Source organism: Panthera leo, chromosome C2, assembly GCF_018350215.1.
Source record: "Panthera leo isolate Ple1 chromosome C2, P.leo_Ple1_pat1.1, whole genome shotgun sequence".
In the NCBI taxonomy this organism is placed as follows: Eukaryota; Metazoa; Chordata; class Mammalia; order Carnivora; family Felidae; genus Panthera; species Panthera leo.
In genome coordinates, this window is record NC_056687.1 from 61,289,697 (window position 1) to 61,433,875 (window position 144,179).

The 144,179-nt window shown below is 38.2% G+C and overlaps 1 long non-coding RNA gene and 1 other non-coding gene across 4 annotated transcripts; both read right to left on the reverse strand.

Annotated features, from left to right (window-relative positions):
- Positions 1-5,527: 5,527 nt before the first annotated feature.
- LOC122230046 lies at positions 5,528-121,259 on the reverse strand. Of its 3 annotated transcripts, none has more exons than XR_006207257.1 (5): positions 120,904-121,259; positions 103,672-103,778; positions 23,416-23,452; positions 9,461-9,512; positions 5,528-5,850 (listed from the first exon to the last, which is right to left on the reverse strand). It is a non-coding gene; the product is annotated as an uncharacterized LOC122230046 (long non-coding RNA). The 3 variants fall into 3 exon arrangements; XR_006207256.1 differs by lacking the exons at positions 5,528-5,850; positions 9,461-9,512; positions 23,416-23,452 and adding exons at positions 101,163-101,399; positions 112,453-112,555; positions 112,804-112,900; XR_006207255.1 differs by lacking the exons at positions 5,528-5,850; positions 9,461-9,512; positions 23,416-23,452 and adding an exon at positions 101,163-101,399.
- Positions 13,975-14,059, reverse strand: TRNAQ-UUG. Its single transcript has one exon. It is a non-coding gene; the product is annotated as a tRNA-Gln (tRNA).
- Positions 121,260-144,179: the final 22,920 nt, after the last annotated feature.

The following is a 144,179-nucleotide window of genomic DNA, read 5'->3' on the forward strand; positions in this document are numbered from 1 at the left end:
CAACCCTAATGTGCTCAGCACATTTTCCATCCCTTTCGTTTCGCATAGCGCTGCAGCTTAACAATGGAGAGATGGCAAGAGCTCCAGAGAAGGAGTCAGTAACCTTGGGTTCTGGTTTTGTGGATGACTTTTTGACCTTGTAAAATTTATGCAACCTCCTTGGCTTTAGCTTTTCACATATAGAATGGGGCTAAAACACAACTTCATTACTTTACAACTACATTACTGATATCAGAGGATATTATGAGAATGAAATAAGACAAGGTATGTGAAAGTGACTTCTAAACTTGTCAGTTCAATTTAAGTGTCAATTATCACTGTGTTTACCTTGCTATTATCAGATACTGTAGATTGAGCCTAATATCCAGTATTTACAATGTTTCCTGTCATGGCTTGGTTGTACTCCCACTGCCCATGATGACTTTTGGAAAAGAGGGGGAATTGAAATCTTTTTTATATCTATTTTTTTAAATAGTGTATCAATGAATTAGTGGATTCCTGTTTTTAAGACACACCAAGAAAAAATTAGTGTTGTGATTATTCTTTATCTTGATTGCTTCTGGAAAACTAATTGATACTTTATTTTCAGACTACCTAGCTACAGAGAATTGTATTTATATCTTAGAAGACTTTAATGTGAGTCAGTTGTATTAATGGACATATTAAAATTAATATAAGTAAAATGTATTAATATAAATTATCTCATCATTTACCTGAATTTCAAAAACAAAATTATATAAAAATATAAAAATGTGACACAAATACAATGAGTACACTTTATGTGCTGTCATACTAAAAACTCAGGCTTTATGGTGTACATCCTTTTCCTGCAAGATGCAACAAGCATAATGCAGCACTAAAAAAGTATATTACATATCTGTTTACCAGGAAATACCCATTTATTTGAAGGTAAAGTTACAAGGAAATCACATAGGAACAGGATTTGTTGGCACAGCATCTGCAGACACCAAATGAAACCAACCTTTTGAAAATATGTCATTTGCCATTTTTTTGTATTGTAGCTTTCAACGTTCTTGCAGTTCATACACAGTTATTTCTGCTCTGTAGCATGTGCATTATACTCTGTGAGGTTTATGACATTTTCGTAACATGAAGTAGTCTCTGACAAATTTATTTCCAGTCTCTCCACTGAAGTCCGTGCTGCCTGTTGTTCTTGTATACGTAAGGCATCATGGCATCAAGTGGTCATTTGTAGTACACTGTCCACAAAGACCAAACACCATGGAATTTCATTGAATTATGGGCAGGTCATGATTTTCAAATGTTTAGCTTAAAAAAAAATCTTTTTGAACAATCCCATTGTTTGTGTGACCATAGAGTAAAGATTTTCTGACATCCTTAGAAAACACTTATTTAAAAACATTTTTTTTAAAGTTTATTCCTTTTTTGAAAGAGAGTATGAGTGGGGTTAGGACAGAGAGAAAGAGAGAGACACAGAATCCAAAGCAGGCTCCAGGCTCTGAGCTGTCAGCACAGAGCCTGATGTGGGGCTTGAACCCATGAACCATGAGATCGTGACCTGAGCTGAAGTTGGACGCTTACCCAACTGAGCCACCCAAGTGCCCCAAACATTTTCTAGTTAAATAAACTGAATGAATAAATAGAATCAAAGCTAGTCATGAAACACTGTTTCAAGTCCCTCTGTCAAATGTTCTGTCAGAATTTCTGTTTATCACACAATAGGTTTGTATGGACTTACTTTCTGTTACTTAGGATTCTCCTGCATGGTCAGATAAGGAAGGTTCAGTGTTACAGTGAACCTGCAGAAATCACAAATTGAATCCTAGTCCTTTAATAATTGAGAATTAAGTGTATATGCCATTCTTTTGAAGATCAAATATAATAGCTCTAAATTTCAAATTGGCTTTTTCCCCTCTGTTCTTTTGCAGTAGTTTGTTAGGGCTTAAAAATATGTACAGTGGGGGTGCACAATGAAGTCCATAACATCTTTGTTATTAAAATTCAGTCATGTGTCATTAATTTAAAATTATACATCTGAGGTGCTTAGGTGGCTCAGTTGGTTGAGTGGCCAACTTCTGCTCAGGTCAACATGGGGCTCAAACTCAGGAACTGTGATATCATGACCTAAGCTGAAATCGGACGCTTAACTGACTGAGCCACCCAGGTGCCCCAGAAAACACTTAGATGTTCAGAAATAGATAAAATTTACAGCATGGGCACAAGTGAAAAAGTAATCAAGTCTGCTGATGGGAGCAGGGGGAACTAAAGAGAAAGTGACCCTAGAACTGGGTATGAAGGAATGTGTATGAATTTCCAGGAAAGATGACAATGTCTACTCTTAAGAGAAAATAGAGGAGTATATTGAAATGATGAGAGAGAAAGTTAGGTAAGCAAAGGCTAGAGGGCCAAATCAAGACCTTGGACTTAAATCTTAAATGCTAAAGAATTTTTTTAATTAACAGTATTGTTGAGATGTAATTCACATACCATAAAATCTACCTTTTCGTATACAAATCAGCACCATTTAGTGTTTTCTCAGAGTTGTACAATGATCACTATAATCTAATTTCTGAATACTTCCATTACCCCAAAAGATACTCTATACCCATTAGTAGTCATGTATCATTCATTTTTCTCCCTAGCCCCTACCAGCCACTAATCTACCTCTGTCTCTATAGATATTCCTATCCTGTAAATCTTATGTAAATGGAACCACATAATATGTGGTTTTTTTGAGACTGGCTTCTTTTACTGAGCATAATGTTTACAAGGTTCATCCTTGTTGTAGCATGTAGCAGTGCACCCTTACTTTTTATGGTTGAATAATATTCCATTCTATAAATATACTACATTTGGCTTATCCATTTATCAGTTGATGGCCATTTGGATTTCCCCCTTTTCCCTGCTCTGAATATTTGGGTACAGATATTGTGAATGTTGTCACTTCTCTGAGATATATACGTAAGAGTAGAATTGCTGGGTCATATAGTAACTTTCTGTTTAATTTTTTTTGAGGAACTGCTACAATGATTTCCAAAGCATCTGCACCATTTTACATCCTAACAGCAATATTTGAGGGTTTCAATTTCTTCCCTTGGCAACGCTTGTTTTGTTTTTTTAATTTTAGCCATCCTAGTGAGTGTTAAGCACTATCATTGTGGTTTTGATTTGCATTTTCCTAATGACTACAGATCTTGAGCTTCATGTACTTATTGGCCATTTCTCTGTGTTTATTTACATCCTTTCCCCATTTGTTATCAGTCTGCTTTGGCTACTTTAACAAGATATCACAAACTTGACAATTTAAATAGCAGAAATTTATCTTCTCACATTTCTGGAGGCTGAAAGCCCAAAAAGATATTAGAGGTTTGGTTTTTCTTGAGGCCTCTCCCCTTAGCTTGTAGGTAACCATCTTATCACTGTGTCTACAAATGACCTTTATTCTGTGCACACACCTCAAAACTCTTCTTATAAGGATACCAGACATAATGAATTAAGCTCCCACCCTTAATACTCACTTAACTTTAATTACTTCTATAAAGCCCCCCTCTCCAAACACAGATTGAGAGTTAGATCTTCAACGTATAAATTCTGGGGTGGGGGATGGACACAGTTCAGTCCATTATACCATTTTAAAATTGAGACATAAGTCTTTTAGTTGTTGAGTTGTAGGAGTTCCTTATGTATTCTGAATTTAAATCTCTTATCAGACATTGGGATTTATGAATATTTTCTCCCCTTTAATGGGTTATTTTTTTTTTACTTTCTTGATGGTATCCTTTGTAACAAAAAGACTTACAATTTCAGTGAAGTCTAATTAATCTATTTCTGTCTTCTGTCATTTGTACTTTATTTTTTAATTTTTTTTAAATTTTTATTTATTTTGAGACACAGAGACATTATGTGAGTGGGAGAAAGGCAGAGAGAGAGAGGGAGACACAGAATGCAAAGCAGGTTCCAGGTTCTGAGCTGTCAGCACAGAGCCCAATGCGGGGCTCAAACCCATGAACCATGAGATCGTGACCTGAGCCAAAGTTGGACACTTACCTGACTGAGCCACCCAGGCACCCATGTCATTTGTACTTTAGATGCCGTATCTAAAAAATTATTGCCTAATCCAGGGTCATAAAGATTTGCTTCTATGTTTTCTTCCAGGAATTTTATAGTTTTAGATTTTATATTATTTTCTATATATTTGAGTTAATTTTTATATATGGAATAAGGTAGGGTTCCAACACTATTCTTTTGCATGTAGATATTCAGTTTTCCCAGTACCAGTTGTTGAAAAATCTTCTTTCCCTATTGAATTATCTTGGCACCCTTGTTGAAGATAAGTTGACTATAATGTAAGGATTCATTTTTGGAATCTGAGTTCTAATTCATTATATATCTCAACTTACACCAATACCACTTTGTCCTGATTATAATAGCTTTATAGAAAGTTTTGAAATTGGAACATTTAAGTCCTGTACCTTTTTTCCTTGCATTTCCATATAAACATTATGACCATGTTATCAATTTCTGCATCAAAGACAGCTGAATTTTTGTATTTTGTTGAATTTGTAGATCAGCTTGTGATGTATTGCTTTCATAACAATATCACATCTTCCAACCCATAAACTTGGGATACCTGTACATTTATTTAATTCTTTTTAAATTTCTTTCAACAGTGTTCTATAGCTTCCAGTATTCAAATATTGCACTTCTTATGTCAAATTTTTTCCTAGGTATTTTATTCTTTTTGGTACTATCATTAAAAATGGCTTCCTTAATTTTACTTTGAGATTGCTGATTGCTAGTATCTAGAAACACAATTGACTTTTATATATTGATATTTTACTAGTTAAAAGATCATTTTAACATTGCTGAAATAATTTATTAGTTCTCATAGTTTTTTTGGTGGATTTTCTGTATGTTAGATCATGTCACCTACATATGGAGAGAGTTTTACTACTTTTCCCATCTAAAAGTATATAACTTTGGTTCCTCATATTAGGCTGAAAACATTCAGTCTTTCACCATTAAGTATAATATTAATTGCGGATTTTTAATAGAAGTCTTTTATCAGATTGAGGAAGTTCCCTTGTATTCCTACTATGTGTTTTTAATCATAAAAGGTTGTTGGATTTATCAAATGGTTTTGTTGTGTGTCTACTGAGGTGATCATGTGGTTTTTGTTCTTTGTTCTATTAATGTGTGGTATATTGATTTATTTTCATATGTTGTAGCAACCTTGCATTTCTGCCATGATATACCTTGTTCATGGTATACAATCCTATTTATGTTATTGGATTCTGTTTGCTAGTGTTTTAAGGACTTCTGCATCTATATTTATTTGGAATATTGATTTGTATTTTTCTTTCCTAGTGACACCTCTGGTTTTAGTGTTATGGCAATACTTGCCTCATAGAAGATGTTGAAGGATTTTAAGCAAGACATGGTGCTAAAGCTTAACCTGGTCCTGAATAAAAAATTTTTTTCAGAGAGGTCACTACAGAGCATGGTGTGAATGGATTAGAAGATGCGAGGATGGGAAGGATGAGACTTGGAGTCTGGGAGACCAGAGAGGAGATAATGGAATGATGCAAATTGGACACATTGTGGTGCTGAATAGAAGTTATGGTCATAAGGATTGAGAGAAAGTGCTAAATACAAATCACATTGAGGAGCTATGTGAGAAATCACATTTCTGTATTCTCTAACAAGTCTTTTCTTGGTGTTCAGAGGATAGGTATTCAGGCCTTGGGGTTCTTTTCGTTCTGCTGACACTGCTGCTCTCTTTTTCTTCATGTCACTGGGAAAACTATTCTCTGCCTTTATAACAGCTGAGATCAGATGAATTTTAGGAAAAGAACTTTGCTAAAGGACCTAGGGAAAAAATAAAAGGGAAACAAGATCAAGTATTCAAACATACAAAATGTGCCTCAAAACACCATCATACAAACATTGTAGAGATTTCTGACCATCTAGTAGCTAATTCTTAGCAAGTAAGCAAGCCCAGTTCTAATCTGCACCCTGTATGATGACCTAGCCTAAAGAATCCTCTTTTTCTTCCTGCTCATAACCCCTCTACAGGAGCCCATGTTGAAATAGAACAGATTATCTATAAAAATGAATGAGTGTTACAGGTGCTTGAGTCATCCTTGGTAAAACAATCACACTTTCTGTAAGAGTCCATCATCAGAGAAATAAATTGTTTAGGGGGAGAGATTCACATTTTTTGCCTCCCTCAAATGATGAGGTCACTGAGGAAGTTTTTTCTTTCCTCTGTGGTAGAGTTCACCCTAGAAATTCAGCATCTTGGTAGAGATATCAGCTCTCCTTTGTGTCTCCCAAAGGGCATAGAAGGGCATTTACTCATCCATTCACTAAACTAACTTTTTCTGACAGCTCACTATGCATCTATCAGTAACTTGCCAGGCCCTGGGTTCACAGTAATAAAAAGGCTCATCCGTTATCCCCAAAAGGCAGGAGTTGAGGCAAGCAGGGCAAACACCTCAAGATCCATTGTGGAACAGTGGGTGAGAACACTGATGAAAATTAGCAGAGCACAAAGAGGCAACATCTCAGTTGAAGATGTTGTAAGGGAAGGGTATCTGGGAAGGCTTTTTGGAAGTACTAGTAATTTGTGCTTGAACAATAAGTACTGGTTACCCAGAGGAAGAAAGTGGGGGATATTGGGGAAATAATGGGGGACAATGGGAGAAAATTGGGGATATGTCTGTCAAGGAGAAGCATCAAAATTAAGAAATGAAAAACTACCTGGATTTTTGCATGTATTTGCTTTCAGGATACGTTAAAATTCTTCCAGAAGTTCCCAAAATAGTAAACCAACTAGTCCTCTGATAGACTACTGGAATGAGGCTCACAGATTGCTTGGCAAATAAATTGGCACAAGTTGATTTCTCTCTCTAAACCTTCATTATTTTAACCTTTAAAAGAAAGGAGCTGGACTGTACGAGCTTTACTGTCTTTACATTGTATACTCTTCCTGAGAGAAATATATATACTATATTTATATACATACTATATATAATATTATATTTATATATACAATATATATATAATATTATATTTATATATATTGTATATATAAATATATATAATATATATTTTTCCCCCTATGGAAAGGTAGCTAAGATATCCAGAAAGGAAGTTGCAGTGTGTAACTGGAATTCTGGGATGGCTGGAGAGTCTTTTGGTGTAGGGGAACAGAGTGGACTGGAATAGTAGGTAGATTGGAAAGCAGCACTGTGGCTTCAGCACCACTTCATTGGGAGTGGGTCAGAGGAGGGAGAAAAAGTGAAGATGTGTGTAGTGCACTGGGGTTGCAGGAGATTCAGAAATGAATTTGAAAATCTCAGTTATGAAAGATGCTTATTCTGGAATTTCGAAACTGTGGTTCTTAGTTAGCAGCGGTGTGCTGTGCGTATCTACTCAAGGCACTCATGTCCTTATGTCCCGGACATTTTTCTCTTATTCATTCATTTGTTCATTTGTTTTTTTCATTTGTTTATTCATAAGGAATTCTTCATCTTGTCTCTCCTAATAGTTTTTTCAGAAAGAAAATGCAGAAAGCTCTAACTGCAGAGATGTCATTATTGAGGAGATCCCTTTATGAAAGTGTACTAAATACCAGAAACACAAACCACTGTCCTTTGGACTGAATGCTGCACGTTTGGTCCATAAAACGTATAAAGAACATGAACCATAATTCAAAACCAAGAATTCAAATCTGAATGGTTACCTTATCAAATCAGATTTGACAGCATAAGATCACTAATCTTAATGGCAACAATTAGGTGGACTTGAGTACTATATACCCCCTTCGTAGAGGTGTATGTACTTGGGTCTCAAATGCTTTGTGTTTCAGTTTTTCTGTGTTTATTTTTTATTTTATTTTATTAAAAATTTTTTTTTTAATGTTTTATTTATTTTTGAGAGAGATAGCGTGTGAGCCAGGGAGGGGCAGAGAGAGAGGGAGACACAGAATCTGAAGCAGGCTCCAGGCTCTGACCTGTCAGCACAGAGTCCGATGCAGGGCTCAAACTCACCAATTGTGAGATCATGACCTGAGCTGAAGTTGGATGCCTAACCAACTGAGCCACCCAGAACCCCGTTTTTCTGCCTTTAAATTGGCAGATGATAAGGAGACCTAACTCATAGGATGGTCCTAAGGGTTAAATAAATTAATACATTAATACCCTTCATCCCGTGCCTAGTACAAAGTAAGTGCTATGTCAGTGTTTGCTATGATTATTATTATTATTCCTCCCCAATTAAGCTTAATCTTTACTGCTTGCTATTGTCTTACATCCATCTGGAGTTACTCATTTTTGTTTCCTGCATGGCTCCTAGAAACATTTGTGTTTTGATCCCTGCTGTAGGCTCTTAACATTTGTGGATTTGACATTTGTGATTTTACCCACTCTGTGATTTTAAAGCCACCCAAATATCCATGACTCATTCAGATTGTGATTTTATTGAAGCAAAAATTAGAATCACTCATCTTGAAAGCCTGGTCAGCAGAAGCAAACCACTCAGCCAGTGAGTGGGCCCAGCTCAGCCTCCACGTCTCATGTGGTGCTGTTGTTCTGTTCTATACAGTAACTGTCTCAGGGTCTGCCTAGAAGGGAACATCTATTATAGTATTCATTTCATTTGGCTATCAACGCATGCCCTCTATGCACCTCAGGATCTGTGGGCTTTTTGCTGTGACACAGTGTTATCCTTGCTTCCATAGTAAACACTCTTAACAAAATATTCTGTAGCTCAAAGGATTGGAACACTTGAAAAATACAATTCTGAATACAACTGTGAATAATTTCTGTAAGAAGGAAAAGAGAGGTTCTACAGATTTTGTGCAGCCTCAGCGTTTTTAATGGACATACACCCAGCATAGCAAGAAGAGCATAAAAAATGAATACAAAAAAGAAGATCTGGCACCTGGAAAAATAGTTGAAGAAAGCAAAAGTCCAGTGGGAGCTCACTTTTGGGGGAAGAAAAAAACAACCAAAACTGAGGAGATAGGGGTGGGGTTGAAGGAAGAAAAGTAAGTACAGGCAAGGCCTGCTGCTGCAGGATAAATGTGATAATAAGAGATAGTAAGGAGAAGGCAGAACTTTTTGGCTCAGGTCCTGTGTAACCCGAGGTGTCTAAAAATGGAATAGGTAGCCTGACCAAGTTCTAATTTTTAGACATTGAAAAGTGTTTAAGCAATGGCTGGGAAATCAAAGGTCCACCTGGCCCTTGTTCCTAACTACCTCTTTGCTCAGGGGGGTTAGAGGCATGAGTTCTATACCCCAAGGCCCTGGTATCCTTAGGATGGACGCCATTCTCTTGGATCTGTTGTTTCCTATCTTGTTTCTGCTGCTTTCCCCAGCTCCTTTGGATTGAGGTTTTATTTGCTTGGTTCTTAGACTTAATGTCACCATGGGATGTGATATTTCAGAAGTCTCTTAGGCATATTTTTACCCACCTGGAGTCCAGCCCAGTCTCCTGCCCCTTTCCTGCATCTTGGAACTGCTCGTCTGGAAGGAGAATTTGGAAATATGTTATCATAAATCTAGTTACCAGATGAAGGAATTCACTTTTTTATTCATTTGTATGGCCTATTTTTCTTTTTTATTTGATGATACTGTAAGTAAGTAGGGTATTCAGCTAAATTACCTTTGCAGATAGGTTCATGTCATTGGAAGACTATGATTTTCCAGTGTTTGGAGAAAACAGACATATTTTCCTAATAAGTTCTATGGAGAGGAGAAGATGACTATAGAAATTGCAGACAGAAGGAAAATTATTTTTCTGTTGTCCCTGTCTCCTACTGGAGTTAAGTTTTCTTCCTGTTAGTAAGAAGCTATGCTGCTCTATCTCCACTCCCCTGTGGCAGGTCTTCAAAGGCCAAAAGGACTCTTGCATCTGGCAACAGCATTATGCTGTAGGTGCATTGAAGAGTCCTGATGGTGCTGCTGTTACATTCTTCTTTGGCTTTACAGGCTGAACTGGAGTGCATAGTGGAAATTGGCTCTTAGCTAAATACAGCTGAAGATACTGCTTGACCAGTTCTTGGCTATCCTAATAGCGGTTGCTTGATCACAGGAGTATAATTAAGGTGCCTCTCCACCCAGATGACAGAGTTACCTTTAAAGAATTGGCTAAATATTTCCGTAAATATTGCAAGTTCCAATTCCTCCATCAAAAAGTCATGAAATTCATTAAAATTATTGGAGTGGTCATAATAGGTTACTTGTTATATGTGTGCTTTCAAGATCAGAGAAATATTTCTGAAATCTCACAATGGGGAGTAGGGGAGGCAGAATAGATGGAGGGGGAGAAAAAGCAGAGAAAAGTTCATGTCCTGAAAAAAGTGGAAAATATTTCTAGGGCATGATGCTCCATTGAACATGCTGAACAGACAGTCTTATGAAACTCAGAGGCCAACAGTGGAGTTGTGCCCCACCAAATTGACATTGTGGAAAATCTCTATCTCTCTGTTTTTGAACCTCTGCTGCCATGTACTTCTTGGACTCTACTTCTCTTTCTCTTTCTTCTTCTGTATCCTATAACTTAACATCTGTACATCTGTGCTTCAGTTCATCTCTCTTCTACTATTTCCATATTAGGCCTTCTGCCTCTGTCTTTTCTGTGTGTGTATGGCCACCCCCACCTGTCCTCAGGCATTGACAGGATGGTGTTGACATCCTTTCCCACACACCTCTGCCCACACACTTCCTGCATTTCATGGCTTCCACTGTGCCTTTGTTGGTGTCCTCCTTTGCCAGCACTGACTCAGTGGGGCTTCCTCTGCAATTCAGTGTTGGTGTCTGTTTGTATCAGTGTCATCCTAGTCTGATATGCAAAAAAGCACCACTTAGAGTTGTCCCTACAGAGCAGAAAGCATGGAAAATGGTCTAAGGAAAGAGAAGCAATGCCATCTGACTCTAAATGCAGTAATCAGACTCTTCACCCTCACTGTTCTTAATAAGTACTTGACACATGCAGTCTTCTTAATGAACTCTGGGTTTTCCCCCACATTAAATGTTTCAGTTCAGGAATTTTTAATTTGGGGTTTTTTTTGGGGGAGGGGTTGGTATTATTTGTAAAAATATCCAAATTTTTGATATTTAATTTTAATTGTTTATTCATTTGCTTTTTATTTATTTTTTTAAATGCTTGTTTATTCATTTTTGAGAGAAACAGAGAGAGTAAGCATGCACACTCAGGAAGAGCAGAGACAGAGGGAAACCAGGAATCCCAAGCAGGCTCCACACTGTCAGCACAGAGCCCAACGCAAGGACTCAAACTCACAAACTGTGAGATCATGACCTGACATGAAACCAAGAGTCAAATACATAACCAACTGAGCCACCCAGGTGCCCCTATTCATTTACTTTTTTAAAAAAGACTTTGGAAAGCTGTTCTAGGTTCAAAGAAAAATTGAGAGGAAGATCCAGATATTTCTCAAGTATTCCTCACCCCCCACAAATGCATAGCTTCCTCTATGATCAGTATCCCCCACCAAATGTCTAACTTCTTAAACTTCTTTTGTATGATTTTTCCTATTTGTTTTGGCAGTTATCTTCTAACCTAAAACCTTCTCTGGGATGGGAGGGGTTAGTCCCCTTTGTCTGTTCCACCATAGCAATTTGTTCATATTTCCATTTGTGTCACTTCTCATTTTGTATTATAGGTTTACATGCACCACTTTTTCCTGAAGACAAATTTTTATTTTGGTCAGCTTTGAAAAGATTGTACAGTAACTAAAGAACTGACCCCTCTAAATGTATAGCACAATATAGTCATGCCTATCATCAGAAAGCATCTAATTTGACAGAAATAGAAAATGCCTAGGTCACACAATGCAGAGTTGGGTGAGAGTTGCATAATCTGAGGCAGAGGTTCAGAAATAGAGGGATTACATAAGCAAGAATTTCAGTACCCAAACACTTACAGTAAGTCCGTATAATGCTGCTTGTTAAGGAGCATAACTTTCCCTACCTGGAGCTGTGGTTGTTTCTGAGCACCTTCATGTTTCTTGGTGCCATTCCCACAGGAAGCAGATAAAATCTCGAGAGACTCTTTTCCAGATACTCTGATCTGACTTTTCCTTTCCTCATGCTGACTGCAACAACACTGCTCTGGACACCCACCCCCAAGAAACAGGAAGGGTTCCCAGGGAACTTTGTTCACTGTGATGTATACAACCTTTTGTCTCTGTTGCTCATTCCATTTTGATGTTTGAGAAAGTTTGGGCATAGAACTGGTCATTATCCATGAGTTTTATTTCTTCAGTTCCTCAAACCTAATCCTTATCTTTTTAGACCTGGATTTAAGACAGAATTTAATGAATAGATTTGTCTATTCATTATAATTTGATGTTTTAATTCCCATTATATTCACAGCTCCTGCCCACACCAAGTAAAGAAGATTATATAGGGAGTGTACACCAGTGGGTAGAAATTCTTCCTCATCAAAGTTTTTAGTTTTTACTCTGAGACTAAAGTTGACAATGATATTATGTGTTGCCTATCAACCAATAAAGACTTAACTGATCTGTATTCAAGGTTATACTGGTGAGCAAAATATGATTCCTTCCTTTAAGGAATTATCTGTAACCATGTTAGGAAAAGAGAACAGTAGATGGGGGGAGGAGATTAAGGTAATCTATGTGATCTGTACAATGTATACAAATACTGTAAAAGGTAATGTGTGAGAAGAGTCAGTGCAGGCTAGACCAGTGTAGAACATTTCCTGGGAAAAGTTGTTGTAAATGATGAACAGAAGCAAACATTAACCTGTGTACTGGTCTTATACTTCCATTGGTTTTCTAATTGTAGGTCGTGAGGACAAATAGCATGAAACAGAAAGAATGACAGCGCAACATAATTCATATGCTTGAGGGAACTATATAACTAGATGGTCAAGATGAAGAGCACAGGCTTAGAGGAAGAGATTGGCCAGCAGCACATGGGCTGCTGTCCAATGTTCTGAACCATAGTTGGTTTTTGTTTTGTTTTGTTTGTTTTTTCTCCTAACCCTGGCTGATTGGTCTAACTGTCAGGAATGCTGAACCAAGTGTGGACGAGGTATTGATGGGAGAGATGGAAGAAGGGGAAAGAGAGGGAGCATAAAATAAGAGATTTTTTTCGGTGGTATTGCCATTGAGAACTATGACAGTTTTCAAACAATTTCAGATATAGGAAAAGAAACCACAAGTATACTCAGACAAAATAATGGATAACTGTATTCGTTTTCTATTGCTGTACAACAAATTCCCACAAAGTTAGTGGCTTATAAGCAACACACAGTTATTATCTCACAGTTTTTGTGGGTCAGAATTCTGGGCCTTGGTTAGCTAGGTCTTTTCTCAGGGTCTCATGAGGCAGAAATCAAGGTGTTGACTGGGTTATATTCTTTTCTGGAGCTTGGAGTCTTCATGCTTATGTATCTTTTGGAAGAATATAAACTTGTGCTTTTTTTTGCGGTTTGTAGGACTGAGACCCCTGCATTCCTGCAGGCTCTTACCCAAAGGCCACTCTCAGATTCTAGAAGCCACTCACACTTCCCTGTCAAATAGCCTCCTCCACAGGTCCTTCAAATCTCTATAACTTTGAAAAGGACCTAGTGTCCTTTAAAAGCTTATCTTATTGGGTCAGGCACATTCAAGTAATTTTTTGATTAAAGTCCACTGATAAGTAACTTAATCATAGGGATGATATCCCATCATATTCACAGGTTCTACCTTCACTCAAGGGGAGAGAATTATACAGGGAGTGCATACAAGGGTGGAGGAATCTTCAGTGGTCATTTTAGAATTCTGCCAACTACAATAAGCAAAGGAAGAATGAACTTGCACAACAATTTCTATATGAGGATTCTTTAATTTTTTTTTAACATTTATTTATTTTTGAGAGAGAGAGAGAGAGAGTGCAAGCAGGAGAGAGGCAGACACAGAATCTGAAGCAGGCTCCAGGCTCCGAGCTGTCAGCACAGAGCCCGACGTGGGGCTCGAACCCACAAGCCGTGAGATCATGACCTGAGCCAAAGTCAGACGCTTAACCAACTGAGCTACCCAGGCGCCCCTATATTAGGATTCTTTAGATTGTAAGTAACTATGTTAAATTTAAATGATTTAAAGTAAAGAGGAATTCATTGGCCATATATTAGACTATTTTGCAGATTTCAAGCAAAAATTGGGTAAGTAGCTATTGGGAGGAGTGGGTTCTAGGGAAGCTCTAGAGACCTTAGTTAATGGACCACTTCTTCAAAGCACCAATACCTGCCCAAGGTAATTCTGCCTCTTCAGCTGAAAAGTATGAATGCTTGCTAGGTAATTTAGGGATAGAGGTTTGCTAGATTAATCAAATACAACTGGATATCGGATCTCAGAGTATAGATATAGTTTATAGAAACTACTTCTGTATATTGGATATGGTTATCAAAGAAATAGTAATCAATGTCAACTGTGAAGCTACCCCAAAGGGAGTATTTGCCAGAAGTGAGGCAAAATGATGCAGTGTTGACATATTGACAATTAATGTGTAGATAGCACAAAAAATGTCAGCCAGGTAGAAGTGGTGTGATCAAAGTATTGTTGGTTAAGTTATATTAAAATACTCAAAATTTTTCAGTGTTATAAATTTTTCTGTTTTGATTAAACTGTTGCATTTTGGGGAGGACCTAGGTTGCTCAGTCAGTTAAGCATCTGACTCTTGATATTCACTCAGGTCATGAACTCACAGTTTGTGAGTTCAAAACCCCTTGTCGGGCTCTGTGCTGGCAGCGTGGAGCCTGCTTGGGATTCTCTGTCTGCCTCTCTCTCTGCCCCTCCCCTGCTTGCTCATGCTCTCTCTCTGTCTCTGTCTTTGTCTCTCTCTCTCTCACAAAAGTAAATAAATAAAACTTTAGGGAAAAAAACCTGTTGCCTTCTTAAATGATGCAATTTAAAGAATATTTAGCCACAGTCTATATAGTTTTATTCATTTTCAATAGTTTAAACATGTTTCTAATAATTAGAAAGCATTTCCACCTTGGAAATTTGAAAGTGAGTGAGAAATACTTCTTTTTCCTCAGGATACTTTCACACTATGTCACACTTGTGAGATAGGCTGAAAGGGTTAGACTGGTGGAAGTAATATGAGAGAAGTTTTGGCATTGTGTGCTAATTACAGTTGTCTTTGGAAACACCTCCTCTGCCACCATACTTCAGCTTTTGATATGAGTGGGTTTGATGTTGCAGTTTTTGATTTTCAGAAGCACTACTGGAAAATGACATACATTGTACTTTTGCTGAGATAGGAGTTGGAGATGCGTACTGGGAGATTGAGGTGGAATTGTGAGGTGCTTTGTTAGTGAGTGAGCAGAGCTGACTATATAGATCCTGAAAGTCTTATTTATTTTGTTTCTACTGCTATTATACATTTTTTTTAAGATGGGGGAATTATTTGCAATGGTGGTACTCATCTTAGTTTCATTAAAGTTATAGGGTGTGTTTGTTTTTTAATATAATGATTTTATGTGCAGTTTAATGTTTATATAATATTGAACAGATAAGAAAGCATTTTTCTATATAGGATCTCTCTTGATTCTCACCATAACCCTTTGAGGCAGCCAGGTAGACCCTATTCAGAGGGAAGAACTCAGAAGGGGTTCAAACAGAATATACCAAATTCTGGAGCAGAATCCCTGGTCTTTTGACTTCTATCCCAATACCTTTTTCCTCAATAAAAAGATGCCTTTGTTTCTGTCTGAAGTTGTGACTGCCAGCAAAAATAAAACCCCAGCATTAGCATACCTGTGAGCTCTCGATAAATATTCACTGTGATGTTTTGACCATTTTTTCTCAATTGGGAGTCCACAGATCTTAGTTAAATGTAGAATCATCCTAGTAATGTTCTTCCTCCATGGGCTTTATTTCTAGAAGCTCTTTGAAGCACAAACAAAATAGTCTCATCCATTATAATTATTTTTTAATTTCTTTCCAATATGGGCATCAGGGAGAAAAGACACTGAGCAGTAGAAAAGAAGTGATACAAAGCTAGTGACAGGTTGAGCCTTGGGGAATCCCTGGGAGTCCAACAATGCAAGACACCAGTCTTAATTAACAGAGAAGTGAATTGTACACAGCTATACACAGTTTAGTTGTGTCTTCTATTCCTTTGTTAAAATAAAAATACTAGACATGAGTGTATGTGTGTGGGGGAGTAATAGTGTTGACAAGTTGGTCTGGAAGGGGCAATGATAGATGATGTTTCATATATATATATATATATATATATATATATATATATATATATTAACCTCAACTGCCTTCTGGGCTCATAGTTAGTCTTTTGATTCACAGCTGTGTTCTGCTAGTTGGTTGATGTGCCAGGTGTCTTTTTTATAATTGAAAAACAATGAAATATCAATGCAGCATCTCCTGTTTGTACTATTTAAAGATGCAGTGATGACTATTTAAATATAATGTTGCTCAAGGGCTCTGAGTGGTCCTGAAAGTCTGTTGTGTTCAGGATGTGTATAAATCCTGAAGGTGATATTGCACAGAGAAAAGATTTTTGCCTGGGCAATAAACATATGCTTTAGTGTCCTTTGCATCATCAGATCCTTTGTATTACTGTCCTTCCCCTCATATCCTCTCTTTACCACATTTGGTGTATATTTCGAAAAAAGGACTCTCCTTTTGAGGTGATTTTTGTGATTTAGAGAAACTGTATCTTTGATACTTTTTTTAATCTCTCTTTTTAATATTCTTTTAATTTTTGAGTCTTCTTTTTTCTACCAAAATAGCCATTTCCCCCAGATCTATTGAAGAGAAAGATTATCTTGCAAACTAAATCACAATAAAGGGGTAGTAATTTCAGATAAATTTGCATTTAAAAGGGAAGGTTTAAACAACCAAGTTTTCTTGATCACTAGGTTATCCTTTCACAGATGATGAAATGGTTTCAGGAGAGGTCAGGAACTTACACAATTGATAGAGGATGCAGATGAGATTTGTCTTCCTCCAAAATCTGATCTAATTTCATTGCCTAGAAACGCTTGCCATAAAGGGAAGAATTTCTTATAGAGGGAATTATGGAATTTTAATACATAGGGTTGTGAAATCTTGTGAAGAACTCTCAAACCTCTTTGTGTTTACTTATCCTGCTCAAGGAAAACTCTACTGCCCAGAAAAAAAATCTTTGGTTAAAAAAGCAAATCTTGCTTCCCTCTCTTCATTAGGGAGGGCTCATTGAGGGGGAAAAAGACATAGCCTTGAATAGCATCTGTTCTGTGCTGTCCTAGGGTCCTCAGTTTTCTCCTTGCACACATGTCCTCTGGTCCTAAATTTACTGCAGCCTGGAGAGAGTGGCCGTACCTAGCATGGGGGAGTATAAAATAATCTACCACTTACCTTTCTTAGGGAAGCAGAATCACTCTTTACCTGCCCATGAATAGGATTAGGGCTCACTAGGGAGGAATGGTGGGGGATGAAGCTTTGTGCACAGTGCTTCAGAGTGTGGCATCTCCTATCAGCCAGACCCAGGTTTGAGCCCTGACTTTGCCATTTATTAGCTATGGGACTTCAGGCAAATTAATTACTGTTTTCACTTATAAGATGAGATAATATCAGAGCCTACCTCATAGGCTTGTTGGGTGGATTAAATGAGATAATGAATATAGTGTGCCTAACACAGCAGAAGTGTTTAATAAATGTTAGCAAATCTAACAATGCTGATTTAAATAACTTCTGTGTTAGTTCCATGTAATTGTTGCTTTCAGCCATATCACTAATGGTGTGGCCTGCTTCTAAATGGCATGCTCTTATGGGAGAGAAAGAAATGAAAAAGGGATGTGTGTGGAAAGGAGAGGGGTATATCTGGCTAGAAAGCACATAGATGCTAATATAACTGGTGGCCTCAGAAAAGCCTGGATATCCTTCTCTTGAACAAAAACCTCTTAAAGAAATTCTGCTCAGCTGTGCTCTGGGAAGGTGAACACGCTATTTCCTGCAGCCCTGGCTGCTCGCTTCATGTTGTAGGGTTAGCTCAGCCCCACTTTGCCTGTCTCTGCAGGGCTGTCATTGTGTGATTCATAACTCAATATTAACCGCAGACGAGGGAGGAATGGATAGGGGAATTTTCTTTCATGTGACACAAAGTAACTGGGATCAGGGCTTTTCTATAGAAGCATTAATTACCCTTGTCAGTCTAACCAAGAACAAATTTTACTTCAACCAAGGATCATGGTATTTCAATGATATCCAGTGAATGTATGATGAAGGTTTTGCCATTTATCCATGAGTATAATAATATAATAAATGCAGAGTCTCTTGTGATTTATGTTTTCCCCCTTTCTGTTTAAACCAGTATGGTATCTATTAATAATAAATACACAATTCTGGAATGTGAGACAGGAGGAAGGTTATTATTGACAAGACTAGATTATCAGTGTGTAAGTTTTTTTGAGATTTCTCAGATCATTGCTTCTCTTACTCTTTTTTCTTCTCATTTCCCTTCATTGATTGTGGGAACTAATTGAAGATAAGAACTGGAAGGAGCCTGAGAGATTATCTAACCTATCCTAAGAACAAATTGTGAAAGACTAAACTTTGGTGGGTGCCTTTATTAGTTCTTGTCTTTGATAAGGATATTTTACAACTTTGCCAAGATAAAAGTTAACTTCTAAAAAGACTGATAGAATGCAAATAATTCCTGACCATAGAAATGTATCTGATAAAGTGCAACTGATTACTACTCTATGGCTATAGATAAGTTGTACTAGTTTTGCATTTATAAATTCATTTATATATAAATTGCATTTATAAATTCAGCATCTGACTCTGGTTATGTGGCACTTGAGGTCCCTTTTGAATTAGTTGTAATATCTTACTGGTTCCCTCATTAAAATCTGGGACACATGTTTATCTTGTAACTGTATGAGTAACATGATTTTACCTTTTAAAAAATAATGCTTTAATACGATAGATGACAAAACAAACAAAACATGAATTATACAAATATTTTTTCATAGCTGGCCTCAAATCCATGTCTTCTGACCCCAACTCTAGGAACTATAATTTATTCTCTGGATTCTTCCCCAGTCTACTTGCCTCCATTCTACACTTACTCAAATTTTCTTGGTCCTTCAATATCTGACCATGTCTCCATTGTACAATTACTTGATGGCTTCCATATCCACTTGCAACATAGCATGTTTCCCCCAATCACATGTGTAGCAATCACTTGGTTTAAGGTGGTGAGGGTGACTATGGTGTATGCTCTGAGGAGTTCTTGAGATCCTGCTGCCTCATCCTCCCACGCTCCTTCCCCAGACTACTCAAAATACATTTCTTCATCTGACTCTCACTGACACTTGGTGAGTACCAATGAGCATCATTTACTTGGCCAGAAGGTACTTACCCTAAATAAAATATAAATACTCTTGGAAAGAGGAAGTATAGTACTGTATACAGATTAGTTCATTGAATTATTTCCTATTTAAATTCTAGATGAAGAAAGGTTGATACAAGAGAAGACTGGCTGAACGGATGTAGGCATTTGATGTTTGGAGAGAGGCTTGTTTTGTTACACTCATGATCTTTTGATATCTATTCTGTAGTTGTGGTATTGGAGAGAACTGGATTCTACTCTCATGTCTCTTGATCCCTTAATCTTGGTGCCTCTATGTGTATTTCTTCTTTCACACAGCTATACTTAATGGTGAGAGGTTTCCTAAGACTGAAGGTTATGATTGTTGGACTCTCTCAGATTTGTATCTGGGAATTTCAATTCAATTTGCAAAGTCATAGTTGCTTTTTTAAATTTTTTTTGTTTTTGTTTTTTTACCAGTTCTCAGGGGTTATAATATTTAGACCTTTCTCTCTTCTAACCCATTCAGCATTAACACTTTCTTATATTCATCTGTTTAACTTTGGTAACTAACCCTCTCCTATAACCTTTCTTAATGGATCTAGCAATGGTATATTATTACTTCCCTAGATTCCAGGTTTATGTCTAGTCATTGAAACAGGTATCTGTCAGGTTATTTAAAATCAGTTATAATCAACCCTAGTCATACATAGACAAATATTGGTGAAGCTTCACATATGGTATTCTACCACACATTTTGGAGGGCCTTAATTTGTACACACTCTGGCTTTCTGAATATGCTTATACTCTAGTGAATACTTACCTTTCTGTTTTCCAGAGGAATCCTTAAATTTTTTAACTAACTTTCTTCCTTCCCTTTTCTTTATGTTCTTTTTTCTTCTCTCCCTCCTTCCTTCCTTCCCTCATTGACTATTTGCTAAGTTCCTAATGTGCAGCATTTTGCTGGAGACCATGGAATATGCTGTAATACCTAAATTAAACATTTTTCAGTCCAAGATTTAGAGATTACATATACTTAATGTGTACAAAAAGCTCAATTTTGCCTGGAGATGGTTTTTGTTTTGTTTTTGTTTGTTTGTTTGTTTGTTTGTTTTGTAGGGAAATGTGGAGAACATGGTTTGATATGCCTATCATTTAGACAATTTAAACTTTTAATTATTTACTTTTTAAAATATTTATTCTTTTTGAGAGGGAAAGAGAGGGAGAAAGAGGGAGGGAGAGAGAGAGTGCATGAGCGCGAGGGGCAGAGAGAGAGGCAGACAGAAAATCCAAGCAGGCTCTGTGCTGCAGGGCTCAAACTCATGAACTGTGAGATCATGACCTGAGAAGAAATCAAGAGTCAGATGCTTAACCAGTTGAGCCATCCAGGTGCCCCTATCATTTAGAAAATTTAGATAGAAAGGCTATCTTTAGGTTGGATCATGACAAAATGTAACCTTTGAACATGGTTAATGATCACTAGTTTTGGTATTTTTTTTTAAAAAATACTAATGGCTATGATAATGATAATTATATACATTTGGAGGAAGAACCTCTGATATTGATATTTACATATTATGCTCTCCAGAGCAGAACTCAAATTGAGCTATATCAGCTACACTGAACTCTTCCTTTGTAATTGTGGAGAAATTCACAAGCACTACAAGTAAACCTTTGGTAAGTCTTTTCTGTATTTGTGTGTGTGTGTGTGTGTGTGTGTGTGTGTGTGTGAAACTACCCCTTATTAAACTGTTTCATGTGGTAAGTTATAAGAATGGGTCTTGCTGGATGTGGAGAAATTGGAACCCTAATACATTGCTGGTCAGAATGTAAAATAGTACATTTGGAAAACCAGTTTGGCAGTTCCTCAAAATGCTAAACATAGATTTACCATATGACTCAACAATTTCACTCCTAGCTCTATACCTAAGAGAAATGAAAACATATGTTCACACAAAACTTGAACACAAATGTCCATAGCAGCATTACTTATAGTAGCCAAAAAGTGGAAACAACCCAAATATCCATCAATTGATGAATGGATAAATAAAATGGAGTATGCCCATACAATGGACTATTTATTGTCTGACAATAAAAAGAAATCAATTATTGATATGTGCTACGACATGAATGAACCTTGATAACATTATGCTCAGTGAAAGAAGCAATATACAAGTGACGGCATATTGTAGGATTCCATTTATATGCGAAGTCCAGAATAGGTAAACCCATAGAAAGAGGAAATAGATTAGTGGTTGCTTGTGGCTATGGGTGGGAGGAAATGAAATGACTGCTAATGGATAAATTTATTTTTGGGGTAATGTTCTGGAATTAGATTGTGATGATGGTTGCACAATTCTGTGAATATACTAGAAACCACAGAATTGTGTACTTTAAATGGTAGATTTTCTGGTAGATGAATTATATCTCAAGAATTCTGTTTAAAAAAAAAGCTTTCAGATTTACAGGAAAGATGGTGGACTAGGAGAACCCTAAGCTCACTTTTTCCCATGAATACAACTAGATAACATTCACATCAGTGTAAATAACCCAGAAAATGACTCAAAGACTGGCAAAACAGAGTTTCCACCACTAAATGTAGAGAGGAGGCCACAGTGAAGAGGGTAGGAAGGGAAGAGATGTGGTCTGGAGCTAAATGGACTCATGGGACTGTCCACTGGAAGGAGGGATGCTGTGTATGTGAAGAGAAGAAACAGACCCCAGGCACTTCAGGCAGAGGAAGGACAAAACCCTCATCCTCTAATATTTGGCTTTGAAAACCAGAGGGACCAAATTTTATAATTTCTTCAGTGGGGCTTAACACCTGGAACTGCAAAAATCACTGGGCTCAGCTCTGGGAGAACTGGGAGGTCAGAGTCTCTGCCTTTAATGGGACAGCACAACAAATAGCTCCACTGAGATACAGCATAGAAGCAGCAGTTTGAAAACTGCCTGGGGTATACAGAAGGGAGATTTGTTTACTAATCTCAAGAGCGTGTACTGGAGGAACAAGCATCATTAGGATACTTCTCCAGGAACAAAAGAGCTGACAGGTGCCATTTCACTCCCCACCCTTCCCACTCCCTCCAGCCTACATACACAGATACCTGCAGAAACCAGCACAGCACCAACACTCTCCGCCAAACTTTCTAACACTGTGCACTCCAACCTCTTGTCCTCCTAAAGACCTGCCCCCTCCAGTATATAAACTTGGCAAGAGCCCATCTAAAGCAGTGCCACAAATCTGGCAGTGTGCAAGCAGCCCCAACAGGGGCTAGCAGGACTCCAACGTGACTCCTGCCCAGGTGAGAGGGGGAAACAACCACACATATGAGTCCAATTGAACACCAACAGTGGGCTGGTTCTGAAACCAGCAAGTTTCTCAGGGTACAGTACAGGGAAAGTACCCTGCAGTTTGATGCTACTGCATCTACGGCAAATTCCTGGTCTGATTCAACTCAAACCAAAGGTTGCCCTAGACATGCCCAGTAACAATACAGGAATTCATCCTACCCACAACAGGCAAAAGAGCCATTGAAGACAACTACACGGAAGACAAAAGTGGCTCAACCACAATAGTAGGGCAAACATAATACACATAGGAGACTTCAGATCCCTGAAGTGGGATCTGGTGAACATGACATTGTTCTGTAGAGCACTATAGGATGTCTTCTTCATAAGACCATTACTTTCAAGAGCAGGAAACATAGCTGACATAGAAAGAGATGCAAAAAGTTAGATGAAATGAGAAGACTATGTCCCAAAGGCACAGAGAATTCAATAAGTGAGGACACTATGTCCCAAATGAAAGAACAGAACAAAATCATAGCAAGATAGCAAAATGAAAAAAATCATATGCCTGATAGAGAATTTAAAGTAATGATCATAGGGGCACCTGTGTGGTTCAGTCAGTTAAGTGTCTGACTTTGGCTCAAGTCACAATCTCCTGGGTCATGAGTTCAAGCACTGTGCAGAGCCTACCTGGGATTCACTCTCTCTCCCTCTGCCCCTCCCCAACTTGTGCTCTATATCAAAATAAATTAAACTTAAAAAAATAAAAAATAATCATAAATATACTCACAGGACTTGAGAAATGAGTGGAGGACCTCAGTGAGACCCTAAACAAAGAGAAAGAAAACATAAAGAACCGATCAGAATGATGAACTCAATAATTAACAATACACCAGATGGAATAAAGAGTACACTAGAGGAAGCAGAAGAACAGATCAGTGACCTGGAGGACAGAGTAATGTAAAGCAATCAAACTGAATAGGAGAAAATAATAACAAAAAATGAAGGGAAGATGGCAGCATAGGAGGGCACTGGGCTCACCTCGTCCTGCTGATCACTTAGATTCCACCCACACCTGCCTAAATAACCCAGAAAACCTCCAGAAGACTAGCAGAATGGACTCTCCAGAGCCAAGCATAGATAAGAGGCCCATGGAAGAGGGTAGGAAGGGAAGAGAGGCAATGCACGCTACATAGACTGGTGGGAGGGAGCCGGGGCAGTGGAGGGGCAGCCCGCCTGGCAAGGCAGAGCCCCAGAGTCTGGCTTGCAAAAGCGGAGGGGCCAGACTGTGTGAGTTCTGACAGCCAGTGGAACTTAATATCTGGAATGTTAAAAGTCAACAGCTCTGCTCGGAGAGTGGGAGGGCGAGAGGACACTGGGAGGGAGAGGTGTCGAGCCCCGGAAGATGGAGCTCAGATTGGCAGGGAAGCAAGGTGCTGGCCAGCGCCATCTCCCTCTCCCATCCCCCAGCTGTAATCCCAAAGGGAACCAGTTCCCATCACCAAATTTGCTTGTACCACACAAACAGCCAACGCTGTGCTTCTGTGAATCCATCCCTCCAATGGCTCTGCCTCCCTCCTGGTGCTTCAGGGCCCCTCCCGCAGGGGACCACCGACTGCAAAGTGAGCTAAGCCTGTCTCTACCACCCCTGTGCATCTTTGTGGATCCACCCTGGCTAATATGCCAGATCCTGTCAAAGCAGCACCACAAGCCTGGCAGTGTGCAAGTAGCCCAGACAGGGGCCACAGCACTCCACAGTGAGTCCTGCCCCTAGGAGAGGAGATGATAAGGTACACACCAGTCTGACTGTGGCCCCAGCGGTGGGCTGGGGGCAGACATCGGGTCTGACTGCAGCCCCGCCCACCAACAAAAGTTACTCCAGACAGCACAGGGGAAGTGCCCTGCAGTTCCACGCCACTCCAGGGACTATCCAAAATGACAAAACAGAAGAATTCTCCTCAAAAGAAACTCCAGGAAGTAGCAACAGCTAACGAATTGATCAAAAATGATTTAAGCAATATAATGGAACATGAATTTAAAATAATAGTCATAAAATTAATTGCTGGGCTTGAGAAAAGTATACAGGACAGCAGAGAATCTATTGCTACAGAGATCAAGGGACTAAGAAATAGTCATGAGGAGCTAAAAAATGCTATAAATGGGTGCAAAATAAAATGAAGGCGACCACAGCTCAGATTGAAAAGGCAGAGGAGAGAATAGGTGAATTTGAAGATAAAATTATGGAAAAAGAGGAAGCTGAGAAAAAGATAAAAAAATTCAGGAGTATGAGGGGGAGAATTAGAGAACTAAGTGATACAATCCAATGGAACAATATCCACATAATAAGAATTCCAGAAGAGGAAGAGAGAGAGAAAGGGGCTGAAGGTGTACTTGGACAAATCATAGTTGAGAACTTTCCTGATCTGGGGAAGGAAAAAGGCATTGAATCCAATAGACACAGAGAACTCCCTTCAGACGTAATTTGAATCGATCTTCTGCATGACATATCATAGTGAAACTGGCAAAATACAAGGATAAAGAGAAAATTCTGAAAGCAGCTAGGGATAAACACGCTCTAACTTATAAAGGGAGACCCATAAAACTAGTGGCAGATCTATCTACTGAAACTTGGCAGGCCAGAAAGGAATGGCAGGAAATCTTCAATGTGATGAACAGAAAAAAATATGCAGCTGAGAATCCTTTATCCAGCAAGTCTGTCATTCAGAATAGAAGGAGAGATAAAGGTCTTTCCCAAACAAACAAAAACTGAAGGAATTCATCACCACTAACCCAGCCCTACAAGAGATCCTAAGGGGGAATCCTGTGAGACAAAGTACCAGAGACATCTCTACAAGCATGAAACCTACAGACATCACAATGACTCTAAACCCATATCTTTCTATAATAACACTGAATGTAAATGGACTATATGCTCCAACCAAAAGACATAGGGTATCAGAATAGATAAAAAACCAAGACCCGTCTATTTGCTGTCTACAAGAGACTCATTTTAGACCTGAGGACACCTTCAGATTGAAAGTGAGGGGATGGAGAACTATCTATCATGCTACTAGAAATCAAAAGAAAGCTGGAGTAGCCATACTTATACCAGACAAACTAGACTTTAAAGGCTGTAACGAGAGATGAAGAAGGGCATTATATAATAATTACAGGGTCTATCCATCAGGAAGAGCTAACAATTATAAATGTCTGTGCGCCAAATATGGGAGCCCCCAAATATATAAAACAATCACAAACACAAGCAACCTTATTGATAAGAATGTGGTAATTGCAGGGGACTTTAATACTCTATTTACAGTAATGGATAGATCATCTAGACACAGGATCAATAAAGAAACAAGGGCCCTGAATGATACATTGGATCAGATGGACTTGACAGATATATTTAGAACTCTGCATCCCAAAGCAACAGAATATACTTTCTTCTCAAGTGCACATGGAATATTCTCCAAGATAGATCACATACTGGGTCACAAAACAGCCCTTCATAAGTATAAAAGAATTGAGATCATACCATGCATACTTTCAGACCACAATGCTATGAAGCTTGAAATCAACCACAGGAAAAAGTCTGAAAAACCTCCAAAAGCATGGAGGTTAAAGAACACCCTACTAACGAATGAATGGGTCAGCCAGGCAATTAGAGAGGAAATTTAAAAAATATATGGAAACAAATGAAGATGAAAATACAACAATCCAAACGCTTTGGGATGCAGCAAAGGCAGTCCTGAGAGGAAACTACATTGCAATCCAGGCCTATCTCAAGAAACAAGAAAAATCCCAAATACAAAATCTAATAGCACACCTAAAGGAAATAGAAGCAGAACAGCAAAGACACCCCAAACCCAGCAGAAGAAGAGAAATAATAAAGATCAGAGCAGAAATAAACAATATAGAATCTAAAAAAAACTGTAGACCAGATCAATGAAACCAAGAGTTGTTTTTTTGAAAAAAATAAACAAAATCAATAAACCTCTAGCCAGGCTTCTCAAAAAGAAAAGGGAGATGACCCAAATAGATAAAATCATGAATTAAAATGGAATTATTACAACCAATCCTTCAGAAATACAAGCAATTGTCAGGGAATACTATGAAAGATTATATGCAACAAACTGGACAACCTGGAAGAAATGGACAAATTCCTAAGCACCCACACACTTCCAAAACTCAAACAGGAAGAAATAGAAAACTTGAACAGACCCATAACCAGCGAAGAAATTGAATCAGTTATCAAAAATCTCCCAACAAATAAGAGTCCAGGACCAGATGGCCTCCCAGGGGAATTCTACCAGACTTTTAAAGCAGAGATAATACCTATCCTTCTTAAGCTCTTCAAAAAAATAGAAAGGGAAGGAAAACTTCCAGACTCATTCTATGAAGCCAGCATTACTTTGATTCCTAAACCAGAGACCCAGTAAAAAAAGAGAACTACAGACCAATATCCCTGATGAATATGGTTGCAAAAATTCTCAATAAAATACTAGCAAATCAAATTCAACAGCATATAAAAAGAATTATTCACAATGATCAAGTGGGAGTCATTCCTGGGCTGCAGGGCTGGTTCAACATTCTAAAATCAAACAATGCGATACATCAAATTAATAAAAGAAAAGATAAGAATCATATGATCCTATCAATTGATGCAGGAAAAAGCATTTGAAAAAATTCAACATCCTTTCTTAATAAAAACCCTTGAGAATGTCAGGATAGAAGGGACATACTTACACATCATAAAAGCCATTTATGAAAAGCCCACAGCTCATATCATCCTCAATGGGGAAAAACTGAGAGCTTTCTCCCTGAGATCAGGAACACAACAGAGATGTCCACTCTCACCGCTGTTGTTTAACATAGTGTTGGAAGTGCTATTATCAGCAATCAGACAACAAAAGGAAATCAAAGGCATCAAAATTGGCAAAGATGAAGTCAAGCTTTCACTTTTTGCAGATGACATGATATTATACATGGAAAATCCGATAGACTCCCCCAAAAGTCTGCTAGAACTGATACATGAATTCAGCAAAGTCGCAGGATACAAAATCAATGTACAGAAATCAGTTGCATTGTTATACACTAACAATGACGCAAGAGAAAAACAAATAACGAAACTGATCCCATTCACAATTGCACCAAGAATCCTAAAATACCTAGAAATAAACCTAACCAAAGATGTAAAATATCTGTATGCTGAAAACAATGAAAGCTTATGAAGGAAATTGAAGACGATATAAAGAAATGGAAAAACATTCCATGCTCATGGATTGGAAGAATAAATATTCTTAATATAAATATAAATATATTTATATTTATATTATATATTTAACAATATAAATATTGTTAAAATGTCAATACCACCCAAAGCTATCTACACATTCAATGCAATCCCAATCAAAATTGCACCAGCATTCTTCTCGAAGCTAGAACGAGCAATCCTAAAATTTGTATGGAACCACAAAAGACCCCAAATAGCCAAAATAATTTTGAAGAAGAAGACCAAAGCAGGAGGCATCACAATCCCAGACTTTAGTCTCTACTACAAAGCTGTAATCACGAAGACAGCATGGTATTGGCACAAAAACAGACACATAGACCAATGGAATATAATAGAAACCCCATAATTAGACCCACAAAAGTATGGCCAAGTAATCTTTGACAAAGCAGGAAAGAATATCCAATGGAAAACAGTTTCTTTAACAAATGGTGCTGGGAGAACTGGACAGCAACATGCAGAAGAATGTAACTAGACCACTTTCTTACACCATTCACAAAAATGAACTCAAAATGGATAAAGGACCTGAATGTGAGACAGGAAACCATCAAAACTCTAGAGGAGAAAGCAGGAAGAAACCTCTCTGACCTCAGCCGCAGCAATTTCTTTTTTTTTTAACTTTATTTTTTTTAATTTACATTGAAATTAGTTAGCATAGAGTGAAGCAATGATTTCAGTAGTAGATTCCTTAATGCCTCTTACCCATTTAGCCCATCCCTCCTCCCACCACCCCTCCAGCGACCCTCAGTTTGTTCTCCATTTTTATGAATTTCTTCTGTTTTGTCCCCCTCCCTGTTTTTATGTTATTTTTACTTTCCTTGCTTTATGTTCATCTGTTTTGTCTCTTAAAGTTCTCATATGAGTGAAGTCATATGATTTTTTTCTCTCACTGACTAATTTCACTTAGCATAATACCCTCCAGTTCCATCCACATAGTTGCAAATGGCAAGATTTCATTCTTTTTGATTGCCGAGTAATACTCCATTGTATATATATACCACATCTTCTTTATCCGTTCATCCATCGATGGACATTTGGGCTCTTTCCATACTTTGGCTCTTGTTGATAGTGCTGCTATAAACATGGGGGTGCATGTGTCCCTTCGAAACAGCACACCTGTATCCCATGGATAAATGCCTAGTAGTGCAATTGCTGGGTCGTAGGGTAGTTCTATTTTTAGTTTTTGAGGAGCCTCCATACTGTTTTCCAGAGTGGCTGCACCAGCTTGCATTGCCACCAACAATGCAAAAGAGATCCTCTTTCTCTGCATCCTCACCAACATCTGTTGTTGCCTGAGTTGTTAATGTTAGCCATTCTGACAGGTGTAAGGTGGTATCTCATGGTGGTTTTGATTTGTATTTCCCTGATGATGAGTGATGTTGAGCATTTTTTCCTGTGTTGGTTGGCCATCTGGATGTCTTCTTTGGAGAAGTGTGTATTCATGTCTTTTACCCACTTCTTCACTGGATTATTTGGTTTTTGGATGTTGAGTTTGATAAGTTCTTTGTAGAGTTTGGATACTAACCCTTTATCTGATACATCATTTGCAAATATCTTCTCCCATTCTGTCGGTTGCCTTTTAGTTTTTCAGCTGCAGCAATTTCTCACTTGACACATCCCCAAAGGCAAGGTAATTAAAAGCAAAAATGAACTATTGGGACCTCATGAAGATAAAAAGCTTCTGCACTGCAAAGGAAACAATCAACAAAACTAAAAGGCAAACAATGGAATGGGAAAAGATATTTAAAAATGACATATCGGACAATGGGCTAGTATCCAAAATCTATAAAGAACTCACCAAACTCCACACCTGAAAAACAAATAATCCAGTGAAGAAATGGGCAGAAAACATGAATAGACACTTCTCTAAAGAAGACATCCAGATGGCCAACAGGCACATGAAAAGATGCTCAATGTCGCTCCTCATCAGGGAAATACAAATCAAAACCACACTCAAATACCACCTCACACCAGTCAGAGTGGCTAAAATGAACAAGTCAGGAGATGATAGATGCTGGCGAGGATGTGGAGAAATGGAAACCCTCTTACACTGTTAGTGGGAATGCAAACTGGTGCAGCCACTCAGGAAAACAGTGTGGAGGTTCCTCAAAAAATTAAAAATAGATCTACCTTATGACCCAGGAATAGCACTGCTAGGAATTTACCCAAGGGATACAGGAGTGCTGATGCATAGGGGCACTTGTGCCCCAATGTTTATAGCAGCACTCTCAACAATAGCCAAATTATGGAAAGAGCCTAAATGTCCATCAACTGATGAATGGATAAAGAAATTGTGGTTTATATACACAATGGAATACTACTTGGCAATGAGAAAGACTGAAATATGGCCTTTTGTAGCAACGTGGATGGAACTGGAGAGTGTTATGCTAAGTGAAATAAGTCATACAGAGAATGACAGATACCATATGTTTTCACTCTTAGGTGGATACTGAGAAACTTAACAGAAACCCATGGGGGACAGGAAGGAAAAAAAAAAAAACTTAGGGAGGGAGCCAAACCATAAACTGAGTGTTGATAGGGGGTGGGAGGGAAGGGAAAGTGGGTGATGGGCATTGAGGGCACCTGTTTGGGATGAGCACTGGGTGTTGTATGGAAACCAATTTGACAATAAAATTCATATTAAAAAAATGAAAAGAAACTTAAGGAACTTAGTGACACCATCAAGCATAATAACATTCACATTATAGTGATCCCAGAAGGAGAAGAGAGAAAAGGGGGCAGAAAACTGTTTTGAAGAAATAATAGCTGTAAACTTTCTGTATCTGAGGAAGGAAACAGAAATCTAGATCCAGTAGGCACAGAGAGCTCCCAACAATATTAACCCAATGAGGTCCACACTAAGACACATAGCAATTAAAATGGAAAAAAGTAGTGATGAGATGATAATTTCAAAAAGAGCAAGAGAAAACAGTTACATACAAGGGAAATCCCTTAAGTCTATCAGCTGATTTTTCAGCAGAACCTTTGCAAGCCAGAAAGTGGCATGATATATTCAAAGTGCTGAAAGGAAGAAAACCAGCAGCCAAGAATACTCTATCCAGAAAAGCTATCATTCAGAACAGAAGAAGAAAGAATTTCTCAGACAAATAAAAGTTAAAGGAATTCATGACCACTAAACCAGCCCTACAAGAAATGTTAAGGAGACTCTTTAAGTGGAAAGGATAGACCATAAGGAGGAGTAAGAAAAGTAGGAAGCACAAAAGCAGTAAAATTAAGTATATCTATAAAAACTAGTGAAGAGATTCACAAATAAAAGGATATAAACTATGACACCATATACCTAAAACATGGAGGGGAGAAGAGTAAGGAATAGTTTCAAACTTAAGGAACCATCAACTTTAAGTATAGATTGCTATGTGCATAAGATGTTATATGTAGATGTAATGGTAGCCACAAATCAAAAATGAGTAATAGATACATGAAAAATGAAGAGAAAGGAATCCAAGTATATCCTTAAGGAAATCAGCAAACTGTGAGAGAAGAGAGCAAGAGAAGAAAGTAACAGAGAACTCCAAAAGTGACCATAAAATAACAAAATGGCAGTACGTACATACCCATCAATAATTACTTTGATTATAAATTGACTAAATGCTTTAATCAAAAGACATAGGGTGACAGAATGAATAAAAAAGCAGGAGCCATCTATATGCTGCCTACTAGAGACTCATTTCAGACCTAAAGACATGTGCAGATTAAAAGTGAAAGGATAGAACAGCATTTATCATGCAAATGAAGTGAAAGGAAAGCTGGGTAGCAATATTTATATTAGACAAAATAGACTTTAAAATAAGACTGTAACAAGAGACAAATAAGTACACTGTATAGTCATAAAGGGAACAAACCAACAAGAAGATATAACAATTGTAAATGTTTATGCACCAACATAAACACCCAAATGCATAAAGCAGCTAATAGCAAGCATAAAGAAAGTAATCAATAGTAATACAGTAATAATATGGGACTTTAACACCCGACTTATAACAATGGATAGATCATGCAAACAGAATATCAACAAGGAAACAATAGCTTTGAATGACACATTTGGGCCAGATGGACCTAACAGATATATTCAGAACATTCCATCCTAAAACAACAGAATGCACATTCTCTTTAAGTGTGCATGGACCACTGTCCAGAGTAGATCACATATTAGGCCACAAAATAAATCTCAACAAATTTAAAAATAATTAGAGTCATACCATGCATCTTTTCTGACCACAATGCTATGAAATTAAAAATCAACCACAAGAAAAGATACCATGCATCTTTTCTGACCACAATGCAATGAAATTAAAAATCAACCACAAGAAAAAATATCTAGAAAGAACATACATACATGGAGGTTAAATAACATGCTACTAAACAATGAATAGGTCAACCAAGAAATCAGAGTAAATAAAAAAATACATGTAGACAAATGAAAATGAAAACACAATGGTCCAAAATTTTGAGGATGCAGCAAAATCTGTCTTAAGAGGGAAGTGTATAGCAATACAGGCCTACTTCATGAAGCAAGAAAAATCTCAAACAACCTAATGTTACACATAAAGGAGCTAGAAAAAGAAGAACAAACAAATCCCCAGTGACAGGGGAGGGGGAAATTAAAAAAGATTAGACTAACAGAAATAAATGAAATAGAAACTAAAAAAACAATAGAACATATTGATGAAACCAGGAGCTGGTTCTTTGAAACAATCAACAAAATTGATAAACCTTTAGCTAGACTCATCAAAAAAAAAAAAAAAAGTCAAAATCAGAAATAAAGAGGAGAAATAACAAACACCACAGAGATACAAAAGATTATAAGAGAAGATTATGAAAAATTATATGCCACCAAATTGGACAACATAGAAAAATGGATAAATTCCTAGAAACATAAACCTCCCAAAACTGAATCGGAAGAAATAAAAAATTTGAACAGCCTGATTACCAGCAATGAAATAGAATCAATAATCAAAAATCTCCCTACAATCAAAAATTCAGGACCACACAGCTTCACAGATGAATTCTACCAAACATTTAAAGAAGAATTAATATCAATTCTTCTGACACCATTCCAAAAAATAGAAGAGGAAGTAAAGCTTCCAAATTCATTCTATGAGGCCAGCATTACCCTAACACCAAAACCAGATAAAGACACTACAGAAAAAGAGAACTACAAGCCACTCTCTCTGATGAACATAGATGTAAAAATCTTCAACAAATAGCAAACCAAAACCAACAATATATTACAAAAATCATTCACCACAATGCGAAAAAGCTCAATGAAGTAGAACATCCATTCATGATTAAAAAACCCTTAACAAAGTAGACTTAGAGGGAATATACCTCAATAAAGGCCATACATGAAAAACCCACAGCTAATACAAGCAATGGTGAAAAACTTGAGAGCTTTTCACTTAAGATCAAAAACAATACAAGAATGTCCACTCTCTCCACTTTTATTCAATATAGTACTCAAAATCATAGCCACAGCAATCAGACAAGAAAAAGAAGTAAAAGGCAAGGAAGAAATAGAACTTCCATATTGGCAAGGAAGAAGTAAAACTTTCACTATTTGAAGATGACATGATACTCTATATAGGAAACCAGTAAGATGACCAAAAAACTACTAGAGATAATAAATGAATTCAGTAAGGTCACAGGATACAAAATCAATATGCAGAAATTCATTGCATCTTGATACACTAATAATAAACCAACAGAAAGAGAAATTAAAACAATCCCATTTACAAAGATAATAAAATACCTAAGAATAAACTTAGCCAAGGAAATGGAAGAGCTATACTCTGAGAGCTATAAAACTTTGATGGGAGTGCCTGGGTAGCTCAGTTGGTTGTGCATCTGGCTCTTGATTTCAGCCCAGATCATGATCCCAGGATCATGGGATTGAGCCCAGTGTCAGGCTTGCTGAGCATGGAGCCTGCTTAAGATTCTCTCTCTGTCTCCCTCTGCCTCTCTCCTTAGTGTGGGCTCTCTCTTTCTTTCTCTCTGTCTCTAAAATATAACAAACAAACAAACAAACAAACACTAATGAAAAATTGAAGATAACAAACAAATGGAAAGATATTCCATGCTCATGGTTTGGAAGAACAAATATTGTTAAAATGTCCATTCTTCCCAAAGCAATTTACAGATTTAATGCAATTTATATCAAAATACCAAGAGCATTTTTCACATAGCTATAGTAAACAATCCTAAAATTTGTATGGAAGCAAAAAAGACCCCAAATAGCCAACGCAACCTTGAAAAAGAAGAACAAAATTAGAGATATGACAATCCCAGATTTCAAGATATACTGCAAAGCTATAATAATCAAAACAGTATGGCCACTGGCACAAAAATAGACACATAAATCAATAAAACAGAATAAAGAGCCCAGGAATAAACCCATGATCATATGATCAATTAATTTTTGACCAAGGAGGTAAGAATAGGCAATGGGAAAAAGATAGTCTCTTCAACAAATGGTGTTGGGAAAACGGGACAGCAACATGCAGAAGAATGAAACTGGATGACTTTCTTACCTCATACACAAAAATAAACTCAGAGTGGATTAAGGACCTAAATGTGAGGTTTGAAACCATAAAAATCCTAAAAGAGAACACACGCAGTAATTTCTCTGACATCAGCTGTAGCAGCATTTTTCTAGATTTATCTCCTCAGGCAAGGGAAACAAAAGCAAAAATGAACTATTGGTACTTCATCAAGATAAAAATAGCTTTACAGCAAAGGAAACAATCAACAAAACTAAAAGACAACCTACTGAAGATATTTGCAGATAACATCTGATGAAGGGTTAGTATCCAAAATATGTAAAGCACTTACACAACTCAACACCAATCCCCTCTAAATAATCCAACTTAAAAAGGGCAGAACATGAACAGACATTTTTCTAAGGAAGACATATAGATGGCCAACAGACACATGAAATGATGCTCAACATCACTCATCATTACAGAAATGCAATCAAAGCCATAATGAGATATCACGTCACACCTTTCAGAATGGCTAAAATAAAAAACACAAGAAACAAGTAGTGTTGGTGAGCATTATTTACAATTTACAATGGAAGCAACTCAAGTGTTTATCAGTAGATGGATGGATAAAGACGTGGTGTATTTATACAATGGAGTATTATATCAATTACAGCTATTAAAAAATGTATGAAATTTTGCCATTTGCAACAACATGGATTGATCTAGAGGGTATCATTCTAAGTTAAATAAACCAGCCGCAGAAAGACAAATGCCATTCCACTCATTTTTGGAATTTAAGAAACAAAAGAAAAAGACGCAAACCAAAAAATAGACTCTTAACTATAAGGAACAAACTGATGGTTCCCAGAGGGGAAGTGGTTTGGGGAATGGGTGAAATAGGTGAAGAGAATTAGTACACTAAGATGAGCACTGAGTAATGTATTGAATCGTTGGATCACTGTATTGTACACCTGAAACTACTATAACACTGTATGTTAACTACACTGGAATTAAAATTTTACAAAATGGTTAAGGTGATAAAAAAAAAAAAAAGCTTTCAGGAAAATATGCTTAAATGTAAAAAATAAATCTATAATATATGGATTTCTTTATGTACTAGGACTGAGAATAGTACCATATATATAGTATATAGTATATAAAGTATGGTAAATAAATAGTGTATAGTGTGTGTGTGTGTGTGTGTGTGTGTGTGTGTGTGTATTAGGAAACCAAATAAATATTGGTCTGACTGGCTGGAAATTTGAATTTGAAGTCCTAAGGAATTCTGGGTGTTTTTTTTTTTAAAGAATGAAAAATTCGGTAAGGATTGTGGAGTTAACATCATCAGTTTACTTTTCCTGCTGGGGTGCTTGGGTGGCTCAGTTGGGTGTCTGACTCTTGATTTTGGCTCAGGTCATGATATCATGGTTCGTGACTTCCAAGCTCTGTATCTGGTCTGTGCTGATAGTGCAGAGCCTGCTTGGGATTCAATCTCTCTCCTCTCTCTGCTTCTCCCACACTCTCTCTCAAAATAAATAAATAAGCTCAAAAAAGGAAGTAAGAAAGGAGTTTACTTTTACTGCTATCAGTTACTAGCTGTGACTCCTGGCTTTTGTTTTCATTTTTCTAGAAATAACTGTAATGATATCTTACAGTTGGGTGTGTGGGGTAGGGGGGAAAGAGAGAATGAGCCTGATATGTAGCAGGTATATTATTATTTTATTACTAGGGTTGTCATTTATGTAGGAGAGCACAGCTTTATTGCCAGGTGTAACATTTAGGATTTGTGTTTAGGGTAAAAAATATATTTAAAAAGCCATGGAGACACTTGGCTTGTAGCTCTGCTGTGTCTAAAAAAAATTCCCTTCTTTGTCTAGGCAAATCATGTCTTTAGTGAAGTCAATTTTTTAATTTTTGCATTTGCAAAGTATGCATTTTTTGCACTACAATACTTTGCTTTGAAAAGACTTTTTAGGAACACTAAAAAAAACATCGAGAGCTACTGAGATGAAATACACAATTGAATGTTAACTAACTTGAATTTAAAATCTTGGAAGAAAAATACAAAACAGAGTTATATGATTAAAAAGCAACTGAATTTAGTTATTTTTTGAAAGAAAGAATTATCAGTTTAAAATTAAAGAACAAAGTTCTAATTAAATAATAATCAATAGTAATAATAGCAAAAATATCCCTCTGAGATGGAGAGAATTTAGGGACTAGGTGAGGGAACAAGGTGCAAAAAAAAAAGCAAGAAAGAGAATTTCAAAGGGATAGAGAGAAAGAGAACAATACTAATGCTTCCAAAGATTCTGATTGCTGAAAACCTAGAACATTTAATAATGTTACTAATCAGTTCAAAGCTTAAAAAGCACAAGTCTTTGAAGCATACATGGTTTCGAAGTCTGTACTGTTTTTCAAACATGAATAAAGATCTTTATTCAAGAATGTAGTAGCTGTTGCCACTCATCTCTGGACAGAACTATAGACACAAGTAGAATTATGTTTTCTACATCAGAAGCCTGAATAATTTTCTATTTTAAAATCCAAGGTTATACATATTTTCATATGCATATGATGGAGAGATTTGATGTCTAGGTTGATTAGTTGAGGTCACTAATAAGGCAGGGTTTTGACACCAACCTAGGGTATTAATTTCATGTAGACTTTTCTTTTCAATAGTCATAGAGATGTTCTTAAGCTTAGCTAGAAGCATCACAAACAGGTGTTTACAGACTCAGAATGGATGAGAAAGTATGAAAGAATCATTCATGCATTCAGCAAATACTTACTGAACACCTACTATGTTTTTAGTACTATATTCACACATGCTGCAAAACACTGTCCTTGACCTGAAGAAACCCTATCAGAACAGATAGAATTAAGTAAGGCTATTCTGGGCTAATACCAGAGGTAGGTTCTGTGAGAACACCGTGAAAGGACCCTACTTTATTTTTTTAATTGTTCTATGTGCCAGGAAGGTGGGTTACTTGGTGGCGGAGGAGAAGTTGCATGCATACTTCTCTTTTATCCCCCACAGAAGTCTAGCATAATCCTAAATTCATAATAGATGGTCAGCATATCAACTGAATAATTTTTGTAAGTATCAATCACTTATTTAGATTTTGGTGGTTTTTTCTTAAAGTAGCTATCTTTTTTAAAAAAAAGATTTAAAAAAAAAATCAAAAGAGAACATGGTCAGGGTGACTCCTGGAAGCTGAGGGTGGTTGTGTGAGCAGAAATTAAGCCAAACATAATAATCTTAAATTTTAATGTATGTTAAATTTAATCCTTATTTTAATATCCACCTCATGACCTTATAGAATCCATCTACAAAGGTTCATTTTCTTTCTGCTAATTTTATGATGAACCATAGATAATAGGGAATCAAGTCTGAACACTACCTATCAGGTTGGAAGCAGTCCAGACTTCATAATACTGGGACCCTGATAAGAAAAAAACAAAAAAACAAAACAACAGCAACAACAACAACAACAAAAACAAAGATACAATGTAGATTAAGGTAGATTAAGGCAGTTGTAGTGAACTGTAGGGTGGGTATCAACTCTCCCGAACACATTTAGGGATTGAACAATTCCAAACTACCATTTCATTCTCACAGTTGCCACTAGATGGATTGTCCAGTTCCTCCTACTCTGTATTAAACAACATATCTAATAAATATTCAACACTTAGCACATGCAAAATACACTTGTTGAGCCTCCCTAACAGCCGCTAATGAGGACATTAGCTTTCAATTAACTATATAAAGCTTTGGGTTTGGACAAGAACATTCACTCAGCACAGGCATCAATTTGTAGATCATTATAGGACATTAGTTGGTTGCTAGACAACCACATGTCCTAGCAGATTTTAGGCTGAGCTCCAGTGATAGGCAGGGATCCGATATTTCATCTCTTAAATTATATCTTATCTTTTTCACCTCAACTATTCCAGCAACTCTGCAAGTCTCTTAGTCAGTCCCCCAGTCATTTGGGGGAAGCAGTTACTAAATTCAAATGATGAGGTAAAATATGAAAGATTAGAATATCTACCTTGAATGTAGAAGTAGAAATGTTAGTGTAGCTTGAGGCTGGTGACAAGCTCAGCCAAACTGCCAAGAAGACTGTCACATGAGGCAGATGAATCTGCTTACCATCAAGTATGATTATACAGCTTAATGTTAGTGTCTTCTTTGGATTTACTAGAGTTTCTTGGTTAATATTTTTAAATAAACATATTATATGAGAAATGTGATTTATATTTTCAGTAGCTGATATTTTGTTTCATTATATATGAGTGTTTTCTATAAATATGCCTGTGATATCACACGGGAACTAATATGACAAATAGATATAATATGAATATTTAATAAAGCAAATTGTTCCACTTCAATGACCTATTTAGTTAAGGGCATCTACAAGTAAAACTTAATAAATAGATCTCTCAGATTGATAAAATGGCCACAACAGAGAGTTAGCAAGTTGGAAAGAAGCAAATGACTTGTTCTGTATCACATATACATCTGAGTTGGGTTTGAAAATTTTGAGAGGCTTATCTGTGGAGTTCCAGTAATTGTTACGGTCTCTGGAATTGTTCTATAGCCTATTATATTCATTGCTTGAAGCAGATTATGAGCCTTGTCTTCCTTGTTGTTATGGCTTGAATCACATCCCCCCCAAAAAAAGTTCATATATTGAAGTTTTGATCCTAAGTACCTCAAAACATGACCTCTTTGGGAAATAAGGTTGTGTAGATGTAATTAGTTAAGATGAGATCATATGGGAGAAGGGCAGATCGCTAATACAGTATGACTGGTGTCCTTATAAAATGGGGAAATTTGGACACAGAGCTAACAGGGAGAACACCATGTGAAGATGAAAGCAGAAATCAGGGTGATACTTCTATAAGCTAAGGAACACCAGAGTTTCCTAGCAAATACCAGAAGAGATTTGGAGGCATAGAACATATTCTTTCTCACAGCTCTAGAAAGAAAGCAGACCTACCAACACCTTGGTCTTGGTTTAGCCTCCAGGACTGTGAGACAATCAATTTCTGTTGTTTAAATAACTCAGCTTATGGTACTTCCATGTGGCACCCCCAGAGAACTAATACACCTCTAGTAGTAAAGTGAGCAGATGCCCATTCACTTCTGGGATAGCCAGTTCTGCCAAATCTTCTGCACAGAGATAAGGCCTCAAGCTACTGGCCATATAATATCTTCAAAATGTAGAGGAGATCTAATCAATAGGCTTAAATGCTGCTATGAATTCATTTGTGTCATCCATCAATAATACAGCCCTTGTGGCTGATCCATAGCAAATTCATTCCAGCAAGTGATTTTCAATGATATCAAAAGAAACCACCCCTTCTATTCATTTTCAGAAGCATGTGCCAGCACTCCCTAAAACCTGTACTGATCTCATTCCAATAGCTGCCTTTTCTTTGAGGGAGCAGAGAAGGACCTGATAAAAGCCCAATTAAAGAGGTTTGCCATTGACTGGGGCACTTTTCCAGATAGAACTAAAAGCACCTGATACATCTTCAGTCCATTAGGGTAAGCCACACCTGACAGAGGCTCATCAGCAATTAAAAGTTACAAGACACTAAATGTCCCCAGTGGGTCCTGTATAGGTGAGAGACAAACACATACTGACCTGGAGAAATGCAGTGCATTATGATGCTCTTTGCATTTGATACCAGGCCCTGGTTGAGCTCCATGGTTATTTATTGCCAGTATTCTTTCTATGTGGTACTGGTCCCCATTCATCATATATAGTAAATGCTTAATAACATGTGTTAATGGAGTCAGTGGATGGATAAATAAATAGAACCAAGTCCCTAGAAGTGGGTTCTGGCTTCACTCCTAAGCTTACCTTTATCTGTTTTGAAGAGCCCATGATTGGGCATTAGCACTATGTCACTGATCCCACTGTCTTACTCACAAAATAAAGTTCCTATATATTCTGGTAAACATACTATTTCTCCTCGCCACAGGCTTGACTTAATGCTAAATTCTTATCTCTTGCTTGGCATCAAGTTGTACCTCATTCCTCAAAATGTGTCAAAATCCATCTTGCTCAGTGGTCCATTTGACAGATATCAGGGACTAGTATGTTTTACTCAATTGTAAACGTAAGTTTTATACATTGGTCAAAATTTGATGGACACATAACCTGTAGCACAGGATCACTAATTTGTTGGGATTCAGATTCATTTGTCTCCCCTAAAGCTGCCTTAGAATGCTTTTAGTTCATGTTATCAATTAACCACTCTAATCCTTGCCATATGTGTATTCAGATATAAGCATAAACACTCACACTCAGCATCATTCTCTACACTAAAGCAGCAGTTATGGAGACGAGTTCAGACTGGATTCACAACTGTGATCCTCAAAGGGCAGAAGTGAACTAGCAGATGTATAATTCCAGCAACTTTTTCTGGTATTCTAAGTAGGATATAATTAGTTAAATTGTATTTAGCTATTTCCTCTCCTGATCTAAAGACCTAGAATTCTTATAATTCCCTCCTTAGTCATGATTAGTGATAGTGCCCTTTATTTGAAGAACAAAGAGTGACATATATGAGAAAACAGAGGTCAGGTTGTGTCAGCCTTTGAACACAACAGAGATGACCCATCATCAGTGTAGGGGTTTACCTTGTCTGTCCAGTGGTCAGGATGGGTTTCTACTCATCTAGTTTACACATTCTCATTTGGTATCTTTTAAAATCATACTTTGTATCTGTAAGGCTTTAGCCTGAAGTTGGAGAATGGAAGGGGGGTGGGCTATGGCCTGGACTAAAGCCAACACAAAGTGATGACCCACCTCATGGCTTTGGCCTTATCAGCATGCTGCTCTCATCTGAGACAAGCATGAAAAGTAGAAAAACCATGGGTCTTAGAGTCATGCACACCTGGACTAGAATCCCATTTCTGCTACTCACAAGGTATGCTTTACTGAAAAAACCTATTCAAACTTTGAGTGATTCATGTTTTCTTTTTTTTAATTTATGTTGAGTCAAGTAACAGTACCTCCCTCCCACATTTGTGTGGGTGTATGTATGTAGATCAGGAGACAGCATATATTAAATAGGGTAATATATTGGAAAATGCCGGCCATGGTGCCTGGCACCAAGCAGGTGTTCAATTGTTAAGCCATTTTTCTTCTTTCTTTGTAACTGAACCAGGGTGCTGGAAATATTCTGACTCATACAATCATGCTTGCAAAACACTGTTCCTTTAAATCAGAAACACGCAAACAAATAAAAATCTAATTTGGAAAAATCTGTATATTCTTTTTAAATCAGTAAAAATAAACTTCACCTTTAAAGGACCCCTAACTGCTCAACAATGACCCCATTGTTTTTAGCCACTGCATAATTGTTACAGTGTGATATGGAAGCAAGGTGGGTATTTTGCTAAAATACAAATGTTATAAATGCTTTGAGTATGTGAATAATACATATCCAGTTACTACCTGTTGGTTACAAAAATGTCATTTTTAAAACCAGGATTTGGAGAATAATCAGAAGACATAGATATACATTAATAGTGAATAAACCTCTTCCCAATTTGATGTATATGATGTATGTCCCCTTGTATTTGAATTGTGCATTTCCTTTTTTAACAAAATAGAGATAATTTCTTAGGTTATAAAACATTGACACAGGTGTTTGTTGAGAGGAAGGACTTGCTTATGTCTCTTTTGTCTATATTTAGGTAGAAAGTTCTCAAGCATCTTGTGCTTTTTTGTGATTTTTCCTCTTACCTAACATAGTGCTGGCCACATAGGAAGTAAATCCACTGATGAGAATTGAATGAGTCAGAACACAGAATTATGACCAAGAATAAAAGAGCAGAATGAGTCATAGAGGAGGCAGGTTTTGAATGGAGAAGTAGGAAGAGAGAGGAAAAAGTAATGTGTGGAGAGATAAGAACTGCTCTAGACGAGACAATCACTTGGAGATGCAGGTGTCCTAAAATCCAACAATCCATATCTGAAACATTAGCCAGAAAACATCCTATTTTAAGCTGTCCTGTGAAAGTAGAGGGAGGGACCTAATTCTATTTGGATACTCAAATTAGCCTCCTTGTCTCCTTCTGGTCATTGCTCAGTTTATGAATAAAGTCTTCTCTGACAACTCTGCTTAAAATCCACCACCACTACCACCCCAATCCTTCCTTGCATTCCCTATACTTTTTATTATTTTAATTCTCCTCCATAGAACTTATCCTCATCCAACATACTCCATGTTATATATTCCTCCTTTATAATGTTGGCTCTGTAATTACAGGATTTTTTTCACTATTATTCGTCTTGCACACAAAACATCACATGGTACCTACTAGATGCTCAACATGTGTTGAGTAGTGAAAGATGAACTAATGAATGGATAGATGAATTCAATGTCCACTATATCCTTGGTACTATGCTAAGTAGGTATTGGCAATAGACAATTAGGGAGGCTCCCTGATTTCAAAGTACTTATAAAGACAGACAAGTAAAATGATAGCCTTCAAAAATTATGATTAGTATCCTGGGCATTATGGTAGAGGGAAGTGAGTGTTTCTGTGGGAACATTGATGTGAGATCTCTAACCTTGTAGGATATGGGAGGCTCAGGGAAGTCTTCCTCAAATTAGTGAAGTCTGAACTGAAGGCCTGGAGAATGGGTAGAAGTTAGATGCTAAAAAAGGAAAAGCCCCTAACTCACCCAATAAATGTTTTGGGTATGAGCAGCCAATTAACCTAAAGTGTAAGTCCAACTGTTTTATGCAAAACTCTGACCCCACAAGCTTTAATGTGCAAGGAGAGACTGGCCATCAGAACTGTGGTAGAATAAAAATTTCTGAAGCTGACAATTAAAAATGAAGCCCTAAAATACAAATCAAAACCACACTGAGATATCACCTCATGCCAGTCAGAGTGGCTAAAATGAACAAATCAGGAGACGATAGATGCTGGTGAGGATGTGGAGAAACAGGAACCCTCTTGCACTGTTAGTGGGAATGCAAACTGGTGCAACCACTCTGGAAAACAGTGTGGAGGTTCCTCAAAAAATTTAAAATAGATCTACCCTATTGCTACCCAGCAATAACACTACTAGGAATTTGGAGGAATCTGCTAGGAATTTGCAATAGCACTGCTGGCACCAAGGGATACAGGAGTGCTGATGCATAGGGGCACTTGTACCCCAATGTTTATAGCAGCACTTTCAACAATAGCCAAATTATGGAAAGAGCCTAAATGTCCATTAACTGATGAATGGATAAATAAATTCTTGTTTATATACACAATGGAATACTACTTGGCAATGAGAAGGCCTTTTGTAGGAACGTAGATGGAGCTGGAGAGTATTATGCTAAGTGAACTAAGTCATACAGAGAAAGACAGATACCATGTGTTTTCACTCTTATGTGGATCCTGAGAAACTTAACAGAAGACCATGGGGGAGGGGAAGAAAAAAAAACTTAGGGAGGGAGCCAAACCACAAACTGAGGGTTGATGGGGGATGGGAGGGAGGGGAAAGTGGGTGATGGGCATTGAGGGCATCTGTTGGAATGAGCCCTGGGTGTTGTATAGAAACCAATTTGACAATAAATTTCATATTAAAAAATTTAAAAAAATGAAGCCCTAGACTAGGCACTCAAAAATCTAGTCGATGCCCAATGGCAATGGGAAGGAATCAAAGGTAATAGGAACTCCATTTCCTTTCTTGAAGAATACATTAAGAATTTTTAAACTTAAATGAAGAGATTATCTAGTGTAAAAAAGGAAACCTTACAATTTTTGATGTCCAAGACTGTAAAGATACCAGCTATGTAAAAAAAAAAAAAAAAATCATCTACTTGCAACCTGTGGTATGCTGGAGTTGGCTGTTGTGACTCTTAAGAGCTAATTTTTAATTTTCAGAAATCTTGTGAGCTGGGTGTTAAACATCAATTATTAACATAAGTTATATAAATTTTCAATTAAATAAATTATTTTAAAACAAAAATAAGTACTCCAAGCTTATCAGTTCCTAGTTGCTATACTGTACTTCACTATTAGCTCTGCTCTTGAGGATATTTATATCTATTATATCTGTGTGGAAGTACTTTGGACTGGAGTGCTCCTGCACATCTCTTCCCCAGACCCTGAATTCAGTGATGGCATGTAGGTAGAAGTCAGCCATTTGGGGAGTATTTACAACATGGAAACTGGCAAATGCTAGAAAGCAGGTGTCCCCTAGCCCAGAAAGCTAGCCATTAAATGTTTTGTTTCACACTACTGCTTTGAACCCAGAGACCTAATAGTTTAAAGGTCTGAGAGCTTAGTTTGTCAAACTCAGCCCACAGAATAGATCTGTGTCATAACTGTGGTTGCTCAATACCTCTTAAGTGTTTTTCTTACATTTTGGTCATTTCCTGTATTTAAAGTCCTAAATGCCTTTCCTCCTCTCTTTTGACACCTGGTATAAACTATGACCTAAGAAGGGAGTGCTACTTAGAATTTCTGTTGCTGGCAGACTTGGTGGAGAGTGGTGGAGGGCCATGGAGTCAGGGGCATAGTGGAGCTGTGGTGGCCTTCTGGGTTTCCTGGGGTGTGAGAATTGTGCTGTCTGCCTTGCCCTGCGATGGACAGATCACACCTTCAGGGAACTGATGGAGTAATCTGGCTCTAATTCAGGGCTAATCAACCTCATAGCTGAGCCTTAGCCTAATTTTTCTGGCTGCAAGCTTCTGGAGAGCCTGTGATCTTCCTCTTGCATCAATTTATCTTCTGCTTGAAATAACTTGATGGGCTCTGAGGTTTGAAACAAAGAACCTGGATTAATGCAGCAGCTTGCTTCTATTTTAACACACCATAAATGAAACTATAATTGTTTAAACTTTGACATTATAGGACAAAAATACAATTACATTGCACATATTAAAATCTTTACTACCAATTTATATTTTTATAAAAAAGTTGGAAAATATAGGGGTCTTTATTACCCCTGACTCATCACTGCTAACACTTAATGTTTCTTCCTTTCTCTTTTTGTATGCAGTATATATTTTAATAAGAGCAAGTTCACACTGTTTATATTGCAGTGCATTGTTTTACATTGGTGGCATTCATTATATATAATATATATGTTTATTTTTTTATTTTGAGAGAGAGAGAGAGCGTGCGCACGCATGCATAGAAGGGGCAGAGAAAGAGAATTCCAAGCAGGCTCCACACTATCAGCACACAGCCCGATGCAGGACTTGAACCCACAAACCATGAAACCATGAGCTGAAGTCAAACGCTCAACTGATTGAGCCACCCAGGTGCACCCATTATATATATATATATATATATATATATATATATATATATATATATATTTAATAAACATTACCTGCATTTGTCTTTCTAAATCAAAATTGTATTCATTTCTGAATTTAGATGTAGTTTATATGAGGGCTTTCTTTTGAATCTATTTCTTCTGAAGCTTTGTTAAGTTTTTGATTTTTGGAGAGACAGTGTGAACATGGTTGTCTGGAACAAACATGGCCTTTAGAATTCATTTATTCATTAATTCATTTATTTAATAAATGATTAAGTATCTGTCAGGTGCAAGGCACTGTTGTTAATTGGTGGAGTGAGTACATAAACAAAAATCCTTGTCCTCTAGGGGTCTATATCTTGATGGTGGAGATGGGCAGCATAGCTAATGAGTAAGTAAATTATAGAGCATGGAGAAAAATAAAGTTGGGCAAAGAAGATGGGAAGCACTGGGGGTGGGGAATGTGCTTTCAATTTTAAATAGGGTGGTGGGGTAGAACTCCCAGATAATGCAACAACTGAGCCAAGACTCCAAGACGAAGGAGCTTGCCGGAGAAGGTCTTCCAGGCACAGAGCTGAGCTAGGAAAGTTCTGAGGCAGGATCTTGTCTGTAGTATTTGAGGAACACTGAGGAGACTAGTGTGGCTGAAGGTGAATGAGCAGTGGGGGAGACTAGTAGTATATGGTGAAAAAGGAAGTGTTGTGGAGAGAGGGGGAGTTGGATCATTTAGGCTTGTCGGCCATTGCAAGGAGTATGGCTTTTACACTGAGTGAAATGGGAGGTATTGGATTACTCTGAGCACAGGAGAAACATGATTTTATTTGTGTTAAAGGTATTTCTGTGACTTCTTACATTCAAAATGTTGTCTGTGAACCAGGAATATTAGCATTTCCTGGAGCGTGTTGGAAATGGTCACTCGCAGGCCCCACCCCAGATCTGCTAAATCAATCTGTCTTTAACAAGATCCCCAGGTGATTTGTATGCACAATACAGTTTGAGAAACAGGAATAGAGACTGAGGAGGAGGTTAAGAGAAACCACCAGGGAAGAGTTAATAGGCCTCAGCTATACTCCTGGTAGGAGATAATAGCATGGGTCAGGGTTGTATCCATCAGTAGAGAGAAGGAACTGGATGCAGGGTATAAGAGAAAGGAAAAAACTAAGAATGACTTTACAGTTTTTGGCCCAGGCAAATGGAAGAATGGGTTTCCTGATTAACTAATTAGGGAAAGAAACAGGCAGAACAGATTTGGTCAAATTATATTTGAGATGTGTGATGGTTAATTTTATGTATCAACTTGAGGAGAGTATTTTGAGATGAGATTGACATTTAAATCAATGAACTTTGGGTGAAGCAGATTGCCCTCCATAATGTGAGTGGGCTTCATCCAATCAGTTGAAGGCCTGAACAGAGAGAAAAGACCAGCTTCCCCAGCAAGAGGGAATTCTCCAGCAGACTGCCTTTAGACTTCATCTTCATCTGTACCATTAGCTTTCTTGGGTCTCTGCCTACCAGCCCACACTGCAGATTTGGATTTCCAGTCCCCATAATCATGTGAGCCAATTACTTACAATAAATTATTGGTTCTGTTTCTCTGGAGAAGTCTAATACAAGAGTTAAATAGTTATTTATGTAAGTCTACAGTTAGGGAGAGACCCAGTCTCTGGACATAAAAAATTGAGACTCACCGGCATATAATCTAAATTTAAAATCATTGGATTAAGTAAAACCACTAAAGAAGTGAGGTAGACAGAAAAGTGAGGAAGATAAAAGGACTAAGCCCTGGGATCCTCCAACGTTGAGGTCAGAGACAAAAGAAGAAACCAGCAAAGGCTTAAAAGGAGCATCCAGGGAAGAGGAGAAAAACCAAATGAATGTGACACCTTGAAGTCAACAGAAGAAGTGTTTCAATAAGGAAATTATGATTACTGTATCTAACGCTAGTACTAAATTAGGTACACTGAGGACTGAGAATTAGATATATCAATATGGAGGTCTTGGGTGACTATGATTAGGTCACTGTGAGTGGAGAGATGGGACCATGGAAAATCTGATTGGGGTGAGTTTAGAGGATAATGCTTGGACAATTAAATATGTGTGAATCTTTTGTTGTTTCTATTATTTTTTAAATAAATGACTTTAATAGCAGTTTTAGGTTTACAAAATTGAGCAGAAAGTATGGATAGTCCTGTACACTTATTACTTCCCACACAGTTTCTATTATTAACGCCTTGAATTAATGTGGTACATGTATTAAAACCGATTATAATATCTATAAATTATTATCAACTGAAGTCCATAGCTTACATTAGGGTCTGCCCTTTTTATGTATGTTCTATGGGTTTTGATAAATCTGTAATGTCACGTATCCGCCATTACAGTTAAAGTTTTGAATCACAGATCAACCGTTTACTAGCTGTGTGACCTTAAGCAAATTACTTCAAGCTGAATTTTTATCAAATAAGATATGTGAAAATGCCTAGCATAATTACCTACATCTATTAAATATTAATTCTCTTTTACTGTCTTTTGGATAAAAACCAGGAGCTATAGTCAATACTTAGTTTTAGTAAAATGCAACATTGAAATTTTTTGATAACTTGGATGTTTCCAGCTTAATAGGAAGTTTTTCAGGACATAAGTCTACCCCAAAGGTTCATAGTGATAAAGAGGCCAAGTCATCAGTTGATCTCTATGTGGGTCAGCTAGTTCTCCAATAAGAAAAATGGTTACATTGCCACAGATAACACACCTCACCAACCCTGGCCATCCATCTCTCAGGCTGAAAGAAAACCCAGCCTAAGTGTGCAGATATCCCAGGCAATCTCATCATTTCTCGAAAAACAAGAAATGTTATCAGGCTTTCAATGGTAGAGCATATCTTTAGGTGAAAGCCATTTCCATACATAATTTTTGGTAGAAATTTAAATGTTGCATGAGAAGTTATTTAGATAGCCTTAAAGACTCTTTTGACCTGACCCCTTCACAAAATTTAAGAGCTGGTAAGATAAGTGTGAGATTACAGGGCCAGAGAACTGTATTCTTAAGGGAAAAAAAAAAAAAAAAAACAAAACTGTTGAAAGGAATTCTGTTTGAAAACTTGAAGGAGTTTTGATGGACTTTATAAAGCAGGTGAATATTTCTCCAGGCTCTACTAGAAGGAAATTTTTGTTTGGTATGGTTCTGGAAGCTGTAATGATCTTTTATTTCATGGAATCAAAATCTTTTTGATAAGATAGCATTTGGGGAAAATATCTAGTTTGTGGAATGATGCAGTTAATGACTAGACTAAACTGGTTTGGTTCAATAAGAATATAGAATATAGAAATGTTTTTTCCCTGCTTTTCTGAAAAATTTAGTAATTATAACCTGTCCTCTTAAATTTCCAGTGGAAGTTCAATAGTACTTGTTAGGTCTCAGATCGACAGTAAATTCTGGCATGAGGTGAAGTTAAAATGAGTGAAGATGCTAGTACAGGTGTTTAGAAGAACTCAAAATGGGGCACAATCCATCTACCAGGTATAATAAATCAAGTCAGCAGCAGTTTTGGTAGCAGCCCAGGATTGGAAAAGGGAGGATTAGAATGGGCACAGGTTGGGGGTGCCTGGGTGGCTTAGTTGGTTAAGCATCTGACTTTGGCTCAGGTCACGATCTCACAGTTTGTGCGTCTGTGCACAGTTTGTGCGCAGGATTCCAGTCCTGCGTCTGTCTGTGGAGCCTGCTTGGGATTCTGTCTCCCTCTTTCTCTGCCCATCCCCTGCTAATGCTCACTCTCTCAAAAAAATGAACATGTGAAGGAAAAAAAAAAAAAAAAAAAAAGAATGGGCACAGGTTTCACAACAATACAGAGCTTCAGATAAAGACCAGGCAATATTTAGGGTCAAATTAACCAGATGAAGGCACTGGGAATCGAATGAGAACTCAAAGGTGAGACAAGATCTTCTGGCTGAGCCAGTTTGTTTCATTTCGATTGGTTATCCAGGTTTCCGTGCTGGAGCCATCTACCAGGTAACTCTTTGTGGCCCTCACATGATTAAATTTCCATTTGCTCAATAATTCATGTAACATCTTCATGAGTTTTTATCACTAGGTTTTGTTTGTTTTGTTTTTTACATTCATTTATTTATTTTAAGAAAGAGAGAGTGGGACAGGGCAGAGAGAGAGGGAGACAGAATCCCAAGCAGGCTCCATGCTGTCAGTGCAGAGCCCAACACAGGGCTGGAACACATGAACTGTGAGATCATGACCTGAGCTGAAGTTGGACATTTAACTGACTGAGCCACCCAGGTGCCCCCACTAGTTTTGTTTTTTGTTTTGTTTTGTTTTTTTACTGTTTACTTAGTTATTTTGAGAGAGAGAATGAGAGCACACACAAGCAGGGGAGGGGCAGTGAGAGAGGCAGACAGAAAATCCCAAGCAGGCACCATGCTGTCAGCACAGAACCCCACATGGGGCTCAATCTCAGGAACCTTGAGATTATACATAATCTGAGCCGAATCAAGAGTCCACTGCTTAACTGACTGAGCCACTCAGGCGCCCCTTATCCCTAGTTTAAATGGAAACATTTTACTAGAAAAATAAAGTGACTAATAATATAAATATAATGGAAACAAAGCAATGCTAATAAAATTGTAACTATTCTATTGATACCCACTTCTTAATGAAATGGGAAGTTACCTTAGTGTTGGATCCCTGATTAACTAGTACCAAATCAAGTCTCCCTCCCCAATCAGAAGAGCTGACAGAAGACAGAAAAAGACAGAATAAGTTTATTCACTATGTGATTCAATGTTATGTTTTCGCCCAGGTGATATAAAGTGTAACGTGAAAGCTTATATGCCACTCCAATTATTAAATTATCCGGCATCTATTAAATGTTAATTCTCTTCCAGTCAAAATCATTTTAAATGTCATATTTGGGGAAATACTACTCTGGAATTAAATTTCCAAAATCTGAGGGGCGCCTGGGTGGCTCAGTCAGTTGAGTGTCTAACTTCAGCTGGGCTCATGATCTCATATTTCTTGAGTCCGAGCCCCGCATTGGGCTCACTGCTGTCAGTTCAGGGCCTGCTTTAGATCCTCTGTCTCCCCACCCCCACCCCCACCACCTCTCCCCTGCTTGCACTCTCTCTCTCAAAAATAAATAAACATTAAAAAAAAAATCCAAAATCTGAGGGAAATTTTGCAAACCTCTACAGATTTCTGCAGCTCTCTAAAAGCATTGTTGCTGGTCCATACTTAACTAAAAAATAAGGTAAATATGTGAATTTTTCTTAATGTTAAGTTCATTCAACTTATGGTTATTATGGGATTATATCTTATTTTTTAATGTCAAAATGTTTTTCTCATGAAATCATAATGGAGGATGAATTTTTTCCAACTTTATATTTAAAACACATAAAAGCTTGTCCTCCCCTATTTTGTAAATTTTTTTAATGATTGGCCAACATTACAGTTTTGGAACCCAGATATCTAAACTTTTTTTTTAATGTTTATTTATTTTTGAGAGAGAGAGAGAGCAGGGGGTGAGCGGAAAGAGAGGGAGACACAGAATCCAAAGCAATTCCAGGCTCCAAGCTGTCAGCACAGAGCCCCACATGGGGCTCAAACTCATGGACTGCGAGATCATGACCTGAGCCAAAGTTGGATGCTTAACCAACTGAACCACCCAGGCAACCCCTGATATCTTAACTTTTGACCTTGAAAAAATGTAGATTCTGGGGCATCTGGCTGGCTTAGGTGGAGCATACGATTCTTGATCTCAGGATCCTGAGTTCCAGCCCCACATTGGGTGTACAGAATAAATAAAAATAGAACTTTAAAAAAAAAAAAAGAAAAAGAAATACTGCAGATTCTCTACTTATGCTTTTATCCCTTTTGCTTTGCCATTCTAGATTGTGATTTCTATCTTCTGGTTTAATATGGCTGCTATAGCTCAGCCATAATATTAAAGTTTCAGGTCAAAGAATGAAAATATAAAAATATAAAAACTGGTGCCCCTGCCTGCTGATTCATGTCATTTTAGGCAGCCATTCTAGTTGTCTAACCCACTTTGCTTGGATCTCATTGGTCAGAACCTAATCACATGGCTACAACTAAGTATATAGTATTCTGGTAAATGTCTCTTGATTTGGTTTCCACAAATAGATTTATATTCCTAAGTACAAAGAGGGAAATGGATAGTAAGTGTCCTTGCCACACCATATTTCAATTGTCGCTCAAATCCTATGGTTCTTTTCCTGAACTACACAATCTCTTATAGATTCCATCTCACCTACAATAACCTTATTGATCTTGATCACGTTCCACTTTGCTTGCTTTCTTGTCTTTTCTATCCAACTATACAATAACTCCTTTATTTTTATACTAATTTAGATCTATATATAGTGTCTACCACAACATTTTGCATATAGTTGATGCTTAATAAACTTTTGTCAATTATTAGTGTATCAAGAATTAGTAAAGATGTATAATGGAGAACTAGTAGGATATCAAGGTAAACTTCAACTCTTCCTGCACCACCGTACCAGTTTGTTTTTTCCAAAGTTTTTCTAGGGTTGATCCAATTTGTACTTCTCAAATCATCTGATAGTCCATCTTTTCTATTTATACCATTGGTAGCTTTTAGTAGTACTACTTTCCCTCATGCGAACTTCCTTTCAAATTTCATTTTGTGTGCTTCATGACAAAGAGAAAACTTCTCAGGAGTATAGATGGTTCTCTGTGTATCAGGAGTTGGTAGCTATCCAGCTTCCCTGGGCAGAAATCCACGCTACAAAGTGTGACTGTCCAAATTGGCAAGAATTCTCTGGATTCAGCAGAAAGGACACTACCTGGATGGACAACAGAATCTGAGGTTCAAATTGCCTTTTTTGGCTTGAGTAACTCCCTAAAACTTTGTTGACAGTCTGGATTAGCTCTGTGTGCCTCTCTAACGCTAGACACTTAATAGCCTGGGTCTCCATTCTAAGAAGAATTAGCCTGGATCCTTCTCCCAGGGCTGTATTTTGAAAAGACTTAATTCCAAGATTAAGAAGAGGGCTTTTGTTTCTCAGTTACCTACAAGTATATCATTATAGCATAAGAGAAAAATATGGTTGAGATTATTTTTAATAGCTATATCATTGATTTCTGACACCAACATATTTTCTTCAAAAATTTTAACAGTCTATTAGAAGTTCTGGAAAAGGTGTTACTGAGTTATCCTAGATGCTTTATTCCATTACTTTATTTCTGGACCTTCACAGATAAGACAAACTTCACAGATAAGACAAACTTTTTAGCTGTTAATTCCAAGTACCAAAGGTTAACCAGGTTAAAGCATTTAGAGGTAAAGATGCACTCAAAGACAAGAATTTATAATAAATTTTATATACTAATTTGTACACACACACACACACACACACACAGTCTCACTGTTTAGTCTTACATTAATCTTTAGTATATGTAAATCTATGATGATAATACAGGAAAGTGGCAGCTTGGAAATGTAGCCATTGTGATGTGAGCAGAGAAATCACGTGAGAGATTTTGTAAACTGTGCTGCCTAACCGTCTGAACTAAGATTAGGGCATTTGAAATGCAAGGAGATAATTTCACCAATCTGGACTGTAGAGCAAGGGGATGCAAAGTAATTTTCAAGTAAAAATCTTCTTAACATCTTTAGGCTTTGGTTTATTCACCTTTAAAATGAGAGAACTGGTATAAAGAACTTATCAAACTCAACACCCAAAAAACAAATAATCCAGTGAAGAAATGGGCAAAAGACATGAATAGATACTTCTCCAAAGAAGACATCCAGATGGCAAACCGACACATGAAAAAATGCTCAACATCACTCAGCATCAGGGAAATACAAATCAAAACCACAGTAAGATACCACCTCACACCTGTCAGAATGGCTAACATTAACAACTCAGGCAACAACAGGTGTTGGTGAGGATGCAGAGAAAGAGGCTCTTTTTTGCACTGCTGGTGGGAATGCAAACTGGTGGAGCTACTCTGGAGAACGGTATGGAGGTTTCTCAAAAAATTAAAAATAGAACTACCCTATGACCCAGCAATTGCACTATTAGGTATTTCACCAAGGGATACAGGTGTGCTGTTTCGAAGGGGCACATGCACCCCAATGTTTATAGCAGCACTATCAACAATAGCCAAAGTATGGAAAGAGCCCAAATGTCCATCAATGGATGAATGGATAAAGAAGATGTGGTGTATATATATACAATGGAGTCTCACTCAGCAATCAAAAAGAATGAAATCTTGCCATTTGCAACTACGTGGATGGAACTGGAGGGTATTAAGCTCCAGTGAAATTAGTGAAATTAGAGAAAGACAAATATCATATGACTTCACTCCTATAAGGATTTCAAGACACAGAACAGATGAACATAAGGGAAGGGAAACAAAAATAATATAAAAACAGGGAGAGGAACAAAACATAAAAGACTCTTAAATATAGAGAATAAACAGAGGGTTGCTGGAGGGGTTGTGGGAGGGGAGATGGTCTAAGTGGGTAAGGGGTTTAAGGAATCTACTCCTGAAATCATTGTTGCACCATATGCCAACTAACTTGTATGTAAATTAAACAATAAATAAACTAAAATAAACAAAATAAAATAATTAAATAAATTAAAGTAAATAAATATATACATACATAAAATGAGAGAATTGGACTAGGATATCTCAGAGGCTTGTTTCAGCTCCATGTTATATGGTTCTGCAGAATCAGCTGATGAGAATGAAGATAGCAAATCTACTTCATGCCAAGTTTGATGAAATTTCTGACACATTTACCAAGACTTTCCTATCTGAACCAACACAATCACATTGAACACTGATTATATTACGCTTCCTACCCCTCCCTATTTCTTCATAAATATGGGTTGTTGCAAACAATTTTCCTAAGGTTTAGACTGTGGTTTGGTTGAATTCTTACTGACTCATTTAGATGCTGTATCATTATCTAATTTTGTTCATTGCTCACTTAATCAGGTGCTTCTATCGAATGGCAGTCTCTAGAATGCAAAAAGCAAATTGTTAGGGCAAGAAGTGGAAAACAGGTGCACTGTGCTCAGCACTGCTAACTTAATATAGCAAAAAACTATAATCAGGTTTCTGGGGGGCACCCAGCCCTACCTATCATAACCTGGGTAAAGTTATTGCTTCTCCCTCATAACTTAATCACTTGCCTTCATTCTCAATATATATGAAACAATAACAACATCAATACCATCTCCCTTCAGGCTATTACAACACCCATAGCTTGCATTTTCTGATTGCTTCAGACTTCTGTAAAAATAGGGCACAAATTACTTTCTTAATGCCTCTCCTTCTCTCTTCCACCTCTTTCACAAGAAAGTTGTGACTTTCTTTTTAATTAAAATAGATAAGTGATCTTAAATGGCTTCACTTCCTTCATCTATTTTTTGCTTGTTTTTCCCACTGATCTCAAAGTATACCTGAAAGTAGTATATTTCCTTTTAAACAGTGAATATATGTTCACGATGTCATCTCATAGACATCTTTCTAACTATCCAAAAATTCAATGAGAAATATTTATTAAGTACCTACCATGTGCTAAATATCAGGGAAGCTAAAATAAGGCATGTTCTCATAAAGAGCTCAATGTCTAGGGGGATTGGTAGACACGTAAACTGACAAATACAAATGGTGTGTGCTATCTTAGAGGTAAGTACAAATGTAGGGAGCAAGTAGGAGAGAAGCACCTAAGTCAGGTAGGCCAGTAGTACAGGGTCAAAGCAAGTTTCTCAGAGGAGAAAGCACCAGCAGTATGTTTTGAAGGACAAGTGTGAGTTAAGCATTGAAGTGGAGGAAATGAGCATTTGGGACAGAGAGAGAAGCTAGAACCCATGCCAGGAGGTGAGCATGGAGCAGTGGAGGAATTGCAAATGGCTGAATATCACTGGAAAATAAAATGGGAATGGGATTAAGGGACAATGACAGGAAATGACAATGACAAGGTAGACTGAGGTCATGACATGGAGACCCCAGTAAGCTATACTATGGAGCTTGGGTTTTTTTCTAAGCACCTTAGACAGTGGAAAATCAAAGAATTTGAAACAAAATAATCACATTACCAAATTCACATTTTAGTAGTATCACACTGCATGCAAGGTAAAGTCCAGAACGAAGAGAAGAGCTAGGCACATAGTAGGCCCCTAGAAGTTTTTGATGAGTGAAGAATAGTATCCGGATGAGAATGGATCAAACACAGACAAGTCTGGGCAGGGAGTCCCAGTGAGGGAAAATTGCAATAATGATTTAAAGTAATAATGCTGAGGATGGGGAGAAGAGAATGTATTTGAAAACAATTAAGGAAGTATAATTGGAAAGAACTTGGTTTTTCTTTTATATAGGTGGGCAAAAGGCAAATAAGGAATGCAAAATGACTACCAAGTTTATGAATTAAAGAACTGGATAGAGGACCCTGTGACATTCACTTAGGTAGAAAACACAGAAGGAAGAACAAATGATGGAGGAGAGGGTGAACATGAATCATCCAAATTTGAACAAATTGAATTTGAGATATAGAAAGACAAGTTGAAATATTCTGTTGGATGTTTCAATCAGGAACTCAGAAGATAAATATAAATGGAAGGATATAGATTTGAGAGTTATCTGTGAATAAGTGGTAATTAAAGATCAGTCATGGAGCCTAAGTAGAATAACATGAGGGCTGTAAATAAAGTTGGGCCAAAGATGGAGACATGTGAATGCCAACCACATTGATAGACTTTGTTACTTCCCCATTAGTTGTGAATTAGTTGTGCTTTAGTTGTGCTCTCCCATCCACTGAGCTATCTAAAACATATTAATTATGGAAAGAGCCTAAATGTCCATCAACTGATGAATGGATAAAGACATTGTGGTTTGGGGCGCCTGGGTGGCGCAGTCGGTTAAGCGTCCGACTTCAGCCAGGTCACGATCTCGCGGTCCGTGAGTTTGAGCCCCGCGTCAGGCTCTGGGCTGATGGCTCGGAGCCTGGAGCCTGTTTCCGATTCTGTGTCTCCCTCTCTCTCTGCCCCTCCCCCGTTCATGCTCTGTCTCTCTCTGTCCCAAAAATAAATAAAAAACGTTGAAAAAAAAAATTAAAAAAAAAAAAAGAAATTGTGGTTTATATACACAATGGAATACTACGTGGCAATGAGAAAGAATGAAATATGGCCTTTTGTAGCAACGTGGATGGAACTGGAGAGTGTGATGCTAAGTGAAATAAGCCATACAGAGAAAGACAGATACCATATGGTTTCACTCTTATGTGGATCCTGAGAAACTTAACAGAAACCCATGGGGGAGGGGAAGGAAAAAAAAAAAAAAAGGCTAGAGTGGAAGAGAGCCAAAGCATAAGAGACTGTTAAAAACTGAGAACAAACTGAGGGTTGATGGGGGGTGGGAGGGAGGGTAGGGTGGGTGATGGGTATTGAGGAGGGCACCTTTTGGGATGAGTACTGGGTGTTGTATGGAAACTAATTTGACAATAAATTTCATATATTAAAAAATAAATAAATAAATAAATAAATAAATAAATAAATAAATAAATAAATAAAAATAAAACATATTGATGAAAATTTGGGCTTCTATATTTTTTTTAAGATCTAAAATCTTAGCTCCTTTAGGACTTCATACTGGTACTCATTCCACTACTCTGGAACCATCTTTGTTTCTGTCATCTTGAATTTCTTCAAAGGCCCTGTATCACATTTCACCTGTGGCACCAAAATTTGAATAGGTCTTCCAAATACTGGAATATTGACATTTAAAAGTAGACATTATTAAAAGTAAAAAGGAGAATCCAATCCAATCCAATCCAATCCAATCCAATCCAATCCAATCCAATATACTATGCTTCAGTCTTCTAAAGCCTAGTATTTTTCTTTACAGCATTCCATTGCTGAATCATATTTAGCCTGTGCTGAAGATAGCATTTTGATCTAGTCAGGCTTGGGAAATAAAACCTTGTTTTCCATGGCACCTAAGCCAACCTATTTGATACCATATTTGTGCTAATAATATGAAAAATAAGGAAATTAGAAGATCAAGATCTTAAAATTTAAAGAATAAAATTATTTGACTTTTTTTAGATAAAAGCTCATAATTGGGAAATTTAAAAAAATGAGTGTGAAGGGGGATAGGGAAGCTTGAAGATGTTGAGAAGCTGTAGACATGGAATGAGGTAGCATCATTCAATCCACTAGCTGAAGATTGTCAAGAGAGCTATTTTAAACAGCCGTAGTCCATTCTCTTCTATCCCCAGTTCTTCCTCAAGGTCCCTGTTCAAAGCTTCAATTCCCATTCTCTTCCTTCACCATTCTCCTTTCCCTTTCTTTCTCCCCTCCATCTCTCACCTCTCCACCTTTATCCTTCCTCTTCCTTTTCTTCTTTCTCTTCTCCCTCATTACTGAGGTCTGCAACAGGGAATTCAGAAAACTTGCCAGTCTACACACAAGTATAAGGTATAAATAAAGGCAAGAGTAAATATGGAATAGAATGACTGGGAAGCATGCCAAATAAATTCCACTATTCAATACAGTTTAATTCACTTCAGTAATAATTTATAAAGCACCTCCTACATGCAAAGCATCATAGTAAGCACTGAGGACAAAAAGATGGAATTTAATATGTCATTGTATTGAAGGATATTCCAGTGTATTTACTTCAGAAATTCATTGACTACTTTGTTTTTGCTGAAGACAATTGTTATCTTTTTCATTTTTCATCTACTGTTTACTAAAGAGTTTATGTAGCAGCATTTGAAGACTAAATAAGATCTGGCAATGATGATTGTTGGCTGTTTTGTTGCCTGGGACAGTAAGTGTTTATCAGAGGAGTTCTTTATGTGCCTTGATATTTAAGACTCTAGCATTATACCATAATTTAATTTCATCCACATGGAATCAAAAACAAAAAGATAAAACTAAGTCAGCCCAAGACTTCCCTTCTTGTCTTTATTATAACAAAAATATTGTATAGCAAAGTCCCTAAACTGAAAGCTCCAGGCTGGTTTTGCTGTGCATGGATACCTTTCCACTACATCAAAAGAGTGAGGTGGTGATTCTGGTACTTTTCTCCCCCAGTCCTCCATTCTTTCCTTCCATCTTTCCATTTCTTTCTTAAGCATCTTTGACTCTCTACTACAAGCTAAGCACTATAGTGTATTCTCTTTCTAAGGCTATTTTAAGGGCTACCAATGGTTTTTGAAGGTATAAAGTATGTGAATTATATAAGTTACACAGTGTCTGTTAGTTCCCACATACAATTTTTAAATTTAATTTCTTTAATCAAAGTTAAACATGAACTTTAAGGAGTCAAAGACTATAAGATGTGAAAAATTACATTATTCTGCATTCCCATTTTCTTCTCTGAAGAGGCAAATTCTTTCAGCACTTTTAACTGTTTCTTTTGTAATATACTCTATTTTTTTAACGTTGTTTGTTTGTTTGCTTGTTTTTGAGACAGACACAGAGCATGAGCAGGGAAGGGGGCAGAGAGAGAGGAAGACATAGAATCCAAAGCAGGCTCCAGGTTCTGAGCTGTTAGCACAGAGCCCAATGTGGGTCTTGAACCGATGAACTGTGAGATCATGACCTGAGCTAAAGTCAGATGCTTAACTGACAAAGCCACTCAGGCACCCCAATACCCCTCTATATTTTGAATATGCCTAAGTTGCTGCTACTTTTTTTTTTTTTTTTTTTTTTTTTTTAGTTTCAGGCATTATCTATTGATGGAACACTCTGGAAGCTAAGTCTGCAGCTCTCTTTGTCACTGTTCTCTACCCTCCTTTGTAGTTTTGGGATTGGCCATGGTGTGATCCTTACCAGTGGAGACTGAGAAAAAGTCCACTGGGAGGTGTGCCAGACCTCATAGGTCCTGCCTCACATTCTCTCAGCCCACCTCTTTGCCCTGGCCATTGCTATAACGAGCAGATATGCATCCAAGTGTAGTTCCTAGCACTTTGTCTCTTGCTTTCTGCCTTGGACTATCTCTGTACTTCCCTATGGGACACTTTGGGAATATGCTCAGCCATATTCATATGTTCATAGAGCTGGAAGTGCAATAGAGTTCAACCTTTGTCTAACAGGGTACAGGAGCTGCTAGACAGATGTTCCCTTCTGTCTTGGAGTGAAAACCCTGAAGGGCCATCTACATGGTTCTTCAGAGGACTTCAGTGGGACCAACCCACAACTGCTTATGGTGGTAGCCAGCTTAATCACCCTTGTGTTGGCTTGTCTTCTCCCTTGTTCCACTTATCCCAGTCCCTCTCCCCAAAATAACTGCATCCATGCAGGCTCTTACTCCAGACTCTATTTGTTTGTTTGTTTTAGGGGGAAACTCAGACTCTACAAAGGCTTTGGGAAGGAGATTTCTCCCTCAGTAAATAGATGCATAAAGAGAAAGGTCTGTCTTTTCTTTTCACTTTTGGACATTGTGTTGAGGATATGATGCATCTAGCTATGAAAAGAGAAGTCAGAGAATCACAAAAGAGGGAATTCATAAAGAATCATAAAGGAGGAGGCTTGATATTGTTAAGTTGCCTCATTAACCAATTCTAGAACTGCTTTTTTTGGATTTCTTGTTATGTAAAGTAATAGTCCTTTAAAAATATTGCTATCTAGGTGATCCTGGGTGGCTTAATTGGTTAAGCGTCTGACTTCAGCTGAGGTCATGATCCCACAGTTCGTGAGTTAGAGCCCTGCATCAGACTCGCTACTGTCATCACAGAGCCTGCTTCAGATTCTCTGTCCCCCTCTCTCTGCCCCTCCCTCACTCATGCGCTCTCTCTCTCTCTCTCTCTCTCTCTCTCAAAAAAATAAATAAACATTAAAAAGTTAAATATTGCTATCTAGGGGTATGTGGGTGACTCACTTGGTTAAGTTTCTGACTCTTGATCTCAGCTGCTTAGGTCATGATCTCCCAGTTTGTGAGATCAAGCCCCACATTGGGCTCTGTGCTGACAGCTGGATGTCTGCTTGGGATTTTCTCTCTCCCTCGCTCTCTGCCCCTACCCCTACTCATGTTCTCTCTCTCTCTCAAAATAAATAAACTTTAAAAAAATAATTTAAAAAATACTGCTGTCTGGGAATCTCTTAATTGTAGCTAAAACCACTGACACACATTGTGATCTGTCTTGGCTTCATGCCCTGGTGGGAACTGAAAACAACTTCTTCTCATATCCTAATTTTTGCACATACTGTTCCTGCTACCTGGAATGGCTTCCTGTTTCTTTCCTACTTATTCTTCTCTTTTCAGAGAATTCTCATTCTTCCTTCAAACTTCATCTCGAGCTCCACATTTAGTTTGGAATAAATGCTCCTCCTCCATTAGTTTGCCTAATGCTCTGTGCATACATCTGTCAGAATAGCTAAAACACTCATAATCTGCTACTTGTCTTTCCATTTCCTCCATAGATTGTAGTACTCCTGAAGACAGGAACTCCATTTTCAGGGCTTAGCACACTGCCTAATGTTTAGTTACATATTTATTGAATTATTGGGTGTGGTTGGTGGGAGGAATGTTGGCAGAGTGGTGAGATGGACAAACCACATTTTGGTCATTTGTTCTGGTACTCCTGTTTCATAGAAGAACAAAACAGGTTGCATATAGATAGTAAATAATTTTTCCTCTATCAAATTATTAAAATATTGTATAAAGCAAGTAGACAAGATTAGATGATTTTTGATTCCTTCCCAAACAACATAACATTTATTTATTTATTTTCTTAGTTTTTTTTTTTTTTTTTTTTTTTTTTGAATATCATCCTAGCAAAGCAGGTTCTAGTCAAGGTTTTTTGACTTTTATTTAGTCTTTTTTAAATTTTTTTTTTCTTTTTTCACTTTTTTTCAGTGGGTACCTAAAAACATCATTATCGAAGCTGGGTCCAAGACAATAGTGAGCAGAATTATGGGCAAATAACGGAGTATTACAAACAAAATAGTGTGCTGGCTATTAAGCTGTTATTTTTCAGATTCAAATGTACTGTTCTATACTCTGCTCTTTGATGATGTGGCTGGGACCCCACACACCATGTTGCTGCTTTGCAGGCTGGCTCCCATGAGGCTCTGCCAATAGAGAACACTAGAGGGAGACCAGAAAGCAGGAGGAGGGAAAGGAAAGGGTTGGGCTTCTTCCTGTCAGCTTCCTGTTCATCTCACTGTCACATCAGCATGGTTCTTTACCCCAGCAATAATGCCTAGCTCCAGTAGCAGTTTGTTCCATACTCCCGTATCCAACCTTCTTCTTCACACAATGTCTATACCAGCTGAGTCCCAGCTCCACAGGGACCCTTCTGAACACCTGAGTCATCAGCCCCAGCTGAGCAGTGTCTTTCCCACAGAATGCTGGTCTCAGCTATGTGGGCCATCCTCCAAACTTCTTTGTTCCTTTTTTCAAAAATGTTTATTTATTTTGAGAGATAAAAGAGAGTGTGTGTGTGAGTCCACACAAGTGGGAGGGGGCAGAGAGAGAGGGAGAGAATCCCAAGCAGGCTCTACACTGTCAGTACAGAGCCCAATGTAGGGCACAATCTCACAAACTGTGAGATCACAATCTGAGCCAAAATCAAGAGCTGGATGCTTAACCAAGTGAGCCACCCAGTCAACCCCAAACTTCTTTGTTCTAATAACCTGTTTCCCTTTGTTACCCCAGCCCTAAGGGTGGTAGCTGCCTTCTGCAGTCACTACTTCTATGTTATCTCAGTGTTCTCTTTTGCCTTTCTCTAGTCTTTCAAAGCCTGTTTAGGCAAATCCCTATATTAAATTCTGTCTGTTAAAATCACGGGCATGGTTTCTATTTTACTAACTAGACCCATGTATGAGACATAAATGAATTTACTATAAAACATATATATGTCTAATTCTATAATAGAAAATAAATGTCTTAACATCTGTAAACATTTTTTTATGTTCAGTCATTAGGAGCTCTTATCAGCTCCTTGAAAATAGTGATGATCTTATTAATTTGTGTATTTCCTGAGCTAGTGCAGTGCCTGAGCCATAATAGATAGGTTGTCAAATGGCTGAATTAATGAATGAGAATCTCTGGTTAAAATGCTGCCAGTACAAAAGAAGGACTGACACCTGAAGCCATGACTAACTCAGCAGGAATTTAGCCTTACCTGTTGAAAGCAGAGGATCATCTCTGAGGGAAAGGACCTGTGGCATTGTCTGACATAACTCTTTGAATTTTATATTAACTTGGAAAACAGGTTTATTTATGACCTAAAAAAGCTAAACTTGGAGATAAATGTGTGGCCTCAGGGAGCTGGAATGTGCCAAGATCATAAAAGTCATAACCATTCACTATGTCTCTACATATGCCTACAGGGCGCTAACCATTTTTCATATATTATTTGCATATATTCCGCCACTAAATATTATTGGTTAGTAATATACTATTCATTTTATTTATGTTTTTTTTTTCTTTATTTAAGTAATCTCTACACCCAAAGTGGGGCTTGAACTCAACTCCAAGAGCACATGTTTGGAGTCATGTCGAACAAGAGTCACATGTTCATCTGATGGAGCCAGCCAGGTGCCCCTTAAATTGCTTATTTTATAAATTAAGAAATAGACTCTTGTGGTCTAGGTAAATTGCCCAGGATTACATGGCTTATTAATAGTTAAGCTATGAATTAAACCAGGTTTTTTACTCTAAAGACCATTTTCTTTTGCCTTGTCTTCTCCGTACCTAAGATTTGGGCTTGTTAAATTGAGATAGAGACAGACATGCCATTTAGTATCTTCATATCAAAGGCAATGTGCTCTAATAAGCTCTTGAACTTACTGTTGGCCAGGATGAAAGATAACAGTTTTAAAACAACTTGAAGTTTGCAGTTTTTTTCTGTGGGAATAAAAGCCAGTGGAAGAAAATAATACTTTTCTTACACTCTCCTAATGATTGTTAGGCTTAGCTGAATCTACTCCTGACCCAGTGATAGGCTTTGCACAGATTGTTCTCTTGAATCTGAATCTAATTTCCTATTGAAATTTGAGATTTAGCTTTGATTGTTTTGGTGTCAAAGATCATTGGGGCTATTTCTTTTAGGGTTTTACCTTCTCTGTTTCTCTAATGACGATGAAGTCTTTGCAGCATGAGAGCATTGCTTCTATTGGCCATTAGTCTTTTTGTTCAGTCACCGATCTTGGTTTTTTATTTTTCTAGTTTTGTCCAAAGGCCAGTTCCCTTTGTGAGATGAATCAGGCACAACTGCTGATTTTGTCTGGACTAAATCCCTGATCTGGCCAACACTAGGGGTATTTCCCAGTATGTATTTCTGCTGAATTCATTTCTTATCCCTTCTCACCCTTTAACAAAGCAGAACAACAGTCTCTTTTTACCAGAACATGTATAAATTGATTCCCAAATAATGGAAGGGCCATTAACCTACCAGATTGTTACTACCAACAGCTGTTTTCACATTTGCACTGTTTCACATCAAGGGCCCTTCATGTCTTACACAGAATATTTTGAACAAGAAAATTAAACAATTTTTGAAATAAGATTTCCACAGACAGGAGAGAAGTAATACAGGTAGGGAAATATATGTTGAGCACGGACCAAGAACTGGTTTGAGTGAATTGACATTAAAAGGATTCTAGGAAGCCAAAGGAAACTGCAACCCCTCACTCAGGAATTCCCTGGGGGTAGGTATTGGGAAGGGAAATGTGGTTGGAGCTCAAGTCAAATTTTATTTGCCTCTCAATTTTTCTTAGGATTAGTCCTGTCAGTAATCAGTTTTTCCTAGAACAGCACTAAGCATATAAAGGTTTATTGGTGGGTGCTTGGGTGGTTCAGTCAGTTAAGTGTCCAACTCTTGATTTCAGCTCAGGTCATGATCTCATAGTTTGTGGGATCGAGCCCCACATTGGACTCTGCACTGACAGCAAGAGCCTGCTTGGGATTCTCTTTCTCTCTCTCTCCCTGACTTTCCCCTGCTCTTTCTGTCTCTCAAAATAAATTAATAAACATTAAAAAAATAAAGGTTTACTTGTTTTAAAAATACAGATAAAAAGCTACATGGGACCCACACATGTAGTCTTTCTGGGTAGAAAAAGGAGTACTATTGGTTTGTAGAGAAATTGCAAAGTGAGAAAAAAGGTTAAAGATAGGAATTGCTACAAAGATTAAAAGAACCTACTTGAAGAAGATCCCATGATCCAGTAGCCAGTTACTTTGATTTGGTGCCTATTCCCTTCTTAATTGCTATAGCTATTTTTTAACCAGATCACTCTCCTAGAGATGTGGGAGTACAACACCATTTTTATAGTTTAGCTCAAAGCTAACTGAATTTGCCTTAGAGACATATTTATGAATGCCTACCCAGAAACTAAAGAATACATTTAAGAAATTGTGTTGAAGGGATATGGGGAATGAGGCAGGAAAGTCACATGTAGAGCATGTATTATGTATCAGACATTGCACTAGTTGAAAATAAAAGCTTCAGGTTTGAGGTAATTATAGATTCACCTGCAGCTCTAAGAAAAAATGCAGAGAGAACCCATGTATCTTTTACCCAGTTTCTTCCACCACTGCACCCCACCCCAGCCCACCCATGTATCTTTTACCCAGTTTCTTCCACCACTGCACCCCACCCCAGCCCGCATTGGTAACATCTTGTAAAGCTACAATATAATAGGGAAAGCATGTTTACTCTAGGAATCCAACTCTATCATTTGAAATAGTAAAATTTGGAGAGAACTTGAAATAATACTGACTTTAATCTGGAAAAATAAATCAAAGGTAAAATTGAATTAGTTTCAGATTCACATTTTCACCCAAAAGCAAAAGTTATCTGTGGAAAAGAATGTAAATCAATAATGTTGGTAATAAATATGAGTGACTAGCCAGAGAGATCCTAAAGAAAGAATTTAAGAAGAGTTTAAAAACTATGTCACCAGCTAGACCCCAAGACCTGACCTTTACTGCCCACCTGCTCCTACTCACTGATCTTTGTCCCATATTCTTCCTTAAGCTCTTCTTTCCAGTTTATCTCTTAACTCCAGTGAATGGAAAGTGAAACTGTCCTTGAGCAATAGCGACTGCTCTGACAAGACCTCCAGCCTGCCCAGACCATTCAGACCAGTTTGAATGTAACCTGTGACTCTTGCCTATGCAGATGGACCAGGGAGTGACCTCTAGAATGAGGACAACTACCTATACCTCATTATAATACTAAACTGTCCACCCAAGGAGGAGCATAAGCCTCATTTACATAATATAGAATGTGTGTATGCATGTTTCCTTAAGGTTCACTTGTGACCTTATGCCTGCCTCTACATGTGATGACAAGGTGTCCCTATCTAAATATTCATCCTAACCCTAAATGAAAAGAATCCATTCACTCTTGCTGGGAAGTCATGGCTTTGAAAGCCATTTCCCACGATCTCCTTATTTACTGCAAATAGTTTTCTTTGCATGACAGTTCCACCTGGTACAGTTTCTGACTCACCAAGGAGCAAGCTCACATTGCTTTAGGTACAGTTAGAGGGTTTAGTTCCTATTAGCTATTAAAAGCTATTAAAAGATTATAAATCAATAATAATAAACAGTTTTGGGGATGTCTGCATGGCTCAGTCAGTTAAGTGTCCAACTCTTGATTTTAGCTCAGGTCATGATCTTATGGTTGGTGGGATTGAGCCCTGCATCAGGCTCCATGCTGACAGTACCAAGCCTGCTTGGGATTCCCTCTTCTTCTCTCTCTGCTCCCCCACCCCAGCTCATGCATGTGCATTCTTCCTCTCTCTCAAAATAAATAAATAGACTTAAGAAAAAAACCACAACAGTTTTGGTGTCAGTGAAGAATACAAAAATAGGTCAGTAGATTAGAATATAAAGGCCAGAAATAAAGCCAAATAAATATATGTGGTTTTAGTTTATTATAAAAGAGGAACCTAGAATTAGTGTAAAAGAGATGGAATATTCAGAAATGATGAGGATAATTTCATGAGGAAAAAAAAGCTGAAATCCTACCTCATTACTTATGTCAAAATAAATTGTAGACAAAACCCAAATTTTAAAGGGGAAAAAAACCTAAAAATATTAGATAAGGACCTATTCTGAAAATATTATTACAGCTGAGAAGAACTTTATAATCATGACACAAAACCCAGAAGCTATATTGGAAAAAAAGATGTTAGACTACATGCAAATTAAAACTATTGAATAGGGGGAAAATGTCATCAAAAATTTAAAAATCAAACAACAAACAGGGACAAATATTTGCAACATTTGTGGAAACGAGTTCACTTCTTTTACAACACACTCCAACAAATCAGTAAGAAAAAGATCAACAACTTGGTAGAAAAAGGGCAAAGAACACAAAGAGAATGGTGAGTTGATGATATAAAATAATTCTGACCTACTACTCATAATTAGGAAATTGCAAATTAAAATGTTAGTGAAGTGCCATTTTTCTTTTATCTGATTGACAGGGATTAAAAATTAGAAATTGAACAGTAATAGAGGGTAGAGAAAACCAGGCACTCACTCATGCCTGAAGATACATGTTTAAAGATGCTAATTGCTGCATTGTTTTTAATAACAAAACAAAGCAGAGCAAAAACAGAAGTATTTTAAATGTGTCTTATTAGAGAAGTCTCACTTGGGTAGAAGTGGCTTGGCTTTTTTCCCCCATAGTCTGGCTCAGTCAGTGGCAGGACCACTACTGGCTCATTAGCTGAAGCAGACCTTAAAAGCTGGAGGCGATCAGCTTATCAAGTCTCTTGCAACTGGGCTAGGAGTTCTTTCTTGAAGGGGGATCTGAGTGCTTCTAAACTATGGAGTAAGAGTAAGCTAAGGAGATTCTATTTGCATATAAAGGCCATTCATATACATGCATTTATATAGTAGTCCACCCTTATTTTGGGGGGATACAGCCCCCATCCTAGCAGATGATTAAAACCTGCAGATAATGCTGAATCCTATATATACTGTCTTTTCCTATACATACACACCTATGATACAGTTTAATTTATGAGTAGGCACAAACACAGATTAACAACAATAAATAATAATAGAATAATGATAATGATATACTGTAATAAAAGTTATGTGAATCTCTCCCTCTTTTTCAAAATATTTCACTGTACTATAGTCACTCTTGTTGTGATGTGAGAGGATAAAATGCCTACATGATGGATGAGGCCTTGTGATATAGTGTTAGGCTACTACTATTTATTCACCTTCTGATGATGCGTCAGGAGGAGGATCATCTGCTTCTGGACCAGGTTGGACCTTGGGTAACTGAAACCTTGGAAAGCAAAACCATGGTGGGGGGAGGAGGGGTTGGAAGGACACTCCTGTATATACATAGATAGAAAATATTTATAAAAATACACAAGAAAATAGTTACTAGTATTGCATTGAGTAGTAGGGTTTGGAGAGAATATTCCTTATTTATATTCTTCTATGCTGTAGAAATGTTTTAGCAAGTGCACATTTTGCTTTTATAACTATTATTGAAAGTTCTTGATGAATTTAGAAATAATGTCAAGTTTTTCTGAGCCCCTCCTTAGAGGCCATGTCCAACATGCTCAGAATTCCTTAATCTTTCATCTGCTCATAGGCCTTCCCAGATACTTGTAAGGTACTTTCTCTTACATAGCTCAATCATTTTCTGTCCAATTATCCTGTTTTATTTTTCTTTAGGTTTCCTGGTTCCAATTCTAAGGTAGCGGGGTGCGTTTCCCCCACTACCAACAAACAGTACTCCCAAGCTATCTTAATACTTTAAGCTCAGTATCTTAAAATTCAACAGAATTCTGACACTATCTACCTGGACATAGCATCAGATCCCACAGGTTAAGGGTTCAGTCCCACAAGACTGCCCCCACCTCCACATCAGATGCCACTTGCAAGCCCATGTTGTCACCCAGGCTCTGGCCAACTGGCTACAGATTGGAGGTTCCCATGACCACCTCCTTGAGTTCCATTAATTTACTAGAGTGGCTCATAGAACTCAGAAAAACATTTATTTGCTAGTTCACTGGTTTATTATAAAAAGATATAACTCAGGAATAGCCAGATGGAAGAGATGTGTAGGGCAAGGCAGGGGAAAGGGCATAGAGCTTCTGTTCTCTCTCAGAGTATACTACTTTCCCTAAATCTCCATGTGTTCACTAACCTGGAATCTCTTCAAATCCCATCCTTTTGAGTTTTTATGGAGACCTCATTATATAAGCAGGATTGATTAAATCATTGGCCATTAGTGATTGATTCAACCTTCAGCCCCTCTCCCTGCTGCCCAGAGGTCAGGGAGTAGGGACTAAAAGTTCCAACTTTCTAATCACATGGTTGGCTCCAATGGGAACCAGTTCCCATCCTTAGATACTTTTCCTAAAGCCACCTCATTAACATAATGAAAGACACCTTTATCATTCAACACTTAAGAAATTGATCCAGGAACCTTGGAGGAAGACAAAATATATATATGAGAAACATATTTTGATCATGTGAATGACCAAATCCATATTTTTTCTTATAAGTCACAATATCATGATCTTATTCATAACAATTTACATTTGAAATTCCTATTTGTTTGCAGGTAATCAACTCCAAGAGGGCAGGAATTAATACCTATATTGTTTACCTCTGTAGCCTCAATTTTTCTAGTAAAGTGCCTGGTACATAGTAAGTGCTCAATAAATATTTGTTGCATGATTGAATGAATTACAAGCAATGTTTAAAAGAATTAGGTAGGTCTACATGTTGACTCATTTCACCTGGAATATAAATTGGGTTTCTCAGGGTGCCTGGGTGGCTCAGTCAGTTAAGCGTTCAACTCTTGATCTCAGCTCAGGTCTTGATCTCAGGGTCATGAGTTTGTGAGTTATTCTTCCTTTAATATGGCATACAGTTAATACCTGCTATGTAGAAGAGCTTTGAGCTGTGAAGGATAACAAAATAATGTCTGTCTTGTCCTCATGAAACTTAAAATTGGTGGACAGAAACACAGGTCATTTCTAGTCAGCTAATCATCCACTGAGGGGTTCCTGAACCAGGAGAAACCACACAGGGGTGAGGCCAAGAGAAACAGTTCTTGTCTCATTAGCGAGTGGGGTACAGAGGAGTTCCTGCTCCCCCACACTGGAAGACAAGTGTTCTGGAAACCACCATCATATCACATCTCCTGGGATTTACCCCCATGTGGAGACAGTTCTGATATGCTATCCCTCTTCTGCCAGTGTTTCTCACACATATGGTTTCTATGGTTCCTCTGAATCTCTGATGCCTGGGAGGGACCCCTGCCATCTATGCCAGCTGGCTTGTGGGCCCTGTTTTCTCACCTCTTTTCTGCCAACTCTTTCAGATTGCTGTGCCTGGCTCCCATTTTATCCAGCCTTATCTCAGAGTATTTCCTGAACACAATCATCCTCAGAATGGGGAAAAAAAATGTAATCAGGATACAACAGCTTTCCAATACTCATTGGATTCTCTGCCTGGAAATTTCCACTATTAGAGACTCATTTTTTAGAGTTAATACATTAGCCTCTTCTGGAATTCAAATGCCTTTGGGAATAAAGAGGGGAACATTAAAATATTAAAACACTAAAGAGGAAGAAAACAAAACTATTAAAACCTTAGAGTGAAAATGTGAATCCGAATTTGGCATTTGGATTATTGGCTAACAGAAGTGAAAGGGAAAATTATTATTTTTAAAATTTTTACCCATCGTTCTTGTTTTTATGGAATGAAGACACTGAACCCAAGGAAAGCATAGTGGCTTGGCTAAGAGTACAACACAGTTTCCTAAATCGTTGCCTCCTTGGAATTTGAGGTGTAGATCTGGTCAAGTGTTAACTAGAGATCTTCACACAGGCAGTCAACAGGCTGAGACACTGAGCACCTAGGTTAGTATCCTAAAAATTTATGTTTCTGAAGGCCCTTTTCAGTTGTGTGGCAGTGCAGGGCTTGGTTCTGGTTATAGCAACATAGATATAGCTCTTGCTTCACTATGTGAATTGGGCAAGTAAGAACATCTTTAATTTGCAGTTTATTCACCTGGAAGAGACAGATGGTGGTAGTATCTGCCTCATGGAACTGTTATAAAGACTAAATGAGCTAAAGTAGATAAAACACATAGCGAAGCTCTTGGCTCATAGTAGGTACTTGATAAACACTGGCTGTTAAGACTGAGTTATTAAAGACCTGATTTACTACTTGACGATGTTGCGAAGGGCTCTCCCCATGACAGGAAGTTGCTCCAGCCAGTCATCCTCTCATCTCTACTGTCTCTCTGCCTCTCAATTTTTCACAGCTTCAAAATGAAATAGATGATTCATTTCCCCTACCTTCCCCCAAAGAATTTCTCATATCTTTTATAAAACAGCTAGTTTTAGATGGGACAGTGTGTCCTTATTGTATCTTCAAATCATACTATTTTTGGATAATATGAAAGGAGTAGGGAAGGTGGGAGAAATGGAAGTGATAGGGTTTTGTGATACTTAAAGCTATTTACCCACTTGTTTCTCCCTGTTTCCATTGGCTGAAATGTAGCAGAGACGGGGACCTGGACATTTGGAAGGTCACTGTGTTCCCTGGAAATTCTACCCTGAGACTTTGTAGGTGAGGGAAAGGAGCAATGTGGCTCCAGTATGCTCCATCTAGCTGCCTAGTGTCTCAAAGATCCAAGAGGGATACAGTCTTTGTCTGCTGTCCCCCTGGCTGACCCCCACAGAGGACATGAGCTCAGAGCTTACTCCAAAAGAAACCTAACTTCTCATTTAAATAATAAATAAATTAATAAATAAATTTTAAAAAATCCATGTTCTTAGAGGAAAAACAGCCTTAAACACTCAAGTGAAAAGGCTTTGTCATGATATAAGTCATATTTGTGGCTTTCCCTGTCACTTATTCCACTCATAACAGCCTATGTTTTTCTGAAGATCCATGGAATTATCCAGGAGTTTTAAAATTCAGATTCCTGAGCTTTACCCTGTGGAGAGTTTGATTTAGTAGGGCCTTGGAATAAGAATTTTTAATGAGAACCCTTACCTAATACCTCAGGGGGTAATTTTATACACACTTAGAATTATCTTAAGTTATCATATATACATGAACATAAAATTGTTTCAGTTAGAAAGTTAACACAGACTCACTCTCTTTCATATTCATACTTCCTTTTTGCAGGAACCACTCATTTTACCTAGAGCTGAGATATGATTTAATTGCCCAAGACGTTGAAGAGAACAGAATCAGAGGATTTCGAAAAGCAGCATTAATTTTAAAATATATTGAGTGAAAAAAAGCAAGGCAGAAAATAGTATGCTACCATTTTTGTAAGAAAGAAACGGAAATAAGAATATACATACATATATACAAATATCTTGAAAAGGAAAGAGAAAAGCTAGAGAAATTGGTTGGCTATTGGAGATGGGTGGAAATAAAGTGGAAGCAATAATAAAGGAAATGATACCTGTCTAAATTTACCTTTCAATCTAGTTTTGACTTTTAACCCACATTAATTCATCAATTATATAGTAAAATCCTAAAACTTAATATACATAGAAACACATGAATTAAACTATATACCAAACTGATACGAACATAAAAAAGTAAAGCCAGAATTAATTCCGGTAAAATTTGAACACTATACTCTGACTACATACCACCTTCAATGTTTTGTTTTGTTTTGTTTTGTTTTTCTATAAACTGTCATTGGTAGTTTGAAACTATTTTGTGTATATTGTAGAACTGAGTAAATGAACAAATGCTTTCATGTTTTGGGGGGAACAGAGTTCTCATGGTAGGAGAGTAGAGAAAAAAATGTGGAAAGGGGGAAGGACATCTCTGTGTTGGATTAGAATTGGAGGTATCAGTATAGACTCATGACTTTAGCAGCATACATATTTTCTTTCTGGTTCAAAGAAAGGGCTTAGAAGTAATTATACCTCAGGAGCAGTGAATGTACCTATCATCCTGATATTGGCTTCCCTACCATTTCCCATGCAAAGAAATCAAGACTCCCTGGAAAACTGCGTGATACTGAGACAGTGGAGTGCAAGGTGAGCCTGTAGCACTGAGTTGCACTAAAAAGTGAGGAAGTACTCAATCAATGCTTACTGATAGTAAGATGTCGAAGCATATGAAGGTCAGATTGATCAAATTTGAGACAACTAGAATATGAAAATAAATAATGGCAGGAATGGATTACAATAGATTTACTTATAAAACATCATGAGGCCATAATGGTATCTAAAAAATGGGAATGGGTAGAGAGAAAAAGGAAGTTTATTTCTAGAGAAGAATAGCAATTCATAAATGTAGGAAGAATATAAAATGATTGATGATTTTTCTATCACCATTGTAATAATTGATTCAAGCAAAACTCATCAAAGCATGCTAAAACTATTGTGTAAAATGTTGGCCTTCATGATCATCCAGTTTCAGAACTGTTTATTAATTATGGAGGGAACATGGTATATTTACATTGGAGAAATCCGACAGCATCACCTGAAACAAATGATCAAACTTATAATCGCCAAGTTTGACAAACTGACAACCTATTTCTCTTGGAAGAACATTCCTGCCAAACATGTTTAACCTTATTCTAATCGTGAGGAAGCAATAAAAAAAAAAAAATCTAAATCAAGAAACAGTTTGCAAAACAAGTGGTCTGGACTCTTCAAAACCATCAGTATCTTAAAAGTTAAAAAAGGGGGATCAGGCATGGTTCTAGAATACAAATTACTAAGGAGATATGACTAAACAATGTATAATTCTGGATTTTTAAAGAAGTTCTAGAAAACATTGGGACAGGGCTGCCTGGGTGGCTCCGTCGGTTTAAGTGTCTGACTTCAGCTCAGGTCATGATCTCACTGTTTCCGAGTTCGAGCCCCGCATTGGGCTCTGTGCTGACAACTCAGAGCCTGGAGCCTGTTTCAGATTCTGTGTCTCTCTCTTTCTGTCTCCTCCCCTCCCCCACTCGTGCTCTATCTCTCAAAAATAAATAAACATTAAAGAAAAGTTTTAAAAAGACATTGAGACAATGTGGGGATTTTGGACATAGATTCTATATTATATATTTCATATCAAGAGTAAATTTTTTTGAAAATGGTAAATTCCATTATGGAGATGTAGAATGACCTTGCTCTCAGGAGATACATAGTATAGCATTTAGGGGTTAAACATTTTTGATGTCTGCCACTTAATAATTCACCAAAAAGAGGGAAGGAAAATGAAAGAGAAAGCAAGCACAGCAAAATATTAACAATTGGTGAATCTTATAGTAGTATCAGGTGCTCATTACTGGTACAATTTTTCTGTAGGTTTGAAGTTTTTCAAAATAAAAATATGGAAGGGAAGGAGGTGACAAAAATAAAAAAGGAGGCAGTATTGGTTGCAACCAGAATTGGTTGCCAGAAAGGAGTGAAACGTACCCCCACTTATCACTAACTGGGCAGGACATGCATCTGCTAATAGCCACATTCATTTATTCATTTCTTTCTGCATTCTGGCTTTCTTCATTCCTCTTACCCTCACCAGGATGTGCTTAAGTACAATAGTGAGACGAGGAGGAGAAGTATGGAGAATGTTCTCTGTATTACCATCTCAGAAGGATATTCCCACTTCAAGCACCTCTCCAGAGGGCTAATGGCCTTCAGAGCCTTATTACCATCCTGGGATAAGTTAAAAAAAAATTTTTTTTTTTTTACAATAGTAATTTGTTACACCAGTTTGCCACTTGCCTGCTGCTTCCTTGTTAATCCAATAATCTATATGAGAAAAGCAATTTGATGTACCTCCATTCCATCTGCCAGCCATCATCCAATCTATATCTTAACTACCAGTGATTTATTAACGGTGCCTGCAGTAAGCACATCTCCGCCCCATTGGCGCCCTCCTCCTCAGCCTTCTTGGATACATTCTCTGGGTGTATTAGAAGACAAACTCAGCATGGAGATTAAAAGCCACAAAGCCTCATTTCTAGGGGTTGCTTCTTTCAAACATTAGCATTTATGCACGTTCATGCTGTATGCAGATTGATTTCAGAGCTAGTCTTAAAAAAATGTGAGAAACCAGGATGTTTCTTATGCTTTTTACTTAGTCCCCAACCTTGATTTATAGCTGGTTAAAGTTAGTTATTGGAAACAGCAAATAGACAGTGATGGCATTACCCTGTGCCTCAGATGAAAGTTGCATTCCTCATCCCCAACCTTTGGGATGTCCATTCACTTGAACTAAGGGCATGTGTGAACTCTAGACCTGAACTGTTTCCTACAGAGACCAAAGGGGTAGGTCACTACTGGCGGGATATACTGAAGCCGCTCTGAAGAAGAGACTTTGTTCTTGAAGATGTGAGCTGGGTCTGTGTGCATCAGGGCATTATTTGTGATTGTTAAGATTTATTTTTCTCAAGTCACTCTGGCCTACCCAGAAGAAGGCTCTAGGATGACAATCCCAGAGGAGGGAAATGATGGAATTAGGTGAGCAGAGAATGATGGCACTTAGCAATGTCTGCCATCTCCTGTGGACTAAATATGCCATTTACTTAGACTCTGTGCTCCTCTGTGCCTATAGAAGCTTCACACACGTGGCCCAACCTATGGTAAGAGAAGAAACATGGGCACAGAATGAAAATCTCAGGAATCCATTGCTACCAATATCTACTTGCAGTGGGAGTCCATATGGCCATAGTTGTTGGTTCATTGGCTATTAAGTGAATTCTGATTCTGCAACTTCCTGCCTCTCTGCTTATGAACCTGTTCAAGTCTCTCTTCTATAAAATGGGACTCCTATCACTGCTTTATAAGGTGATGATCGAGAATAATTTGATTAATCAGTAAATTGCTTTTATTCTCCATTTCTCATGAAATGTGATCTGATTCTGTAATGACTCTCCCTTTTTTTATTGACATTTTTTTTTCCTAGTAGGTGCTCCAGGAGCCCTCGTTGCATTTACCTTGCTTTCCTAGATTTTGTTTGCTTTGGAGTGACTTTTACTTGGCTTGCTTTGCCTAATGTTCTTACTATTACCATTCTAGACACTAGCTTTGAACTCTCTTGGGCAAATGACCTATAGCTTGTGGTGTGAATCAACTGCCAATAAAGAGAAGGGCATTTTTTTTCTGAGCTGATTTGTTTTAAGCAAAGGACATTGAAAAAAGATGACCTGACTACAGTCTACATTTAACATTCCTTTCAGAGTCAAGGGTAGCATCTTAAGTTGTCATCCTTTTGGGCTCACCCAGAAGCGTGCCTTATAAGGCAAAAGTTCTGAACAGCTAGTATGTTCCATTTCACAAGTGACTGAAACTCATGATTTTGCATAGTAGTTGTTGGTTACAAATATTTTATCCCGGCAATTAAGTGCCAATTGTTAAAAGGTTGGAATGGTCTGATGTCTTTTCTCCACAAAGAACTCAGCATGGTGCATTGTACTTAGTAGGTACTTAATGAATGCCTGAGGAAAAAGTGACTATTGTTTCAACATCATGAGCAGAATGACAAGTGCATTTTACTGTGACTTCTTTTCCTGTGAGTCTTCTCTCGAAACTGTGTTACTAAACTTTTTCTTCTGTTTAAGAGTTGCCTTTCTTTCTGAACACCCCCCTCCATCTTTTCTTAATTAACAGCCTTTTTCAGTATACTTTTTTCTTTCTCTGTGACAGTTTCCCACTATTGTCGGTTTGCAGCTGTTACGCAGTTGAGAAGCTGAGTAGACATGCTAATGAGTGCCTGGTGTGTGGGAAGAGCACCCCTAAATTCTCCTGGACTGGCCAGGCAGCCTGTTCCTACTTACTCTTGCTAAAATAAGCCTCTAGTTGGCAGCCAGGGGATGGGTTATTTGCAGTTTCTGTGGAGGAAGTTCTTGCTTGGACTAGCTATCTATGTTTCTATTTAAGCACAAATAAACATTTGGTGCTCCCTAACTCCTTAGGTGTATACCACACTTCAAACTGCCTGATCTAGCCAAGCTCACAAATTCATCCAAATGACTGAAAATCAGCTGTGGTTTGTGCTTTAATTAGTTAATTTAGAAAATGATCTTGCTTTTTTTTTTTTTTTCTTTTCTTTTCCCCGTATCCAGTCTCTTCCCACATTGATCTTAGATGTATTCTCTAGGAAATTAAGAGACATTGTGTCACTGAATGAATTTTGATCCCTATAATTGTCTTTAGAGCTTTTGTGGCTGAAACTGAACATCTCCATCAGGGAATTTTGAGCACTTTCATTGTTTATTCTTCCCAGGGGCTTTGAGAAAATGATATTGATAACATGTTTTCCAAGAGAGGTTACACAGGTGTCTGAATTTCCTAGCATCTGAGATGATGATCTGTAGCACTAATCTGAGATTCTTATTCTGAGTCATGTATTTCAGCCAGTGGGCTGGAATCAAGCTAGTTAATCCCCCTTCAGTATGTTTTACAGCTGTTAGGATTCCATGACCTTTACACAAAGACACAGAGAATCTCACTGATCAGAGAGCAAGCTGGCAGGGGCGGGGGCAGGTTGGAGGCCTGGAGAGATAGCAGGCTTTGAACAAGGCACAGGGTGGTTGCCGGTCACCTTGTTAATGCAGGCATGTTCTCAGTGATAAAAATATTTTTAGCTTTCCAAACTATCCGAAGACTACTCTTTTCCCACGGAGCTTCTAAGCTGGCTTTTTTGGAAGAAAATAAAAGCCTGAAGTGGTCATGCCTAGAGAAGTGGCCCTTTTTAAAGACTTAAGACATCAGGTTAAGTTTTTTCTATCTGGGGGCCTCTTTGGAGCGTAACCACTTTGTCCATTAAAAACCAGGAAACCACGTACAAGAATCTGGAACTGCTTTGACAGATCTTCAACCCTACTGTCCACTCTGAGCATAGAAGGGAACTATGGAAAATGCTTCATCTGTATCATTGTCTTTCCCTGAGGAGGTAGAAATAAGGGATAGACGATATCAATTTATATATATGCTTGTGAAGGGGGCTGGTCTTATTCATCTTTGTATCCTACTTCTTTGCCAGCTTGTTCTTCTCATTCTCCTCCTCCAGGACATACACAAATAAATCTAATAACATTTGACATTTTCCCAGAGTAATCCTCTCAGTATATCATGTAATAATAATGAGATTCAATTTGAAATTAGTACCACTTTCATTTACATGTGCCAGGAACTGTGGACTTCTTCAGAGCTTTAGAATACAGCACAGCAATTCATTTCCTGAATTCTATCCCATGGCTCAGTTGTACCACTCTGCTACTCTCAAGTATTCAGGTTAAATTGCTGGTGGGTGTTTATCACTTTACTCATCATTTGTTTCTGCTTGGGGAGCTCTTTATTGAAACAGTCAATATAAAAAGTAACTCACAGCTGGAGAAGTTGAAAATATGTGATGAGATAATTAGACTAATTGGCCAGGTCTGGTAATCAGTAGGTAACCCAATAATTTTGACACGGAAAACAAACAAGAGATTGAGTGGAGTACATTTTGTTTTTGTTTTTGTTTTTCTCCCTAACTAAGAAGAAAACATCCCTTTATGATAGGGAGACTATCTTGGCTAGGGAGACTAGGATATTTTAATTTCTTTGTATTACATATTGATTTTACTTACAGACTGTGAAACTAGGTGCAGATGGTTGGCTGAATAAGAATTGCAGTATGTCTGCGATTCAGGCTAATGTGGAGAAAATAGAGAAAACTTGAGAATATGTATCAAACCAGCCTATGGTGGACATTTGTGTTTCATATAATGGGAGTGTGAATATATTGGCACTGCTATCCCCAACAATAAAATGAAGGCAAAAATTTCAACAAACTCCCTGCCGTCCCACTTTCTAAGCCTACTGAATCAGACACTCTGGGGGGGGGGGTGTCAAGGAATCTCTTACAGCAAGTCTACAGGTGATCTTGATGCACAGGGTGTTTGAGAGCCACTGGTCCATAACCTTACTACTCCAAGTGTGGTTTGCTGACCAGCAGTCTGGGAATCATCAAAAACTTGTAAGACATGGAGACTCTGGAACCCCTCCTCACTGTTTACATTTTTAACCAAATCCCCAGGTGAGTAGGATGCACAGTAAAGTTTGTGAAGCTCTGGTCATCATCCATACTTCCTGAAGTCTGACTTATACTTCATCTAGTTCTACTCCTTCCACCACCATGAAATTGCTCTCATTAGTGTTATCGATGACTTCTAATTGTGGCATTCAATGGCTTGTTGTTGTTGTTGTTTTTTAAGTTTGTTTATTCTGAGAGAGAGAGAGCAGGTGTGTGTTGGGGGAGGGGCAGAGAGTGAGAGCAAGAGAATCCCAAGCAGGCTCCGTGCTGTTAGAGCAGAGCCACTAGCCATGAGATCATGACCTGACCCTAAATCGAGAATCGAAGGCTTAATTGACTGAGCCACCCAGGTGCCTCTCCAGCTTATAATGCCCAGACATAAATTTCTTTTGTTTTTTTAAATGATTGATATTTTTTAATTTTATTTTTTATTTTTTAAAATTTACATCCAAATTAGCATATAGTGCAACAATGATTTCAGGAGTAGATTCCTTAGTGCCCCTTACCCATTAGCCCATCCCCCCTCCCACAACCCCTCCAGTAACCCTCAGTTTGTTCTCCATATTTATACGTCTCTTCTGTTTTGTCCCCCTCCCTGTTTTTATATTATTTTTGTTTCCCTTCCCTTATGTTCATCTGTTTTGTCTCTTAAAGTCCTCATATGAGTGAAGTCATATGATTTTCCAGACATAAATTTCTTACAGTTCTCAGAAGAACTTTTGATTTTTCATAGATCTATGCTGTTACTTTCATTCTGGAATGCCCTGTCTCACTTCTGATTAGAAGGCACATTTTTAGTTTTCTTTCAAGGTATAGCTCAAGGTTCTAATCCCCTAGTCTATGGATGACATTTTAGTTGTGCACCCCATGAGCCAAAAATTAAGAGCAGGCAACCAAAATTCAGGTGTGCTAATTTACATATTCAAAATTATGTACTTGTATATATATTCTATATATCAAAACCTACATAGGAGAGCCTGGGTAGCTCAGTTGGTTGGTTGGGTGTCCAACTCTTGATTTGGGATCAGTTCAAGGTCCCAGGGTCATGGAATCGAGCCCCACATCAGGCTCTGTGCTGAGCATGGAGCCTACTTAAGATTCTCCCTCTCTCTCTCTCTCTTTCCCCCCTCTGGATCTCCCCTCTCTTTCTCTTCCCTTTCTGTTTCTCTCTCCCCGTCCCCCTTGCTCGTGCTCTCTTTCTTAAAAAAATCTACATAAAAATATAAACAACAAAAATAATTAGAAATTTTCAAGTTTTATTTTCACCCCCATGGACTGGCTTGTTTCTCCAGGGTAAGAAAACTGAATTTGGGAGACCAGTTTCTTTACCCTGCCGTCTTTTGTATGATGACCACAACCAAAACAGAATTGATCACATTCTCTTTTGTTTTTCTATAGTCTTGGATTATTTATTGATCTGTTTCTATTTCATGAGATCCCTTAAGCAGAGACTGTATATTAAACATTTTTATATGACTACCACCTATTGTTTAGCCAGCATTTTATTTTTTTAATTCATTCAATCAAATGCCAGTCAATATTTATTGAATATAAACCATATACTAAACATTGTTCTAGGTGCTGGGGACTCAGCAGGGAGTTATAGTTCCTGACCCATTTAGCCTATAATTTAGTGGGGGATGGGTATTGATAATGAAAAAACAAATAAATATAAATAAAATGCTAAGTGTGATAAATTCAGTGAAGAAAAATAGTAATCGTGACATCATTTGGAAATAGACCTGAGCTGAGGTCCTGAAACTGCCCTGTTTCTGTTAACCTTCTGAGACATCAAACAGCTATGTGGTTCTCTTTATATGGTTCCTTTATCCCCCTTTACATCCCAGCAGGAAGTGTGAATCCTCATCAGTATGATAAAGTGCTTGGACAGGAAAGATTGTAAAGCACCAGGTTCTCCTTCCCCAATTGCTTTGCCTCTTCTATTAGAAAACTGGGGCTATTTATACTTCGTTCCACAATTGCCTCCATGAATCACTATTTACTTGGACTTATCCTGCTTTACTGCTAATAAGTCTCTTTAGCTTACCTCCTGACCCTGCTCCTCTAATATTTGTCCTGGATCTAGCTCTGCATGTGAATTCTCCTCTCTAATACCTGCATCTATTTAGTTCACCTGTGGCACCCAAAAGGCTCTCTTATGTTCTATCCATTCCTCAACTAGTTCCTATCCCTGTGTCCTTTGATTGTTGATAAATTTCCCCTAGTCTTTAAACCTGCCCTCAGAGATCTGGCCAACCTTATGACATTTTCCTCAGGGACATCATTTCTCTCCTAATGGAGCCAGGTGCATCTCATGACCAGGAGAAGAGATCAGTATGTCCTTGCTTCCTTGTGGTTACTTTTAGTCCGCTCTCCCATGGCAACATTTTCATTAAGGTTCTTCTGTTTGATTATGCTACCCTACCTCTTTCCTTCCTTGTTACAGAAATCTCATATTCTGGGAACTTTCTATCTCCAAATTCAATATGTGAATCACAGTTATCATATTTTTACTTCTTTGCATTTTTTCAACTAGCACATTTCTTGTGATTTAGCACTCTATAAGACTTAGCCATTGTGGTTCGGACTTTATACTAAATACCTTGGTGCCTTACTTCTTTGATTTTTTCAACTCTTGCTACGTCACTCAAAATGGCCCCATATTCTTGATCTTGAACTCCAAATCTCCTACTCTGATTTCAGCTCTGTGTGCTTCCTTTCCTTGTGTTTCATTCCTGTGACCTGCAGGCCCTCAACTCCTCCTCCCCAAGGTCTGCTCTAGCTTCTAGCTTCTTCTCCAGCCTATAACACATGGTAGGTTGTTTCAGTTATGCAACTGCTACCATTATGGAATCTCTTGCTTCATTTTTCAAATATTGGATTACTTTTTCTTCTGTTTTCCAGTCAGTCACTTGCAGCAGATGACTTCTTCAATATGTATTTTATCATCCCCCTCTTTTGTTCTCATTTCTGAGGAGGAGGTCCTTGTCTTCTTCCCTGTTGAAACCAGTGAACCTAGTTTTAGGCCCTCCTGTCTCAGAGCAGTGTCATGGAGAAGGTATGGCCTTGAGCCTTAGCCTCACAAGGGCCAGAATTTCAGGTCTGTTGCGGACATAGATATATGTCTTGAGGCAAATTGTTTAACCTCTTTGCACCTTAGATTTGCATCTATATGGACAATAATAATAACATGTTTTTACAGTGTTGATGTAAGAACTAAATAATAAAACATAAATTAATGTACCTTGCATAGTGTTGGGCCAAAGCAGGCATGGGATAAATGTTTGTTTATTCCTCTCCCCTGAGACCATGTTAAGAATCCTTACTCTGCTTTCACTTTTCACATAAGCTCTCTATTTCCTTTTCCTTTGTGGACACATGTGCTTATACTCACCATACTCTAAACCAGCTTTCCTCCGTTATTGAGTAGGAAATCCCACAACTTCATCTTAGTTCTATGCCTCCTTGATCTCAAAGTTATATTTGATACTATTAACTATGCTTTTTTTCTTGAAAATGTCATTTCCCTTGGTTTCTATAAGTTGCTCTCCTACCTTTAGCTGCTCCTTATTTCTTCCCTTCTCCGGTTCTTTCTCCTGTTGTACCTAACAAAAAATATCTCCCTAAGGTCAGACACCTGCTAGGTGTAAAAAGTAAAAGATAACCCTTTGCTTTCTACAGTTTTTTTTTTTTTTTTCACATATTCCCTCTTGTGGCCACAATTCTCACCTCTGAAATGATTTTTTCTACCAAATCTCCCCCAAGATCCAATCCCAGATTTCCACCTGTTTTCTCTTTACCTGAATGGCCTTTAGGTACCTTAATATTTATAAAACTGAAACTATTTCCTCTTTCTCTTCCCCACAAGTGGCCATTATTTTCTCAGTTGTCTTTTTTTTTTTTTTAAAGTAAACTCGAAGTCCAACATGGGGCTCAAACTCACAATCCTGAGATCAAGAGTAGCATGCTCTACTGACTGAGCCAGCCAGGTGCCCCTTCTCTGTTATCTTTTGCACTTTCTTTATCTCACCTCATATCTAATCAGTTGCCAAGACCCATATAGTGACAAGTTTATGTTTCTCTTCAAAAAGTATTGTTCCTAATGCTATCACTCTACTTGAGACTTTCATCACCTCTCCTCTGTACCTTAGAAGTACATTCCTTGCCAGTCTCATGCCTTTCATCTACTTCCTCCCAATCTGTGCTAGATCTACTTAGAAACATTTCCCAATTCAAACTCTATGGTGGTTCCCATTGCCTTTCAGCATCCTAGGTTCTTCATAGAGTTGTCCTAGCCTGTTACCACTATTTAACCTACTTATCACTAATTTCCTGCTAATGACCTTCATTTCAACCAGACTGGAATATTTGCCCTTCTTGGAACATAACCTGCCTCTGTCTGCCTTCATTAATATATTTATGGTGCCACTTTGCTCTGAAATGCCTCCTGGTTCTCCTTTCACAGTTTGAAATCCTATCCTGCTTTCAACGCTCATCTCACATCTTTTCTCCTCCCCAAAATCATTTATGTTCCTCATCAATACTTCTTTCAACTAAAAAAAAAAAAATTCTTTGAGAGAGAAACATAACTCTTCCCCATTTTGTAGTAATTTGTGTACTTACCTACTATACTGTGTTGTATCTTGTCTAACAGTAAAGACTGTTTTATTCACCTTTTTCTCCCATTTTGTGTTTAACACATTGTCCTCCTAGTAGTATTTACACCACAAATATTTGTTGAATTGACATAAATTGGTAGTACAAACTGGCTTATTATGTGCAAATCAAAATTCTGACTTAGCCAAAAAAAATGACAGAATAGATTATTGATTGGGCTCTTTTTTTCCTATCTGAACTATGTGGACACTCACAAAAATAGTCTGTAAACACAAAGAGGTAAGTAGCTGCCCAAGAGTAGACAATAAGGTACATACAGCAGAACAAGAAGAGGGAGACTATTTAGGACTTGGTTTCTAAAAGGCTGTCACAGAAGAAGAAAAAAATCACTTGATTTGATAAACTGCCTCCATTTTTGTAGAGGATTCAGTTTAGCTCTTAAGACAACAATTTTTTGTTTGGCCTCTTGTCATTTCTAGGGTAGATGACAGTCACAGAAAGAGTAACCTTTAAAATCTGTTCTAGTAAAACACATAAACAAAGGTTAAACAATTAAATGTTATTACTGTTTGGACATCAATATATTTGGTAGTGTATGTTACATGTTTGGGGCTCAGTTCATTTGTTTTTCAAATGTCACCTTCTCAGAGAGGCCCTTCTTAACCCCTCTCTACCTGAACAGCTTGTCTGTCATGAGACTGCCAACCCTTTTACCTTCCTTTGTTTTTCCTTCAGAGCACCTACATCAGTCATCCGTCTCCATTGGAATCTAATCACCTTGGGGGCAGGGACTTGGTTCTGCAGTATCTGCACTCCATGCTGGACCTGCCTGCTATGGGGTGTGAGCTCAATGCAGAAACAGTTTTCAATCAATTAAAATACCAAAAATAACGGACTCTTCTAGGACATGTTTGTTACAACACCCAGTTGTTTGATAGCATGTTATTTTATTTAGTACCCCTTAGGTTTTGCTCACATTGGGCAATACAATTGTAAAGCTTTTTAATCCTTTCCAGAAATCCTCTTTTGTAAATTGACCAACCTACTCTTTCCTTTCTCTTTCCATGATTTACTCTGTTTAGTCGATGAGAGAAGCTGGCTTAAATTTTCCTAGTAAGTGAAAATGGGTTTCTAATTCAGGCTTTCGCTCTTTATCCTTTCCTTTTAATTCACGGTCATTCTTGTTCCTAGCTGGTCTCTGTTGACCTACTCAGAATCATTACTGGGAACCAGAAGATGGTATGTAATTGAATTGGTATCGCTGCTGTCACCATCAATTTGTGTAGGAAAAAAGGCTGAGGAAACACAAAGGCAGAAACTATAATTGAATTTGGTTACTCCAAAGGTAAAACATAGTTGCAATTTTCAGAGAGCATGGCAGGTCAGATGGTGAATGGGTAAGGGTTGAGTGAGATGGATTATCCCTAGGGGATATGAAAACCAAAAAAGATGGATTTCGGCCAAAAGGGATGGTCAGAAGTCACAAAACCCACAGCTTTCTCAAGGTCACCTCTTTTCTAGGCATCATGTACAATGAACACTGGATTGTGAGGTGAATGGAGGATCAGGAGATGTGGGTTCTAGTTCTGATTTCTCCAGTAAAAGCAAAACAATCAGCACATTATTTAATTGCCCTGGGCCACAGTCATCTCACTTATAAAATTGGGACAACAATATAATTCCTCCCTCTCAAAGCTGCTAAGAGGATGAAATGACATGGTATCTTTGATTGCTTTTGAATAGCGCTTCATGCTGTTTGGAAACTAAGTCTTATTGTTATTACATGATCAATGCCTTATTTCTACAATGACTAATCATTTCAGTTAGCTTTTTATCCATTACAGAAAGCATACCACAGAGAATTGGCTTGCTCAAATTATATTTATTTAACTTCCAACCTCCCATTAATATGTATTATCATGGCTGGGAATTTAACAGCCTGTAAGCCACAAAATATGAAAGTGATATCAGCATGGCATCCTTACATTTCAGCACTCCCCTTGTCATGGTGATGAGTGATGTTTACTTTGACAATATTTTGTCAATGTCATCCACTTATCCTGTTGCCTAAACTATTATTTCTGTGATTTTGTTATTAAATACTACCTCTGAGGGGATCATGTGACTAGACTCATTATGAATCACCAGTTTTCTATCCTTTTTTCTTCTGCCCAGAATTCCCCCCCCCTCCACTGTTTTTACTTCTTCAAACCCTACTGCAATTAGCCATAGCCTAGAACTCATTTAATGTTTTACTCTAATTCTGACCTCAGTTAACAGAAAGAGTATAAACCACCCAAGTTTTGTTCCCCTATTTCATGTCTCCAAAAGTGTTGAAAAGGTACTAACAGGCTAAAGTTTATTTCCTTTTGTGTCACCTTTTGCTCTCAGAAATATTGGCAGCTGAACATAAACATTTTGAAATCCTAATGAAGGGCTGCAAATGGATTGTGTATTGACAGGGTCACCATACAACCCAGTATGCCCAGAAGGTTCTGGTTTATCCCTGGTATCTAGGAATAATTATTAATAGTACTCCCTGTCACTCACAAACATGTCTTGAGATAACCTGACTACCTTATTGAGGACAATATTTTCAAATTACCTTCCAATTCCTAGAACCATGGGTTGTTACACCAAGAACAGTCTTTAGAGTAATCTGCCATTCTGTAACCACATGGACACTGACAAAAAGCTTCAATAGCTCTGGTAAACCAGATGAGTTAGTTTTGTTGCAAACTAGCTATATAACTCTTGGCAAACCGAATTATCTCTCTTGACTTTGAGGTGATAGCAGTGGCCTAGAACCTAGGCCAATCCACTGTGTATGTGTGTCTTTCTGTCTCTGTCTAGACTTTACTAATATTTTCTGATGAATACATAGTATTTTAAAATTGAAATATTATTAACCATGTAATAATTAGAAAGGAAAAGGGCTCCCAAAACTTCATTCTCCAGATATAGCCAATATTAAATATATTTCACATATATTTATAAACTTTCTGAACTTTTTTTTTCCTTGTGCTAAAGAGCTTTCTTCTGTTAGAAAACGAGAAGAGTTTTAGAAATCTTTCTAAAGGCGACAGGAGTCATACTGAGTGTCTTGAGGCTCATGACTCTTTAAATTGATTTTTCTAGAAACCACTTATATCTAGGTCTCATGAAATAGAAGGGGGGGGTGTAAGGGTAGCTTTTTATCTCCCCTTTGTGCCTCCCTGGCTTTGCATCAGGACCTGTCATTTGTGCAAAAGCCCACACTGATGAAGTGTAGTGTGCTCTATTTTGGCTGATTCAACATGGTATGAATTACCTGCTGGTTATATTGTAACTCGTGGACTGGAACACTAATGGTCCTCTTTGGCTCCTCTAGCTGTATTTAGTTGCAGTGATTTGCCTGAATTGATCAGTGGTGACAGGGGCAGATGTCCTGAGAGTCCTCATTTCCCAGGATGAACTGTCATGGTGGACAGATTCTCCACTGTGCATAGAGCATGGTTTGGATACCAAAACCACATATCTAAAATTAAATTCTGGACTTTGTGTTTTAAAGAAACAAATGCCATAGAACTAATGAGCAAATCTGGGCCCTACACTTACCTGTGTATTTTTGCCATTAATTAATGTGACAGTAAGGGAAAAAGATCAAATGGAAAAATGAATATAATAATGCTGTCATATTTGTTGCAGATACTGCAAGAAACTAAGAGGGCCACAAAAGCATTTAAAAAAATGTCAAGTGTTACTCAAATGTTAGGCATAATTAAGTTTATTATACTTGCTTTGTGGTCTTCAGGTGGATATTCTGGATATTTCTGGTATCCTATTCTGCCTAAGTAAAGTAAGATTATTGCAGTTTATGCCATTTTGGTTCCACTGAGTGGATACATTCAAGGTGCACCTTCGAGCTCTAGGGTATGCCAGGCGAAGGAATTTTACTACTGGTCCCTTCAGTTTTATGATCAGATATACATTTGGTCTGGTGTAGAAAACGTTTCATCTCTTGGGTTTAATAATCAGGTAATCAAGTTATGCCACTTAATTCTTTATCAAATGGCAATTTGGATAAATATCCCTAAATTATTTCTCAAATTAAATTAGGGCAAAAGAAAGCTTCTTGCCACTTCTCTACTACTTCCTTTTCTCTTGCAGTTTAATTCCTCAGTTTCTATTGCTGAGGGCTCCCACCTCCCTGGGGTGCCTGGCCTCTACTCTGACTCTGTTGTAAGCCCACCTGTATTCTGAGCTTTACTGTCAGGAACCTGCTGCTAATTCTTTGCTGGTACTATCTTTTGAGCTCCTCAAAGGTATGTTATTAACGCTAGCAATAAAAAATACTTTGATGCAAAGCACATTTTTGGAAACTGGTAACACTACAAAAACAACACAACAGGTGGGTAATATTTCTATGATTATCCAGTTCCACCTGCCTTGACTTTGATAATCCCCAGTGACAATAATAGTAGAAGCTGGAGGTGTTTGAGAAAATCACAGTGCATAGGATTACCTCAGCCAGTTTCAACCCAGCTCCTTCTGCTAATCAAACCAGCGATGCAATCTTCTCCATTTTCCAGGAGGCACCTCTCTCTCCAGAGTGACAGAGAATATATTTGGTGCTTCTTACCCTGCTCTAAGTCAATGACTCCCTACCCCTCTGAATAGTCACTGCTGCTAAGAAACCCAGTGACCCTCTGGCATTCAGCCTCAAGACAGTAGCCTATTCCATCTTTTTTTGTTTTTGTTTTTCCTCTCTTTCGCTGAATTGAATTGCAAATCTAGGCATGCCTCAGTGAAAGCACTTATATTTCTGATCTGCATCCTGACTCCCCTCCTCCACAGGGGCAGCAAAAACCCTGAGGAAATGTAGTCAGTCTCAGTTAAGCCAAACCTCTGATCAGATTAGCTCCCTGTTTAATAAGACAGAGGTAGGCGTCCCAGCTGCGCTCCATCCCATTTCACACAAGCGAAAGGATCAATGGCAGAAGACCCTTATTCCATGAATGTAACTTTGGGCCCTGGTTCTCTAGTTTTATCATGAGGTTCAGACCACAAGGCATATTGCAGGTTTCAGTGGGGAGATTTAAAACATAAGAAGAAAGAACTAAAAATCTTTATCTAGGGAAGGTGACAAAAGTATGGACTAATCAAATGTGGGTCCTATTTACTCTTTTTAAGCATTTAACCCAAACAAAACATGGTTCTTTTGATAGCATAGGACCACAATCCTTCCACCTCTTCAGCCCTCTGGCTTCTTTTCCTTAATATATAAAATATATTGGGATAAGACAAGATAATTCTCAAAATCCCTCTCTGGGCCAAACTCATCAAATCCTCAAGCCCTAAAAGGCTTTTATGGGCAAGGTATTTTGAGGAATGAATGAGGAGGCCATAGGCAGACATTTCATTCAGTGCTAATCACAGGCCGGCACTCGGGTGGGTAAGCATGGTGCTTCACTGCAAAGAACTTAGGTTAGTGGGGGCAATATGGCCATAAGGGGGAATCATAACCCAATGTGGTCAGTACAAAATCAAGACTGTATAGGGTATTATGGGTGTACAGAGGAGAGGCTGTAACCCCTATTACATAGAGAAAAGTTACCATGCCCTATTTTTAAGCTAAAAGGAACCATAGGTGACTCCACGTTTCTTAGCTCCCTTTTGGAGCCCTCACTGTTCATTCTTCAGGCTTGCTCTGTGCCTTAACCTAAGGTCTACATTATGATCATTTTGCCTTATATAGGATGATAATTCACAGAAGTGATTTGCGACACCTTAAAGTTTGCGTTTAACTACAGCAGGCCCAATGGACTCTCAGAACAGAGCCTGTTGAATCTGTCCTGGGTTACCTTCCACCTCAAATACATCATCAAAAAACAGAGGTTGGCCCAGCCAAACCAAAGTGATATATCTAGTTACCTATCTTGAGAAAGAACAGGAAACCAGCAATATTTTTAAAAATTTAATGTATCTGTTTTTATAAACATGCCAAAAACTATGGCAGGAGGTTTGTTATTGAATGCTTTGTTCTTCAATTTTGTAAGTTAATGCAGAGTACTACATTATTCCTCAGGTGTAGTGATAGGCCTCTTCTCTTTCAAGGACAATGATAGAAAAAAAAATACTGGATCATTAGGAGACCTGAAGTTTAGTTTTGGCTCAGCCATTAACTAGTAAGATGGCCTTAGTCAAAGTATGTAAACTCAATCTTTTCTGTTAAATGATGTGTTTGGATAAAATGATCCCCAAGTTTTCTTTCAACTTTGAAACAATAGTCTCTGTTATACTGTGAATTTCTGACAGTCTCTGATCCCAAGGCTGTTCAGTGAATGTGTGTGGTCCACAAGATAGTCTCAAAGCCTAAGAAATTAGTGGGAGGATGTGTCACACAGGTTGGGTTCTCTGAGAAGCAAGTTCTGAGGTGGAGATTATCAAGCAGGTAGTTTATTAGGGAGTTTTCTTGTGATAGATCCCTAGAGAAGGGAAGGGAAGGAAGTAGGACTGAGCAGAAGGACAAGTGGAGCTTTGATTTAGTCTCAGTGGAAAACACAAATGAGATGACCCTTTAGAGCCATCTGGAGTTGGAGAAGAGAGCTGGGCCCTTGATACCCTTGTGTTGAGCAGTTGTTGGATGCAGCCTGGGGTGAAGCAACTCTCTTTACCCAAAGTAATCCTCCAAAGTGGGATGGTGATTGAGCGCTTTCTGCCAACAGCACTCCTGATAACTGGAAGAATTATTCCTTCATTCCTAAAGGGGAGGGTACATCACAACATCCACCCCAGGATGTCTGTGTGCTCTTGCTCCTGTGAGCATCTGTGGAATATATGCAAAAACATCTAACACAGTACCGATGCTCAACAAATGTTCATCCATCCATCCATCCTTTTATTGTTCTTTTTTTTTCTTTTTCAGAGGTTATAGGAGAGAATCAGTTGGTGATTTCTCCTCCTAGCAAGAAAGGGATTCCTGCATAAGGAAGGAGATTGGATCTATTAATTTTCTCCCAATCTGAAGCTACCTCAGTTCTGTGATTCTATACTAATTAGCAATAATAAATAATAATTAAATACTGCTCCATCGTTTACAGTGTTTTCAAATATGTTATTTCATGTGATCCTCACAATTAAATTGTGTGGCAGGCTAAGCTGGTATTAATGTAATAGTCTCACTGTAGAGATGAAGAAACTGAGGATATGTAGTAACCTGTCCAAAACCAGGATGAGATGAAAGGAGACTTTGAATCTAGGTTTGCTGATTTCTGGTCCAGAGTTGTTTCCCTGATGCCAGGGTCAGCAGGGGCTCACAGGCTATGGAGCAGCTGATAAGACCTGGCTTGGGGCAACCTGTCTTCCTGGTGAGTCTTCTTAGCCAAAGCTGAGCTACCAGGCAGCACTGGCTTCCAGAGTAATTGAGTCTATTGGCCCCTTCCTGTGTTTCAGTTCCTGACATGTGAGCTCCCTATAGCTCACTGAGCTTGTACAAGATCCTATGTATATACTGTCAGCAGAGCCACTGAACTTGGTAATTTTACACACAGAGCAGCAGACACTGTTACCAATGACTTAGTGTGGTTTTATGGTAAGGGAAAAGTCCTGGAAGGTGAGTGTGATGTGTCACCATCCCATAGACCAGTGCTTCTCAAACCTTAACTTACATTTGAATCACCTGGAGATCTTGTTAAAGTGCAGACTGTTTGAGTTGGTCTGGGATAGTGCCTGAGATTCTTCTTGTCAAGCCTGTGCCCAGGTGCTGCTGCTCCTGCTACTGCTGGACCATAGTGTCCCTCTTTCCAGTGACAGAAACTCACAATCTTTCATAAAAAGCTTAAGATTGGTCTTTGCTTTAAAGGCTAGTTGGAGCCAATGATTTGAAAGAAACAGGTCATAATTTTACTGTCGTTACAGTTTGTCATCTTTTTCACCTCTTTCTAAGAAAGGAAAGAAGGAGGGTAGCTGAGAAGGGAGGAAGGGAAAAAAAGAAAATCAAATTGGCAATGTAATATGTGGTCAGAATCAATCAAGCTGTAAATTTATGTGATGCTAGTAGCAGGTGCCACCACAGTGGATTGGAGACTCTTCTTATTTAACAGAGTCAACATCATCCATTTTGTGAAAGAGAAATGGAGACCATATGGATGAAATCTGCAGACACCAGAGGGAATGATGCTGTGGACAGCCACTCAGGAGTAAAGGGAGCCCTTGGGCTTAGAAGCCCAGAGGAAAGCCCTGTGATTTGGTTAAACCAGGCCCATTTAATGGGCTGTGGCTGGGTGTTTATGCAACAGAATGGCCCTCACTGCAGTCCCTGGGGTGTTGATTTACTCTTTGATGGTGTCTGTACTGTAGAATCTGCCTTCATTTCCTGGCTTCTCAGGCTGCTGGAGGGGGTGGGTGGAAGCAAATGCTTTTGAAGTGATTTCCTTGCTAAAACATTCAAATTGCTTTTTCCTAAGGGGATGAAATATTTTCTGAATTTTCACTGTATAGTTTCTCCAAGCAATAGAAGGGAGGGGGCAGGGAATGCAGGCTGGAAACAGCCTTAGTCAGGAATGTTCTCAGGGGTAATACCAGGCAGGGATGGGGGGAAGGGAGCTTTTTCCTACAAGGCAAGCTCTCTGAAAGCAAGGGGAAGAAATATGAAAATCAGGGCCTGCTCACCAGGGAAAAACTGTCAAAGCACTGGTGGAATATACATGTGAATAGAATATTTAAAACAGGCTTGGTCAAAGCCTCAAGAGCTATTCTGTGCAGAGCAGTGCCTCTGGTCACCCACTGTATTCCTGACTCTCTCCATCCTGGTCTCAGGGTGGTGGTATTGGGTGGGGTTGGACTGGTGCTGACAGCCATTGTCTGTCTGTGTTCTGGGGAGGTGGGGGGCTGCGTGAGCCTGTATGCTCAGGCAGGGTGGGGGAAGGGCGGTGGCTGAGGCTTTCCAGGAGCCTGTGTCTCTGGAGATTTGAGGGAGAGCTGAGTTCAGGCCCTGGCGCCAGCCTTCCAGAGGGAAATCAGAAGCACAGTACATAATTAGGCATCTCTCCCCTCAGGCAAATGGGGAAGGAGTTTGCTTTCCCTGAGCGTCAGCCTGCAGAGAAGAAAACCAGGAGCCAACAGCAGGATTCCCTGCCACCCGGCTCAGGATTCCTGAGGCCCATGGTGAGAAGAAGATGCTGCCCTGAGCAGCTGTCACAGATGCCACTAGCTGTCGATCTGAGCATCCTGGTCTCTTTTTCATGGAACTTTTTCTACCCACTTGTTTGAATGATTGATCATAAAGAAATCACATTCTATCCCTGAACATTGAAATCTGTGGCTTTCTGAGAAAATGGCATAGTGAGAGGCAGGGAGATAGACAGAAAAGGGATGTAGAACATAAAGGAAATCTCCGTGGAAGTGGAAGTAACTTAAAACTTAAAATAGCCAATTTTGCAAGAGCACTGGTAGTTTTTTAATTGATTTGTGTGTGTTATTCTGTTGAGTTCCACAGCAGGCCTGGGGCAGGCACTGTGACACAGTCATTTCACAGATGAGGAGACTAAGACTCAGAAGCTGTGACATGTCCAAAGTCATACAATTAGTAAGTGGCAGATTTGGGACTCAATAAGAGGTGTTGTGCTGTCTTCTAGTGCACCGTGAAAATGAATTGTTCCATACCATCTCCATATGGCAACGCTACCCGCCTTAGGGATCTATTTTATTATTGCTTGCAGAAAATTGACTGACCTCCACCCACTTTCTAATTCTGGGCCATATCCTTGATTGTTATCATCTCATTAGATTTATTAAAAAGACCAGATTTTTCCCCTAGTCGAATATATGGGGTGGTTGCCTCACCTGTCCTTCTACCCACCATGATTTCAGGGATCTGTGGTATAAATGTGATCCCAGACACCCATTCTGGTATAACGCAAGTGAGGGGCAGTAGGGTAAATATTAACATTGGCTTTGGAGTCAGACTTCCTTGAATATTCCAGCTTGGTCACTGATTAACCTTTCTAGACCTCAATTTCTCATCTATAAAACAGGGATAATAATACCTCTCCCAGAGGGTCTCTGTGAGGATTAAAGAATGCCTATGAAGTAGTCAGTAGAGTTACATGGTCGCAGAATGTTAGTGACTGCTGTTTTTAGGTTCATAGACTTTGCAGTGGGACCCTTGAAAAAAAAAGGTTTGACTTTGAAAGACTTACAAGAATTTAAAGTGATTTAAATGCAGTTCTAGTGAAAAGCCCTTACTTTCAGCTGTGTGATTCTCTGGGTCTAGGAAATACCACAGACCCAAGGCTATGTTTCATGCATCTTTGTATTTCTCAGTTACCAAACCCAAGGTCTTCCATGGAAAAAGTGCTCCATGAATTCCAGTTCACTGGGATGGATGGAGAAAGGGAGTGTGTGTGTCGGGAGGTAGGTAGTTTGTTGGATGCAAAGTTTTGGCAAGTAGGGGGGTGTGGGCATGTGCCCTTTGACAGCCACAACCCAATGTCTTTGGACTCCTCCTTTTTAGCTTTGCCTTGGGGGCTTACATAATATTCTTCTTTGTCATTCCAGTACTATGTCAACAGAGATACTCTCATGATTACTGTCTTAGGTATAATAAACTCTGCTTTCCTAGGGATGTGAGAGTCTTTGTTCATAAAAAAAAAACAGAAAAGTAGTTACCTAAATGGAACTTGCAACTTTTCTCAGCTTTGGAGATTACTTGAAGACGAATTGTTTCTGAATTTAGTGCCCTTCTATTCTTGGCCCACATCTTTCTCGTCTTGATTACTCACCAAGTCTACCTTTTTACAGGTCTCATCCTATTTCTCTTCATAGACCAAACTGTGCTTTCTTGGGTTCCCTGGATATCGCCATGGTCACAGAGGGGTGTACGTTTAGCTCAACAGGCTTGATCCTCAGCTTTAATGGAATTCTGTCTTTCAACTGACTTCTCAATCCTTTATGAACTGTCCTGTGAGATCCCCATTTCTAACCTGGAGAAAGCAGAGAAGCTCTATATTCAAGATCGACAGGGATTTGAGATCAAGAGAGCTCTTTAGATCTGTTTACCTTGGGATTGATGACCAGTAAAATGTTTAGTTTAGATCAAGATTGTCTTGATGGGAAGAGCTGCCTACAATGAGGTGTGATATAAAAGTTATTGAGGACACTATTCACCCCCAAGTTACTTTACTATTATGGCATTGAAAGTGTTTTGTGGTTATTGTTTATTACCTAAAGTCCTGCATTAGAGATGCTCAGTCAGATCAACCCAGATAGACCCAGAATCATTTTCTAGCCTTGTCCATTACTGGATCTGTGACCTCATGCAAATTGTTTCAGTTTCCTCATTATGTAAAATGGCAAATATATGCCCTATGCAATTGAGGCACAGAATAGAAATAATGGATGTAAAGTGATTCTTGGTGCCTGATGTGTATTAGATGCACAATAAATGAGAGCTATTTATTATTTTAGTATTTATAGGCTATTCCTCTATAAGCCACTCACTAAAATATGAATATGCCCTCTGGAAAGAGTAATACACTCCATTTATCAGTTTAACTAGCTTTCACCTTGGAAAACAGATAGGTTCTAAGGTATGAGACAAAGAGAGAAGTGTATGTGGGAAGTGCCCAAGGGAAATGGGCAGGTATAGCAGGAGGGTAGAGTCCCACTGGACATCTGTGGTTGGGACTCTTGGGTAGCCAAGGGATAGCAGAAGAGTGATGGAAGCCTAGGAAGGGGAGGTGACAAAACTGGGTGTTGCCCACGGACTACACTGGACACAGTCACCTATCACTAAGAGTGGACTAGTTGTACCTATGGGGATGATGCTAGAGACTGAGGTAGATCAGGTCACAGAACTTCTGGCTTTGGGAAAGGTCCTTCATCACAGCTGTGGCTCAGGAAAGCTTACAAAAACTATTCTCTGCTGTCTCCAGCTGTAGCAGAAGGGAGTTTGGTCAGAGACAGATTGGACATTTCTTAAAACATTGTATGAAGACCAAATAAAAACCAGACAGCACATGTATTCTTTTAGCTGGTCATTTGACCAATTGTTTGCTCAGGGGAGACTGACTTTGGAAAATTGATCAAAGACAGAATCTAAAGGACTCTTTCCCATTTCATCTGTATCAACTCTCATTTTTGTGCTTTATTTATAGAGTAGTTAGATTTTGTGAAATAATAGAAAAAATATATATTGGTCTCTATCTCCAGTTCCTGGCACAAAGTTCCTAAAATCCTTGTAATTTCCCAAATGATAAGAGTAGTAGGAACATTTGTTCTAATATTTGGTCTTTGACCCAAGTTCCTGACACAGAGCTCCTAAATCTCTTGGAATTTAGAAATGTCTATTGCTCTAATGAGGTGACTCTTGGTGGGCTTCTAGACAGCTTCAGAATGACGGTTGGTTGCCAGACTGACCAAGCTATGATTAGAAGGTTGGAATTTTCAGGTCTACCCCTCATCCTCCAGGAAGAAGAGGGGAGCTGGAGATTGTGTTAATGATCCATTCTTCCTACATGATGAAGCCTCCATAAAAATCCCCAAGTACCAGGTTTAGAGAGCTTCTGGGGTGGTGAACAGGTCTATATGCCAGGAGGGTGGCACACCTTAACTTCACAGGGACCGAGAAGCTCCTGAGCTCAGCACTTTTCTAGACCTCATTCTATGTATCTGTTCACCTGGCTATTTATTCATATTCTTTATTATATCTTTTTTTAAAAAAATTTAATGTTTATTTATTTTTGAAAGAGAGAGAGACAGACACAGCATGAGCAGGAGAGGGGCAGAGAGAGAGTGAGACACAAAATCTGAAGTTTCTCCAGGCTCTGAGCTGTCAGCACAGAGCCTGACATGGGGTTCAAACTCACAGACAATGAGATCATGACCTGAGCTGAAGTCAGACATGTAAACAACTGAGCCACCCAGGTACCCCTTATTATATCCTTGATAATAAACCATTAAATGTAAATGAGAGTTCCTCTGAGCTCTATAAGCCTTTCTGGCAAATTATTGAACCCAAGGAGGGGTCATGGGAATCCCTATTTAAAGCCAGTTGGTCAAAAGTACAGGTGACAGGGGTGCCTGGGTGGCTCAGTTGGTGGAGCATCTGACCCTTGGTCTCAGGGTCATGAGTTTGAGTCCCACCTTGGGCATGAGCCTACTTAAAAAACAAAATTAAAAATATAGGTGATAACTTGGGGACTTACAGTTGGTGTTTGAAGTTGGGGCAATCTTGTAAGTCTGAGCCCTTCACCTGTGGGATACACACTAACTCCAGGTTAGTGTCAGAATTGTATTGAATTGTAGGACACCTCACTGGTGTCAGAGAATTGACTGATGTGTGGAAAGCCCACACATCTGGTGTCAGAAGTATTGTGCGGTAATTGTGTGAGAGTAAAGAAGAAACAGAGGAGTGTTTTTCATAGATTCCCTTTGCCCTGTACCTGGGACACTAGTTTTGTGTGTACTTCAACTTTTTTTTTTTTTAAGTAATCTCTACATCCCACAGGAGGCTTGAACCCACAATCCCAAGATCAAGGGTCACATGCTCTACCAACTGAGCCAGCCAGGCATCCCCTGTGTGGTGTTTCAAAACTGAAGACAATGATTTCTTTTTACCATACTGTGGTACAAAAAAGACATGTCACTGGAAAGGTTGCCCATCATCGGTATGTGATTATTTTTTATGAGCTATACTCTTAAGTCCAGCCTACTAGAAGCTCTCCATCCATCCCTCCCTCCCTCACCTTTCCCAAACCCTGAATTTTCCATCTAGTAGCCCATCAGAAATTCTCTGAAATTGACCTAGAATTAAGAAGTGGGTGATTTGATCATTATATGGAGCATTCATCATGGAAGGTGGGGGTGGCAATACTTTGCTGCCTTCCTAAGTCAAGCGAAAAATATCTGGAGGATTAAGAGTTTGCTGGGCCTAGTGAGCAACTTAACGGGTGAATTATCTGTGCTATCACTCTAGTTTCTTCCTGAGTTGGATCCACAAACAGATTTATTTTCTTCCTAAGCATTTTTTAACTGAGTGATAAATTTAAAAAGCATTTTAAAGAACACCTGCCATGTTTTATCAAGGGTCTTTGATGCCTCTTAAGAACAAACTCAATCCCAGAAAAACCTCACAAGCAAAGGAACAGCCAAGGGAATGCAGCAGCCATCTGGAATGCCTGACCAAAGCAGGAGATATGCCTAGTTGTAGTACAGTAAGTGTGAAGTCTTGTTTTTTTAAAACTTGGCCTAGAATGTTGATTTAATTACATTTAAAATAAGAGAAAGAAAAATAGTTTAAGATGCAATGTTCTCCAGTTGTAATTGAGGGAAACAGGCCATTTTAAGGAAGCGTCTGATCAAGGCCATTCAGTGAGGTAACTTGGTTAACCAGAGGGAAACAAACAGAACTACCTAGAATATAACTTAATACATTAAAATTCTACTAATAATTATAATTTATAGCAGTTCTGGGCATTGTTATACTTAATCCTCACCACAGATATGCCAAGTGGGCATTGAACTTCCTATTATTTAGATGAAAAAAAGATAAAATCTATCAAGTATTGACCTAAGTTTATAAAACCAATGAATGGAAGAACTTGGATTTGAACCTAAAAATTCTTCTCTCACAATATCACACTGCCTTCTTACTTGCTTATTTATTTCACACAAAGTAAATGTTGTTTTGTCATTAACCATATATTCCAATTATTCATTCAATATTCATTTAACCAACATTTGTTGGAAACCTATTTTCCAGAGATTATAGGAGATACAATAATTCATAAGGCAAAACTCTCATCTCAGAGTTTATAATCTTGATAGGGAAATAATTGCAACACAAGGCAGAATGTAAAATATGCCAAGAGAGAAGTATGTGTCTCTGCTTTCCTATTTCTCCTTCCCTCAAATAATCAATAATTAATCCTACTTTGTATTTTGCTCCTACCTGTCTTTCAAGCAAACCAAATGCTTTGCATATATTATCTTGTCAACACTCTGAATAGTAGAACACCTTCATAGTTCAATTCCAAACACCTACCAGTTTGTAAAACTGTGTGTAGCCAATCTCACCCTTTCTCATGTCAGAGCAGTGACACAGTGTCTTACAATAGCATCAGTGATCTCAAGTACACAGCACCTGCACTTGGAGGGGGCACACACCTCAGTTTTACTTATATCTGCATGGGGACACAGCCCAATTTTTCTTTTATAGATTATGGACTGATAATCCAGGCAACAAGGCAGTAGTGGGGGAGAAAATGAAAATGATGAAGCAATTTTATTCCATTTGGCCGGCAGCAGAAAGCAAACCCCAAAGAGAAGGGGCACTGAATGCTGAGTTATAATAAAGGCTACCATTTATGGTGCTGTGTGCCTTACTTTCATTATCTCACTTAACCCCTGCACTCCCCACCCCAATTCAAAAAAATTTGTACTTAATTTGGGGGGCAAGCACTCTTATTATTTCCATTTCCCTACAGGTGAGGGAACTGGAACTCAGATCAGTTAAACTTGACTTAGGCCAGGTAGTTAGTCTAAAATGAGCTGGAGTTCAGTCACAAATCTGTATCTTTAAAGCTCAGGTTCTAACAACTATGTTATACCCCTTTCCAAATAGGGAGAATCAAGGAAAGCTGCATATAAACAGAGGTTGGGTGCCTGGGGAGGCTGTGACAAGACCAAGCAGACAGGAATTGGGAAACACCCAGGTTCAAGGTGAAGTCATGAATAGTGTAACAGCTCAGTTGAAATGATGGAAGCTCCACTCAAGCTATCTTAAAACCATAGAGGAATTTTTTGCTCAGAGAACCAAACTGTGGCAATAGTGGGGGAAGTATAGGTCCTGTGGTCTTCATCTAGGCAAATGAGGACCTCAGATTTCCATATCTGTCTCCCCATACTTCAACTCTACTTCTCTCTTTTCACTCATTAACACCAGCTCTCCCCATAAGGCTGCAACCGTGTCTATAAGCTGCCTCAGGTTTTTATCTTTAAAGCTTCATAACTTGTGAGGAAGAAGAGCTATTCCCATTAATTTTAGTTAGAAAAATCCCAAGAAAATTTCTGATTGGTTTTGCCTATGCTATTTACATCCCTGTGGCTAGGGTAACACTCTGATTGGAATCTTACCCCAACCAACCAAACTGTAGGAATAGGAGAACTGCTGACTTTTCTAGAAAAAGAGGAAAAAGAAAAGTTTGATTGACAATAACATATGCCTCCTACAAGCCGAAACCAGATTAGCCATCAGAATAACGGACATAAAAAACTAACCATGTATGGGATATATACCTTAAAATCAGTTGTTGTTGTTGTTTTTCCACCTAATAAAGCTTCCTGCTGCCAAAGATAATCCATGGCAGTCCAGGATCTACAACATCATAGAATCACAGTATCCTTCCATGTCCTGTCTCTCCCCATTGTGCACTATGATCCATTCACATTGTTCTTCTTTTGGCCACTTCTTGTATGTACCAAGCTCATTCCTTCTTAGTTTATTCTAGCTATTCCTCTGATTGCAATGATTTTCCCAGTTATTCAGATCTCAACTCAAATACCACCTTCTTATAGAGGACATCCAGAACTACCTTTTTATTATAAGGCAATCCCTGGCCAGTTTTATCTTGTCATAATACATGAGACCACTGACATTCTCATTCACCTCTTTTCTCCTCTATTTTTGCATGCTGTTTAGCTTCCCTAAAACATGAGTTCTGTGGGAGCAGAGATCTTTTCTGTCTTCTTGCCCATTGTAATGTCAGCACCTACAATAGTGTCTGGCCACACTATGTAGGCCCTTAATACATATTTGTTGAATAATTGATGAACCCTACACTTGGAAGGGACTACAACATTTAACTTGGTTATTTGTACATAAGAGTTGTTTCAAACATGTTTTTGAATGAATGAAAAATAGGAGAATCCTGGAAATCAGTATTTTTGAATTTGTGGTGGGAATATTGCTGAATTTGAATAGTATAACCAAGACTTCAGATATTCACACCAAAGTTCAATGGCAAATACCCACCTCCCCATTCCACATTCTCATTAGGTGTGTGAGCTGTGTGAGTGATATTTTGGAAAAGACTGGCTTCTTTCTTATGTGACTATCGTGTATTGAGCAGTGTCATATGACAGACACCAGGCCAGGTGCTTTACATGGGTTAGCTCCTATTCAGAGAGTCAGAGTAGTAGGTCACTTGCCCAGGGGCCAAAGTTTATCAAAGACAGAAATGAAAGTCTTTCACATGTGCTCTAGCAGATCAAGAAGATTCAGACTTGTGTGTTTGATCAGCTCTAACAGTTGATACCTGCCCACAAATCCATCTCATTTTTATCTATGCCTGGCACATGGGCAGATGAAACTCTATTCATGGTTGCCCCAGAGGTTTTTGTCTCTTAGGACAGTGGTTTAAAAGTATAGGCCTCAGAAGGACATCATTATGTACTGAGGAGATGTTAGAAATGCAAATTCTCATGCTTCATTCTTGATCTACTGAATCAGAAACTCTGGGGGTAGGCCTAGCAATCTGGTTTAACAAGCCCTCCAGGTGATTCTGATTCACACTAATGTTTGAGAATTGTTGCTTTAGGGCATCTTTTGAGAAGCCAGATAATTTCATTGGAGGGTACCTAAGTATCCGTGGAGAATTCTACAGCCCAACCCTGGGAATGAGAAATGAGGGTAGAGTGAACAACAGTCCTGGTTTGTCCAGGACTGAAGGAATTCCAGGATGTGGGATTTTTAGTTTTAAAACTGAACAGTCCTGGGCAAACCAGGATGAGGTGGTTACTGCATTAGTGTTTTTACTGCTACCAAAACAAATTACCACAGACTTACAGCTTCAAACAACACATTTATTCTCTTTGCAGTTCTATAGATCAGAATTCCAGTGTGGGTCTCACTGGGCTAAAATCAAAGTATAGCAGGGCTGTTTCTTTCTGAAGGCTTAACGAGAGTTCATTTCATTGCTTGTTCCAGTTTCTAGAAGCTTCCTCTGTCTTCAAAACCAGTAATGTTGCATTTCTGTGACCATTCTTCTGTAGTCACATGTCTCTCTGACTACAGCCAGAAAAAACTCTGATTTTAAGGACAATGTGATTAGGTAGGGCCCAACTGGATAATCCAAGCTAATCTTTTCACTTCACAATTCTTACTCATATTTGTAAAGTCCTTTTGCCATGTAAGGTAACATAGTCACAGATTCCAGGGAATAGGATTCAGATATCTTTGGGAAGCCGTTATTCTGCCTACCACAGTTACCATAACTGGAAGCCAAATTTAAGTAATAAATACAGAATTTTCTGTACTAAAACCAGTGAAGTCCTAGGCAGAACCTATATAAGCTGGTCCCTTCATTGGGGTGAGAGAGAAGGCAGAGAAGAGCCATCTTGCCATTGTGGTGGCCACATCATGCAGTGGTCAAGGAGGTTCTGACCCAAGCAGAAGTCAAAAGGAGACAGATCTGTTTTTTCAAGTTGCCTGTTCCGTGATTTTGTGTAACCTGATTCCGACTTTCTCTTTTTCATGCTTGTGACATTAGCTCCCATCTGTAGACATTTTTTGTCTGTGTTGAGTATAATCATACTAATTTATTATTAGTCACTAACCATGGGTAATTCACTGTTGCTTATAAAATGCTACATTAACTACTGCTACCATTTAGTTATCAAGTTTTGATGGGAGCAAAAACAAATCACAACTTTAATTGTCTGAATCTGGCTCTCTGTGTGTGATCAGCATGTGATCAGGGCCTTGCTGAGTCCTAAAGAGAACCAGTGAAATACATTCACAGGAATTCAGGCAGTAGTAGTAGCTCTTGCAGGGAAGTAATGTTCCATGGGTGTTTTATTGTGTATAGTATATAGTAAGGATTTATTTGTCCTGTGTAAATATCTGTCTCTTGCTCCACCATCTCTTTAGATGAAATGCCACCAAACAAAATGTCATCTAAAATGGCTAGAAATAGATGCACATATACAGTATTTATAGCGCTGTTCATGAATGTGTGAAACCACTGAGTGTCCCTCTTCTTCATGGTGACCTGGATGCTGGGAATAGAAGTGGAGTGAGGGCTTTGCCCAGTTCTGCTTTACATTATGACATGGATGCTTCTCTGTAAAGGAGAGAACACAGTCCTGGGAATGAAGATAGACACGGAAGGACTCAAATCCCAAGTCCACCCCTTATTAGCTGTGTGACCTAAGGAACATTTCTTATCTTTCTGAGCTTTATTGTCCTCATCTTAAAAAAGAAAAAAAAAAAATAACAATACCTTATATTTGTTGTGAAGATTAAATAATAATATTATACATTAAGTGGTACAGAGTGGGCAGAAGTAAGTGGCAATTATTAACATTACTGGTTCACTTTTCAAAGATATCTTCAATGATAATTGAGGGTTTGCAAAGGTGTTGTAGTGCAGTAGTAGCTATTTTCACTCCTTGAAAGACCAGTCATTCAACATGCTTTCTATTCTGTGTCAAGATGAAACTGATAGCCTACAAATTAATAAATGAATTATCTCTGTCTTGAAGCAACCACACTCTTCCTGGAGAGATGACACTGGCTTGAACTAGGGAATCAATTAGTGATGTTTGGAGGAGAGGAGAGCATGCTACGCTATGAGGGAAGCATGAGTTGAACCAAACCACAGAGGTAAGATGCAACCCTGATCTGTGTTGGGAATTATATGTAGTTTGGTATTGCTGCAATGTAAGTAGATTAGGAAGGAAGTGGTCAGCGTTGTGGCTGAAGATGTCAGCTGAAGCATGAAAGAGTTCCTATATGATGGCAGGGAATGTGAACATTATCTGTGCATGGTGGGGATCCATTAATGGTTTTAAGTGGGGAATGATATGATCTAATGATGTGATTTAAAATATCCTCTAGCCAGTCTATGGAGAATGGATTGAAGGAGAGAAGGGAGTGAAAGAGAAGTTGGGGAGATCAGTTAAGAGGCTCTAACAGTTATGGTATATGCATTAAACAGAAACAAACTAAGGTACCTCATGAGACTTCAATTATAGAACTAAAGAGTGAGTGTGAGCAGAGTTAATGGAACCACCAAGACTGTTAAAACACCCTGGGGCTAGCAACAATGGGAATCATTCCCCACTCCCAAGGGCCAAGGGAAGGGAATAGTGAGAGCTGGAGCCATGGATGGGGAAAGCACTCTGTTAAGAGTTGCAGGAGTTGGGTTCCCCAACCAGAAGTTGATTCCAGAGGAGGATTCGTGTGCAAGTGATTTATGCAGGAAATATTTCCAGGACAAACTAGTAGGGGAAGAGGTCATGCATAGGTTCTATATCATCCACATATGGTGGAAGACAAGTGCTATACAATGACTTACAAATCAGAAGTCTTCATGCCAGGTCTTCTGCCACTTAACTCACTCAAACTCCCTGGCTTTTAGTTTGATCATCTGTAAAATGGGGAAAGTGCATCCTCACATAGCCACTGTGGGAATGAAATAAGGAAGTATGAGGGTTTTGTAAGGGGTATGCCTCTATAAGGTTCTATGACAAAGAAAACTCATAGATATTTTAGCCTGACTCATCTGGGCAATGTGAGTTCAGAACTGGGGCCACACCTGGAGGTTGGTCTTGGGTCTTCTGGGCCTTATGCTTTGGGCCTGATGTAAATAATCTTTGAAATAGTTCCTGGACACTAATGGCTATCATTTTATGACAAATAAAAAAGGTCCTACTGAATGAATTTTTTTTTTTTAATTTTTTTTTTTTTTAACGTTTATTTATTTTTGAGACAGAGAGAGACAGAGCATGAACAGGGGAGGAGCAGAGAGAGAGGGAGACACAGAATCTGAAACAGGCTCCAGGCTCTGAGCTGTCAGCACAGAGCCCGACGCGGGGCTCGAACTCACGGACCGTGAGATCATGACCTGAGCCGAAGTCGGACGCCCAACCGACCAAGCCACCCAGGCGCCCCATGAATTTTTAATTTTTTATGATGGTGGTTAATTTGGAGAAATTTTTAAAAAGATTTTTATCTTTTAAGTGGATATAGCACCTAAATGACGGTATATTGGTACAAATTACCATGATTATTATATTTTTAAAGGGCAAATGTATCTGATATTGAGTCATTATCATAAAATGGGCTCTACTGGCCAACAATATTGTTATCTTGTTTTTGGAAATCTGACAGTATATCTCAGATGAATAGAATTGCTGCCCTCTAAAATGATGTCAAAATGATGTCTAAAATGACTATTGTCATTTTACCATTTTATATTTCCCTACACTTTTCTATAAACATCTAGGTTATAGAATAATTTATCACTAAATGAAAACATCCATGACACTGTGAGACAGTTTAGTAAAACTTTTTGATATGGAAGACTCTCTCATTCAAGAGACAGGCAGCATAGCAAGAAAGGTGTCAGGGTATCTGATTCCATTGTGATCGACACACAGGTTACTTCCTCCAATGACAGCAGGAAATACTGGTAACCTTGGCAACACCGGTGGCCCTTCCCATCCTTTCTAAATTGAAATAGCTGTTGCTAGGATACATCCTAAAGCAAAAAGAGGGGAGAAGAGAGGAGCAAGAGAATGAGAGAAATGAAAATGGGAGGGGGAGAGAGGATAAAAGAGGAGAGAAAATATGAAAAGAGAGGATGAGGAAGGAAGATAAAAGGAAAATATAGAGTGATATTTTAAAGGTAGGCTTCTGGACCTGAAAGAGACTGTTGAATTAGTGCCAAAATTAGAGAACATGGAGTGGGGGTAAAAGTAGAATGTTAGTTCCTGACTTACTGAAAATCAATAATTCGTACTTCATTTTGACTTTGACTTTTCTCAGGCAAGCTACTTATCCTTAATGTGGGTGTTTTCATATTGCTTCAGAAGGGAAATGTTTATCAGCTCTCTTTTCTTTACCCAAACCTCCATCAGCATTCTCCCTTCTGATGCCTCACTTTTCCACTAGCCTGAAAATGAAATATCTGTGGAGAATAGCATTATATTAAAATGCAGTGAATGCCTCTCTGTCAGGAGGGCACAGACAAAATTTCTCCAGTGTCTAGAGGAAGCCATAACCCCATCATCCGTGCTTCTGCTCTCGAAGTCTCCTTTCCATCCACGCATATGCTTGGATAGTGGGTAAAGCAAATAGTTGCAGCAGCTGACAGCCTCTGAATTCAGGGGAAAGGTTGTGGTTGCCCCGGGTGAGTGTGGCTCTGTGTAGCAGGCGAGTCACATCATGCAAGACTTACAAATGAGGAGAACTGACAGCCGAAGGGTTCCTTCCTCTTTCCTTTAGTGTGGAAGAGACACCCTGGGTACAACCCCCATTTCCAGAAAATGAGTGGATTACCCAAGATAGAGCCATAAGTAAGTGTCTTTGAAATCTTGGGCATTTTGCTATAATTTAAGGGATTTTGAATGCTGTTCCCCATGCCGTATTTAGCACCTAGATGAGTGCCAGGAACATGGTAGGTGCTCAATAAGTGCTGAAGAATGAATGAGTGAAAAGAAATCACTTGCCACAGTCATCTCTCTGTTCCCAATCTTAGTTCAGGGGGTGTCCATCTCCTTTGATTGAGTCAAAGCTGAGGAGATAGAGTGATATTTTTTTCCTAGAACTCATAGCAATGAACTTTCACAGTCTTCCTGAGGACATGAATGAGAGACTATGTAGTGTCTGGTTCTGCTATAGCCATTTATAAGCATGGTGGCCTAAGATAAGAGCTAATCCTAAGGAAGCAGAATCAAGAAGGAAGGACTCTGACTTTCTGCCCAGAGGACTGTTTCCAAGGTCTCCCAAAACTACACACTCTTGAAATGCCATGGAGATCAGTGTTTTCCACAGTACACTGGGTGCCACAAGTGAAAAGAGATGCTGAGATACCCTTTTCCCAATGCAGTGTCCCACTTTGCTACCTGGGCATTGAATCAACATTGTTTGTGTTTTTCTGCTTTACCATATTTCTAAAAACAAAGCAAAACAAAACAAAAACAAAACCAACCAGCTCTCTTTGCTTCTTCTGGTAACTCCCTTCCACATAGACTTGGTCCCTAGTGCTTTAGATTTGGCTGAGAAATAGTCTTCCCTCTTTCACCTCATTACTCCCACTCTATAGCTGCTCCTGAATTCTTTGGATTTTCTTACAAACTTTCTTTTTAAAGATATTTTCCATTAGTGAAAATCAATGAAACAGACACCAAGAAGCTTCCCACCCAGTAATTTATGATAGTCCTTCAGATAATCTGAGTTTTAGGTAGGGCTCAACCAGGATGCACTACCACATGAAAATAAAAGAAATTCTAAAGGGCGTATTCATTGCCAACATTGTACAGCTTTGAATATAATTCATGATTTATATAATCATTATAAAATTTAAAACTCAATATTTTTTATGTCCCTGTTATCTCCCAGGCACTAACCAAAACACTGGTTACTACTGTCATGGAACTTACCATCTAGTGGGCATGAGAGATAGGTCATCAACAAATGAACAGGATTTCAGGTCATGATATGTGCTACACAAAAGACAAAACAAGGTGATGTGATAGGGTATCTGACTGTAAAATGTCCATCTTACCTGGGGTGGCCAGAATGCCTCTTGGAGGAAATGACAATTGAACCAAGATCCAAATGATGAGAACTAGTTGATCACATGAAGAGACAGGGAGAGGTTGGTCTAGACAGAGGAAGCCAAGGTTGAAAACCCTATGGTGGAAATGAGCTTGAAGTTTCAAAGAAAATTAATAAAAGATTAATGTGGCTGAAGCAGGAGAAAGAGAGCGTTCTGGAAAGGACAGAATCACATAGGGTCTTGAGACCATAGGAGGAGGTCGGAAGCCAGTTCAAAGCAAAGGAGCATTATGTGATTTTAAAACAACCACTCTGATGCTTTGTACAGAGTTGATTATTGGGAGGCAAGGACACCAGCAAAGTGATGTCTAGGAGATAATGCAGCAGTGTAGTTGAACGGTGCTGGTAGCTTGCAGTAAGGTGAGGCAGTGCAGTTAGAGATTGGATACAGGCAGTGACAAAAGGAGAAAGAATCAAAGATAACAACTAGGGTTTGGGCCGTGCAACTGGGTGAGTGGGGATAATGTACTACAGGAAGATTTGGGATATAATATTTGGAGGGAATGAGAGTTTCATTGGATCTAATATGTTTATGTAGGAAGTTGAATACATTAGGTTGTAATGCAGAGAAGGGGTCAGAACTGGAAATGTAAATTGTGGATTAATTGGTCTGTAGATGGTGTTTTAATTATACAGCTGGATGAGATCACCTGGGAGAATGGAGATAGACCAGAGGGCCAAAGAATTCCTATATTTAGAGGAGGCCAGGCAAGCTGAGGAGGAAATGCTAACAAATACAAATCTAATAAAGAAATGCCATAAAGTTGGATAAAACCAAGAGGATGGTGTCAGAGAGGATAACAGTAACTGTGTTGACTGTTGTTGAGAAGTCAAGTTAGATATGTAAGAGATGTAACTGTTGGATTTGAAAGCATTGGTGACCTTAGCAAGAAGGGTTTCAGAGCAGAGGTGGGTTGAAAATTTGGCTGCACTGAGTTGACAACTAAATAGATGGCAATAAGGGGAGACAGCAAGTAAGGGGAATTTTTTTAAAAGAAGTTGCTTATAAAAGAAAGAAAAGAAATGGTGTAGCATTTGGAAGGGGATTTGGATTCAAGACAAAGTTTCTTCCACTTACAAAGATCAAAGATACTGGAGCCCTTTTGAATATGAAATGGAATGATTTGACATGAGCCTTCCAATGCCTGTCCCAGATTCAAAGGGCCTGGATGCACAAAGATAGATGGGTACTCTCTGAGAACCTCTCAGAACTGAAGATCGCAGTCTCAGTAGTGTGCCCCAGGAGGCATTTCTATTTTCATTTGTTATTGCCTAACCCTTACAACTCTTGAGTTATTAAAAGGTCAACTCTGAATCAAGCTTTCCTTATCAAACTACTAATGCAGTATTAGTCTTCCCTGGATGGTTATAAACTAAGACAGAAATTAAATTTGGCCTAATATTATTATTTAAAAATAAAACTGAATAGAAAAAGAAAAATTATGAGAAAAAAATAATCCCTGATGAAGCAATCCTGTCCATTTTCTGTTTCCATTCCCCATTATTTGGGGAGAAAAATAGTTTACCCTTTTTGTTAAGGGATCTCGTAGTTCCCAGTGCTTTTGGGAAATGAGGAAAGTGATCTTGGTCTAGGATCTGACACTATCCCTGTAACAGAGTATAGACTAAGTTTTAGTATTTTTTGAAAGTAAGAATAAAGCTTCTGCCTTAAAAAGTTACCTTCTAAGAATGAAATGGGAATTGATTTGGAGGGAGACTACCCTTTGTTCTGGAAAGAGCTATCCTTTATAGATACCTAGTTTATAATTTTCTTTAATATTTATTTATTTTAGAGAGAGATAGAGGGAGGTGTGGGAAGGACAGAGAGAGAGGGAGACACAGAATCTGAAGCAGGCTCCAGGCTCTGAGCTGTCAGCACAGAGCCCAGCTTGGGGCTCAAACCCACAGATCACAAGATCATGAACTGAGCCAGAGTCAGACACTTAATCGACTGAGCCACCCAGGCGCCCCTATAGATTCCTAATTTAGAAGAAACCCTTCAAGGAAAAGAAGTGTTTATACTGATAGTACTGTTCTTATCCAGATTTATTTGGATTGGCCATGTAAACATATATTTTTTTGCTCTAGATGCCCCTGAGTGTTGGGTTAAGTTTGGGGTGGGCACTGACCATGTAGAATAATGTTTTTCATAGTATGATCATTGGACCCCTCACATCAGCATCACTAGGGAGTTTGCTAAAAATGCATAGTCCTGGATGCTACTGCAGACCCATTAGATTAGAATCTTTGTAGATGCGTCCACAGAAATGAATATTCAACAAACTTTCCGTATGATTCTTATCAGTTGTGTTCTCCTAAATGTTTAACTCTTGGCTTTTGGAGTAGGATGGAGGGAGAAGCCCTGATTTCTATTATTTACAAATTTCTCATTCTCTACCTCAAAAAGAGAAGGTACAATAATAATTAAAAAGAAAACCTCATGGCAATAAAGGGGAGTTTGGTGAGTGTTTTTCTTTTCTATCAAGGACTATTTTCACTACTTTGCAGTTCAGGCTTGCAGCTGACATTTATATTTAGCAAGCTCTGCTTTCACCTTGCCTCCTCTTTTCTCAGAAAACAGATATAAGTCTTTCTGTTTGATAGTTGCTGCCAGTCATGTCTCTCCTCCTCTTCTCCCTCCAGCCAATCCATCTCTTTTCAGTGCATCTGTCCCTTCTCCCCATAGTACGTTTTGGATGCCTATGTTATATCTGTAGCTTTGTCTTGAAACATGACAAAGCTGGGATTTCCAGGGCTGCTTCTCCACCCTCCCTCCTTAAAATATTTATGTTAAAAAAGGGACCATAGAAAGGCGGGAACCTAGAAACTGATTAGACCCAGGAGAGGGAGGCTGCTGCCTTAAACTGGAAGCTCATCAGCTCATCTCTTCAGTGCAAAGAGAAGTCACTAAAAATTCTTCACATCCACCAGGGTGTCACACGCATTGCCTCCTTCAACCTGAGGCTGACCTCAGAGCTGACTTGCAATCTTATCACCCACCTCATCACCCTGTCACCTGATAATGCATCCCTGTCACATTCTTCTCAATAAACCTTATAATATCTGCTCTTCTCAACACCTGGGGCCCAACCCCTGGGCAATCATCTCAGAAAGATGACCCTGAAGTTCCTTTCATCTGTTACAGAATTAACATGATACATCAGTGTCCTTTTCTTTTCCCAGTAGGTTATGAGTTTGTTGGTTACAGAGCCCAATGGCATGAGGAGTTTAAGGATCTGAATTGTTTATCCTGACTCATCCTGCAGTGGGACTTCAACCAAAGAGCTTAACAGTTCAGACCTCAGTGTTTCTAGCTATGAAAGACAAATAGTGCATAATAAAGCTCCCTTCAACCATGCTCACACACTTATAGATATTTTTAAAGCATAAATAGTGACAGAAGTTTTGTCAGTTCAGGATCAATTCTTTGGTTGACTAGAGAGAGAACAAAGCTGGAAATGGTTTAGTATGCCATGTACAGGTTTCATGTTTTCAGAGCTCTGTTTAAGTGCTTTGTATGAATCATTCCACTCATTCTTCCTAACAACCCTGTGAAGATTTTATAGACGAGAAAACTAAGGTTCAGAAGACTTGATGTAATATAGATAGAGCTGGAATTCAAACTCAAATAACTGGCTTTCCCTAATAACCCTCAACTTCAATGTCTCAGACATAAGTAACTCTTCTATATCAAGATCTTTCTCTTGAACTTCAGATTTTATGTCCAAGTACCCATTGGGCATTGCTATTCTTTGGAGGCTGCATTGCAAGACAAAGGCTCTGATCTGGTAACTGCTTACACATTTGGCCTTATCATATGCCCCTCTCCCTCTCATACTTTGTCTTGAGCCCTACTGAACTACTTACAGTTTGGCAAAAACACATGCTCTGATAGATCCTGTGTACCCCCCCCCACCCCCCTAACATCTTTCCTTTGAGATCAAGGCATATTCACAACTACCAGAAGTGCTGACTATTGTCCACTGATAGCTGAGAATTTCTGAAGGAATTGCCTTCTACCAAAGGGAGATGCCATGCAGAAAGTCACAACTCACTCCAGAAGCAGCCTGCATATCATGACTGGTCAGTGCAGGGGTATAAAGCCCAATCCTCAAAATGGACAACTGTGGAGGCCATTCCAAATCAGAACTTCTCCCATAGGATTGGCTGAGTCCTTGTTGGAACTGCATTGCTGTTCAAACATTTCCCTCTGCCTAACCCTGCTCCTCTTCCTCCTTTCCATTTTTTTCCCCTAAGAGCCCTCTCCATAAATCTGTATTCACATCTTTGCTACACAGTCTGTTTCCTGGGAAGTCTGACCTAAAACAGTTGTTACCAGAATTGTCTTAGCAGCTTTAAAGTGGGATTTTTGAACTATATTATCCTTTGCCTAGCTGGAAGTAAGGACTCCATTACTGGTAGAAAGTGGAATTTTGATAACTCCCAGAATGCTAGAACAATGAAAAAGTTACATCTTTCATCAGTGGTAAACTGGGATGGAAACTGAAAGAATGTACTGGCAGGTATACTGTCTCAGGCAATTGAGAGGTTCTAGGAAAGTAGTAAATATAGAGACCATGGAATCACATGGCTTTGTCTGGATGTTATCAGGCATTAGAGAAAGGCAATGAAGGACTAAGAGTGATTAATCTCAAATGTAGGGCAAAGTGACAGGGCCAGAAGGCCTGAGGGTAGAAAATCTGAGGACCAAACCTAGAATGTGATTTTAAGTATCTGTATCCAGAAAAGATTAATTTGTCAACCTGGCAAATCTGCTTCACCAGGTTCAGGGCCTTAACTGCAAAGAGGCTCTGAGGCTCTGAGGCTCTGAGATTTGGAATAGCGTTATTTGGGTTGATGCCTTTGGAAATCTTGAAACCTCAACTTCCTCTGAACCCACAGAAGCACCCTATTCCTTCATGCTAAAAGCTATCACATCATTTTGCTTGCAAGATTGCAAAATAACATAACATATACTCCCACAGCTCCCTTCCTCCCCTCTACCTCCATCTATCTCCACTTTCCCTCTTGACAACCAGACCAATGGCTAGCTTCAAGATACAACATAACAGGCTGGGGAAGTGTTTGGTCTGTCTACTAGCAAAAGAAAGGAACTATACACTAAAGAGCTGCAGGACCTGGCCAACACATATCAATAAGACCAGGAGAGAAAGTATGATCTTGACCCTGAGTCAAGGTGGAAGGTGTGGTGGAATGAGGGCAAAACATAAATTTGGATGAGGGAGAATTTATATGGAACTTTCTCCATTGATGGAGGACTTAATGCCCAGTCAAAGACCCAGGAGACAGTGCTAACATGTAGCTAGAATGGTTCTTAGAAGCTTGAAAAATCTTTGGTACGCACTAAGAATACCAGAACTTCTCTGGCACATATTGAAAGAAGAGATCAAAGGTTTTAGAGAAATGGGTGTGCTAGAGTAGATGTACTATGTAAACCAGAAGATCCATCTGTTAACCATGTTTCACATAAGGGTTCACTGGACACTTCATTTACCAGAGGGATGAGAAGGGCATCAGCATAAATGAAATTCTCAGTAGTGGCTGTCCTCTGTAGGCTAAGGCTGATGGTGGAAGATGCTGGTGTAGAATTGGGAACCCTGAGAACAATGAAGAAGATGTCAAAATAATAGAGGCCAGGTGCTGGTACTTCACTATCAAAAGCAAGGTAGTCACAATGATCATAATGAATAGCCAGTCTGAGTAATAGCCAGGGAGGCCTGACCCACAAAGGGCCAAGGAGATGGTAAATAGAACACAGTGTACCACAGGCAGTCAAAAAAGTTATGCTCTGTGTATGTAATCAAAGGAGTCACAGGTAAATAATCAGGAGGTTAAGAGAACTTACCCTGATAAAAAGGTCAAAATCGCTTATTCAGTTTCTGAAACCTGAGTCAGTTCTCTCAGGCCCACATCCCATGGCTTAAAGAACAAGTCAGATAGATCTGCAGAAGGGAGAGACCCTTTATTAAGCATATATGGTAATGATTCACTTAGTACTTCCTCAAAGTACCTATGACTATTAGAATAATAATTTCCCATGAGAAAATGGGAATCCAGTCACTTGAGTAGATTTGTAGACAGGGTCTAAGTTAACAGTGATATCCAAAGTATCATTGTGTCATCAATTAGAGTAGGAGCATATAGGAGCCAATTAATAAGTGGAAGCCTTGTCTAGTTGTATCTCACAGTGAGTTCACTAGGTATATGGACTCACTGCATAATCATTTCTCTGATTCCCAGATGTAAAATTGGAATGGACATACTTGGTAGTTGGAAGAATTGCTATATTGGTTGTCTTTGGACTGGCACGTGCCTCTTTCAACCACCCAAGATTACTATCCTATCTGTGAGCAAACTAGTGGATTCATGGTTGGTATCATGTCCTCTATCTGGGTCATTAGTATGACTTTTACAAAAAACAAACAGGTGGGTCTTTGAAGATGATAGTGGACTTCTGCAAACTCGATCAACTATTAGTCCCAGTTACATCTGCTATGCTGGGTGAGGTATCTTTGCTAGAGTAGATTAACACAGCCTCATATCCATAATATATAGCAATTAATCTGGCAATGGGATATTTTCCATCCCTTTTAGGAAGAAGGATCAGAAGTAGTTGTGTTCATGTGGAATGAACAGCTGTATATAATGGCCTTGCCCCAGGCTGTTAGCTTTCTTGTCCTCTGTTAGAATACAATGCAAAGGGACCTAGACTCTTTATTCTTCAGAACATTATCAGTCCACTGTATCATTGACATGTCACTTGGACTGCATGAAGAAGAAGTGGCAAGTACACTGGAGGCCTTGGTAAGACACCTGCACTCTAAAGGATTGAAGAGAAATCTAATGAAAAGTCAGGGCTCTGCATTTATGTTTTTAAGGAGTAGAGTCATCTAGGACAGGCCAGAATATTCCTTCCAAAGAAAAGGAAAGTCTAGTGCATCTTGTATTAAGATTAACTCATCTTCTTCCACCCTTAAGAAAGAAGCACAACACTTTTAAGGCCTTTTTTGGATGCTGGGGATGGCATATTTCATACTTGGAAATACTGTTTCAACCCTTTCACCAAGTGACACAGAAAGACTACTTGCTTTGATTCAGGCCCAAAGCAGGAAAGGGCTTTGCAGCAAGTCTGGCACAGATGGTCCTACAGAACTAACCGTAGGTATCTGCGGTGGGAAAAGATGTTGTTTGGGGTTTGTGGTCAGCCCCAACTGACAAATTGCAAGATGGACTCTTAAGATTCTAGAGCGAACCCATGCCATCTGTAGTAAACAGCTAGAGACCAAAATATCATTTGCAAAATAATTCTTGCCATGCACCTGGGAACTAGTAGGAAAAAAATCATGGGATATCAATTTACCATGCAGCCAGGACTGCCTATCATGAGCTGGGTCTTTTAGACCCAGCAAATCATAAAGCCACTGTAAGATGGAAGTGACATATTGGATTGGGAAAAAAGAAAGTCAGAAGGCACAAGTAAACTGCAGGTGGCACAGACCTCTATATCGATTACTGTTACAGTGACACCTCTCTCTCAGCTCATACCTATGGCCACATGTGGCATGGAGGTGGGGAGGTGTGTGGAAAGGGTTGGTTGGCCAACTGGCATAGGAGGAAAAAGACAAACTGGGTTCATTGGTGAATTGGCTTTGTATGTGGGTCCAAGCTGAAAATGTATTGCTGCTAACTATAGCTCCATTCAGGGGTGCCCTGAGAGTCAGCAATATGGGCCAATCCTCCTAATGAGTAGAGCGTTTAGATGGTCACAGCTGTTTATCCACCTTTTTGAGTGGGATGGGGGTAAAGAAAGAAATGGCTGGAGGTAAGAATAAATAGGAACTTATAGGAAGTGACCTGCTTGATTGATTGGGGAATTGGAAGGAGAAAAATAAACCATAGAAAAGGAGGTCTGGCAAAGAGGCAGAAGAGATGAAATTTGAATATCTTTGCATGTCATGATAATCCCCAGTAAAGAGCAATCACCAAGGAAGAGGCACTAAGAAGCCAAGTACACAAAATGACTCAGCCAGTTGATGTTATCCAGCTTCTGTTATAAGGCACTCCAGTGTATAATGGATGCATAAATGGACTGACTAGTCATTGTCAAGGAATTGACTCAGTGGCATTGGTCATCATTAACTAAGGCTGATCAAGCTACTGCCACTGCTAATTCTCCAACCTGCCAGCAACAGAGACCAATGTTGAGTCTCTATGAGCATCATACCCAGAGTACACCAACCAGCTACTTGGTGGTTAGTTGATTACAATGTAATCTTTCTATCCTGGAAATTAGTGATTCCTCTTGACTGGGAAAGACACATATTCTGGGATAACTTTCTTGTCCTTCCTGCAGGGTCTCTTCCAGTACCACCTTAAGAAGGTTTGCAGAAATATTTGATCTACCCACAGTATATACTGTATAGCATAGGCTCAGACCAAACACTGTTGCAGCAATGGGGACATGATCATGTATCCATTGGGCCTATTACATTCTGCACTAATTGGAAGTTGTAGGTCTGAGAGATGATGGAATTTTTTTAAAGAGCAGCTGAGGTGCTAGCTTGCAGATGATAGTCTATATGAGAATGAGGCACCATCTTTCAGGATACAGTGTCAAAGACCAGTATATGGTTCTGTTCCCCAGTGAGTCCAGGATAAGTAATCCACTTATCAGTCCCAGTGACTCAGCTGAGAAATGTATTATTCTCAACTATGAACATTTAGGCTCTGTGCATCCTAGAATGTCTCATTGCTCCTTTAAGAGTCCCACTATAAGCTCTGACTACTACATGGTGACTTAAGTCTCCTTATGCCAAGAGTTTAGCAAGAAAGGAAGGGAAGCACAATATTGGCAGGGGTAATTGACCTGATCATTAGGAGGAGGTAAGGCTACTATTAAACAATAGGGTCCAGAAAGAATAAAGTTGGTACTTGTAATCTACTCTACTGACTTTAGTTGAGAAATGAACAAGTATAGCAGCTGCAGCATGGAATGGTTACCAGGCGCCAAGGGACTCAGGGATGAATGTCCAAGTCACCTCACTAGGTAAGCCACCTAGACCAACAGAAGTGCCAGACTAGGGTGAGAGGAATCTAGAATGGACTGTAGAAGAAGGAGACAATGAGTGTCAGTTTCAACCTTAAGACCAACTGTGTTGGAAAAGCCTGTCATTGGCCTTACTTTCATCTTGTAAATTTCTCCAAAAAGAGATACTACCCAGACACTTGAAGGAGCTCTTTTCAGATGGGGTGACTTACTATATGAATTATGTGACTCCAAGTGGTTTGAGGGTGGCCTATATTGGATATAACACTTAAATCCCCTTTTCAGAAGCAATGTATTCACCCCCACAGTTGCTGCTGATAGCCTATAGCTTATATGCTCTCTTGAAATTGTCCTAGGTTGAAGGGACTTGCCTTGTCAAGGCCACAGCCCATCTTAGGAGCCATCCAATCTAATCATTTGATGATGCAAGGGTGCAAAGTTTCAGCCTTCTTGTCATGATGTGAACAAATCTTGAAATATCCCAGCTCCAAACCTCCTATGGCTCTGAACTCTAGGGCTCCCATAGGTTTCTGTCAGTTTCTCCTTTTACCCAGTCCTCTTCTCTCATTCTTTTATTGGTGGTGTTCTGTAAAGTACTCCCTAATAAATAACCTGCATGCAAATATATACCTCAGAGTCTATTTTCCAGGCAACTGGACCTAAGGTAAGTGCTCTTACTGCTTTCAGGGTTTTCAGTATGCTAATACCTCTGCTTGAAGTGCACTTGACTATCCTCAGCTTTACCTAAGCCAGTGATTTTCAACTCTTCCTCCCCATTAAAATTATTTAATTGCTTAAAAAAAATAACAATGCCAAAAACCTATCCTCAGAGCAATGAAATCAGAATCTCTGGGCATGAAGCCCTGACATCTATATTTTTCAGAGACTCCCTTGGTGTTTCTGATGCATAATAATGGTTTAAAACTAATGATCTTAAAAATGCCTGCTTACCTTTTGGATATCAACTAGCTATCACTTCTTCTGAGAAGTTCTCATGATCCAATTCCTTAAGGTTTGGACACTTACAGTTCTCTGTGCTTGCCTCTATTTGGGGTCTTATCACACTGTAATTTCTTGCTTACTGATCATTTTTGCCCACCTGACTATGAACTCTTTGAGAGAGAGGGAGAGAGAGAGACAGAGAGAGAGAGATTATGTCTTAATCATTACAGTAACACTAATGAATAGCCCTGTGTCTGGCATATACATCTTTCTCTCTACATATGTTTAATAAGTAGATTTGGGAGTCACTAGCATTCAGATGGTAACAAAAGCTGGGAATGAGGATGAGATTACTATGGAAAGGTGTATAACTGTCAATCTCTTTTACATATGGGAACTCCTTTTTAACATTAAAGTTTTAATTATAACAGAAATTCCAACATATGTTTTAAACAATTAAAACACATATGTGAGAAACTTAGTACACTTATTTTTTTCAGACTGTTCACATTTGGTTTCAAGGGCTTCTTTTGATTATACAGAAGTCTGCTCAAGAATTTCTCTATAGGAGAGCAGGAACCAGGACAGAATACTTGGAACACTGATGCGTAAGAGTGAATGGAAAAAGAAGTGGTTGCAAAGGACAAAGAGAAGGATGGACCTGAGATTAGTAAAGACCACTCAAAATGTTGCAGGAGCAAGGGAAGAGGGAATGTTAGCTGCTAACACCCAGAAAGGTTAGTTAACAATAGGTTTGGCTATGGATTTCACCTTTTAGCTTTCTTTCTTCCCTTACCCCAACCACACCCTTTTTGAGCAGAGTGGGTTACCAACACCCTGTGTTGGCCCTTTAACCTTTAATAAACAACTCTTTGCATATTGGGACAATCAGATTCCCTTTCTTGCCTCTCTTGAGAATTTGAATAAGAAGATGTAAGAATGGGATAGTTAACTGTAGAAACAAAGCTGAAAGAAACTGCATAGTGGACTACGAAGTAGAACCTGGTAATAAAAGCAGAGGCTGTAATTCGAAGACAAATTCGTAGACCAGAGGAATAAATAAGCAAGAGGCTGGGAAAGGAGGTTGAAGTTGATGGGCAAAGAAGCCGAGGCCCAATAAGAGAGAACGATTCATACAGTACATTAGAGAGGCAGCTGGTATAAAGTGGGGCTCCCTGATGCTGCCCCTCCCTCTCCCAGTCCCAGTTCCAGTCAATATCCTGGGTATTACAGCCAACTCTCCTCTTCTTCAGATAATCTGAAGGAGACCCCTATCCTTGTGATCAAAATAACCTAATTAAAATAGCAAGCCAGAGTAAGAACGCAAGTTTTGTGCTCCCAGTCCAGCAATCTCTCCATTACATCTATTTGCTTTCACACCTGCCTGGGCCTTGCTTCTCTGCCTCCTGACCAATTTTCCCTATATAATCTACTGTGAGTAGGGGAGGAGGCAAGCAGTCCTAAGTTACAATTCATAAAATCTATACTATGAATTATGCCTTCTATTATTAAGATGACTCAAAAACAATCAGACATTGTCAACTCGTTGCTAGTTTAAAAAATTTTACTATTGGTGTGCCTGGGTGGCTCAGTTGGTTAAGCATCCGATTTTGGCTCAGGTCACAATCTCATGCCTCTTGGATTCCAGCCCCGCATAGGGCTCTATGCTGATAGCTAGGAGCCTGGAGCCTGCTTCAGATTCTGTGTCTGCCTCTCTCTCTCTGCCCCTCCCCTGCTCATGGTCTGTCTCTCTCTCAAAATTAAACAAACATTAAAAAAAAATTTTTTTAATTTACTTTTATCCCATGTTGACTGCTATTGCATAAACAAGTTATCAATCATCTTATTTGTGTGAGTATGGCTGGATTTTCCTTACAACTGTGTGTTTTATACATGTGCAAACTAGTACAGTGACCCACAAGAGTTAGTGTTAGCTCTAATAATTAATAACTTATACAGAGATCTACCCAAGAATCTCTCTAGAAGGAAAGTAGGAACCAGGACAGAACTTTTGGAACACTGATACATAAAAGTAGGTAGAAAACGAAGTGGCTATAAAGGACAGAGAGAGGGATGAGCCAGAGATATGGATAAGTGTAAAAGTATAAGCATAAGTGTAAAAGTATTACTTATAAGTTAAGTCACCCAGAGAAGTAGAACCTGTAGGAAATTACATCAAGAGATTTATTGTAGGAAATTGGCTTGTGCAATTTTGGGGGCTAGCTAAGCAATTCTACAGTCTAGAGGACAGGCTGAGAACCCCTAGGCATGGGCTGAAGGTGATGTTGACAGGCAAAATTCCTTCTTAATTAGGGAGTCTCAGCTCTGCTCCTAAGACATTTCAACTGTTAGTCAATTCTACCCAGATTATCTGGGATAATCTCCCTTATATAAATTTAATTTATTCGTTCCACTGAGGGAGCCACTGAGGAGCAGCAGCAATGGTTCTGCACTACCCTGTGGTCATGGGCCTCAACAAGGGCCACAAGGTTACTAAGAATGTGAGCAAGCTGGGGTGCCTGGGTGGCTCAGTTGGTTAAATGACTGACTTTGGCTCAGATCATGATCTTACAGTTCGTGGGACTGAGCCCCCCTGTGTCTCCCCCTCTCTGCCCCTCCCCTGCTTTGCTTGCATGCTTGCATTCTCTCTCTCTCTCTCTCTCTCTCTCAAATACATACATACATACATTAAAAAAAAAAAAAAAGAGAATGTAAGCAAGCTAAGGCACAGTTGCAGTCGCAGGCACCTTACCAAACACATCAAGTTTGTGTGGGACATGAAAAGCTTCGCCTCATACAAGTGGTATGTGTGCCATGGATCTGTTCAAGGTCTCCAAGGCCAAATACTTCTTCAAGTTCGTCAAGAAAAGGGCGGGACATATGTGACAAGAGGAAGAAAGAGTTGCTGAGCAATGTTCCTGGCAGCCATGAGGAAAGCTGCAGCTAAGAAGGACCGAACCCCTCCCCTCTGTATGTAATAAAGACTTTTTGGAACTTAAAATAATAAAATAAAAGAAAATAAACTTCTGGGGTGGCTGGGTGGCTCAGTCGGTTAAGCGTCTGACTTTGGCTCAGGTCATGATCTCGTGGTCTGTGAGTTTGAGAGCCTGGAGCCTGCTTTGGATTCTGTGTGCCCCTCTCTCTCTCTCTGCCCCTCCCCCACTTGCATTCTGTCTGTCTCTCTCTCAAAATAATAAATAAACATTAAAAAAATAAACTTCTTCTGGGCTTTAATACATCTACAAGATAAGATACCTTCGCAGTTTTATTGAATAACTGGGGACTGTAGTCTAGACAAGTTGACATATCAAAGGATCATTATAAGCATCGTAGACAAGGCCTTTATGTAAATGTAAAATCTTTTGTTATGAGAAAGGTAGTAATTTTACTTCTCTAAGTTTTAATTTTCTCGGGGGGGAAAAAGTGAGCATATTTGATGTGATTGATTTTTTTAAATTTGATCAAAATTTATTTATTCATTCATGTGCCTATAATGCACTGGACTAGACACACTCATTCATTTCATCAGCAAATTGATTCTGTCAGTTCTTCCTTCAAAGTATATTAGAATCCTACTACTGCCTTTTTTACTGTTACCATCCTGTGCCAAGTCACTATCTCCTCTTTTCTGGATTATTGTAATCACATTCTTAATTGGTCTTCCTGCCTCTCACCAATCCCCACTGTAATTTAGCCTCCATATAGCACCTAGTGTAATTCTTTAAAAATCAAGACAGATCTTATTATTTCTCTGGTTAAATCCTCCAAACAGTCCCTTCATCACTCAAAGAAAAGCCCAAGTCCTTTCTATGGCCTGTGCATTCCTTCCTGATCAGAGCCCACTGCCGTATTCTTGTCACCCAACTGGTTCACCTTCTTTTATTCCAGTATCATAAGGCTCCTTACTTTTGCTCCAACACCCAAAAAGTATTACCACTGCAGGACCTTTGTACATACTTTTCTCTCTAGCCAGAATGAGAAATCTTCTTTGTTTGCTTCCTTCCTTCAGGCATCAGCATAATTGTCAACTTTGCATAGTGGTCTTTCTTGGTTACCCCTTAATAAATATCATCCTCTTGCAATGTCATAATATCTCCTTTCTCTGGGTTATTTTCTGCATCTATCACTCAGTCAGCTTTGTTTACTGCAGTGCCTAGAACAGTGCCTGGGATGTGTCTGGCATTCAAAAATATATTTGTTGAATGAATGAAGTGAAAAAAAATGTCTGCTTGTGAGAGTCAGGAAAAAAAAATCAGAATTCTATCTGAGCACTTGACAGTGGTTTTGTGTTGAAAAAAGTCCTCTCTATATCAAATTTGGCAGGGAATTCTCTGCTTTTTCTCTTTATTGAATGGTATTGTGATGTCATTTCTCCCATGACCATTCATTGAATAGGTGTTTCTATGGTTACAGTGTTATTTCTAGTCAGAATCCTGCTGAGGAGAAACCTGAATTTGGTATCCCAAATTCAGTAAGTCAAGATTCCCTTGACATACTATTAAGATACAGATGGATTTTCACAAATCAACTTCCTGCGTCATTCACCAAATTATTGGAACAGTAGAGTGGAAGACATATTTGGGGGTTAACTCCAGAGTTCTGGAAAACAGCATTGTAGGAGGTAGACAAAATGAGTTACTAATACATTTGCTCATTAGTGAGGGTCCCAATGAAATCAATCCAATTTCACCTTGCTTCCCACCACTAGAGCCCTGGTATACCAGTTGCCTTTATACCTATCAAGCTGTGGATTCCTTAAGCTGCTTATTCTTTCTGTTCTATTCTGGGGATAGGAATAAAAGTACAGATGGGTATACCTCTAGAGCCTAATTTGTAAGTTTACCCCAGAAAACAAGTGAAGTATGGCTAATGTTGACATTCACTGAGTACATGGGAGCTGGCTGTGTTAGAACATCACAGAGAAGCTAACCATGCAATTTAGACCAAGTCTTAGCTCCTTAAACTCAATTTCTACATAGCCAGCATAGAGAACCATGGAGAAGATAACAAATTTTATGTTTAGCTTTGTCTCATTTTTCTTTTTGGTGCCCTTTCTTCTATCCTGGCTGCCCTTCTTCCCACCCATCTCCAGTCTAGCTCCTATTACTCACAAACTGCCAAGGGGTGAACCATATACAGTTCTGTTGTTAATGAATTATGAAAATGTGAAAACGTTTAATTTTAGTCAACACAAAATGCGAAAACATTTCTGTAGCTATACCGATATCTTCATGAAATCTTTAAGGAACGTTGCTAAATGCAAATTAATTTGCATATGTATGACCCAAATGAAATGACTATCATGTCCAACCCTAGCTTTATAAGGAGCTGAAAGCCAGTATCAATGTAATCGCTGAAAAACCGTTTATGTTTTTATTGAAATCTCTCCAATATATGGCAAGAGATATTGTATTTTAAATCCTAGTGCGATGTGTTCTCACCCTGTGCCTTGCTGGGGCTCTGTTTGCTAGTTTCCTCTCCCTAGACTATCTAGCTCTGCTTACTCAATCCTGTTCCCTTACCACATTTAAAAACAACAACAACAACAACACCAAAAACTTTCTCAGGATTTATCATCTCTCCTAGAGTATATGTAATCCTTGAAAGAACTAAGCTTCCATTCATTTATTCTTTCAATAAGCATTTACTGAGCACATACTACATACCACGTACTCTGATAGGAATAAGAACTGATCTCTGTGTTTAAGAAAATCAATATATTATGTGTGCATTCTGGAGCAGGGTAGGGAGGCATAATTTAATCAGCATATTATCAAGCAAGATGTGACAAATTCTGTGAATCAAATAAATGAACAAAATCATAGAAGAGTCTCTGATCCTTCTGGATAACTCAGTTTTTTTTTTCAATATATGAAATTTATTGTCAAATTGGTTTCCTTACAACACCCAGTGCTCATCCCAAAAGGTGCCCTCCTCAGTACCCATCACTCACCCTCCCCTCCCTCCCACCCCCCATCAACCCTCAGTTTGTTCTCAGTTTTTAAGAGTCTCTTATGCTTTGGCTCTCTCCCACTCTAACCTCTTTTTTTTTTTTTCTTCCCCTCCCCCATGGGTTTCTGTTAAGTTTCTCAGGATCCACATAAGAGTGAAAACATATGGTATCTGTCCTTCTCTGTATGGGTTATTTCACTTAGCATAATACTCTCCAGTTCCATCCACATTGCTACAAAAGGGCTATATTTCATTCTTTCTCATTGCCACGTAGTACTCCATTGTGTATATAAACCACAATTTCTTTATCCATTCATCAGTTGATGGACATTTAGGCTCTTTCCATAATTTGGCTATTGATAACTCAGTTCTTTATTTCCTTGGTGAATAGCCTCATTGGTTCTCTACCATTAAAGCTTTCCTCCACTAACCCTTCCAAATTGAAAAGAATTCAAGGCACCACTCTAACTTGAGTTTTAAGATCCACCTTTTGGCAGATGTATTTTATGACTAAATTGCTCTGTCTGTCTGACATAGGTCATTAGCTTCTTGACTAAGATCTATGCCTTTTTCTAAGTCTATCCCTGCACTAAGTAGCTGCTATTTCACAAATAATAAATAAAAAATGGTGATGACTCTCTGAGTGTTTGTGATCTACTCACTGGCTTCTAAAACACATCTTTCATTTCTTCTGGGGAATATGGCAAATGCTTCTTAGAGTAATTTAAAAAGTTAGGTTACCTATTCATACCAACATTTTAAAAAAGCTGAATGAGAGTAGATAGAATCAATGATTAGGTGAACTGATTTCCTGTGACTGTAGAGATTGAGTATTGAAGAAATATGGCACCTTATCTGGGCCCAAGAAGGGTACAGCTGTTTGGATTCTTACTTAATCAATTATAGATGAAAAAGAAATTTTGCTTAGTAAAATGAACTGAGTCATACATAGCTGGCTATGGGGCATGTGCCTTTCAGAAATGTGACTTGGGAGCTACATTTGCAATTTCTCTCAGCCAAAATGACCTCAGACTCCTGACTCCTCCGTAGATTTCTTCTAGTGCAATTTCCTGACATTGAAATGAGAATTCTTAAAACCCCACAGGTTTCATGGCTAAAGTCACATGTGGCTTGAAAGCTCCAATGGGAAAGACTGCACCAAAGTCCCATGAAGTAAATAGGACAAGCCTAAGGCTACACTCACCCTGCTGCTCAATTTCCTCTGACATCATGTTGGCCTCAAAGTTATGGTTGTTATAGAGTTTTCACTCTTGCTTAGACTCCTTCCACACAAAGCTTGCTGTGTATGTATGGAGTAGCCATGGCTATTTTAATGTTAATATGTAGTCAGAAAGATTAAAAGATGGATTGGATTAAACAGATGGATTAAAAAGATGGATTGGATTAAAAGATGAAAATTTTAAGTTACTAGAAAAAATTGAGAAAAAATACTGAGTTGCTTCTCAATTGCTGTTTGGAGGTGCCTAGATGTCTCAGTCAGTTGAGTGTCTGACTTTTGATTTTGGTTCAGGTCATGATCCCAGGGGTGTGGGATCAAGCCCCATATCAGACTCCATGCTGAGTGTGGAGCCTACTTGGGATTCTTTCTCTCTCTCTCCCTCTGTCCCTCTTCCTGCTTGTGTGCCTTCTCTCTCACTCTCTCTCTAAAATAAAAATAAAATAAAGTAACTGCTGTTTGGCATCAAATAATCAAGTATTTAGCTTTCTCACTGTTTCTCACTGAATTTATCAGTCTTATTCAGTTGGTGAGCCTCATTACAATTAAGCACTGCATACTGGGACTCATCCTTTATCTGTTTTTTTTTTTTTTTAATTGTTGAATATTTGGCTGTACTTATCTAAACTCTGTAGACTTAAACGGGTTTATATCCATATGTTAACTCTCATACTTTGATCAAATAGGTAAACAAATAAATAGACTTTTAAAATAATCTTATATTTTCTAAATTAAATCATCAAGTAACATTCAGGTTTAATATAATACAGTGTTGGTTATGAAGGCTATAAAGCCATAGCACTATCATACATACTTTTGATTTATGTAATTTGTATACATTTGAATGTACAGACTGTCAATAATGATGACACAGAACTTTGTGCATATAGATATAACAAATAGGCATTTAGATTGCTGCCAATTCCAAGTTTGTTATGTAACTTTTGAAACTAACACAGGAGAGCACACTGCAGACCTATATATTCCTGAGGGTTCATTTTCCACTATGATGACACCAGCTGTACGGAACCCTTAAGAGTCACAGGTTATGTTAAAAAGAGCAAATGTCTAAAAGAGCAATTCTCCGTGAAGTGAGGTGTGCTCCAAGCTTGTGATTGTTGATGCTTTACAGTGTTGTGTCACTCTGCTAGATTACTATGGGCTAGTATATTTCAGGCCACAAAGGTTGTTCTGGAGATGCTTAAATGTTCTCCACATGTGGTTTATGGACAATCAAAGGCTGTCACTGGAATAGCACATCTGTTCCTAGGTGAAAAGAAAAACATGACAACTTCTCAGGTTGGAACAGCCACCAAGTAACATTGAGAAGAATTCAGCTTATAGCTGCCGTTTCAATAGAAGCAGCTCATCCACTAGATGAGATGGCTGAGGGATTTATGATAATGGTGACATTGGGAAAATCAGTCCCCAACAACAGACAGTTTTCTGTGTTTTTGGTTACACATCTGTACGGTCTGTGTTACTGACATGTGGTTGAATTTATTTTGTTTCAATTTGATCTAGGCTGTTACAACAGTTAATTCTTTACAGGGGAAGTTGACTTAAGCACTCAAAAAGATGCTTCACCAAAACCATCTCCACAGTTTAGATTTCCTAATAATTGCCAAATTTAAAAAAAAGGGAGAAAGTGATTTTCATATGACTTGCTATTTTTTATTACCTGATAAATTTTCCTCTTTGTTCTCTGGACTAGCAATAAACCAGAAGAAAAAAAAAAAAAACACCAAAAATGTAACACAGACCACAATTTAATAATGTATTCAGTGTACACAGTTTATTACTTCCAAGGACCTGTACTTCTTAGTAATGCCTGCAGGTGACCCTATTAAATAATGCTGCACCTGCCAGCATTCCCTTTGCAACCCAGCCATCCCCATGGCCTCCAGGCCTTTTCATGATTCCCAGGAAACCTGAGACATGATTAAATATTATAAACTCCAAGAAAGTTTATGGAGTTTATTTGGTCAACAAATATTTATTGAGAATGAGACACTGGGCATACAGCACACTGAACAAAGCATACAATCCCTGCCCTCCTGGATCATTCATTCAAGTAGAACTTGAGTAGAATCAGACTCCACAAACTTCCCAGAATAGAATGGAACCTGCAGGCTAAGGCAGGATTTCTCCCAAACTTCAATAATCCCCAAAACAGCTCATCCAAATTCCAGCTCAGATCCTAATTTCTGGAGTTTGGGGAACTCTGGAATGGACCAGAGATTTGGAACCTTGTCTTACGATGGGACTGGCAGGATGCAAGACATAATAAAGTCTTCTAACTCTCTTTGATTATTTCCAGGTTGTTTTAGTGAAGTGGACCCTGTGGAAAATGTGCAGTTGTCCATCCAAACTAAAATAAAAAGCATCAAGAAAAGCAGAAAACAAAACAAACTTCATTAAATATATTTCTCATTGCAGTTCTGGGATATAGTAAAAGAGTACTGCATTAACTTTGTTCTTGCTAAGAGCTTAAGAATTATTAGTCTGGCTGACAGCACAGCCTGTTTCTACTCCAGATCATGAAACTCGAAAAACTATAACGAGATTTGGGTGTGAAATATAGTAACTTACACAATTTCTATGCACAATATTTGTCCCTGCACAGATCAACTGACCTGAAGTTGACCACTGGCTGTAGGCTTCTGGTACATGGTACCCTTGCCAGATGTTTCTATAACTTCAAGTAAGGCTTCTGTGTAGACTTTCGTCTACAACTGTCTCCAGATTAGATTCATAGAGCATATTAATTATGCTGATATGAGTTTCTTCTCTTTATTTTTACATTTAATTTTAATTCTCTGCAAAGCAGACTGCCAAAGGATTTGAAATTTTAAGGTGCTTTTGAATTGTTTGTATAAAATCCTGGCAGTCATATAAAATGCTAAAGCAAAATTTGTGTTTTTTTGCTTGAATTTCCTAAATTTATCACAACACTGACCATTGTTAAAATACAGAGCAATTAGGTACATGAAGAAAGATATAGAAAACAGCTTGAGACAAAATCATGAGGAATTTTGCTATATGGATAACAATAGCAAGACAGTGCCAATTGAGGAAAAGGTGAAACAGTTGATTGATATGTAAAAACTTCTGTAGTTTCAAGGGTGGAAGCAACCCCTACCCATGTAGCCCCTGAAATGTTTGGGGAGCCTGTGAAGACCACATAAATACATGAGACCTGGCAAGAACATTTTGGCACACTACAAATGTAGGGACACTGGGAAGACTTTTGTAAAGGTTATTAGAGAGTGCCTAGGTTTAAAATTTATGGCCCTTGATCCACAACTTGAAATTTGCATAATATAAAGAGATTTAACTAACTAGATGAACTAACTATCCTTTGCCACTTTTAAGTCTACACCTGCCTGCTCTGAAGGTCCAGAGTGACACAACTGTTGACACTGACAAGTGGTTGAAGACTTCTGGTAGATGGAAGCTTTGCAAAGAACCTTTCTTTATTCATCTGGCCACATTGCACAGAGCCACCTGAAGTCTCTTTTCTGCTCACTCTTTCCTCTAGCACCGTTTCCTCACTGGAGGTACAGAGCACACTTGTTATTGTTTGGGTGCAGGGAGTCTATCTGTAATGACTTTCTGTAGAGCCAGGAAACTGTGTGCCTCTGGCCAACCCAATTATAGCACAAGCTATAGACAGAGCATGTTATGTTGGTTCTGGTGAATGGGCCAGGAAGCAAAATGATAAATCTTTATGATAAATCTTGGTTGTTGGACAGGAGGAAAAAAGACCCCTAACCCCACCCCAGTTTTCTTTTTCATTAGCCTCCTGATACTATCTCCTGAATAACATCGAAAGTAAGCAGCCTATAAATACTGCACAAGTTTCCAATACTGAAAGCTGATAAAGTTTATTGTACTTATAAAATAGAAGGAAATGCTTTCAGTTTCCTATTTACAGGCCTCTAAGGAGATTCCAGGTATAATTTATTGCTTCAATTTAAAAATGTAGTGTCCCTTCACACATGCTCTTTCTTCCTTTGCTTCCTTTTTTCTTTTGTATTTTATGTCTCAAGCACAACATGTAAGTGACCATGCACTCAGACAATGTCTAGCCTTCTGTTACATACTTTTGTTTTTTGTTACGTCTTTTTAATTACCTCTTTAAAGGTAATTCATTCTTTAGTTACCATATAGACTGTTCTTTCCCTGTATCTAGGCTTCCTCCTATTCCATGTTTGTATTCTGGAACCACCACCTATGTAGCCATGCACTCATAAATTTAGAGATTAATATATGTGGCTGGTAGCTTGCAACTAAAAATATAAAATGTCCATTTCCAGGGGCACCTGGGTGGCTCAGTTGGCTAAGCATCCAACTTCGGCTCAGGTCATGATCTCACGGTTCATGAGTTCGAGCCCCACATCAGGCTCTGTGCTGACAGCTCAGAGCCTGGAGCCTGCTTCAGATTCTGTGTCCTTCCCTCTCTGCCCCTCCCCTGCTCCCACTCTGTCTCTCTCTTGATCAAAAATAAATAAACATTAATGTGTCCATTTCCAGTAATGCTCACCCAGATTTTGTCATTGCTTTATACGGAAGAAAATCTTCTATTTCGTGAATGGACCCTGAATTTCAAATGCTCAAAAAAAGGGGTGGGATGGGAGTGCTTAGATAAACCTCTGGTGCCATAGATGGTCTGCTTACTGATTATCCAGTATTATTCATAGGTTCTGGAAGCTAGTCTTTCCCTGGACATAAAAATGACAATGACTGTGGGGATCATCTGGTGTGATATCTCCTTTCATTCACACCACTCATGGTTTCATTATTTGTGAGGTGCTGCATTTTAATAACAAGATAGGACTTGAATTATCACCCTGTATTTTTTGAATCACTGTGCATTTAACCTTTAATTAATTGTACTTTACTCCACACAATCCCCTCACAAGGCGGATATAGCAGCATCCACTTAGTTTCCAGATGAGATGGGAGAGAACAGTGTTGTGCTCCTTTATTTATCATACAAATGAGCCGACAAAGAGGCCATCCAAGAATGTTGGCTAAAGGTGTTAGAAGTTCAGAGCTCTTTGCCAAGTGAGGCTTATAAAATGTAGAAGTGTCTTCACCCATGCCTTTTACTTAGTAGGACATTATTTACATCCACATGTAGAAAGGCATGATGCAAAATAATGAATACTATTTTAGAGAATTGGTAAAGTGTCTTGTTAATTATTACTTTAAAATAATAATACCTGGGGCACCTGGGTGGCTCAGTTGGTTAAGTGTCCACCTCGGTTTCAGCTCGGGTCATGATCTCATGGGTTCATGAATTCGGCCCCATGTTGGGCTCTGTGCTGGGAGCATGGAGCCTTCTTGGGATTCTCTCTCCTCCTGTCTCTCGAAAATAAATAAATAAACTTAAAAAAAGAAAATTAAATGGTAGTAATAATAATTCTATCTGACATTTACTGAGGCTTACTGTGTGCCCAAAGTTGAGATACATACATATTTTCTCATTTAAATTTCACAAGAAAACTGAAGGAAAAACTATGTCCTCAACTGACAGAAAAGAAAAACTAGGGTGCAGATTGTGGAGACAGGCTTAAAACTTAGCTCTTTGACTCTAGATCTTTCTTTAACCAAATATAATTTTAAAAGATCTGTTTTGAATCACCATATAGTCTTCTCTGAGGTAACTGTTTTTTAAGATATTGTGTAAACATTTGGAAATTGTTTTCTTTTTTATATTTTGGTATTTGTTTCAGTAAGAATAAGCTGGATAATGCTATGCTTGATCTTTCATTAAAAAGACATTGTACTCTTACAGCAGAGTAGAGGTGACATAAACAAGAGAAATATTAATAATCAAACATTATATAATGACTTTATACTAGCCTGAAAAAATCAATTTTTCATTCCAAAACACAAGCAATTTTTTTCTCTATATCTTTGGAGTTGGAAGAATTCTCTCTAACCTACTCCAAAATACTTCATTTATCTTGTCTAATCCAGACCGTAACTCTCTGCTCCATAATGTTTTTCTAGATGTGAAAAATTTCAGCAAAAAATAAAACTCTTTTATTTAAACTGTTGGTCTTGAGCAGTATTGATGAACAGTATAAATACTATGATTCTTGATAAATTACCAGACTTCTAAATTTGTACAGTTTGAGTCTAAATCCATTTCTGTTTCTTTTACCACACAGACCTATTCTTCACCCAAACTGGTCTCCAAACCAGTTTTTCATGTTTTCTTCCATTTGCAATATCTTCTCTGCTGTTAATTCCCTTCCATTCTTTCCATCTTTCTTGTTCTGTTGGACTCTTTATAAATAGTACTATTTGGTTCTGTAGTTATCTTTCTGTAACTCTCTCCCAGTCATTATAAACATCTGTAGGTCAAAACTGGGTTTTCTCCTCCCCCCCAAAAAAAAGTTTTAATCAATTTTTTTCTTGATGTCCATTATATGTTAGTCCCGAAACCAGATTTTTTAAAATAGACTGTATTTTTAAGAATAGCTTTATATTTACTAAAAATTAAGAATATAGTACAGAGAGTTCCCAACACTCAATTTCCCCTATTAATATCTTGTATTAGTGTGATACATTTGCCACAATTAATGAACCCATATTGATACATTAATATTAACCAAGTCCATAGTTTACCCAGATTTCCTTAGTTTTTAACCAAATGTTCTTTTCTGTTCCAAGATCCCATGACAATACCAGATCACAGTTTCATCTACTATTGGCTAGGAGGGTTTTTTTTTATTTTCCTTGTTTTTGATGACCTTGGTAGTTTTGAAGAGTCCTGGTCAAATGCTTCATGGGATGCTCTTCTAGTGGAATTTGTCTGATTTTTTCCTGATGGTTAGACTGGGGTTAGGGGTTTCATGGGGGGGGGGGGACCTCAAAGAGCCACTATTATCACATCCACAATATTAGTGTTATTTATCACTGTTGCTATGACCTTGTTCATTTTAGCTGAGGGATTGATTTTCAGGTTTTTCCACTGTGAAGTTATTCCCTCTTCCTGCCCCTTTCCCAACTTATACTATTTGAGAAGAGGTCACCGTGTGCAACCCATCCTTAGGGAGTGGGGATTTATGGACCCCCCCTTGAAAGCAGAGTATCCACACTTGGAATTCCTCTGCAAGAGAGATTTCTCTTCTTCCTATTTATTAGTTTGTTCAATAATTTATATCAGTGTGGACTTACAGACATTTATTTGATATTGTGTGTTATAGTCCAGTAGCACTTCATTCCTCAAATTGTTTTAGCTTTGGCCATTAGCAGTTCTTTCAGCTGGCTCATGTTTCTCTTCAATATATCCCCATCAATGTAGGGGTTTTGTTATTTTTTTGTTTTTTGAGCACTTCCCTATTCCTGGCACTATAAGATGCTCTAGGCACATCTTGTATATTCCCTGCCTTAACCCTAAAATCAGCCATTTCTTTAAGAAGCCCTGTTTTTTCTCATTGAAAAATGGTATTAGTTAGAATCTAAGATGTGGGGGGCTAAGTATGCCCATTGTTACTCGTGTGTGGTTGCTTCTAGGCCATGTTAGCTGACATAGCAAAAACATACATGTTTGTATCTTAACCCACATATATACACATATGTATAAGTATTTCTCTGTGTAACCATTTGTATCTATGTTAAGCAAAATATGAGATCATATTGATATCTCTAGCTTTAATCTGCTTCCACACGGATCATTCTAGCCTCATTTTCTTATTTATCTGGAAATTCCCACACCAAATGTAAGTAACCTCGTTCCCACCAACTGCCATCCACATAGCTGTTCATTTCCAGTATACGTATACAGTTGTTTCAAAATTTTTAACCCATACCACCACAAGTACAACTCTACTAAACTACAGTGTTTATGTGTGGTTCCTTTTGCCTCTAGTCTTACAGACTCCACTCATTGTTGGAGTTCAAAGCTCCTTCAGTAAGTTTTTTTTAAGGCACCTGGGTGGCTCAGTTAGTGACATGTCTGACCCTTGATTTTGGCTCAGGTCATGATCTCGTGGTTCGTGGGTTCAAGTCTCACATGGGGCTCTGCGCTGACAGCGCAGAGGATCCCCTCTCTCTCTCTTTTTCTCTCCCTCTCCCCCTCCCTCTTTCTTTCTCTCTCTTGCCCCGCCCCCACTCTCTCTCGAAACAAATAAATAAACATATTTTTAAAAATAAGCTTTTTTTTCTGGCACAAAAACAGACAATCATATCAATGGAACAGAATAGACAACCCAGAAATGGACCCACAAACGTATGGCCAACTAATCTTTCACAAAGCAGGAAAGAATATCCAGTGGAATAAAGACAGTCTCTTCAGCAAGCGGTGCTGGGAAAACGGGACCATGTCATGCAGAAAAATGAACCTGGACCATTTTCTTACACCATACACAAAAATAAACTCAAAATGAATGAAAGACCTAAATGTAAGACAGGAAGCCATCAAAATCCTCAAGGAGAAAGTAGGCAAAAACCTCTTGGACCTTGGTCGCAGCAACTTCTTACTCAACACACCTCTGGAGGCAAGGGAAACAAAAGCAAAAATGAACTATTGAGACCTCATCAAAATAAAAACTTCTGCACAGAGAAGGAAACAATCAGCAAAACTAAAAGGCAACTGACGGAATGGGAGAAGATATTTGCAAATGACATATCAGATAAAGGGTTAGTTTCCAAAATCTGTAAAGAACTTACCAAACAACACACAAAAAATAAATAATCCAGTGAAGAAATGGGCAAAAGACATGAATAGACACTTCTCCAAAGAAGACATCCAGATGGCCAACCAACACAGGAAAAAATGCTCAACATCACTCATCATCAGGGAAATGCAAATCAAAACCACAATGAAATATCATCTCACACCTGTCAGAATGGCTAAAATTAACAACTCGGGAAACAACAGATGTTGGTGAGGATGCAGAGAAAGAGGATCTCTTTTGCATTGTTGGTGGCAATGCAAGCTGGTGCAGCCACTCAGGAAAACAGTATGGAAGTTCCTCAAAAAACTAAAAATAGAACTACCCTATGACCCAGCAATTGCACTATTAGGCATTTATCCAAGGGATACAAGATGTTTCGAAGGGACACATGCACCCCCATGTTTATAGCAGTACTATCAACAATACCCAAAGTATGGAAAGAGCCCAAATGTCCATCGATGGATGAACAGATAAAGAAGATGTGGTATATATATACAATGGAGTATTACTCGGCAATCAAAAAGAATGAAATCTTGCCATTTGCAACTACATGGATGGAACTAAGGGTATTATGCTAAGCGAAATCAGTCAGTCAAAGAAAGACAAATATCATATGACTTTGCCCATATGAGGACTTTAAGAGATAAACAGATGAACATAAGGGAAGGGAAACAAAAATAATATAAAAACAAGGAGGGGGGCAAAACATAAGAGACTCTTAAATATGGAGAACAGACAGAGGGTTACTGGAGGGGTTGTTGGAGGGGGGATGGGCTAAATGGGTAATGGACATTAAGGAATCTACTCCTGAAATCATTGTTGCATTATATGCTAACTAACTTGGATGTAAATTTAAAAAAAAAGAAAAGAAAAGAAAAGAAAAGAAAAAAGAAAAGAAAAGGAAAAGAAAAGAAAAGAAAAAAAAGAAAATGCAAAGCACAACAACAACAACAAAAATAAGCTTTTTTCATTTTAATATAGTTAGGTCCATTTGTCACAATCTGCATTCCCTTATGAGATCTTCTGGCCTTCTAAATATTTTTTTTTATTTGCATATATTGGTGTTCACTCTTTATGCTATAAAGTTCTGTAAGTTTTGGAGAAACACACACACACAATTCCTAATATCACGTAGCATAGTTTTACTGCTGTAAAAATCCCCTATGCTTCACCAATTAGACCCTTTTCCCCTTCCCCAAATTCCTGGTAACCACTGATGTTTCTACTGTTTCCATGGTTTTGCCTTTTTCAGAATGTCATATAATTAAAATCATATGTAGCCTTTTCAGAATGGTGGTTGTTTCTTCACCATTTATATTTAAGTTTCCCTCATGTCTTTTCATGGCTTGATAGCTCATTTCTTTTTATTGCTGAAAAATATTCTATTTTAAGAATGTAATTCAGTTTGTTGATTTATCCACGCACCTATTGAAGGACATCTTGGTTACTTCTGCTTTGGGGTTATTATATAAGGACAGAGCTTCTGTAAATATTTGCATGCTGGGGTTTTGTGTGAACACAAATTTTCGAATCAGGTGAACATCTTGGAGTGCAAATGCTGGATCATATGGTAATACTGCATTTATCTTCATAAGAAACTGCTAAACTGCCTTCCAAAGTAGCTGTACCATTTTGCATTCCCACGAGCAGAAAATGAGAGTTCCTGTTTGGTGTCATCAGTGTTTTGGATTTTAGCCATTTTAGCCATTTTAGCCATTCTGATTGGTGTGCAGTGGTATCTCATTGTTGCTTAATTTTCAATAGCCTGATGACATATGATGTTGAGTGTGTTTTTACATGCTAATTTATCATCTCCGTGTATCTTAATTGGTGAGGTGTATGTTCAGATAATTCGCCCATTTTTAAATTGGGTTATTTTCTTATTGCTGAATTTTAGTAATTCTTTTTATATTTTGGATACAAGATCTTTGCTAGATATGTTTTATGAACATCTTTTTCCAATCTGTGGCTTGTCTTTTCATTCTCTTAACAATGTCTTTCACTGAGCAGAAGTTTTTAATTTCAATAAAGTCCACCTTATTTTTTCTTTAATGGATTGTCCTTTTGTTGTATCTAAAAACTTATTGCTAAACTCAGGGTCACCTAGAGTTTCTCTTATGTGTTCTTGTAGAAGTTTTATAGCTCTGGATTTTATATTTAAGTGTATGATTCATTTTTGAGTTAATTTTTATGAAAATACAAAGTCTGCATCTAGATTTTTTTTTTTTTTTTGCAAATGAATATCTAATTATTCAGTACCATTTGTTGACTAGACTATCTTGTCTCCATTAAATTGCCTTTCTCTCTTTGTCAAAGATCAGTTGACTGTATTTGTTGAGCTCTATCTCTGGGCTCTCTTTTTTGAGCCATTTATCAATGTGCTTATCCTTTCAAAAATACCACTATTCTGATTACTATAGTTTTATAATAAATCTTGAAGTCAGACAGTGTCAGCCTTCCAATTTTGTCCTTCAGTATTGTATATTCGCTATTTGGGTTTGTGGGGTTTTTTTCTCTTCTTTTCTTTCTTTCTTTCTTTCTTTCTCTCTTTCTTTCTTTCTTTTCAGAGAGAGAGAGAGCACAAGTAAGTGAGGGGCAGAGAGAGGGAAAGACAAACAAATCCCATGAGAGACAGAGAGAGAGAGACAGAGAGAGAGAGAGAGAGAGAGAGAAAGAGAGAGAAGTAGGGCTCACCTGAAGCAGAACTCATGTTTTTACCCAAAGTGGGGCTCGAGCTCACCTGATGCAGAGCTCAAGCTCACCTGAAGCAGAACTCGAACTCACAAATGGTGAGATCATGACCTGAGCCAAAGTCAGATGCTTAAGCAGCTGAGCCACCCAGGTGCCCTTTTTGCCTTTTCATATAAACTTTAGAGCCACTCTATAGATACTCACAAAATAGTTTGTTGGGATTTGGATTAGAATTGCATTGAATATATAGAGGAGTTGGGAAGGAATTGATAGCTGAACAAGATTGGGTTTTTGAATTCATAAATATAGGATATTCCTCTGTTTAGATCCTTCCTCAGAATTCTATAATTTCCTACATAGATATCCTGTACATATATCATTGGATTTATACTTAAGGATTTCAATCTCTTTGGTTATTTTAAATGGTATTGTGTTCTTAATTTCAAATTACAGTTGTTCATTACTGGTATATAGAAAAACAATTGATTTTGTGTATTAGACTTGTATTCTGAGATCTTGCTGTAATCACTTATTACATGTAAATGTTTTTGTTTTCTTTTTTTTCTTTCAACTCTCTGGGATTGTCCACATAGATAGTCATGTTATCTGGGAACAACATTTTAATTTTTTTTCTAATCTGTTTGCACTTTTCCCCCTTTTATTGTCTGTTTGGACTGGCTAGAACTTTCAGTATGATGCTGAATAGGAATGGTGAGAGGGAATATGCTTGCTTTTTCCCAGAGGGAAAGCCTCCAGTTTCTCACCATTAAATATGTTACCTATAGGATTTTGCTAGATATTCTTTATCAAGTTGAAGAAGTTCCAATCTAGTTCTAGTTGAGAGTTTTTATAATGAATAGGTGTTAGATTTTGTCAAAAACTTTTTCTTTATCAATGATGTGATATTGTGGTTTATCTTCCTTACTATATTGATGTGGTGGATTATGTTAACTGATTTTCAAATGCTGAACCAATGTTGCATACGTAGAATAAATTCTTCTTGGCATTCTTCTTGGTTGTTTTAAATTCATTTTATACATTGTTGGATTTGATTTGTTAATATTTTGTTTAGGATTTTAAAATTTATATTGGCCTATAGTTTTCCATTCTTATTGTGTCTTTATCTGGCTTGGGTATTAGGGTAATGCTGACCTCATTGAATGAGATAGAAAGTAGTCTTTCTCCTTCTGATTTCTGGACGAGATTGTAGAGAATTGGTATCATTTGTTTCTTCAACAAATTGGAGAAATTTGGTAGAATTCACCAATAAAGTCATCTGGTGCTTTTATTCTGTCCTTGTTCATAGTTTGTATCTTTGAAGAAATTGGTCCATTTTATCTAAGATATCAAACGTGTGGTTTATAGAGCTGTTCATTGTAGTTTTTTTATTATCCTTTTGATGTCCATGCATCAGTAGTAGTGAACATTTCTTTTATTTCTGATAATTTGTTAATTTGTGTCTTTTTCCTGGTTAGTGTGACTCGAAGTTTATCAATTTAATGGTATTTTCAAAGGACCAGCTTCTATTTTGTTGATTTTATCTATTTTTTTCCTGTTTTCAATTTCATTGATATCTGCTCCAATTTTTATTATTTCTCTTCTTCTCCTTGTCTGTGGCTTAAATTTCTTTCGTTAGTTCCTAAGGTGGAAACCTAGACTAGTAATTTGTGATCTTTTTCTTTTCAAACATTTGGATTTTAATGCTATAAATTTTCCTCTATGTACTGCTTTCACTGAGCCCCACATATTTTGCTAAGCTGTATTTTTATTTAGTTCAAAATATTTTTAAATTCCTCTTTGTATTTCTTATTCTATGTGTTATTTAACAGTGTGTTGTTTAATCTCCAAATATTTTGTGGTTTTCCAGATATCTTTCTACTATTGATTTCTATGTTAATTCAGTTAAGACCTGCGAACATGCTTTGCATGATTTCCATTTTTTGAAATTTGTTACAATGTATTTTATGGCCCCCATGTGTTCTATCTTGGTGAATTTTCCACATGAGCTTAATAAAAATATGTATTCTAATGTTGTTGGATCAACAATTCTATAAATGTCAATTAGATCAGGTTGATTGATAGTGCTGTTTGAGTCAACTCTATCCTTACTGATTTTTTGCCTTCTTGATGCACCAATTACTGAAAAAGAGATGTTGAGCCTCCAGCTACAATACTCAATCAATTTTTTACTCACATATTTTCACAATCTGTTAGGTGCATGCTTGTTAATGATTGTAATGTCATCTTAGAGAATTAACCCCCTTATCATTATGTAATGCCTGTCTTTATCACTGATAATTTTCTTTTCCTGAAGTCTCATTTATCTTAAAATTAATATAGCTACTCCTACTTTTTATATCTTTCTCCATCTCTTTACTTCTAATGTATTTGTGTCTTTATATTTAAAGCAGGTTTTGTTTTGTTTTGTTTTGTTTGTTTGTTTTTAGAAAACATATATAGTTGGAGCTTTTTACTCACTCTGATAATCTCTGTCTTTAATTGATGTACTTAGACCAACTTTATCTTAAAAAGAGTCTGAACCTTGCAGCTCATTTAGCTATAATCCATTGCTACTACACTGAAACCCTGTATATGGAATGTGGTGATATGGAATTGGGCAGGGGGGGAATTATTCTATAATCCTATGACTAAATTTCAGGTTTGTGTCAATGGGCTGTGACCTTCACAAATATTTTTCACCTTTACCCCTCTATCCCTTCTCACCTCCTCCTCTCCACTTTTAAATAAGACAGGAAGGGCAGAGGGAGTCCAAGGAATGTCCCTCTCTCAGATGAAATATAGCTTTTGATAAAGTCTTTTTTCATTACAGAGCAGACCTTTGTTATGGAGAATGCTCTGGGCATATTTCCAAATGGTCACTTTTCTCTTCCCCTTGCCAGAGAAATAAAGTGACTTTTTTCTTTTCTCTTCACCATTAAAACCTGGTGGAGTTCTGGAGACACAAACCCATTAAAATATGCCCCCCCCATCCCTAAGACTGTAGCTTCCAAGAGCTTCTCATTCTATGATAGTCCACACTCAGTCTCCAGTAATTCATCAAAATTGCCATTTAAGCATTTCTATCAGTTGCTACCTCCAGAGGTTCCTACTCTAGGTAGACGATCTTGCCTGTTATTTAATTCTCTCCTGAGATTTCAGAGTGATTGTTTGCCCTGTGACTTTGATGGACCTGCCCAAGAAAAGTAACTAATTTTAATTTTTTCAGCTTTTTTTTTGTCATGCTGTAAGGTGGGAAGTGACAGTTTCCAAGCTCTTCATATGTATCTGTTAAATTATAAAATTAGCAGATTAAATGAACCATGTTTACGTATAGCTGAACAAGATTTTTAAATTCTCAAGAATTGCTTATTAGAAATAAAACTAGAAAACATAGGAAAAAAGAATGTAGAATAACCATGACTCTCTATTATTTTAGAAATCTATTTTGTGTGATTTGGATATAAAAAAAATTACACAAGGTAAAAACTGGATAATTTTTTTAGAAATACAATTTTTTAAATTGCCAAACAAATACTCAACTATATTCTTATTTCCAAAACTTCAAGAAAGGCGTAGGTCTATATATTAAAATGTAATTGTATCCCCCCAACCACAGCTTGGCCCTCCCACATACCTATTAAGTGTGCTGGTCTTTTAAAATATGTTTTCAAGATCTTTCTAAGTCATTACATATGAGTTTCCCTCAACCTGTCTTTAATTTGACAGATCTTTATTGTGTACCTATCATATGCAAGTACTGTTCTAGATGCTAGGAGTGTAGCAGTGAGCAAGACAAAATTCTTACTTTTATAAATCTTATAGAGTACTGAGAGCTACAGATAATAAACATAAATAAATGAATATATAATATGTTGTCAGAAAGTGGTAAGTTTAAGGAAGAAATTAAAGCAAGAGTGGTCAGAGAGGCTTTATTCTTCTTTACATTTTCATTCTTTTTTATACCCTTTTACTTAGGTAATGTACATCAGTATATCCCTATGGTTTAGTTTTTAACCACCCTAGCTTAATAGAATTGAAATATAATTCTGAGATTTCTATTAAAATACTAATATCTAGCTAATCTTATTTATTTTTTCTTTTTATTTATTGATTATTTAATTCATTTCACAACTATTCATCAAAAGCCCACCATTTTCCAGGCACTTTTCTACATGCTGAGAAAGTAAAGATGGCGGTATACACCTGGGAATGGTAGGTACATGTGAGAATTGGGGTTATCTTGGAATCTAAAGCACTTGACACATCTCTGTTTCAATATGTGCTTATATTGACTTAAGTCATTCTTTTATTATAGCCTACTGCTAATATAATTCTATGGGCTGTCAACACCCTCTCTCAGTTTGCCTATTCCTTTCCTCCACAAAGGCAGAAGCAAAAAGAAAGAGAAGTTCTAATGTTTATACAGAGAAGTATCAAACTTGTCCCAGGGCCAGATTGTCTCTTATCAGAAGATGTTAGATATTCATTTTAACAGAGAACAAAACCACAGCTGCCCCAATGCTACCCCTTTATAGTTGGAAGCTAGTAAAATTTATTTTATGTGGAGAATACTTCCTTTTTCTCTTGTCTCATTTACAAATTGCTTCATTAGAAGTGTTCCTGAGAAAGTGACTTTTGAAAGAGTCTGTATCTCACACACAGACCAGTTTAAACAAGTTTTCTGAAGAGACTTAAATTTGTTTCTTAATAATAGTATGTAGCATTAAATGGAGGTAGGAGAATGGGGAGACATACCCAAATTCTCAAATAATAAAATGTTGAAAGTGTTAAGCAATTCAAAATTAAATAATAAACACTAGGAAAACAGTATAGAATAAGCAATATGACTTTTCTATTATTTTGAAAACTACTTTATACCAGGGGCTGGAAAGAAGGGAAAATGGGTAATTGTTGCTCAAGGGGCAAAAATTTCAGTTATGCAAGATGAATAAGTTCTAGAGATCTGCTATACAACATAGTACCTATAATTAACAATATGGTATTATGTGCTTTAAAATATGGTAAAAGGATAGATCTTGTGTTAAGTGTTCTTAAGACACACACACATGCATTCCAAAAAAAAACCCCACAAACTGGAAGGGGTTGATATGTTTAGTACCTTGATTTTGTGGTGATGGTATCATGGGTATATGTATACATCCAAGCTCATCAAGAATATGTATAATTTTTGCATATTAATTGTATCTCGAAGTTTAAAAAAACTCAATTTTGCATGTTTTGGATTAGAAAAAATACATACATTAAAAACTGAACAATTTTTGAAGAAATAAAAGACTTTGCATAATGCCAAATATTATTGAAAATGGCCAAATAATTCATAAAATGTTTTCAACATATGGCCTATGTTTAAAGTGCACCAATTGATATTCTCAGGGGTCTTGCAGGATGGGTGTTTTATCATTATACTGTCTCACGATATTGAAGCAGTGGATCAGAGAGAAGAGGGGTTTTAACCAAGGTACCACCTAGTAAATAGCAGTAATGGTGTCCATCCTTTGTCTTTTGGGTCCCTAATCCATTGTTTTCCTATTGGATTATTCCGTTTCAGTGACTTATCTGAGTCATATGTTTTGAGGAAGTTCTCAAGACAAAGCAGGCTAAATACAATGGTATATGACAAAATAGTTAATTAGATGGGTACACAGTTAATCTGAATAACTTAAAAATAAAATTCTCTTTTCTTTCCCCCTCACTGGTTTGTTTTTCCTGAGTCACTGCTCATAGAATCCCTCTCACCAGGATTTGCTCATCTCTCCCTGCCATCTATCCTTTTCAAGTCTCTCCTTTGCCTCAAGGCTTTTCCCAAGTTTTTCTGTAATGATATAAAATTAAAACAGGCCCAAATGTGTGCATAAGTGAATGATATTTTAAATTAAAAATTTATTTAACATCCATTCATGATAAAACTTCTGAGAAAAATAAGAACAGAGGAATTTCCTGAACTTGATAAAGACCATTTACAAACAAACAAACAAACAAACAAAAACAAAAACAAAAAACCACAGCTACCATTGCACCTAACAGGAAAAGACTGAATACCTTACCCCTAAGATCAAAGACAGAGTAAGGATGTTCAGTCTCTCTTCTTTTAATTCAACATAGTGCTAGAAGTTCTATCTAGTGCTATATGACAAAAAAAAAAAAAAAAAAAGGAAATAAAGGGAATACAGATCAAAAAGGAAGAGGTAAGACTGACCTATTTGTAGATGGCATGATTATCTGTGTAGAGTATCCTATGAAATCTTCAAAAAACAAAACTCTAGATCTAAGCAAATTCAGCAAGATCAGAGAATACAGAAAAATTGTATTAAATTGTATTTCTATATACTAGCAATGAGCACATGGATATTGAAATTAAAAATACAATACCATTTACAACTGTCCAAAAACTGATATACTTAGCTACAAAAGTTTTCATGAACAGGAATTTTATGATGAAAACTACATAATACTGAGGAAGGAAATTAAAGATGAGTAAGTAGAGAGACATACATGTACATGCATTGGAAGATTCAATAAAGTAAAGATGTCATTTCTTTCCATATTGATATACAGGTTTAATATAAATTTTACCAAAATTCTAGTTACACTTTTTGTAGATATGGCCAAGATAATTAAAAAATTTACATGGCAGGTAAATTTACAGATAAAAGAGGAAGAAAGTAGAAGGAATCGCTTTATCCAGTTTGAAGAAAGACCTAAATAGCTACAGTAATCAAGACAGTGTGGCACTGCTGGAGGAATAGATACTTGGATCAATGGACAGAATAGAAAAGCTAAAAATATGTCCACAGAAACAACCCACCTACTTTTTGCCTAAAGTACAAAAGCAATTCAAAGTAAGGCAGACTGCTTTTAAACAAAAGCTCTAGAAGCAACTGGACGTTGATAGCCAAAAACAAACAAAAAATCCTGAAGAACCTTAATGTAAGTCTCACATATTCTGAAAACTTAACTCAAGATACATCACACTGTAAATGTTAAATGCAAGACTAATACATCTTTAAGAAAAAACATACAAGAAAATCTTTAGGATCTAGGGTTAGGTTGAATTTTTAGGCATGATACCAAACAGGAGCCATAAAAAGAAAAAAAAAATGTTACTTTATCAAAATTAAAAACTTTTGCTTTACAAAAGACTGTTAAGTAGATGAAAAGACATCCTCTAGTAAACAATGGGAAAAAAATTTACAAATCACATGTTTTGTGTGTTAGTATCTAGAATATATAAAGAATTCTCAAAATCCAAGAGTCTGAAAGAAAACTGTTCAATTAGTACATGGGTGAAAGAAACTCCACCAAAGATTTTTTAGATGGCAAATAAGCTCATAAAAAGATGTTCAACATCATTAGCCACTATGAAACTACCAAAGCCACAATGAGATATCACTTCCTATCTATCAGAATGGCTAGAGTAAAATATGACGACAAGACCACATGCTAACAAGGATGTGGGAGATCTGGATCATTCATTTGGGAGTATAAAATGGTACGGCCACTCAGTTTGGCAGTTTAAACTAAACATGAAACTGCCATTTTACACAGCAATTGCATACCTGGGTGTTTATCCCGGAGAGGTGAAGATGTACTCACATAAAAACCGGTGCATGGATGTTTAGCTTATTTATGTAGCTTAATTTGTAATAGCCCAAACTGGAAACAGCCCATATGGTCAGCAATTAAAAAAACAAACAAAAACCCTGTAGTAAATCCACACCGTGGAATACTACTCAGCAATAGAAAGGAATGGGAATGTTCTGTATCTTGACTATCAGTGTCAATATCCTAATTGAGATGTTGTACTATAGTTTTGCAAGGTGTTAGCATTAGGAGAAGCTGGGCAAAAGCACACAGGATCTCTGCATTATTTCTTACAACTGCCTTTAACTCTCCAATATGTCTAAAAGTTTCCTTAAAAACTTATGGAACTTTTGGGAACGCAAGCTGGTGCAGCTGCTCTGGAAAACAGTATGCAGGTTCTTCAAAAAACTAAAAATAGAACTACCCTACGACCCAGCAATTGCACTACTAGGCATTTATCCACGGGATACACCTATATCCCCCCCATGCACCCCCATGTTTATAGCAGCACTATCAACAATAGCCAAAGTATGGAAAGAGCCCAAATGTCCATCGATGCATGAATGGATAAAGAAGATGTGGTATATATATATATATATATATATATACACACACATACACAATGGAGTATTACTCGGCAATCAAAAAGAATGAAATCTTGCCATATGCAACTATGTGGATGGAACTGGAGGGTATTATGTTAAGTGAAATTAGTCAGAGAAAGACAAATATCATATAACTTCACTCATATGAGGACTTTAAGAAACAAAACAGATGAACATAAGGGAAGGGAAACAAAAATAATATAAAAACAGGGAGGGGGACAAAACAGAAGAGACTCATAAATATGGAGAACAAACTGAGGGTTACTGGAGGGGTTGTGGGAGGGTGGGTTGGGCTAAATGGGTAAGGGGCACTAAGGAATCTACTCCTGAAATTATTGTTGCACTATATGCTAACTAATTTGGATGTAAATTTTAAAAAATAAAAAATAAAATTTAAAAAAATTATGGAACTTTTATATAATGCATACTATGTGGCCAAATTCCCTCTAA